Genomic DNA, 144,179 nt, shown 5'->3' on the forward strand with positions numbered 1-144,179 from the left:
TCGGTGTACATTGATCAGTTATTAAAAATGCATTTTTTGTGTTTTGAACATCCACAAGCATTTTAAAATTAAAAAAAATGTTCTTTTCTTTTAAAAATCCCAACTCAATGATTGCGGCAACATCAATTTTTAGAGACTACATTAATGAAAATGCTTTACTCAACCCCATCTTAACAAAATATGAAGAGGGGAGAGGAGAAGAGTGGAGATGAAGAGAGAGGGCACAGCTAGAGAGCACACCACAAATGAGTAACTGTACAATAGATTTAGTTGAAAATGTAGAATATATGCAAACCCATTTAGGGTTAGGGTTAGGGCATCCAACCCTTTCCTTTATAGCTCTCTATATGTGTTAGTGCTATGCACATATGATCACATGATGTTGAGTGTGATCTCTCAACACCTTCCCTCAAGATCAACATCATGAAGTAGCCCTTCCCTCAAGATGGTGATTCTGGGGAATCGAAGAAGGACTGAACATTACATTCCATCACACCCCCTTACTAGGAATGTCCTTACTCTGCATCAAACCAAGAGCTTGTCAGTTTTTCTCAAAAAGCTCTTTACCAAGTGGTTTAGTAAAGATGTCTGCAACATTCTCTTTGCTATCACAATGCTATAGTGTGATGTCACCAAGTAACACTCTTTCTCTGATGAAGTGCTCTCTAACATTAATGTGCTTTGTCTTGGAGTGATACTAGATTCTTGGCCAATGCTTGAGCCGATTGATTATCACAATATATTGTTGTTGGCTTTGATTCATCGAAGTAATCTATTTTTGACAATAGTATTATGAGCCATATAGCCTCACATGCACCTGTAGTGAGTGCCCTATATTCTGCTCAGTCGAAGACAAAGAAACAGTTGGTTGTTTGTTTGACAATCATTGTATAGCACCTTGACCAAGGAAAAATGCATATCCCTGTGTGGATCTCCTGGTCTCATGATCTCTAGCATAATCACTATCACAGTATCCATGCAACCTTGGATGACATTCTCTATATTCTATTCCAAACTGTCTTGTACCTTTGATGTATCTCAAGACTCTTTTGGTTGCATTCTAGTGAGACTATTCTGGATTTGCCATAAACTGTGCTAGTGAACTTACTACATAACAAATATCTCGCCATGTGATAGTCAACATATAAGAGATCCGATGAGCTACCTGTAGCACTTATCATTGAATATACACTTTTTTGAATCTTTAGTAAGTTTCAAACTCGGTTCCAAGGGATTATTGACTGCAATCTTGCAATCTGCCATATGAAACTTCTTCAGGAGACTATTAACATACTTGAGCTGACTCATAGAGTGCATCTGAATCTCTCCAAAACTCAATTCCAAGACAATAGTGCATAAATCCAAGATCTTTCATGTCAAACTCTGCAGATAAGTCTTGTTTTAGCTTTTTGATGAAGCTATCCTTGCTTCTGGTCACAATAAGATCATCTATGTACAAAAGTGCAATAGTAATGTCTTCCCCTTGAGCTTTGTAGTAGAGAGTATGATCTACATTAGACTTCATGTATCCCAAATCAGCAAAATACTTGTCCATTCTATTGTACCAACTTCTAGGTGCTTGCTTTAAGCCGTAGAGACTTTTCTTAATATGGCAAACCTTATTCTCCTTTCTTGGTTCAACATAACCTACTAGTTGTTGCATGTAGACTTCCTCGTCTAGATAACCATTGAGAAATGCATTCTTGACATCGAGTTGGTACACATTCCATCCGCTGAGTGTCGCTAGTGATATAAAGAACTGTATGGAATCCATCTTTGCTACTGGAGCATAAGTCTCATCATAATCTTGACCATATTGTTGTGCAAATCCTTTTGCAACTAGTCTGGCTTTGTATCTTTGAATACTTCCATCTGGATTGTACTTTACTTTGTATACCCATTTGTTTGCTAGGGCCTCCTTTCCTAGTGGAAGTTTGCATAATTCCCAAGTATTATTTTTATACAAAGCATCCATTTCTTCATTCATAGCAATTTTCCATTCTGGCTTGTCTATTGCATCCTCGAAGTACATTGGCTCTTTTGTAGCCATGATGGTAGTCATAAGAGCATAGTTGGTGGTTTCAACGTGGATTGCTTTGCCTTTCTAAGTATATGTCAATCTGATTGGAGGTATGCTTTCCCTAGTAGATCATGTGAGTTGCTGTGGCTCTACTTGGGGCATTTCTAGAAATTCTTGCTCTTCTTCAATCAATCTTTTCTATAGATGACTGTAAAATTGGTGTGTCTATCTCTTGTGTATTTGAGGTTTTCCATTATGATTCCTCATCGAAGATTACATCTCTAGAGATAATGACCTTTTGAATGATGGGATCATATAACTTGTATGCTTTGCTTTCTTCACTATAGCCAACCATGATGCATTTGTGTGACTTTGTATCCAATTTCCTACAATGATCATCATGTATGTGGGCATATGGTATACAACCAAATATGCGAAGATGCCCAATGCATGGCTTGTGTCCAGTAAATGCTTCATAAGGTGTCATACCTTGAATCGGTTTGGTTGAAAGTGGATTAAGCAAGTAGTTTGTAATGGCTATTGCTTCTTCCAATACTAATTCAGCAGATGCTTTTCACTAAGCATTGCTCTAGCACTGTCTGCTAAAGTACCATTCTTTCTTTCAGCTTCCTTGAAAAAGAAAAATCTCGTTGTGTTTTGAAATAATAAAAATCTTGCAGACATTTCTTGGACTTGTGGACTTTCTTATGGTACTCATAATACCTAATTTTGTATTGACCTGCTTCCATGTTAGCACTTAAATGTTTTAAGTAGCCCGGTGGTTGAAATCTAATGGTTAATGATGACCAACCTAAACGGCACTTACAATGTACTCCATTGAGCATGCAAGCCCGATGACTGGTAACTAGAAGCTGAGTAATTATGGGCCACTGCGGTGGCTGGTAATTAACTGCCAGCCCGGTGGGTCTTAGTTGCCACCACAAACATGGCTGGGAATCTTAGATGCAACCACCTCTAATCATTCATTACCATGCAAGTCAATACTACCACCTTGAATTAATCAAAATTCAAGCCAACCACCATGGTAGCTCTCACCTTGACAATAGTTGGGTTACAACCACCGTAGTGGCTCTCACCTTGACAGCGTAGTCGGGCTATAAACCACTATTCCATTCCCTTAACCATTTCCTCTTCTATCCCTCTCAACCGTTTTGTTCTCCCTTGCAATCTCAAGCCTCCACTATTCTGTTTCCTTCACTGCTTCATCTTCTATCCCTCTTGACCATTTCTTTCTCCCTTGCAATGGGACTACAAAACTCAAGCCTCCACTATTCGATTTCCTTGGATGTTTCATCTTCTGTCCCTCTCGACCATTTCTATCTCCCTTGCACTCTTTCTGCAACCAGGGATGATTTTTTTGCATTAGTTTCGTTAATAAGCGAAAGTTTTATATGGCTTGTGAAAGTTTATATGCTTTTATAAAAATAAAGGCTTAGTATATTCACCACAATTTGAAACTAAAATTAAAAAAAGAGCTAGGTTTAGCTTTAAGATTATAAAATTATAAATAAAATGAAAATTCACCAAAGTTTTATATAATAAATAAATATATTTGGAAACTTTCGCCAACATATTATATATACAATTTAAAATTTTGGCTAGATCTAAAGAATCAAGCACCAAAAGAAGACTTGTGCAATCAAGAAGACTTGTGCCCTTATATCTAGCGTACATTTGGCTAATTTAAGCCTATGGTAGGCCCATCATTAGCAATATGTCTACCCCTCATCAAGTCATATAGTAGGGATATATCTCTTCATGCTTCTATCTTCAACAATAACATGGAAGGATACTACATACATACGTAAACAAAAACAACAAGTAGATTCTTAGCAAGAATAATCAAATGATTAAAATGACACAAAATTAAAGAATGAAATTTTCTATAATGGCCTGGTAGAAGGTGTCTTGTTAGATATTTTAAGTATTTCTTTAGCCGTAGTTTATGATCACAAAAAGTAGGTAAAAATTCAACTAAATTAATGAATAGAGCTAGAGTAGTGAATATGCAGTAAGTCACATATTTAGTTGTGTGTGTGTGTGTGTGTGAAAATCTAACTTTAATTTCATCATGTACTTCTATGCATTTATATTTAGTTGTGTGTATGTGTGTGTGTGTGTGAAAATCTAATTTTAATTTCATCATGTACTTCTATGCATTTATATGTTTAGAAATTTATCACAATACAAAGAACTTGCCAGTCAATAGAGGCTTTAAATATAAATCTACCCCTCAAGCATTCTCATACATTTAGTACACTTAAGCCATCTATCCAGTCTCACAATCTTGTATAGTGGAAGATTCTATAGATTTATGACAACAAATAAGAAGAAATGAACTAAACTAAAATGCCACATGCCAATACTTAAATGTATGTATCAATGTATAGGGGGACATACTCTCTTTCTATTTTTACACACACACACACACACACACACACACACACACACACACACATGTTGTTGGTCTTGGCATTGAAGTCCCATATGAGCAAGACCTCTCCTAGCTACTTGCACCTCTAGATGTCCTCGGAGTGCTAAGGAAGGTAAGATATGTCCCTAGAGATTGTCCAAATATAATCCAATGTCTATGGGGATACATAACATGTTGTAATCCCCTCTCTCCCAGCTCGCTTTAGGGATGCACATTGATGAATGAGCAAAGGGTGATAGTGGAAGAAAGGAAGAATCAAGAAACCCCCTCTTGTACCATGTCTATATTTGCCCACCCACGTTCCCAACCCAATCCCATACCCACATTAGCCATCTAGCCCCGCGTGGCCATCATTTTGTCCTATCAAGATATGTGCTCTAGCTTTTTATTAGCCTTTCTCTCTTGATCTCTATATCTGCAATCTTCATGGAAATGCCACCCTTTTGAACCCTTTGGATCATCAGTCATCGCTAATGCACCAATGCACATCGTTTTTGCTGATGAGCGAGGAAGCCTTTGCTAATGAACCAATGCACATCGTTTTTGTTCAATAGCTTGTGTAGTAGGTTACATTGACAACATTGATGCACAATGGGCAAAGGATATTAAGTAATCTTCTACAATACTAGCCAACAATGCACGTCATTTTTGTTCCTAGGTTTGTAGTAGGTTTGAGTCACAATATTGATGTACAATGCGCAAAGGGTATTGAAACATGCCTCTATTTAATGTATGCCAAATGGCCATGTGCAAGCACTTGAGTTTAGGGGCCAACCAACTCCACATGTCTCTTATGTGCATGGCAACCTCATCCCTTATAATACTTGATTCCATTTGATTGGTCCCACTAGATGAGACCCCATTCCACAATTATCATGCAGCTAGTTAACTTTTAGGTCCTTTGAACTACATTTTAAGTTGGCTTCCATTCTATACCCACCAACTTTGTGGGTCTTCAAAACAAGGACAAATGCCCTCCATACTCTTGCAAGGCCTGGCCCCTCCAGCCTTCCCTGATCCTAGCTTGGTAGGTTGGCTCTAATGTTGCTGCTCTCTAGTTGCCTCTTGCTAGGCTAGATATAGGGCTTGATGCCCTCACCATCTTACACCCACAAAGTTGCCTTTAGATCTAGCATATAAAGGAGCATCTAAGTGGGTTTATGGTATGAGTTAGTAGTTAATTGGATTGATTTCCTATCATGTCTATCACCAATTTTACATTTAAGGTTATCTTGTCATAAAAACTCTCATGTATCACATTTGTCATAAAAGTTTGGTCCATGTGCTTTTACTCAAGTATCTAGAAATCCCATATTCATATCCCATGCCTCTAGAACTAACTATCTCACCCACCAACTTAACCCATGACCACTCCTCAAACTAACCCTAACCCTTACATGTACTCACTAAATTGATGTACTTATATTGCATGCCGACATCACCTCCTCCTTACGAGGGGCCCCATAGGTTGGTTGAGTTTTGTGTAGATGTGTCAGTGTTTAAGTTAGTGTTAGTTGTTAATGAGGGACCTTAGTTAATCTTATCTTCTTCTCTTGCATTCTTCTCTACGCTTCCTGACAAGCTTTATGCCACCCCTCTCTCCTCTCAGCTCTCCCTCACTTTGAGTCCTCATCTATGAGGTCAGCATCCTTCTTGCCTGCCCAGGTCATCATGGCCACCATCCAAGTCTTCAAGCACTCCTTCAAAGACTCATAATCTCGAGAGCAGGAAGATATTCAGTAAGCTTCATTGCAAATAATCTTTGATGAGCTTTGTTGCAGCAATCTTCTAAAATGGCGACTCTTAAGTGTCACATTATGATTGGATTATTTTGGCAGGATGAAGGCCTGCATACAATATCTCTAGGAGCAGTAGCAACAGCAAGAGTACGTGACAGGGGAGCTAGTCATAATCAGCTGAGCTGAGGCAAGGTTTGCAAGAGTCGTGGGTTCGACTTGATGGCAGTTATTGGAGCCAATGGATACATGCTGCAGAGCCTTGTCACTCCTACATCAGCATTCCGTGTGCTCCCTTCAGTTCTCCACCACTTCCCGAGGGAACATCCATCTTTCATCTAAGCTGCATGTCCTGCGTAGGAAGTGGGATTGTGCATTGTGAAGCCTCGCAATTATCTTCACAGGAAGTGGAAAAATAAATCCTTCGATCTGGACAACAGTATTTGCTAGATGCGACCTGCGCCTCTTTTGTGAGTGAGACAGACATCAACCCTCAAGCTTTGCGAGCCTTACCCTCACACAATTCTGCGTGGTATGTGGTGCATCTCCCCTTACTTTTTCTTTTCAAGCCTACGATAAACCAGTATTGCGAAGCCAAATGCACCCCATGATTTCGTATTGGTCCATTCTGGAATCTGTGGGCACTTTCATCTCTTTAATCGTAATGCATTCTCAAATTTTCAGTCACCACTGGGAATGGAATAATCGGCCAATTGTGTGAGCTTGACTGGTTCTTGAGCGCAACTTTCCCATCATCCTCTCTATCCGAATGCCCTCATATTTATTTATTCCTTGCCTAATTCAAAATTTGCACACTCGCAATTCTAGATTTTCCCACTGTCACTATTGAATCTAGTGGGGTTGCATTTTTAGTGGGAATGCTGCCTGTAATCGAGCCTGCTTGAACCATCCCAACTGCCTGATATCCTCGACAATTGGAACTCATAACTATGTTCCATGGCACTACAAGCATACTGGCTGTTTCCACTTCTTTTCATGCATTTGCTACAGAGGTCACAATAATAAATCTTAGAAGGGGTGAGTTGTACTCTACTCGATCGGTTCAGATCCTATTATGCAGTAGTTAAAGTGATAGTTGTGTTGCTGCTGTGCTATAAAGTCAAAAAATGATGTGCTGATCCAAGAAACAAAAGTGTGCAAATTTTCCAACAGCATCGAACAGGCCTTTGAGGAGTGATTGTCGGGAGCTTGATCACTAAGTCGGCAAACTCATGTATGGAGTTGGGAAAAAGAGCACTTCTTTTTCATTTGCATCCCTCCCTTGAGCACAGTGGTCGACCATTAGACTTGCATCTTCCATGTTGGTAGGGATCGACGATCTGAAGAAGCTCTTATTGTAGGATACTCTATGGGCTATCCATAGGTACCACTCATTCCTTGGTATGTGCATTGTAGGTCTAGTTATTAGACTTTAGGTTACATGGTACAGTTAACTAGTACATGTACCTTTTATGACACCTAGTTATGTTGGGACACCTATCTTAGGGTTTCATCATATTGGGTGTAGTCTTTTGTACTTTTCAACACTTTTAGTTATTCTACTATAGCCACACATTTTGCTTCTTGCCTTCATCTCCTTTGCTTCTGTTGTTCACTCCACCCAACAGTGGTATCAGAGCAGGCTTTGCCTTGGTTCTTGGTCTTCCCCCGCTTGCAAGCTTCCCGTGGATCTATCATTTGCTAGTTGTCTACTTTTGGAGCTGTTTTTTAGCAGGTCACCTACCTTTTTGGCCATTTGGAGCACTCTCGTGGATTTCTGTCGTGAAAGATTGCATCTACCTATTGCATTGAGCTAGGTGACTGCACTTTAGGGTAGATTTAAGCTGGGTGACACTTCTCCTGGCTGTTATTTCCCTAGGTGACCTGTTTTGTGGCTTCTCCAGGCCAGGGCGACCTCTTTTCAGGCAACCATTTGCTATTTTTCACATTGGACAGCAACTTTCTCTCTTCCTGAGTGATTGGTTTGCTTCCTGGAGCTAGAATACACATTCAAATCTGAGATTTATTGCTGCAGCAACTGTATTTTGCTGAATTTAGTTCATTTCCACTTGGATTTGTGCCCGAGACACTCAGATCTTGCACCAAAATCCTCCCTTTTGGACAAATTGATTTTGGTGGCATCTGGAGTTATATTCAGTCACCATTTGGTGATTTTCAGTCACTATTGATTGCAACATACAGGCTGCGTGCTTGTCATTAACTTTTCTCAGCTTCTGGGCTGATATTTGGTCACCCTATTTGGTCACCCTTTAGTGGACATTTGCTATCTTTCTTCCATAAGCTCACCTGGTAAGCTTCTATTCTTTCTATTGCACACTTGGCAAGGCCCTTGTGCCTCTGGACTTGGCTTTTGATGTACCATTTGATAGTGGACAGTAGCACACTCAGGCACATTGGATGGGTTGCCTGACTCTTACCAAGGTTTTGCCACTACCTTGAGGTTGGTTGCCATGGGCAAAGCCAACTACTATTCCTTTGCTCAGTTGGTTGCACTTCTATTGTAGGAGGAGCAGAGCCGTGTGAATCAGAATGCGAGTATGCACTCAGATCATGCATTTTCAGCCAATGACAGGAATAAGGGGAAATTTCAGAAAGGTACCCCTAAAAATACAGCAAATAATAAGCCTTTTTCTTCATCCTCTCAGGGTGATCAAAAGAAGAAAAAGAGGTGCAATTATTGCAGGAACTCGGGCCATGAAATTGCTGAATGTAGGAAGAGGATACATTGTCCAATGTCATTATAATCCTTCAGTGCATGATACATGTTTAAATGCTTGTATGGCAGCTTTAGCTTCTACACGGTTCTTTGATAGTGGTGCTTCTAAGCACATTACCTCCTGTAAAACTTTGTTTACTTCTGTGACATGTGCCAACAATGCATCATATGTGGTTAAGGGCATTGGGCAGGTGGCTGTTACATCAGTTTTGAGTGGGTGACACTTCTCCTAGCTGTTCTTTCCCTGGGTGACCTGTTTTGTGGCTTCTCCTAGCTAGGGCGACGCCTTTTCAGGAGTAGGAATTTTTAAGAAGATTGGGTAGCCAAATATCCTTGGTTAGACGTAGAATAAGTGGACACTGGGGATGCACCAACGTGGGCCATTTGTAAAATATGCACATGGGCAAGGAAAAAGGAGGCATGGTTACAATTGAAGATTGATACGATTGAGAAGCATTGTGGGAAGGTTTACAAGACTGTAGAAGGTACAAGTAATGAAAAGAAAGTGATCAAAGAATGAGACAAGGAAAATAACCGCCACTTAAAAAATGAGATTGAGTACAATAAGTTCTTGCTTGCACAAGAGCCTAGCAAAAATAAAAGTGAAGGATCATTGAAAAAGCATTGGGAATTATTGATGATCAGGTTGATAGAGAAAAGATAGTGCAATTCTCAACTATCATGCAAATATTAAAGCAAGGCCACTCACTAATAGACTTCTCGGGTTACCAATCATATCTTCAATTTTTGGATCTTCCTAATTTGGCAAGCATGCATTGGTCAAGGAGTAGTTCAATAGATACGGCTAAACACATGAACCAAGTCATAATTGATGATTTAAAGGAGACTTTAAAACTTGCAGACTTTTTTTTTGTGTCATTAGATGAGTACACAGCTGTGGCTACTACATCATGGTTGGGAATGCATTTGTACGTGGTAGAAAACAATAAGAGAAAACCATATTTTTTACATGTACACAAACTTGATTCAGAATCCAATGCTAATAACTTAGTGCAAGTTTTGATCTAAGCTTTAAAAGAGTATGGAGGCATGACAGAGTCTGAGATGGTCAAGAAACTTGTTTGTTTTGCATGTGATGTTGCTTCAGTCTTGCAAGGTTGTCAGAATGGTGTCTCTGTACAAATAGAAACAAAATATGCTCCTTACTGTGTTGGGATACATTGTATTCAGATGAAGTTGTATAGAGTGAGCAAAAAGTGGAGGAGATAAAGGAAAACATATGTAGCCTTAGGATGAGGGAGGAAGGAATCAAGAAGCAACTTCATCATGTACAGAGCAAGACTATGGTATTGACGGCCACAATATAAATCGGGAGAGCTAATAAGAAAAGAATTCAAGATAATAAGAGGCTTGAGAGGTTAACAATGTGTATGGTAAAAGGATGCCTATCCTATTATGCAGTAGGGTCCGAAATGCATGGTCTGCCATACCCCCATCATAGATGACTGTTGTATCTGATGGCCTACGTGCTAGCACCCTGTGCATGTTTTTGCTTTAGAGTGTTTGTGCATACAAAATCTAGCTATAGAGAATGCCATTTGCCATTGCCCAAGTCATGGACAAATCAAATGTGCCTGCCTACTACAGCTATCTACAATGAGAAATTAGATGCTATAGCTCAATTTTCCATTTGGGCAAAAGATTTTAAAGACAAGGAGCTCAAATTGAATAAGGCCAAGAGATTATGAGAAAAAGGAGCCTGAAGGGAGGAGCTAGGCCCTTTCAGGAAATAAGCAAGAAGGGCCAAGCCTGCAACCAAGAAGCTCAAATCAAGGAAAGAGGAAACGGCAGGAAGGGAGGGGTTGGGCCCCTGCAGGAAGGAACCAGCCCCATTCTAGAAAGGAACCAGCCCCATTCTAGAAAGGAACAAGGAGGGCTGAGATTGCAATTAGGGATCTCAACAAGGAGTCCTTGAGATTTACTTTAGAGTAAAGGAGTCTTTGAGATTGTAATGTATATAATCCGTGTGTAATCTATTGAATTGTTAATCTTCTCCAGAGTTTACCTGGGCAATGTTTTCTCAGGTATGTGACTAGATAGTGTCCTTTGATCCACACCAGTGCGATGATAATAATGAGACGAAAGATTATGATTTGACAAGTAATGTGAGACGAAAGATTTGGATTAGATCACTAATGTGAGATTGAAATATTTCAATTAGTGAACTAATGTGAGACAAAAGATTTTGATTAGAAAACTAATGTGAGACAAAAGATTTCGATTAGACAACTAACATGAGACTGAAGAATGAGAAAGTTGAGCTCAATGAACTCAAAGATTTCGATTACCAAACTAACATGAGACTGAAGATTGAGAAGGTCGGCTCAATAAACTCTCTTCCTATTTAAGTGCAGTGTAGACACAACTAAGAGCCAATTACAAAATCTAGCCCCAAAATTTTGTACATTGATCCACCTACAACAAATATATGGCGTACACAAATAACTTTGGAATGCTTTTGTTCTTTCTTAAAATGATGTTGGATGGCATCCTCACAGAAACAGACCCGAAAAGGAGGAGGAAAATAGCTGCAAGGAGGACATGCTTCGGTGGTAGATGTATTACTTGGAGTCGGCAAAGATGGTGAATATTAATTTCTTTGGCTATTGTTTTTCTTGCTCCTTTAAGGTACTTCAAGCTCATGATGTAGGTTTCTATTGGAAGGACATGGCACAAAGATGTATAGAGTGGAAAGACTAGGATGAAGAGGACCCCCAGTGAAAGGAGTTACTATGGGCATATAAGTCGACAGAGTCAAGCAAGCAGTGTGTAATCTAAGTGTGTGAAGAGGTCTGCCATTGTGCATCAGACTGGCCTAAAGAGTTGGAAGATGTTTGCTATAGAGAGGCTGATAAGATAGTTGGTAGTATGGAATTTCCTTGAGCCACAAAATGTCAATGTATTTTGAAAAAATAAAAATCTTACATACATTTCTTGGACTTGTGGACTTTCTCATGGTGCTTGTAATACCTGATTTTGTATTGACTTGCTTCCATGTTAGTACTTAAATGTTTTAAGCAACCCGGTGGTTGAAATTTGATGGGCAATAAATTTTAAGATAGCACAGCAGTAGTGTAGGGATAGCATAGTAGTAATGTAGGAGGAGAAGTTATCGCTAGCGTAGTGGTTGGTTGTACTAGGATATTAACCGTCACTAATGTAGTGGTTTGCTGCTATTATTACAAGATGAATGGATGTGTAGGATGTGTGGACTTGTTATGGGAAACCAGCACAGTGGTTGTTGGGATATACTGAAAGCAAGCATGGGATGAAATCTGGCGCGGTTATTTTAGTATAGCACTATGCAACAAATTTTAGGATGGCATGGCAGTAGTGTAGGGATAGCACGGTAGTAATGCAGGATAAGTTATCGCCAATGACACTTGGCAGTGATCTTCCTCTCGGATTCAGGATTGTTGCACATTTGCATGCACATATGCCACCCATGTACAGTCACATTTGTGAGCATTGGTTCCGCACATACACATTAGCCTTGAACAACCTCTTGGCTACTCCTGATGACACTCCATCATGGAGTTATCCACATCAGACAATTGATGATACACCAGTCATGACTTCGGATGAGATCCGTGAGTGGAAAGAGAACCTTCTTTGACCATTTATTGCCACAGGGTATGTACCACTGTATGATGCCAACTCGTGCCTCATTGGCATTGACAGATCAGATACAAATGCTTTGGATGTTAGCATCGATTAGCCCGTAGTTTTTGATCATGCACATTCCTCATGAAGCCCTCAAAATGAGGCATTATTGACGGTAAGCCCTCAGCATGAGGCAGTCTCATCTATATCAGCACATACTGATTCTTATGATGCACAACCATCATCTTTATGCATGGATCTGACTACATCTTTTTCCATAGATGTAGACACACAGCAGGAGCTCAGCCACCATCAAATTATGTAGAAAGCCCGTGGTTTATCCCAAACCCTAACATCCCTTCCACAAGAGAGGCAATGGCCATGATCGACAATCTAGGTACCAATTAATAAACATCCATGGCCCAAGCCATCTTAGCATGGATGATTTTTTTATGTTAGTTTCATTGAGAAGCAAAACCTTTAGATTGGTGTCGAAAGTTTGTATGCCCTAATTAAAATAAATGTTTGAAATATTCACCATGATTTGAAACTTTTATGTGAAAAGTTTTAAAGTTTCACTAGGATTTACATCTTTTACTTCAAAATGCAAAACAAAATATACAAAATTGTACTACATTCTATCAATATTGTGAAACTTAAAAAACTAGCTTGATAAACCTTCGTCGGTATTTTATATTAATATATAAGTATACCTTCGATAAAAACACCCATGTCTCCTAGCAATATACAACCTTAGGCCATAGCAAAATATATCATGAATACTTTCTCTCCTAACTTATGGGCTAGCTACTAGTTTTGGAATAGATAAGTTCAAGAATTTCAATTTGAGTTTTCTATCAAAGTTGGCAATTAGATTGCTCAACATCAATGCTAGGAACACAACTAAAGTTGGTGGTGCCATCTAATTTTACCAAGGATGAAACTATGTGTTAGGAAGATTTGCTTACACAGGACCAAACATGGAGTAGTAGGAGCCACTATTAATCGAACATAAAATGACCCCACATAATATACAAATGAATATGGCTAAGGTAAACATCAATTTGAAATGTGAACACTTATCAAACAATAGAACATCGTACCTTTTATGATCCATCTTTTAGTTGGTATTTGCAATTCTTATGTGATAAGTTATACCTAGGGAAAGGGATTAAATGTCAATTGTGGTTGTAGAATTAGACCGTGAATATATTTATAGTACTAATGAGCTAGCTCCTCCAAAAAGAAGCAAAAAAGTCCATAGCTCCAGCCCTTTCCTAGAGTGCTTCTAGAACGAGATCAAGTGCCTCCCCAAAATGGACAGTGTGCACACATTTGATCAGTGCACTCATCCCTTTCCTTCCTACTAAGTCAATCCCACTGCCAATCGCCAATAACACTATGCCCCCACTACCAATTATGGCCCTACCGGGTCCAACCCCATCCAAACTTGAAAACTCAATTATTGCCCATTTTAGGAGCAAGTTCATCATCATCGATCCAACATGATCCGCCACCTCCAAGCTACACAAATCTAAGATGGAGGTGTAGTCGATCTTGGTCCTCTCATGGTTCACCAAGAGTGACCACTAGACCCTCAGTTGCTCGGAGCCCTGTGGTCTGCGTCCCTAAGGCCCCAAGCATCCAAGTTTCCTAGCAACGTGCCTTGTACCTATTGGGAGTAGACACAAACAACATGGAATAGCTTTGGCAGGATGTAGAGCGGTTGTGCACCACTCTAGCCAATAACACCGGACAGGCAGCGGTCCAAAGGGAACCAATCAAACACAAGGTCATGCAAATCTCATAGGAAGTGCCCTTGCTCCATCAAGCATAGCTTGATGTAGGATCCAAGCATGTCTAAATGCTCGCAAGCCTCCGCCAACAACATGCTCTGCTCTTAAACAGGCAGATCCAATCCCTCCAAAACCCAATGATAGAAATAGTCCCAATTGACCTGTTGGGTTTATTAGAGTTTTTCGACCTGATGATGCAAGAGCTTTCCAAGAAATGGCAACAACACATTGATCAGCTAGAAAATGTCCTTGTGCTCAGCTACAACAAGTGAATGGTCATCCTTTTTTGAGATGAGCTAGAGCCAAATACCGACGACGGAAGTGTGCCTATGGTGCCACCACAATAAACCTTAGCCATCAATAGTATGAGTGCAATGATAGCACCCTGGTGGGCAATACAAAAACAATTGATAACTAGAGTATGGTGCAAACTCTCTAGAAGGCCAAGGTGGCCATGAAGGTTGACTCACTCTGCCCAGACTCCCTCACATTCCTTGTTGGCCTAGCCCAAGGCATGTTAGCAGAGTCCCCATGGATAGTGCTCCTAAAGTGGCAAATATCGGTGCTCCAACATACTTAGGATATGTCCAAGTTGAGCTACCTACATTTTGATCTAGAGAGTAAAGCCAAGAGAGCAAGCAAGAAAAAGAGTACAAAAGGGAGATCTTGTGACTCCAACAATAGTTCCAAGTGCTGGAATGGTGGGTACAGTCCCACAGGGTCATTGCCTGGGTCAAACCAAACACCTCCAAACACCCCACCTCCAAACTACCACCTCCATCCCTGCCCACACCTTAAGAGTCACAACCAAAAGAAGACCTCATTGTAACCTCAACCTGACCTACAAGGAGAAAAAGCTAAACATGGAGGTTTTTGAATCTAAGAAGGTGTGCCCAGGAATTCTATTGTGAATGACAAAACTGACACCACAGTCTGGACGATCGCCCAGCAAGGCCTCATATTCCAAAATTAGGTCATCGAGCATGCCTTGACATTCAACACCTTGCACAATTGGTCACACGAGCACAAATACCATAACCTGCATTGTATCTAGCCCTGATGTAGCTTACATAATTCCATGAATGTAACTAACTGGCCTCGCTTACAACCCCACCTCTACCTCCACCCACTCTACCCATTGTGCCTCCAACTACTGCAATAGCACAAGATGATTCCAAGTGTGAAGAAGAGGTGTTTGACGCATGACCCTCTATCTATTGGAGGGTATTATAGAAGATCCAACACCTGATATTTTTCAAGGAACTTTCCAAGAATGACTTTTGCCCTTGCCAGCTACTACAAGTGGCAATATAGCACAATTTACAGGAGGAGACACGAATCTCGTGGCACAATTAGTGCTTAGTAGGAGCTCGAATACTACTTGTAGATCCCATCGGCTAGGATTTCCAACTGGCTACTACCATTCATGATCCCCAAATGGGATGATAGCATTGTTCGAGTCATTTCTAACTCTAGGTATACATTGTTTGAGTCATTTGGGTTCTCAGCCTTGACATGTTTCCATAAATGATGTATATAAATCTTTAGGTCCCGGCATAGGCAGCTAACTTCCTCCTTAGGCCTTCTAACAACTTAGTGGATTTTTTATCCGTCTCTCGGTGTGCCAAAGTGTTATTGATCCAAGCAACCCAACTTCAGTAGATCCGTCCTCCAATAACAATGCGGTCTCTAACCCTTAGCCAAAGTTGTCTAACTCCTTGTTGAAACCGTACTTGCCAAGTCCTTTATGGTCATGTAGCATTTGTTAGGCCTCTATGGCCATGCTGGGTGTTTTAGCAGCCAATATTAAGTCTCTTAGTTTAAATGCTCGACACCATCACAAGTTGTGGATGACCATTGGTGGTGGGAAGTAGGATTTAAAGGGCATCTTGTCCCACTATGTAGAGGGGTCATTGACACTAGTTGCCTTTTGAATTCAAAGTATTTAGCTGCTTCGTGATCCCCACGTTGAGCAGTTGCACTCTACATTGATACAAGCATCATATTCTTCAAGCAAATGCTCTGGCATTCCTTTCGGCTTTCTTTCTATCATTTGTTTACCTTCCAACATCATGTGTTAAGTTATGACGTGACCCAACCGCTTTCGTTTCGACCCCCACTCATTTGCTACATTTTTGACTCATGGTGTTGTGTTTTGCAAATCTTGTATTGATACATTGGTTAGCAAGGTAACCCCTGTTAACACTCCCACTATTGCTTTTACTTGATATTGACACTAGAGGAAGTATGGAGAAAAGATATACCAAATGTCCATCATCTTAGGATCTTTGGATCAATTGCATATGCCCATGTGTCGAAGGACATGAGAGGTCAATTTAATTCTACAAGTGAGAAGTACATGGTTGAGTATGAAGAAGAATACAAAGTCTAATAGTTTTATAGTCCCTGGCAACCCATAGTAGGAACCATGGTTTCATATATATTAGTAACAGCAAGTGCGCCTAGTGTCTCTTCCCTTGTCACAATGTGTGTAGAATGCATGTGGGCTATGTGTGGAGAATGTATGTGAGCTTTGGTCCATTTTGTGAACTCGTAAAATGTTTACTTCTCGTGATGTGGTTGTTTAATGAGAAAGTAAAGCAAGTGGCATGCCATCAGAGTTATGAGAATTGAGGACAATGTTAGGGATGCAAAATTATAGACATCCACAAAGTTTAGGGCCATTCCTTACATGTAGATGGTTGGTATAGAATTTTAACTGTGAATCCCTTGAGCCAGTAGCTCCTTTCCCCTAGGGTGCTCCAAAACTTAGCCTTCAAAATAAAGACATTCCCAAAGCATTTATGGAGGTAGTGAGTGGCAGTGTAAAATTGTACTAAATGGGTGATAGAAAACTTTGAGATTCCATTGCATGTCATCAAACACTAAGTTTATATATACTTTTGACATTGTGACATAGGCTTCTAGACTCTCTACAAAAAACTAGCTATCCATATATACAACCATGCATATCATACATTCCACCATATGTACACTTATGTGAGGCCTCTAATGACACATAGTTTAAGGGTCCTATGTATTCATATCATACAAAGATGAATAATTTTTTAATTTCTCAAAATCCTCTTGAGGTAAGTCTTCATGAATATATTTAATGCATGATCCTTTGAGACAAAATTGCATAGACAAAATTCTTCTTTAACCTATAGTTAAATAAAATGGTATAGCAGATATCAATGTGCTTCAGCTGTTCATGGTCTTTTGGATCCTTTGCCAATGTAATAGCATTCTTCTTATTACAAAATCTCAACTAGCACCATCCTGGCCTACACCAATATCATTGAAGACACTACAACGCCATATTTCATGACACAAAGTAAGTGAAATGTATTCAGACTCTATTGGAAACAATGTTAGGATTTACTCTTCTTGGTAGACACATACTGAGAATTGGGCATGAATGTGTATCCTAAAGTAGACTTACACTTGGGGCTACCTCCCCAATTTGCATCACAGAATCCTACAAGATACAGTTTTGCATATTGACTTTCTTTAGATATGCTAACCTATGATTAATTGTTCATAACTAGCTCATAAATTGTACTACATATGAAATGTCTAGCCATGGCAATGTCATCAAGTAGGTGAGCTAACCAACTATTTGTCAGTTCAATGTTGGATTTGAAAATTAAGCACTTCTAACTTTTGTATATTGAAGGTATGACATTCAATATTCGAAACTACTCCACATAGTCTCTGGATCTATTTTAACTATACCTTTCTCTATCTACGCTATCTCAATATTTATAATATAATGCAAGAACCCTAAATCATGCATTTCGATCTATTTTCAAAGATTGATATTAACCACTTGATATAAGGCCATGAGGTTTGCTACGCAATAACATCTAGCATAAATCTTTATACCATCATTATCTAAAGGCCCACCAATTGTGTCTTCTTTTAACCATCAATGCCCAATGAACATATTTGGTATAGTGCTTGGGCCCATACTGACGATGTGGCATTAAAAAATGTGCATCAAGGTGATTCTATCATATGTGTGTATCTTTGATGGGTATGAAAATTTTCACAAGAATTAATCCTACCCATTTTGAGACATGTGCAAAGTATGATACCCATTGGATATCATTTGCATGGTTGTGCATATAATTTTTCTTATTTCTCACCATACGTCATGCATGAGTTTAGAAAATACGCATTTAGGCACTTCAATCGTACTTATCTTTTTTGGGTATGACACTTCACTTTAAGGCCCATATAAAGTATCATATCCATCCAATATGATTTTCAAGGTTGGTAATGCTTATTTCCTTGTTTCTTACAATGCATCATGCATGAGTGTGAAAAAAGATGCATGATGACATTTTTAACCCATTGCTTATCTCTGATGGGTACTATACTTTGTACAGACCTTAATCTTACCCTATTCAAGGCTCGTGCAAAGTAGGATGCCTATATCATAAACCCTAAACCCCATACCTATATCCTATATCCTACTTCCTAAATCTTGAAATAGCACTCTGGCTAAGGGCCTTGAAATTAAGAGTGAACCTAAATTAAGAGTGAACCTTGCTGGTCTCAAAAATGCCTACCAAATATAGAGCAAGAAGATCCGTGATGCACACTGAGATAAACCTTGTGCCCATGCCCTATTATCTTAGCTACCTTTGACTGTGATGAGGGAAGCGAAAGATGATATTGATTATATGATGGTCTATTCAGTGTGTATCTGGTGATGTCGGGATTTGTGAGAGGGCACTCGTGTATGAAGGGACCTTTGTCAGGCTGGGATGTGTTCAAAATACTCTTAAGGAATAGGGCATCAAATGCTTAAACATATTCTCAGAGGAGTGCATGAGAGTAAAGCTTGGATTCTTTAGATGGAAACCAATCACCCGCAGCTGTTCTTATGATTGAGGATGGACTGTTGGTTCGATGTTAAAACAATACATACTCTGTTGTATAACTAAAAATACTTCATGCATGTTTTCTAGGCGTGCCCTAGGCTGTTCAACCAATGGAGAGGTGGATCTGCATTGCAGTACACTGATTCACATTGAATGGAATAATGCTTTATATAGAGCTCACCTAGCCATGTATGTGAGGGATTACTCCTTCTAGAACATTGAGGTAAAAAATGCTTAGAGCTTGAGAATTCCCTTCTGACCAAGTTAATTGGTGCCATGGCTGGGAAAACCTTGCTGAAAGATCTGGCATTCAAAATGCTTTGGAAGCTATTTGGGAGGTCTTAATGACAAATTGTCATGGGTTCTCATAGTCTTTCAAGGAGAGATTTTGTTTCAAGTGCCCTGGGGCATTTTATCCTCTTGTGCAATGGAACAAAAAGTTCTACACCTCTTTAGATGAAGAAGCTTGGCTTACAGATGCACATACCGTGCTAAAAGCGTGAGAGGTCTACACTTCTGAGTGAATGCCATTCGTACTGTTGCCGTTCACCTTCATTCTTACCACCTGCAGAAGCTTTGATGGGTAATGAATAACACAGTTCACTTGCTCAGTATCAACGTCCACTTGCTGTATTTAAATTGTGTGGTCTCTGACACGATGCTCACTCTGTTCAGACCTTCATCCTCTTATGGATTACATCCTGTTTTGCTTGCAGCAGAGCAAGTTTCTAAACAATGTTCGACTACTTATCAGGAGGCTTTCTAAAGACAACAATGAAATAAGAGTCTAAGGGTTTTACCTGTTCTAGCACCAAAGAATGACTAAACATCATAATTCACAATACGGTACGCAAATCCTAGTTCATGTGCATCTAAATTTATCTTCAACTGCTTAGGAAATGAAAAATAATATAATAGAACGTGTTTATGTTAAATCCATCAGAGATATGATGAAAAGGTAGACACTTTTTGAGTAGGCTGTTACAAGGAAGTAATTGCCTTATCAACAACTCAACATGAATTATATCGCATAACTGTTAGAAAAGTGTTTGGCCAAAACTATGCAATTTAATTTCTCTGTTATTCTACGATTACTCCATCCACTGCGGCTTCTGGTTAAGGTCTTGATGTATGAACAATCTCTTTGGCATAGAGTTATGATTGCTTTGGTCAGAAGAGTTGACCCTGTCCAGTTAGTCAAAATAAATCTCAAAAACAATCTAGCATGGCTTTGTAATCATTGCATTTGAATCTGAGCATGGAACTTCTCATTATGCCTACATACCAGAGCTGTAGAGATGCATCATTATCTTGATGCTGCATTTCTGGATCTGGAGATGTAAATTGTGTGCCCCAAAGACAGGAATGACCAGAAACTATTGCATGTGGCGGGTCAGTTATCAATACACTGGACAGAAGTCTCAAATTCGCATTTGCCATTTTGCTGGCATCTGTGACCTATAATGTTACCAGCTTTCATGTAATTAAAACAAAAAGACCATACACTCGATCAACGAATTACAGAATAAGAAACGTGACTGCAGGGAAGCTGATTATAAAACTATATCATTCAACATAAACTTATGGATTTATTTCCTAACTCCACTTGAGCAGTATAACAAGCTACACATTCTAAAGCACCAAGAGGCAGTTTGAGACACAATCTTCAATAATGACTACCCAATCTCCCTTCTCCTGCACAACCACTTCCTAAGCTTATTTTCTGAGAGGTTCATCTTAAATGTAGCATGATGAACACAGACTATTATTCAACATATATTTATGGATATTTTTACTTCCCTCTCTATGACTGCATAGTTCTTTTCATGCTTTGTTAAGATTCTACTGGCATAGTAAACTTGTCTGAACAACTTACGTGTTTTTTGCTGCATAAGCACTACACCTACTGCTACATCAGAAGCATCAACAAAAACCTCAAATGGAAGAGTCCAGTCAGGGGCTGTAGTACAGGTGCTATCATCAATATCTTCTTCAGGATATTAAGAGCATATTGTTGTGGATCACCCCAGATGTATGGCTCAGTTTCCCTTGTGAGTTTTGTGATTGGATAGCATATATCAGCAAGGTATCTGAGAAATGTGCAGTGCCATTTAATCTGGCCTATAAATCTCTGAAGTTGCTTTATGTTTTTGGGTGGTTTGGCATGTTGTATGGCTGACACTTTGTTGGGATCTATCTCCATTCCACTTGAGAAGTATTCTAGACATTAAGTCCTAAAGTTCTTTTGTGAGTGGTTGACCTTAAGTGTAGCACGGTGTACACTAAATCTTGGAGGGTATAAAACGGTGGTATTGACATGTGGTATGCTGGTGTGGCAGCAATGACAAGTGGCATTGGACACATGGCAGCCTATAAGATGGCATAGAACATGTGGCATATAGCCACCACTTCTTTCCAAATGGGTAGAATACTTACATGCTATTTGGGAACTTTCCAGTCCCTCCAGAGCCCACCAAAATTCAAGGGAAGCCACAACCACTTTCTAAATGGCAAGGTGGGCTACATTCTATCTTGAGACTTTTTATGCCAATCCATGCCAAATTTGGGCCCAAATTCCCACGCTTGAAGCAGCCCCTCCTCCTGCATCTATAAAACAAGCCCCACCCCCTTCCTCATTGTGCAAACTCTCCTCCTCCTGCAGCAGCTCCTCCATAGCAGCAGCAGCAGCAACAGCCTCCTGCAGCAGCCTCTTCCACAGTGGCATCCTCCTGCAGCAGCCTCTGTTTCTGCAGCAGCTTCTCTTGCAGCAGTACCCCGTCTTGTAGCAGCCCTCCTACTGAAACAGCTCCTCCTACATCCTCCTCCACACAGTCCTACAGCAGCACTTCTCTCCATGCAATTCTGCTCCCTCTTTGCTACTCCCTCCCACCCAATTTTCGAGGCAAATCTATAGCAGATTTACATTGTTTTCTGTATATCTTTTGAAGTTTGCATTAGGGAACTAGAAGCACACCGTTACGCTAATCAGGATCCCTTTTTGCCAAGCATTGGCTCAGTGTTGATGGCATGTGGAAGAAATGGTAATCGTGCAGGCATCTCCCTCATAATTGGAGTGACCTTGGAGCCTTGAGCACCCTAGCTAGCTATCTTTTGAGACACTGTTTATGTATATAGACTTACCGCTCAGTCTTAAGCTTAATTTTCAAGTCTTTCACATTTTTTATGCTATCTGAGCCTGTCAAACAGTTTCTCTTCTAGCTCTCTACTTTGATCACGGGAGTAGCACCATAAATCACCTCCCAGCCATATCTTGCTAAGGCTCAACAAGCAGACAGAGATCTCCTCTATCCAAATCATACGTGAATCATTACCTTCTCTTCTCTCACTAGCCTCAGCAAGCCCCAATTCCCTAGATAGATCTAGATGCCACATGTCATCCATATAGGGCCTTCCTAATGCCATATTTCACCCCTCTCTTGGGATGCATTAATTTCTTTGCCCCTAGGCACAATCATTGCACTAGGCCCTTGGCCTTAGATCTACCTAGTCCGGTGCTATCAGCCCTCACCTAGGACCTTGACATTAAATCCCTCTCGATCATTTACATGAAGCGCAAACACATATATTACAAAGATAGATCCTTTAAGGGAAATGTCGACTGATTCTTCCGAGGTCATGCTACCTCGGCTAGAGCGTAACAATCCTTCCCTCTTCAGACATCAGCGTCCTCGATGATAAAATCTGGGAACACTCTTCGCAACTAATATACGGATTCCCAGGTAGCTTCGGATAGAGGCTGACCATGCCATGCAACCAACACCATGGGTATCTTCCGATTTCGTATTTGCATTGTTCCTCGGTCCAGGATTCTTGTTGGTTTGCGCCTTGCAATATCCTCTATCTCCTGAAACAAAACCACACCTTCGATTAGTGAGTCACCTGTATGTAAAAACTTCTTTAAACGCGAAACATGAAAAACCGGGTGCACCTTACACCCCTGTGGCAATTCTAATTTATAGGCTACACTGCCTATTTTCTTCAGAATTAACCATGGCCCACAGTATCGAGGTGATAACTTAGCACACTCTCCTGAAGTCAACGACTTCGAGTGCGAAGGAACTCTGATAAAAACTTTTTCTCCTTCCTTAAATACCCTTATAGACCGGTTTTCATCCGCATACACCTTGGCTCTATCCATAGCCTGGCGGATATTAGCTCTCGCAAGTGCTAGCATCTCCCGCATCTGAACTACAAAGTTCGCGGCACTAGGCACTTTCTGAGGTATTCTAACTATAGTTGGATTTGCTGGTCTATAACCATAGTTTAGTTCAAACGGACTGAACCCTGTAGAGGAATGTTTTCTATCATTGTAGGCAAACTCCAACAATGGCAACCACTTGTCCCACGTATGTTGCCTCAATGACACATATGCTCTCAGCATATCCTCTAAAGTTTGGTTGACTCTCTCCGTCTGACCATCCGTCTCAAGATGATCCCCACTACTCATTCCCAACTCAGTCCTTAGTGTCTCAAATACCGCTGTCCAAAAATGACCGGTAAATCTGACATCTCGGTCTGACACTATGGATCTAGGCAATCCATGCAGACGAAATATATGTTTGATAAACAAACCCGCCACTTGCGGGGTACTAACAGACTCTCTAGTCGGAATGAAGTGAGCCATCTTGGTTAGACGATCAACCACCACAAGGATAGAATCATAACCTCCTTGCGTCGTAGGCAGCCCTACTATAAAGTCCATGGAAATACTCTCCCACTTACTTAGTGGTATTTCTAAGGGTTGTAAAAGTCCGGGTGGCTTCACCCGCTCGGCCTTGCTTACCTGACACGAGAAACACCGTGTCACATATTCATGAATATGCTTTTTCATCTTTGGCCAAAAGAAATCTCGTTTCACGAGATCATATGCCTTCTCGACTCCTGGATGTCCCGCACACGGGCTATCATGGCACTGTCGAATGACTCTCTGCCTGAGATCATTCTGACCAGGTACTACAACCTTGCCATTTCTAACTAGCATACCATCCCTTATGGTATATCTTGCATAAGTTTGGCCTTTCCTAGATGCCAGGTCATCCTTTTCACTTTCCCTGGGTTTTAACACATGAGCCTTAGGCCACAAGCTCTGGACAAACTCGTCCACTTTTTGAGTTTCTCTTATCTCGGTCATTAGAGCACTCTCTAATACCGTGAAACTCAGGTTGTGTGCATAATGCGAGACAACGCATCAGCAACCTTATTGTCTTTTCCTCTTCGGTACCGAATCGTTAGATTAAACTCCTGCATGAGCTCTGCCCACCTAGCTTGGCGGCCCCTCAAGTCAGGCTGTTTACAAAAATGTTTCAGAGTATCATGATCCACATCCACATAAAACTCTGAACCATACAAATAATGCCTCCATGTTTTCAAAGCATGGATAACAGCATACAACTCCAATTCATGAGTTGGCCAATTCCTTTGAGAGGGAGAAAGCTTCTTGCTTTCAAAGGCTACTGGCCTTCCCTCTTAAAGGAGGATTGCTCCTACCGCAATGCCACTTGCATCGATTTCTAGGAACAACGGTTTCTGGGGATCAACTATTTTTAACACCGGTCCTGAGACCACAGCTTGTTTTATGGTGTTAAAACTTTCTTGTTGATTCTGTCCCCAAATAAAAGGTACTTTATCTGAGGTCAGATTAGTCAATGGCGATACTATTCCAGAATATCCTTTGATATGCCTTCTATAAGACTGGACAAATCCCAAGAATGATCGCAACGCGGTCAAACTCTGAGGGATTGGCCAAGTTAGTATCGCAGCCACTTTCTTCGGATCCATTTCTATCCCCTGTGGAGTAATTATGAATCCTAAATATTCAAGCCTAACCATACACAGTATAGTTCTCTTTTTATTTACATAAAGACTGGCTTTCCTCAAAGTACTGAACACTACTCTTAAGTGTTCACGATGTTCAGTAATACTTTTACTGAATATCAGGATATCGTCAATAAAATGTACTACGAACTTTCCGATATACGGACGTAGTAAATCGTTCATAAGCATGACGAAGGTCGCTGGAGCATTGGTAAGTCCGAAGGGCATTATCAAAAACTCAGAATGACCAAACCTGCTTCTGAAAGCGGTTTTATGCACATCCTCGGCTCTAATCCGGATTTGATGGTAGCCACATTTAAGATCAATCTTACTGAAAATCACGGCTCCATGTAATGCATCTAGCAAATCATCAATCCGAGCCATCGGATACCTGTGCTTAACAGTGATATTATTCAATGCTCTATAGTCTATACAGAGGCGAAACGTATCATCCTTTTTCTTCTTTAATATCACTGGCGAAGCAAAAGGTGAGAAACTTGGTTGAATCTGTCCCAACTTGAGGTATTCTTCCAGTTGTCTACGCACCTCCGCCTCTTCAGTAAAACTCATTCTATAGGGAGGTCTATTTACAGGTTCTGCCCCCGGGATCAGTTCAATCTTATGTTGAACTTTCCGCTCTGGAGGTAACCCATAAGGTAGTTCATCCCTAAAGCATTCAGAGAACTCCTCTGTTATAAGATTAGCCAGCCTGGCCATCTCACCACTTTGCGTAACATCAGTGCTAGCCGAAGAATCATCAACCGGCTCTACCGATGCTGTGCAAAGGAATAAAAACTCTACTTGAGCTTTTCTGATTTCCATCACGGAAACCAACGGTCCCTGAGGTATATCTTTCTCACCTCGCAAGACATAAAGCACATCATTCATCTTGAATTGATATACGTGCTTTTTCCAATTAATGGCTGGATTCTTCTTAGAATGCCACGCCATACCCAGGGCTATATCTGCATGAGCAAGCTTGGTCATTTCAAAATCAAGCTTCTCAGCATAGTCATGAATCCGAAGTTCCAACTGGGTAACCCTTTGGTCCCATACTTCAGTTGAACTTCCATCTGCCATCCTGACTGTATACGCATAGTCAGATGGACTTGTCTTTAATTTCAGCCTCTTCACGAGCTTGGAGTTAATCACATTGTGAGTTGACGCCGAGTCAAACAACACAATGACATCATGATTGGCCACTTGCCCTTTCATTTTAATTAACTCCGTATCATTAAAGGCTGTATACCCCGTTGCTGCGGGCTTAGATAGGATGTTATCAGGTGCACTCGTCACTAACTTAGCAACAGACACACATAACAAACAAGGTACTAACCTCTGAGAAGATCCCGCTAGCTGAATCTACATCTCTTCCGCTCTGGGACTTCCCTGCATCTCCACGTCGCACTCTGAGATCACCATCTCAACCATCCGACGATCTTTGTTACGTGGACAATCCTTCCACTGGTGAGGTTGAAGGCAGCCAAAGCATAAGCCTTCTCTCCTCGCTTTTTCCCTTTGTTCTGGGTTCAAGGGAGACTTAGACCAAGCCCGGGCTGCCATTGGGGTTACTTTCCTCTTCACTCCAATGGTGGTACTTGGTTTAGGAGTTTCAGCCGGTCTCGCCTGCTTGGTTTGACCACTCGGCTGCGAACCACTCCCTCTACTAGCCCACTTCTTCTTAAACCCAGATTTCTTCGACCTGTGCAAACCCACTTGGCTTGCTGCCCTTGGCATCCTCGTAGTTCAGGGCTATAGCTATTGCATCATCTAACGTGTTCGCGTACTTAGCCCGAACTTCCATTTTTATTCGATCATTCAATCCAAATATAAAATCTTTCACTTGGATTGATTGAGGCAGGGGTTCGTCAACCTTCATTACACTCTCTCGAAACTTATCAGTATATTCTGCAACTGATAAATTTCTCTGACGAAGGTTCCTTTATTGATCCCAAGCTCGGGATGCTTCGTCAGGAGGTAAGAAGTGTTTCCTGAACTCTCTTTTAAACCCCTCCCAGGTAGTGGATGCTATACCATCTTTTTGTTGTTTAATCCACCACCGATCCGCTGCTTCAATAAACATGTGGGTGGCCTCGCGGATCTTCTTGATGTCATTTTTGATTTCACAAATGGCGAACGCCTCGTCCCATTTGTGTAACCAGGTCTCAATGACATCGGAGCTATGGTCGTTCATCCGACCAGAATACTTTTCCGGTCTATAATTGGCCATATTTGGCACTTTAGCCTTCCTAGGCTCGACCGTATGGACACTAGACTCCAGTTCCATTGGAGCCTTTCCCCTCTCTTCTCGAGAAGGTCTGGCAGACATACTCTGTATCGCTCTCCTAAGTTCGGACTGCCCTGCATTGGCCTGTAATTGCTGCGCTAACAACTGTTGCAAGGCATCCTCTAGCAATGCAATCCTGCTAACTAAAGTACGAGCTACTGGGCGCGATCCCTGTTGGGTCGGCCGGACCCCTGATTCACCAGGGTCCCTCCTAGAAGCTCCTTCCTCTGCTTCCATTCTATCAAATGGGTCTTTTGTTTTGTGGGGTGTTTTTTTTTTTTTTTTAACACCACTTGCAAACTGTATTTACAAGCTGATCCAATTCAGTGTACTAACAGTCTGACACAATTCCCTATACTAGGGAATTCCTGCAATCCCACATTCACCCTGATCAAGCATTTAATACAGGCATATATCACAGATGGCGCTTTTCCCTATACTAGGGAAATTCCTGCAATCTGACTCCGACTGAAGCACACAGGCATATGCACAGGCATAATCTGTCCCTGCTACAACATTAAAGCCTCATGCAGGCTGATTACCCTCAAGATCCGTCTATGAAAGCAAAGCATCGCCCGACTAATCGAAGAGAAAAAAAAACAAAACGAAAGTATTGGAGTTCGAAGAGAGCTCCCTGGACGTTAACGAACAGCCACGCTCCCTTTTTGTTCCATGCAATTCCGGCCAACAATTCCTCGCTCTTTTGCGACCAGTCTGGAATCACAGCTGAGGTACAAGCTTTTGTCGTTCGACTAGCGTTCTACGTTGATCAGGCGCCTTCATGAACTAACCAATGTTAGGCCCTCTGCTCTCGGTCTGTCGGGCTATTCGGGCCACCTGGTTTCCCTACTCATGGACTCCTGACGTCAACGAAAGAGAGGGCCAGATCCCGTGACCGTAACAAAAAATGCACCTGCCTCTCACGCCCACGTCGATCCTTGTCCACCTGTGCTCCAGCTTAAACGCCTACGTGTTCCGCTCCATGCACGTCACATTTCTCTCTGATTTTGTTGTCGCTGCGGGAGCGCCACCAGTCCTTCATTTCCTAGTTCGTGGGCGTCGCCGATTACCAGCCGTTCCACCCAGGTTCCAAACCCGCTGTCCGCCACTAACTTACGGGACCCCCAGGCTCAAGCCACAATTCAGAAGCCTCCGTTCGTCACGTCGCAGCATCACCCGGTCAGTTCGTCGATTGGCGCTCAGATCGTTCGACGATCCAGCTCTTTATCGTTCACGTGAAGGTCTTCTTATCCCCTATCTAGCTTGCGTAGGTCATCGTTGGATGACTAGCCACCAAGCCCATGAACACGACCTTTCCTCGTCACGTATCCCTTGATCTCTCCACAGGCTCTGATACCAATTGTCAAACGGTTTCTCTACTAGCTCTCTACTTTGATCACGGGAGTAGCACCATAAATCACCTCCCAGCCATATCTTGCTAAGGCTCAGCAAGCAGACAGAGATCTCCTCTATCCAAATCATACGTGAATCATTACCTTCTCTTCTCTCACTAGCCTCAGCAAGCCCCAATTCCCTAGATAGATCTAGATGCCACATGTCATCCATATAGGGCCTTCCTCTAATGACATATTTCACCCCTCTCTTGGGATGCATTAATTTCTTTGCCCCTAGGCACAATCATTGCACTAGGCCCTTGGCCTTGGATCTACCTAGTCCGGTGCTATCAGCCCTCACCTAGGACCTTGACATTAAATCCCTCTCGATCATTTACATGAAGCGCAAACACATATATTACAAAGATAGATCCTTTAAGAAAAATGTCGACTGATTCTTCCGAGGTCATGCTACCTCGGCTAGAGCGTAATAGAGCCCCCAGTTTGATCTCATGTGTGGAACTAGTTGATAAGATTTACTTCAACACCTTGATCTTGTATCTGATTGTAATAAGAGCTTTGATAAGGGGCGGGGCCCGGTCTTGGCCCGTAATCGCATGTTCATCTTTTCTCACAATGTTAAGCTATGCAATCATTCTCCTTCCCCTTTAAAAAGCACCAAGAGGTTTCAATCTGTAACAAAGGGGCTAGTTAGAAGGATATCTAGTTAGCAAGTTAGTAGTCTTTTTAGTAGGTAAGGGAGAGTAAATAGGGTAAAGGGGCTAGCAAAGAGGCGGGTGCCTTAAAATGTCACCATCCTCCCCTATCTCCCTATTTACCTTAGTTGATGCTAGGTTGTTGCCATGTGGCAGTTTGGGATCTATCCAATAAGCAATCTTGTAAATCGCAGCCAGTCCTAGAACTATAAATAGGCTGCTGTACTACATTTATACATACCATTGATCATTCATCCCTTATGAATGTGACTCTCACAGTTGAGTACTTGCTCAACCTGAACTCTAAGAAGGAGAAATGCTCTTCCCGTCCTTGTGCAGTCCATCACAAGCCCTACAGTCAGGTCCAGCCCCTGATCTCCTTTCCTTTCCAACTAATGAAGGTACTGTTTACTTCTGTTACATTGCAATGCTTTCGTAGCCTAGCTTTCACTACTAGATGCACATTTCTCCAATTCAGTTCCATTTCCTGTTTACTAGTTAGGAATGGTCAAGGCTTGGTTCAGTTGTAGGTCAAACTAGATACAAATAACCTGAAACAGGGCCAGTCCTGTTGCATTGCCATCAAAGCAATAAATCGTGGGAAATCGTGGGAATATTTTCTCCTTTTCACCTGAAATTTGGAGCAAGTGTATCTGATCCTATGGCACGCCGCACACCTCAATACCAATTTTTGTTGTGGGAAGATGTTTTAATTTATGTCTGCCACGTTGCAGCCTGCTAGGGGTTTGAAAATCCAAAGCTGTTAGAATTTAAAATTTTTACATCATTTTGGTCGCCTCAGTATCCTATATCAAAGCCCTATGATATTGTTGTGAAATTCCTGCTTTAGATCTGCATTTGGGTGATGATAGCTGGTGCAGATAGAACTTAGAACCCTTGATCTGTTGCGATTTCCTAGAGCAATGCTCCAAATCTCAATCTGATTGAATCAATTGAATTGCAATCCCATCTACAAGGACAGCACCCAGTATTTTGGCAATTGGATCTGGTTTGTGCTGTAAGGCGGCCCTGGAAGCTGATGCAGGCAGTATTTTGAAATTGCTGCAATCTAATGGAGTAATGCTCCAAATTTTATTTTGACGGAGTAATCTGAATCGCAATCTCATCTACCACAGCTATACCAAATATCTTTGCCAAGCTGGTTTGGCCTGATCTCAAGGCTTCCAGCCAGGCACCATATGCTATTTTCTCTGAATCCCAGCTGAATTACAGCAATTGTGGGGTTATTCTACTTTTTCTCTCATTATGATCAATTGAATAATGTATACGTATTAGGATTGGATATAAAATTGAATTCTTGATCAGATCAGAGGATTCTCTGCTTCTGAAATGCCTACAAGGAAGTCTCCAAACCAGTCTAGAAGGCGGTACTAAATGATTCAGACCCTGGGGATGAAATTGAAAATTCAATAAGGGCTGCTCAATCCAAGGATCAGGACCAATAATTGGGGATCAGGCTAAAGCTTCACTTCGTAGGGAGGAGCATAAAGGCAATGATTCAGTGCAGAGACTAATAATCAAGATCAGATTCAAGTTTGTCCAGAGCTTGCATGGGATTAGTGCTCTAAGTATTCAAGGACTCATGAGTGGGTGGTGTATTATCGTGGTATGGGACACCATAATCCATCTCATCTACAGAGTTATGCCAGAGTATCCAGATTTAATTCAGGACTTTGCGCCTACGAACACATGACTATCTTTCCCTTTTTTGGAAGATAGGTTCCTTACACAGACAATTATGAGATGCTAGCTTAAATCATAAAAATGTCTGCTGAAATATGCCTTTTTGATAATCAAAGCTTGTCCGATAAGATTTGCTTTCAGTTAGGACCCTCGACTACGCTTTTGGAGCTGGAAAAGCAGAGATTTTGACTTTCAATGTTTGGGAAGTAAGATTTGATTTCACTTCCGGTATTCGAAGTGTAGATTGGATTTCACTTCCGAGTTTTGGAAGTAGATTCTGGGTTTTTCCGAGTCTGTCTTTCCTAGTGTAAAGGCCATCAAGATTTAAGGAAGCAAGTCAAATAATAGATATTTTTGGCCGAACTTTGATAGTTGTTGCTTACCTTGGGTACTTCTAGCATGTGCCTACTGGTAGCATTGTCAAAGTAGAGCTGTCAGTCGGTTCATTTGACAGGGATGTTGCTTTTTGACCAGGATGTACTGCTTATTGGATGTTTCTGAGCAGCTTGATTTCTTGGTAGGATGTCTTTGAATCTATTGGTTTCGACCAATAGTGAATCGTTCTAGCAACTTGACGACTTCTCCTGAGTTGTTATGAGCTCAGGAGCGAGCTCTTTGAGGAAGGGAAGTATGTCATGTGGCGCTAGGGACAAGCAGGAAGATACAGGCTAGAGCGCTATCCGTGAAAACAAGGGTCAACAGCATTGTTTTTTGCTTTCTTGCTTTCCGCTTTTCTTGGTGTGTGTGCGCTTTTCTTGGTTTTGCTTGGTGGACACTCTTCCCTGAGGCTGTATAGGGAGGGCCAGGGCCATAGTTGCACACACCCACCCAGCCAGGGAGGAGCAGAGCATGGATCTACTAGTGCAAGCGTTCACTAGGCAGTATGGGGAGCCAAGGGTGACGTATGGCTTGCAGGGCTGGCAGTTCCCATGAGGCCTGACTGGCTGCCTTTGAATCTCTTCACGAGAAGTGGGTGGAACTCTGCGAAGTGTGTTTCTGAAGCAGCCCCAAGCTTTCAGAATAGCAGCCATGAGAGGGGAAGGTGGGGATTTAAGATGGGCTGAAGTAAAGATCCATCTGCTACTGTCCAACCAATCTCCCCCATGAGAAGGGGTGCAAGATTGAATGCTGCGTGAGAAAAAATCCTTCCAGGGCTCCTGTCCAGGCATCAATCCACGTACTACAAACTTGCAGAGCAAGGCCATACTCTACAAACTTGGGTCAATAATATTGAGACCCCCTTCTCCTGTGGGGAGAATGAGGGTCTCCCAAGCCACCCTAGATACAACATCTGAGGTGCCATCTAAACCGCTCCATAGGAAGTTCATGATAGGTCTCATGAGCTGAGCGATACAATCTCTAGATCTGCACCAACATGAGCAAACAAACCAAGCAGTGGCCAACAATACTTGGTTCACAACCACAACTCTGGATGCAAGGTCAAGTTTGGCTGAACTCCAAAAGATGAGTTTCCTCCTGATACTCTCCAACACGGGAGCAAATTGCTGTGCCGGAGAGATGCCCAACCCAACCTGGCATCCCAGATATCTGACGGGGACTCCCCTCTGAATCCAAGTGAACCCTATGTCACTGGAGTGTCCTCATCACTAATCCAAAAGCCATTGGATTTGTTCCAATTAATGTGTGCACCTACCGCAATGCAAAACAAATCCAATTCTACCTTGAATGAATTCAGTGTCTGTGGAGTGGCTTCCAAAAAAACAACCATGTCATCTGCCAACTCACTATCTAAGAGCTCATCCTCCTGCCTCAGAGAAAGCTTGAGCCCTACGATTCTAGCTTGAGCTCTAATGTAATAGCTCATAGCCTTAGCCACAAAAAGGAATAAAAAGAGGGCTAGGGGGCAACTGACGGACTGATCTGGTAATCTCAAACCTGTCTCCTTTGACTCCACCAATAAGAACCTGGATGTGGGCTGATTTGTAGAGGGCTAACATCCTTCTGATCCATGCATCTGAGAAGCCAAAGCAAGTAAGTGTGCCCTCCAGAAAGCCCCAGTCTACCCTGTCATAAGCTTTCTCAAAATCCAAAAGGAGAATGGCTAGCCTGTGGCCATTATGCATGGCCCACTCCGAAGCCTCCCAAAATGAGAAGATGTTATCAAAGATGCTCCTGCCATGCATAAAGCCCGTTTGCGTATCATGGATAAGATGTGGTAGAAAGGGTTGTAGACGAAGGCTGATAGCTTTAGCTAGGATTTTGTACAAGGTACCCACCAAGGTAATCGGTCTCCACTGAGACACTTAATTCCTGCAACCCCCTTTCGGAATGAAATGAATGAGGCCCTCTGAAGTGAGTCTAGCATCTCACTCGAGTCCCATACACCCTGCAGGGCTGAGGTAATCTGATCCCCAATCTGATCCCAAAAAGTAATAAAAAATAAGGGGATAAGTCCATTTGAACCAGGACACTTGTCCTTGTGAAGGGCAGAGAGAGCAGTCCTGAACTCTACATTGGTGAAGGGTGTATCAAGTGAAACAGTCATATCCCCTATTACCAATCCAGGTAAGTGTTGCCAAATAACCACTCTAGCATCATCTGTGGCCTAAGTGTCTGGATCTATTGTAAGAAGGGAGGCATAGAAATCGGTGGCAACCTGCAAGACGGCCTCTGGATGTGTCTGAAGAACTCCGCCTGAGTCAACAAGTTGTGAGATGCTCTCCCTACTATGTCTGGGGCTAAGAGTAGAGAAGAACTGCTTGTTGACCCTATCTCCCTTCTGTGTCCAAAATGACTCTCTAGCATGAAAGGCATACTTTGCTCTCTGATCTAAAAGTGACTGCTGTTGAGCCCTTGCTACAACAAGGCGCTCTTGAATCCAAGCATCTGTAGGCCTCTTCTGCTCCTCCCTTTGGAGGGCAGCCAATTGCTGGCGGATACCTATTTCACGCCTGAGGATCTCACCCCTTCTGATACGAGCCGCTGAAAGATAAAAGTGACTGATATCAGAGAGGGCTACGGCTAAATCTGAAGGAGAAAGCTGTCCATTCTGCAAATGAGATACCCAAGTCCTCAACACTGTCTCTGTAAGGCCCTCCTCTGCATAGAAAGAATCTAGAATCTTGATACTGGCAGAGCGGTGCCTCACATGGGGATTTGAGACCATCAAAACCACTAGAAAATGATCCAAAGTGGACACCCCAGCTGCAATGTAAACAGTACCACCTCTGTCAAGAGCCCAATCACCCACATAAAATCTATCAATCTGTGCATGTATAGGCATCTTCAATCTCTTGTTCGACCAAGAAAACAGGAGAGAATGTTGCTGAGTGTGAAAAGCATCATCATGCCAAGCATCCCTACCATTGTACTGAAAAAGGAAGGCATCCCATTTCTCTCTCTAGGGAGTAAAGGCCACCTTTCCTACCAACCCTTTTGTCTGAGTGCATTTCAACCATGTTGAAATCTCCCCCTATAATCCAAGCATCTGCAATATGTGACCAAGAAAGCAGTTCCTTTCAAAAAAGAGCACGGTCACCTCTAGAATTGGGTGCATAAAGGTTTGAGAGACCAACCTTATGCCCACCAATCAAAAGTATAATCCACTGAACTCTGGAAGGGAGTATGATTCCGTGGCCAATCACCAAGGGGAGTATAGAAGAAGAAACAGAAATGCAAGTATCTCCCCTAGTGCCCAAGGCGGGTGACTAAAAAGTGTGGCCTAAAAGAAGCTTACCCGACTTGGAACAATCCCTAGCATCCAATTTGTGTTCCTGAATCTTCAGAATGTCCATGGACTCCCAGTAACACCTAGATGAAGTTGGTTACAAATCAGCTGCCTGCGGCAGCGGTGAGGTACACCCCCCAAGACCTGACATTCCAACTGGCAATCCTCATCTACAAGAGGAGGAGGCCGGATGGAAGATCATACCTGACCTGGTAGCAGAGAAAGCCCTCTCCTGCGAAAAAATCCTCTTATCAAGAGGAGGGAAGTCAACTGGGGAAAGCACACACCTTCCTGCTGAGGGAGAAACTCTGTCCTGGAAGATATTGTCCCCAAGCGTGGAGGGTACAAACTGCTCCTCCAGAACTATAAATGAATTCCTGTGAAGTACCTCTGGCGTTGGAGTGCGAAGGAGCCCTGTGGAAGGAGTGGAAAAAATAACCCCTCTGCCTCTGTGAGGTGTAGGCAGACAACATCTGCCTGATCTCAGCCACAACTCTGTCACTACCCTCAAGTAAAGCACGGGCCTCTGTAGGAAGGTTCTTCCTAGATGAGCGCTCCTGCATCTGAGCAGGGTTAGGAGCAGCCTCATCTGCATATGGAACCAGGACAAGGATGTCTCCTGCCTAAAGAGACGTGTCTGCGGTCCCGTCAGTGGTAGCCTGAGGTACTGGCTCACCAACTTTGATAGGCACCCAACGGGCGATGACCGGAGCAAGACGTGTTGACTGTCCTGTATGCGCTGTAGAAGTACCAAAACGAGAGGCTGAAGGTCTTGGCTGTGAAGTCGAAGGTCTAGCAGCGCGTGAGGTGGTAGGAACTGATCGTGACGAAGGTCCAGGTCGGATAAAGCTATGAGGCGCACCCGCAAATCTTTTTGATCTTTTCTTTTCCCTTGGGCAATCTCTGGCAAAGTGCTCAAGGGTCCTGCAAATCCTACACTGATCCTATCTCCCTGCAATCTCGACTCTCAGTCTGAAGGAGGAGCCATCTGGACGCTAAAGCATAATGTGGTCATCCGAGATGTTAGGGTCAAAAACAATGACCCTAACACGGGGTACCCCATCAAACCTGACTGCCTTTACTGCTGAAGTAGGCATCTCAAGGAGAGGGGGGATCTCAGTAACCACTCCAAAGGCGGCTCCAATGGAATGTAGCAATCGATGGTACACCTAAGGAAGGCTTGGAAATCCGATGAAAAGTGGTGTTGTCCGGCTATCTTCCTCAATACGATCAAACCTCAAAGAAAAAAATCCTCTTGGAGCTCAGTGCTAACGGGCTAGCTTGTAGCACTGTACGAGCTACCTCTGAGGAGTCGAAAACAATCTGGAAGAAACCTTGCCTAAGTAGACGAACATCTGTAAGGTGCCCTGCGAGGTCTCCAAGTAGAGTGGCGAGCATCTAGTCCCTGGCCTCTAACCTGGAAGGGTGGGACCCATGGATGCGAGCAAAGAGCGATGTGGAGCTCTCCTGCTCAGTATCTTTTTTGAGCTTCTGCAACTCATCTTTTGAGAAAACAGAGCCATCACCAATTGAGGTGGGTGAGGCCGACTTGAACACGAACAAGGTTCCTTCCGCACTAAGCTGCCCAGGAGAGGAGGAGGAGGAAGGTGAGCTAAGGAGGAGGAGGAGGAGGGGCTGAGGAGGAAAGGGAGGAAGGGGAGGATGAGGAGAAAGGAGGAGGAGGAGGAGGAGAAGAGGGGGAGGGAGGAGGGATAGGGAGCGGGAAGAAGGGGTAGAGGAGGGGGGTAGAGGAGAGGGCTGAGACGGGGGGTAGGGAGCGGGGGACAGGAGAGGGGGGTAGGGGAGAGGACTGAGGCAGGGGGTAGGGAGCGGGGGAGAGGAGAGGGCTGAGGCGGGGGGTAGGGAGCGGGGGAGAAGAGAGGGGGGTAGAGGAGAGGGCTGAGGCAGGGTAGGGAGCGGGGGAGAGGAGAGGGCTGAGGTGGGGGGTAGGGAGCAGGGGAGAGGAGGGGGAGCGGGCTGAGAGGGCGGGGAAGGGGGGCAGGCTGAGAGGGGAGGGGGCGGGCTGAGAGGGGAGGGGGCGAGGGAGGGGGAGGGAGGGAGGGGCTGAGGGAGGGGGAGGGGGAGGGGGAGGGAGGGAGGGGCTGAGGGAGAGGGGGCAGCAAGGGTCGGGGAGGAGCAGCAGCTCTGAAGTGCAGCTTCACAAAAAAAATGAAAGAAAACTTTGAACTGGGCCGGAGGAAGATCTCCTTGGGCAAGCGCATCTTGAAAGGACTAATGCAGGGAGGATCGGAAAAAATGATAAATATCCAGAGAGGAATGCCCATACATTTTCTCTTAATGACATACTGCCTTTTATAACAGAAAGAGAGAGAGAGAGAGAGAGAGAGAGAGAGAGAGAGAGTGTGTGTGTGTGTGTGTGTACACACACACAGACACAAAATCCTAGACTTCGTCCCCAATCTCAGGCTGCTCCACCTTTAGTATTGCTGTTAAAGCTGGTGTCATCTATGGCTTGAGCCATGTCTTGATGGACACGTTCTTGATAACCTAAATGATGGGAAACTGACCAAAACTCTGATGCAAGAGCTTTGGATAATTCCTCCCTAACGGCTTGAGTCTAAACCCATCGACCTTCCTTGTGCTCTACATCTTTGCAGCACTCGTACATAACATAAAAATATCTCCTAAATTGATTGAGCCTAGACATAAGCATGAATACATCAGTCTTTCCGCATATCTTTCAAAGTAGAGCTTCCCTAGGAGTGAAGACTTGACTAACAATTGATTTGGCCTTACTGCCTCTACTGTTCTAGTTTTGATTAGAAGCTAGAGCAAACCTTACTGCCTCTAGTTTTGATTAGAAGCTAGAGCAAATCTTGATCCCGCTCGTTCCTACTCGGGCCCATTCTTCTCAGCCGGTTAAGATAAATTAGTAATCTTAACTCACTAGGATGAACGATTTGGTTTAAATTTATAGTATGCAGGAATACTAACATATTCAAATACTATAACTCAGCTTTTACCTTGGTGACTATTGACTTACATGTGTTTGAGAATAGATATAAAAAATGAGGATGTTTATTGAAGCATAAGTCTTATTTTGATTCATGGACAACTATGAGACTAACCATTTGATTACTGGTGAGACAATTTGACTGTTGTCTTGTATCAATCTTTGATTGAGAGCACCTGTATTTATACCCTTGTCCTTGTCACGAGTAGCAAATGCTTGATTAGTGCTGCACATTTATTTATCTTTGTTTGTTCATCCTACACGACAACAACAAGCTCGCTCACTCCTCAAACTGTAAGGGTTGTACATTAGCCCTTAAAGACAAAGTAGGAGAAGTGTGAAAATTCAAGTAGGAATCTAGCAATGACAACAACGCCCTAGAAATGAATTCCTTTTGAGGAATGGTTTCATCAATATCTAGGCGCTGCTCTCAAAGATATGGGATCTCTATAAAATGATCATCCATGCTGACCTTCATGCAACTTCAAATTCTTAAACTTGTTTTTTTAAAGATTATGTTTCTTGACTTGCTTGTTTATTTTTGCTTAGTCAACTTCTTTCTTTCTTCTTTATTTCTTGTTTTCTTTCTCTTTTGTTTATTTGATGTATTTTAGTAAGCACCGGGTTTGCCCAAGAGACTCCGCGAGCCTTTAAAAACCCAGTATAGCTGCTTATGCTTGGGCACTGATGATGACATAAGTGTTGCTTTGCCTGCCAAGTATGTCTTCCTTTTGTTTTGTTTACCTCTTTTTTCTTCTCTTTTATTTTCTCTTTTATTTTCTATGTAGATTTTTTTGTCTTTACAACAACAAAAAATCTAAATTTGTATGATTGGACTTATTCTAGTATTACAAAGGTATATCTTAAACTCATTGAGAAAAGTGAATGTTGCCTTATTCTTGGCCTAATACACGGTCTCTAGATCTCCCGTGCAATTCGAAACGAAAGAGACGAAATGAAACAAAACGAAACGTGCCAAAACGATGAAACAAGTTTCTTGTGACTAAATCTGCAGATCTAACTGGAATGTGTAAAAGTTTTAAAAAGTTGAAGTGCCAAGGAGGCAAGAGCATACCACTACTTCAAATGGGCTATGGTTTGGAGTGTACAGCTGCAAACAGTAGTCGTATGGAAGATTTCACATGGAGGAAGATCCTTACAACAACTCTATGGACAGCGGTGGCTGTACGGCCTTTTGGACTAGACCTGTATGAAACATACCTTCTTGCACTTACTGATGTAGCACTCAGATCTGAGATTGCATGCGACTACAATGGCAACATGCAAGGACAAACGACTTCGTTTAAAGTGGTTGAATGTTGAACTGAGGCTTGAACAATGAGTGGAGCGAAAATAGCTGTCTAAGCGACAAACTGAGTGACTGCTCACAGTGGAAGCGGCGACGATTTTGGCGACGATGCAGGGCTTGACAGTGGCGAGCTGAATGAGGTGCACACGGTTGAGGTGGCAGCAATTCTCGCCTATGTATTCTAGTTGAGGTGGCAACGACGAGAACAGAGCGACAATGCACCGGTTGGTAGCGACGGCTCTTCATCCCCTATGTATTATATCCTAAGCCAATGAATGGTTGCATCAACAATCAAAAGCCACCCGCACCCTTACTCCAACTCCTCCCATCTAGATTTCTTGGGGTGCCAACTCAATATGTATTATGTTACTACCCTCGTTCAAAATCAAGGATATGGGGGGACAAGGCCCATATATAATATGCATGGATTTCTATTACTACCCTCATCCAAAATCTAGGATATGGGGTGACAAGGCCCATATATACTATGCATGAATTTTCCACAAAATATGTAAGGGAAAAATATGACAATCTCCAGTCCTCCCTACCACAAAGCATAAGGTTTATAGTTCAAAAAATATGAAAGATTTTAAGGTTTGTACATTATTTTCATAACATGTAAGACCGAAGGGGAGAGGCTCTTTTGGATGAGGGGGGTTAAACAAAAAATATACTAAAATATAAAAACCCAACTCCTCTAAAAATCATCTAAGTTTTTCATGTGTTACCCAAATTTTAAGATGTAAAGACATATTTAAAGCTCTTTCAATGTAGAAAAAAATCATGCTAATTTGACTAACGTTTACTCATGGCATATTGTTGAATTCATCTCATACTAAAAAATTTTATAGTTATTCTTACTAAAGGGAGTTAGCACCCTAGGCTAGATTTATACCAAAAGCAGGATTATATCCTCTACATTAGAGACTAATCCTAATGCTTACCCTAGCGAAAAAAACCTCCTAAATGGAGGAGAAAATTATCGAGTGTGTTCACCACACTACTATAATCTAATACTTTATAGGCAGAGAGGGCTAATGTCAACTCGACATGGATTGTAATAAATTGGCTGAGTTTGTGACAACTAAGTGTCATGGATTGATCGACCTACTATTGGATACCCATGCTTTAGGATGCCGATCTATTAGGGATGATGTGGCTATTGTTGTAAGCTCCTGCGTCTTTGCTCTTGACTGCACCTATTTGCAGGTGATCTCCACCTACCTTTACTGCTGTTGTATTGACTATTGTGCTGCTGCTCTGCTGATTGCACAACAATTCTACTAAAGCCCTGTTGTTGTTATTGGATGGCCGTGGGTTGCAGAGTTGCTAGGCAGGCAACGAAGCCATGGGCTTAAGATGCCCATGATGTGGACACATCCCCTCATCCTAATTCGAGTTCTTTTGGTGTTTTGGTGCCCATGGTGGACTGGCCAGAGCACCATACACTAGCTCTTAATCCTGTTGGATCTTGTGGATCTCCCTTTGGGGCTAGAGGAAGAAGGTGAGTCAATTTAAGGTACAAGACACCTGGTGTATCTTGTTGCAAATCCATTACTACTTATTTACACCAAGTCTTTGCAATATGTGACCAAGAGAGCAGTTCCTTCCAAAGGACACGATCCCCTCTAGAATTGGGTGCATAAAGGTTTAAAAGACCAACCTTATGTCCACCAATCAAAAGTATAATCCACTGAGCTCTAGAACAGACTATGATCCTGTGTACAATTACCAAGGGGAGTATAGAAGAAGAAACAGAGATGCAAGTACCTCCCCTGGTGCCCAAGGCGGGCAACCAAAAAGTATGGCCTGAGAGAAGCTTACCCGACTTGGAACAATCCTTGGCATCCAATTTGTGTTCCTGAATCATCAAAATGTCCATGGGACCCCCAGTAACACCTAGATGAAGTTGGTTACAAATCAGCTACCTGCGGTGGTGGTGAGGTACACCCCCGAGGCCCTGAACGTTCCAACTGGCAATCCTCATCTATGAGAGAAGGAGGCCGGATGGAAGATCCTACCTGACCTGGTAGCGGAGAAAGCCTTTTCTTGCGAAAAGTTTCTCCTATCAAGAGGAGGGAAGTCAACTAGGGATAGCACACCAACACCTGCTGAGGGGGAAACTTTGTCCACGAATGTTTGAAAGATGTGCTCCTCGAGTGTAGATGGTATAATCTCCTCCTCTGCCTCAAACTCAGCCAAGTCTGCCAAAGCTGAAAATGAATTCCTGCGAAGTACCTTTGGCGCAGGAGTGCAAAGGAGCCCTGCGGCGGAAGGAGGAGTGGAACCAATAATCCCCTTACCTCTATTAGGTGTAGACATAAGTGCAAAAGAAGGAGGGGGGTGCTGCAAGACCTCGGCAACATGCTGCATGACTTGGCCACAGCTTTGGTGTTGCTCTTAAGTAAGGCACGGATCTCTTCCGTAAGGATCTTTCTAGGTGAGCGCTCCTGCACATGAACACCTGAAGGGGCAGGAGTAGTCTCATCTGCACAAGGAACCAGGATAGGAATGTCTCCTGCCTGAAGCGATGGGTCCGCGGCGCCATCAGTGGTAGCCTGAGGTGGAACTGGCTCCCCAACTCTGACAAACAACCAATGGGAGACGATAGAAACAAGACGTGCTGACTGTCCTGTCCGCGCTGAAGAAGTACCAGAACAAGAGACAGATGGTCCTAGCTGCGCTGAAGAAGTACTGGGACGAGAGGCTGACAATCCGGCTATGAAGTCGAAGTTCTATCAGCACGTGAAGAGGTAGGAGCTGGTCGTGAGGAAGGTCCAGGTCGTGTGGAGCTATGAGGCGCACCTGTGGATCTTTAAGGTCTTTTCTTCTTTCTTTCCTTAGGCAATCTCTGGCAAAGTGCCCAAGGGTCCTGCAAATCCTACATTGATCCTGTCTCCCTGCAATCTCGACTCTTTGTCTGAAGAAGGAGCCATATGGACGTTAAAGCATAATGTGGTCATCCGAGATGTTAGGGTCAGAGACAATGACCCTAACACGTGGTACACCATCCGACCTGACTGCCTCTACTGTTGAGGAAGGCATCCCAGGGAGAGAAGGGATCTCAAAGGCAGCTCCAATGGAATGCAAAGGTCGATGGTACATCTGAGGAAGGCCAAGAAATCTGATGAAGATGACGTCGTCCGGCTATCCTCCTTGATAGGATCAAACCCCAAGGAGAAAGGGGTCAAAAAAATCCTCCTGGAGCTCGGTGCTAACGGGCTAGCCTGAAGCACTGTACTTGCTACCTCTGAGGAGTCAAAAACAACCCAGAAGAATCCTCACCCAAGCAGACGAACATCTATGAGGTGCCCTGAGAGGTCTCCAGATAGAGCGGAGAGCAGTCCTTGGCCTGTAATCTAGAAGGGTGGGATCCATGGATGCGAGCAAAGAGTGAGGTCAATCTCTCTTGCTCTGCGTCTTTTTTAAGCTGCTGCAACTCATCTTTTGAAAAAACTCCCATTTTCGCAGCCGATGGGAGTGGACGGAGATTGGTTTAAGGCAGAGCCATCGTCAATCGAGGTGGGTAAGGCTGACTCGAACACTTGAAAAAGATCCTTCCGCACTAAGCTGCTCGGGAAGGAAGGAGGATGAGAGGGAGGGCTGCCGGGAAGGAGGAGGCAGCCAGGAGGAGGAGAAGGAGAGGAGGGAGGGAGAAGGTGGCTGAGGGGCTGCCGGGGAGGAGAAGGCAGCCGGGAGGAGGAGACAGAGAGGAGGGACGTGAAAGGGGAGAGGAGGCGGGGAGGGAGGAGGCGGAGAGGAGAGAGGTAGGGGGGTAGGGGGAGAGGAGGTGAGAAGAGGGAGACGGGAGGTGGGGAGGGGAGAGGCGGGGAGGGAGAGGCAGGGAAGGGTGAGGCGGGGTGGGGGGAGGGATGAAGGCGGGTAGAGGAGGCGAGGAGGGAGAGGGGGAGGCGGCGAGGGAGAGGCGGGGAAGGGGGAGGCGGGGAGGGAGAGGCCGGTAGGGGGAGGTGGGGAAGGGAGGAAGGGGGAGGTGGAGAAGGGGCTGAGGGGAGGGCTGAGAGAAGGAGGGGCTGCAGCGGGGGGGCTGACAGAGCGAGGGGAGGGCTGAGGGGAAGGGGCTGAAGGGAGAGGGAAGCTAGAGCGGGAGGAGCAGCAGCTCGTCCGGATCACGAGGAGATGGTTGGAAAATGGGGAGCAAGGAAAAGGGGATTCCACCAGAGGGGAGTACGCACAGGCTGGAGCAATACATTGCAGAAGGAGAGCACGCTGAGATGTTATATAAGCACAGGGAAAACAGTCAAAGTTGGGCGAAGCAGGCTGGAATTGGGCGCTCACTTTAAACTCGGCTGAGTCTCGAAAAGCACACAAAAAAGCTTCCTTTTGTTTGAAAATTTTCAGATAAGCTCCTGCTGCTCGTGTTGTTTTAATTCAGCCACCAATATAGCAAAAAAAAACAATCTTGCTGTTCCAGCCACACACCCAAAATAAACCCGAAAAACAAACAAACTTGTCGCCCACTACTGACCACGCCAACAGGCTGCTCAGCCCGAAATCACATCTGGCCCAAAACAGGCCACTCTTTCTCACGCGCGATCGCTTCTCTAGCTTTTCTCTTTCTCATGTGCGATCTCTTCTCCCTCTCCTGGCTTCCCCCAAACTTAGTGACATCCTCAAACGATTGCTCTAGATTTCATACAGCCAAAGCGGAAAACATTACTCCCTCATCTCAATCCTCATATCTTGGTCCTAAGACAAGCAACGGACCGAGCCCACAATCCAATTCTCCACAGCGCAATCTATCATACCCACATTGAACTCCCATATATCAGGGTGCACCAATCCAGAAAGACAACACATCATAGCTTGAAGGCAATTCACAACCACACGCGTACCAACCCATGGAAGCGCTAGCAGCATAGCTGGGATACTTGCATTCATGATAGAGTGTCTCCATACCTGGAATTCACCACTCGTACTTACCTTGCATCCCTTCAACCGCAATTAAGATCATCCACGATAGGGCAGCTCTGATACCAAATGACACAACCACGCATGATCTAACCCTATCAAAACCCAGGTCTACAACATCAAAGTCCTATGCAGGGAACTCGCCACCCAACCATGATGCTCAAGACCCTGAAGAGACTGAGCCACAACCTACCGAAGAGGTTCCAGAACTTCTAGCGTTACCCCCACCCAAAGTCACCATCCGCGAGGTGGAGCCGACTGAAGACCCCGACGAGGAGGAGGAGGAGCATGCCATTCCAGAGCCAACTCCCAAGTCTAACTCAATCCAAAGCACCTCCATCTGAGAAGAAGCTACCTCAATGGTATTTGAAGATGTTAGCAGACTCATGGGTCACGGACATTCCCGAGAGCAGTTCTGAAGCGCGGCGGTCTCAAAGAGACATGAAGACTCCCTTCGTAAACTTGGCTTTGGTAGCTCAACTTGCGGAGCCCCGTTCCTTCTAGGAAGCGAAGGATATACTAAAATGGCAGGAAGCCATGAAGGCAGAGATGGATGCCATTTTGAAAAATGACACTTGGGATTTAGTGCCCAAACCAACCAGGCGGAAGGTCATTAGGACTAAATGGGTGTACAAGCTTAAGTTCAAGTCCAATGGGAGCTTGGAAAAGTACAAAGCAAGATTGGTGGTGAAAGGCTATGCACAGTTAGAAGGACTTGACTTCGATGAGACCTTTGCCCCCACAGCTAGGATGGCGGCTATTCGAACAGTCATTGCCTTGGCTGCTCATGACAGTTGGCCTATTTTTCAGATGGACGTCAAGTCTGCATTTTTGAATGGTAACCTGGAGGAGGAGGCATATGATGTGGCACAGACACTAGGATTTCAGATTCCAGGATCCTCATCAAAAAGTTTGCAAACTGAAGAAGGCCTTATACGGGCTGAAACAGGCCCCCAGAGCTTGGTACCAACGAATAGATGTTTTCTTTCAGAAGATTGGGCTTCAACGGAGTCCATCAGAGGCAAATCTCTATCTCGACACAGAGGGGGATTTGTGGATGGTATTGACTCTATATGTGGATGACCTCATCATTATTACTGGGGATCATACGAAGAAGATTGCTCAGGTCAAGAGACTTCTTATGGAGTAGTTCGAGATGACTGACTTAGGCATACTTCACTACTTTCTTGGGATTGGGAAAGGGTTGGCAGGTTGGTGCATTCAGCAGGGAGCTAACTCCCTGGTCGGCCAGATTGAGGGGGCCTAGCCCCTCCTATAAAAAGCCCTCATTCCCTCCTCATTCCTCATCACCTGCATAGACTGCCTTGCACATAGGCAAGCGCACAGGGAGAGGAATAGGCTCAGCATCATCGACAGCATCTTGGGCTGTTTGTACACGCTCATCCTTGAGCTTTTGTTTGCCCACGATTGCGGAGGAATATATATGAGTTCTGTCCTCTCTCTCTTTCAGTTTTTTCTGAGTGTTGTATGAGCTAGATAGGAAGTGAGGTGTGAGTGATTCTATCCTCTATTTTCCAACACAGGTGCCACATGGTGGCCTGCCATGTGGCCTTCACAGCCATTCGGCTGATGATAGCAGTCAAACATGCTAGGGGTCTGGTCAGTTCATTCCAGCCCCTAGTTGGTGAGTTTTAGGGCGCAAGCGGATCCATAAAAGGAAGCCCCCTTGGCCATTCAATCCATCCACTTCCAGGGCCATTCCTAGGGCAGCAATCTGACAGTTTTTGCCATAGTTGCCATGATGCAGATGCAGCAATAGCAATCAAAGAGCCTTTTTCAATGCATGATTCAGCTCCAAGAGTAGCGGGATGATTGTGAGCAAGCTGCTAGAGAGCGGGAGAGAGCAGCTCGAGAGGCAAAAGAAGAGAGCGATCACGAGGCTCAAGAAGCTTGGGAGCTCTGAGAGTGCACAGCTCGAGAGGCGAAGGAAGAACCGGACCGACATTTCCTCATTTATCTACTCCGCAAACAAGGAGAGGAGGGAAGGGAGAGAGTTCCGCAGCCCGTCAAAGCTTCATTTCCCTAGAAGCTCAATTTTATTGGGTATGATGGTAGGACCAAACCTTTAGTGTTGATTTCTTGGCTCAACCAATTCAAGATCTATTTTTCAGTTGTGCCTACAGAAGACAATGAGGTGTATTCTTGCATTAATGCACCTCTCAGGCGAGGTAGTCACCTAGTGGCACAAGGGGCAGAAGGACCATTACGATGCCGATCTAGGGACACCTCATTATGTGTGGACGGAGTTCGTGAAATATATCAGGACACAGTTCGTGCCACCTCAGTACCTGGATAGATTGCACAGTCAGTTCTTCAAGATGCACTAGAGGGACACCGAGACAGTAAACCATTACACCAACAGTTTTACACGTGTTGAACAGTTGCAAGAGGAGGAACACCGGGTAAGTTTCTCCATGGGTTGTATATAGATAACCAATGGTATGTCCGAAGTTTCAGGCCACAGGATTATGAGAGTGCATACGAGCTTGCCCATAATTTTGAACTCATGCACAAGGGTCAAGGATCCAAAAGCAAGAAGTCCCAAGACTCCACCACTCCAGAAGATGATCAAAATGGGCAACAGCTGCATCAGAGCAGCCCTCAAATCATACATTTGCAGTGAGGGATCTTCCCCTCCATACAGTATTTTCCTATCCTTTTGTAGTAAGGGGCATGTGGCCAGCCAATTGCTTCACATCATCATGGACAGTCTACAAACAGCAAAAGCAATTGCCTCCATCAGACATGTCAGCAGTAGCCACCTTTATTCTAATCAATTGATTCCAAACTAATCAGTTGAATTTTGGGGAGAAGGCTGTATATAGCCCCCATTCCCTTATTCTATCTGCATAGCCAGCAGCTTGAGCACCCTTCCAACAGCCCACATAACCTTAGTAGAAAGTAGGAGAAGAGAAGCAATCAACACCTCTCCATTCACCCTCAACAGAAAGAGCTTTGTCCTCACCTACATTTGCGATCAATTTTGCCTATTGCCATAGATATAGAAATATATTGTCGCGGGGCGCAGTTCTTGCATCCTTGCACCCTCATACACATGAAACATGCAATTGTGTGTATATCTCTATTTCCATCTATTCACACTTCTACATTCCATTAGTTAGCCTTGCAAACTTGGGAGAAGAAGATGGCTTACTTATTTGTTGCAGAGGGTCGATCTCCTTGATTGGGGCCATAAGCAGTGCCCCATGAGAAATAAGAGTACCCACTTAGGGAAATTGAGCCCCCATGGAAAAACACTCCGCCCCAAATACACAGATTGCACATTGCCTCAGTAGAGCTGAATATGACCGTGTCTATGCCTTGGGTGTGGGCTCATGATGTGACATGATTCACTAGTAGAGTGGTCCCAAAAGTATTTATTACTACGAGGACACGTATACTATCGATAAAATGAATTTGTTGATGGTAATTCTGATTGTAATTCGGAGAAGATTGGAAAGAGCAACAACAAAAAAGTTTCCGTTAGATATCAAACATCAGGTACTAATCAAAAGGCTTTTGAAAAGTATTGTTGCACACTGATACTTTGGTACTTGTAGAATAGTATACTTCTATGGTTTGAAATCACATGTGACTAGCATACCTTCTATTGCTTGAATGATATGGCATTTTATATTTCAAAATGACTTTGAATCATGCTTCACACAATGAAAATAATGTGGAAGTAGTGCACGTGCGGAAGCATGAGAGAGAGAGAGAGAAAGAGAGAGAGAGAGAGAGAGAGAGAGAGAGAGAGAGAAGTAGAAGTAGAATTTATTAGCGTCCTTGGGGGGCCAAAAATGACCCATGGGACCCGTCTCAATACAATGTAGAGAGAGAGAGAGAGAGAGAGAGAGAGAGAGAGAGAGAGGATGAGATTAGGCAATTACAATTGCATATAATCTAGAATACAACCTTAGGCATAAGGATACAAGTGCAGAGTGCAGTTCCAAGTGGCAACTGTCAAGTATGAGAGGGGGATTGTCACATGCATGGACCGTATCTAACATGCACTTTAGGAACAGCTCAGGAAGCCTGAGGAGGCTTGGGGCTAGGCAAGAAATTCTCAGGTTGTCTTGCAAGGGCACGAATGGATTAGGGCTTTGAATTAGTGTTTTTGCTATTTTTGGTGTGGTGGGTTCGATCCTATATAAGGAGCACAAGGGCTCGGTTTTCAGGGTGCTAGTTAGAGCGAGTCTAGTACTTCCTTGCTGGCATCGATCCTGGATCGTGTCGAGGCTAGCATAGCTGAAGGCCCAATGGTAGTTCCAAGGCTCTCGGGTGCCGCTTGATGGCAAGGGACACCAGGATGGTTGAAAATTCATTGGGAGATGTGCCAGTGGCTCAGCTTGTGGCTCGAAGGGGACATTCTAGTTTCTTGAGACCTTTTCTCATACACATAATGGTTGGGTGGTGAGCTAGCGTGCACCCTTCTATGTTGTCTCTATGGTTGTTTCTCAGGAGCCCTGTGTCAATTGAGTATCAGAGCCAACTCCTGAAAGGCAATTTTCTGCAAGAGGAATCGATGGCCAAGGTCTTCTCTAGGTATGCAAAAGAATTTGCAATTTACAAATTTCCTACGACCGCAATTAAAATCGTCTGTCAGGGTCAGGGGGGATTTTGTTTTGGACAAAGGATGGTAGACTTAGTGCAAGATTACTCTAACTCTTAGGGAGGATGAACCAGAGAGTGAAATCAGCCAAGAAGCGTGGAAATGAGTGCATCAGCTTGGAAATCATTAGAAACTTGATCTAAGACTGCGAGGAAGAAGGTAATTTGTCGTAGACACCTGAATTCCAAGTCTCTCGAATGCGACTTGTGGTTGGACTGCTGTGCATAGTCTGGTAAAGCTCTAGTTCCAGCTGGAAGAGAGATCACAGTCAAAGAGAGGTGTGCGAAATGGGAGGCATGCTGAATTGCAACTATTCCCTGCTGTTTTGGCCATATCTGGCTGAGAGTCCCTAAGAAAAAAGGAAAAGATTTTGACAGCTTTTAGGGAAAAGCATCCTAAAAGATAAAGCTTTCCAAAAGCAGTTAGCTTTAGCAGAAAAAGCAATGTTTTTTTGGTAAAGAAGCCCTGTACTTACAAAACCCACACCCCTCCCTTATCCCTCACTTTTGTATCAGTATATGCTCTCTGCACAGCACCTCCATCCACAAGAGACTCTCCTAAAAGAAGGTGCCTCCTAAGTGGATTGCAACTGATTTCCAGCCCTTTTCCTTCATCATTTCACATCTAGACTAGCTAGATTTACTGTTCAAGACATTCTTCTCTTGCTATACACTTGTGATTTACAGTTTTCCCTCTTCTGGCAGCCTGAAGGTCCACCAATTTCAGATTTCTCTTGTCAGTTCCAAGCTTGTGACCTGCACCAGAACAGCTCGCCTTGCATTCCGGATAGACTTCTAGCCTTGAAATTAGATTTCACTGCTCCAAAACAGCTGAACTCAGTTTTCTTTCTAACTAAACTCTTCAGGGTTAGATAATTTGCAGGAATTTCCTATGGCTGATTAGAATCACTCCTCCCAAGATGAAATTCAGCATACGGATACTGGTGTGGACTTATTTGGAGGTGATGATCAAGGTGGTTTATACGATTACCTAATCACAAAGGACGCTTTCAAGGGCTTCTTGACCACTTTGGACGCGAGATTTGATGTGGTTAGTAAGTCACTCTTGTCATCCTCAACAACATCCGAAACACCTTCGCACATAAGAAGCAGCTGCATCTTGGTTTGACATATGGGAAAACCGTCCCCTTTGAATTTATCCACGAGCAAAGAGCTGGAGGACAATGAAGTCATGATGGCAAGGAGCTTGATGAAAGCGGACAGCAAGCCCGAGATGCAAGAAGGAGGCTAAAGAGAGCCAAAGGAGTGCTCCAAAATGCAAAGCAGTAACCTAGGGAAGCCCAGGGATGAATGAAAGGCAAAGAGCAACCCCGAAAATGAGTGTGAAGGAGGCGGCTCTGCAACTGCAACCTTGAAACAGCTCGCAAATGCAAGCAGCTGCTCCAAGATAGATCAAGGAGGCCTCTAAATCACTTGAGAATCTGGAACCGACGTACGTGGATGAACAACTCTATTGCACTCATTTCCACGCTTCTTGGCTGATTTCACTCTCCTACGAGCGCAATTAAAATCCTCTGTTAGAGTCGGGGGGGATTTTGTTTTGGACAAAGGATGGTAGACTTAGTGCAAGATTACTCTAATTGTTAGGGAGGATGAACCAGAGAGTGAAATCAGCCAAGAAGCGTGGAAATGAGTGCATCAGCTTGGAAGTCGTTAGAAACTTGATCTAAGACTGTGAGGAAGAAGGTAATTTGTTGTAGACACCTCAATTCCAAGTCTCTCGAATGGGACTTATGGTTGGACTACTGTGCATAGTCTGGTAAAGCTCCAGTTCCAGCTGGAAGAGAGATCACAGTCTAAGAGAGGGGTGTGAAATGGGAGGCATGCTGAATTGCAAATATTCCCTGCTGTTTTGGCCATATCTGGCTGAGAGTCCCTGAGAAAAAAGGAAAAGATTTTGATAGCTTTTAGGGAAAGCATCCTAGAAGTTAAAGCTTTCCAAAAGCAGTTAGCTTTTGCAGAGAAAGCAATGTTTTTTTGGTAAAGAAGTAGTAGGTTTTTTAGGTAAGCTTTCGGAAAAGGTAGTGGCTTTTGAAGAAAGCCACGCTTTCTAAAACCAGCTAGCTTTGGGAGGAAAGCACAACCTTCCAAAAGCACAGCTTTAGGGCCAGCCATGTACTTACAAAACCCACACCCCTCCCTTATCCCTCACTTTTGTATCAAAATATGCTCTTTGCACAGCACCTCCATCCACAAGAGACTCTCCTAAAAGAAGGTGCCTCCTAAGTGGATTGCAACTGATTTCCAGCCCTTTTCCTTCATCATTTCACATCTAGACTAGCTAGATTTACTATTCAAGACATTCTTCTCTTGCTATACACTTGTGATTTGCAGTTTTCCCTCTTCTGGGAGCCTAAAGGTCCACCAATTTCAGATTTCTCTTGTCATGTCCAACCTTGTGACCTGCACCAGAACAGCTCGCCTTGCATTCCGGATAGATTTCTAGCCTCAAAATTAGATTTCACTGCTCCAAAACAGCTGAACTCAGTTTTCTTTCTAACTAAACTCTTCAGGGTTAGACAATTTACAGGAATTTCCTATGGCTGATTAGAATCGCTCCTCCCAAGATGAAATTCAGCGTACGGATACTGATGATCAAGGTGGTTTATACAATTACCTAATCACAAAGGACGCTTTCAAGGGCTTCTTGACCACTTTGGACACGAGATTTGATGTGGTCAGTAAGTCACTCTTGTCATCCTCAACAACATCCGAAACACCTTCACACATAAGAAGTAGCTGCATCTTGGTTTGCCATGTGGGAAAACCGTCCCCTTTGAATTTGTCCACGAGCAAAGAGCTAGAGGACAATGAAGTCATGATGGCAAGGAGCTTGATGAAAGCGGACAGCAAGCCCGAGATGCAAGAAGGAGGCTAAAGAGAGACAAAGGAGTTCTCCAAAATACAAAGAAGTGACCTAGAGCAGCCCAGGATGAATTAAAGGCAAAGAGCAGCCCCCAAAATGAGTGTGAAGGAGGTGGCTTTGCAACTGCAACCCTTAAAAAACTCGCAAATGCAAGCAGCTGCTCCAAGAGAGATCAGGGAGGCCTCTAAATCACCCGAGAATCTGGAACCGATGTACGTGGATGAACAACTCTATTGCACTCATTTCCACGCTTCTTGGCTGATTTCACTCTCCCACGAGCGCAATTAAAATTGTCTGTTAGGGTCAAGGGGGATTTTGTTTTGGACAAAGGATGGTAGACTTAGTGCAAGATTACTCTAATTGTTAGGGAGGATGAACCAGAGAGTGAAATCAGCCAAGAAGCGTGGAAATGAGTGCATCAGCTTGGAAATCGTTAGAAACTTGATCTAGAACTGCGAGGAAGATGGTAATTTGTTGTAGACACCTGAATTCCAAGTCTCTCGAATGCGACTTGTGGTTGGACTGCTGTGTATAGTCTGGTAAAGCTCCAGTTCCAGCTGGAAGAGAGATTACAGTCAAAGAGAGGTGTGCGAAATGGGAGGCATGCTGAATTGCAACTATTCCCTGCTGTTTTGGCCATATCTGGCTGAGAGTCCCTGAGAAAAAAGGAAAAGATTTTGACAGCTTTTAGGGGAAAGCATCCTAAAAGATAAAGCTTTCCACGCTTTCTGAAACCAGCTAGCTTTGGGAGGAAAGCAAAACCTTCCAAAAGCACAGCTTTAGGGCCAGCCCTGTACTTACAAAACCACCTCTATCCACAAGAGACTCTCCTAAAAGAAGGTGCCTACTAAGTGGATTTCAACTGATTTCCAGCCCTTTTCCTTCATCATTTCACATCTAGACTAGCTAGATTTACTGTTGAAGACATTCTTCTCTTGCTATACACTTGTGATTTACAGTTTTCCCTCTTCTGGCAGCCTGAAGGTCCACCAATTTCAGATTTCTCTTGTCAGTTCCAAGCTTGTGACCTGCACCAGAACAGCTCGCCTTGCATTCCGGATAGACTTCTAGCCTTGAAATTAGATTTCACTGCTCCAAAACAGCTGAACTCAGTTTTCTTTCTAACTAAACTCTTCAGGGTTAGACAATTTGCAGGAATTTCCTATGGCTGATTAGAATCACTCCTCCCAAGATGAAATTCAGCGTACGGATACTGGTGTGGACCAATTTGGAGGTGATGATCAAGGTGATTTATACGATTACCTGATCACAAAGGACGCTTTCAAGGGCTTCTTGACCACTTTGGACGCGAGATTTGATGTGGTTAGTAAGTCACTCTTGTCATCCTCAACAACATCCGAAACACCTTCGCACATAAGAAGCAGCTGCATCTTGGTTTGCCATATGGGAAAACCATCCCCTTTGAATTTATCCACGAGCAAAGAGCTGGAGGACAATTAAGTCATGATGGCAAGGAGCTTGATGAAAGTGGACAGCAAGCCCGAGATGCAAGAAGGAGGCTAAAGAAAGCCAAAGGAGTGCTCCAAAATACAAAGCAGTGACCTAGGGCAGCCCGGGGATGAATGAAAGGCAAAGAGCAACCCCGAAAATGAGTGTGAAGGAGACGGCTCTGCAACTGCAACCCTGAAACAGCTCGCAAATGTAAGCAGCTGCTGCAAGATAGATCAAGGAGGCCTCTAAATCACTCGAGAATCTGGAACCAACGTACGTGGATGAACAACTCTATTGCACTCATTTCCACGCTTCTTGGCTGATTTCACTCTCCTACGAGCGCAATTAAAATCCTCTGTTAGGGTCGGGGGGGATTTTGTTTTGGACAAAGGATGGTAGACTTAGTGCAAGATTACTCTAATTGTTAGGGAGGATGAACCAGAGAGTGAAATCAGCCAAGAAGCGTGGAAATGAGTGCATTAGCTTGGAAGTCGTTAGAAACTTGATCTAAGACTGTGAGGAAGAAGGTAATTTGTTGTAGACACCTGAATTCCAAGTCTCTCGAATGCGACTTATGGTTGGACTACTGTGCATAGTCTGGTAAAGCTCCAGTTCCAGCTGGAAGAGAGATCACAGTCTAAGAGAGGGGTGCGAAATGGGAGGCATGCTGAATTGCAACTATTCCCTACTGTTTTGGCCATATCTGGCTGAGAGCCCCTGAGAAAAAAGGAAAAGATTTTGACAGCTTTTAGGGAAAGCATCCTAGAAGCTAAAGCTTTGCAAAAGCAGTTAGCTTTTGCAGAGAAAGCAATGTTTTTTTGGTAAAGAAGTAGTAGGTTTTTTAGGTAAGCTTTCAGTGGCTTTTGAAGAAAGCCACGCTTTCTAAAACCAGCTAGCTTTGGGAGGAAAGCACAACCTTCCAAAAGCACAGCTTTAGGGCCAGCCCTGTACTTACAAAACCCACACCCCTCCCTTATCCCTCACTTTTGTATCCGTATATGCTCTCTACACAGCACCTCCATCCACAAGAGACTCTCCTAAAAGAAGGTGCCTCCTAAGTGGATTGCAACTGATTTCCAGCCCTTTTCCTTCATCATTTCACATCTGGACTAGCTAGATTTACTGTTCAAGACATTCTTCTCTTGCTATACACTTGTGATTTGCAGTTTTCCCTCTTCTGGGAGCCTAAAGGTCCACCAATTTCAGATTTCTCTTGTCAGGTCCAACCTTGTGACCTGCACCAGAACAGCTCGCCTTGCATTCCGGATAGACTTCTAGCCTCAAAATTAGATTTCACTGCTCCAAAACAGCTGAACTCAGTTTTCTTTCTAACTAAACTCTTCAGGGTTAGACAATTTACAGGAATTTCCTATGGCTGATTAGAATCGCTCCTCCCAAGATGAAATTCAGCGTACGGATACTGGTGTGGACCTATTTGGAGGTGATGATCAAGGTGGTTTATACAATTACCTAATCACAAAGGACGCTTTCAAGGGCTTCTTGACCACTTTGGACACGAGATTTGATGTGGTCAGTAAGTCACTCTTGTCATCCTCAACAACATCCGAAACACCTTCGCACATAAGAAGTAGCTGCATCTTGGTTTGCCATGTGGGAAAACCGTCCCCTTTGAATTTGTCCACGAGCAAAGAGCTAGAGGACAATGAAGTCATGATGGCAAGGAGCTTGATGAAAGCGGACAGCAAGCCCGAGATGCAAGAAGGAGGCTAAAGAGAGCCAAAGGAGTTCTCCAAAATACAAAGCAGTGACCTAGAGCAGCCCGGGATGAATTAAAGGCAAAGAGCAGCCCCCAAAATGAGTGTGAAGGAGGCGGCTTTGCAACTGCAACCCTAAAACAGCTCGCAAATGCAAGCAGCTGCTCCAAGATAGATCAGGGAGACCTCTAAATCACCCGAGAATCTGGAACCGACGTACGTGGATGAACAACTCTATTGCACTCATTTCCACGCTTCTTGGCTGATTTCACTCTCCTACGAGCGCAATTAAAATTGTCTGTTAGGGTCAGGGTGGATTTTGTTTTGGACAAAGGATGGTAGACTTAGTGCAAGATTACTCTAATTGTTAGGGACGATGAACCAGAGAGTGAAATCAGCCAAGAAGCGTGGAAATGAGTGCATCAGCTTGGAAATCGTTAGAAACTTGATCTAAGACTGCGAGGAAGATGGTAATTTGTTGTAGACACCTGAATTCCAAGTCTCTCGAATGCGACTTGTGGTTGGACTGCTGTGTATAGTCTGGTAAAGCTCCAGTTCCAGCTGGAAGAGAGATTACAGTCAAAGAGAGGTGTGCGAAATGGGAGGCATGCTGAATTGCAACTATTCCCTGCTGTTTTGGCCATATCTGGCTGAGAGTCCCTGAGAAAAAAGGAAAAGATTTTGACAGCTTTTAGGGGAAAGCATCCTAGAAGATAAAGCTTTCCACGCTTTCTAAAACCAGCTAGCTTTGGGAGGAAAGCACAACCTTCCAAAAGCACAGCTTTAGGGCCAGCCCTGTACTTACAAAACCACCTCCATCCACAAGAGACTCTCCTAAAAGAAGGTGCCTATTAAGTGGATTTCAACTGATTTCCAGCCCTTTTCCTTCATCATTTCACATCTAGACTAGCTAGATTTACTGTTCAAGACATTCTTCTCTTGCTATACACTTGTGATTTGCAGTTTTCCCTCTTCTGGCAGCCTAAAGGTCCACCAATTTCAGATTTCTCTTGTCAGTTCAGAGCTTGTGACCTGCACCAGAACAGCTCGCCTTGCATTCCGGATAGACTTCTAGCCTCAAAATTAGATTTCACTGCTCCAAAACAGCTGAACTCAGTTTTCTTTCTAACTAAACTCTTCAGGGTTAGACAATTTGCAGGAATTTCCTATGGCTGATTAGAATCACTCCTCCCAAGATGAAATTCAGCGTACGGATACTGGTGTGGACCAATTTGGAGGTGATGATCAAGGTGGTTTATACGATTACCTAATCACAAAGGACGCTTTCAAGGGCTTCTTGACCACTTTGGACGCGAGATTTGATGTGGTTAGTAAGTCACTCTTGTCATCCTCAACAACATCTGAAACACCTTCGCACATAAGAAGCAACTGCATCTTGGTTTGCCATGTGGGAAAACCGTCCCCTTTGAATTTATCCACGGGCAAAGAGGTGGAGGACAATGAAGTCATGATGGCAAGGAGCTTGATGAAAGCAGACAGCAAGCCCAACATGAAAAGGAGGCTAAAGAGAGCCAAAGAACTGCTCCAAAATACAAAGCAGTGACCTAGAGCAGCCCGAGGATGAATGAAAGGCAAAGAGCAGCCCCGAAAATGAGTGTGAAGGAGGCGGCTCTGCAACTGCAACCCTAAAACAGCTCGCAAATGCAAGCAGCTGCTCCAAGATAGATCAGGGAGGCCTCTAAATCACCCGAGAATCTGGAACCGACGTACGTGGATGAACAACTCTATTGCAGCGGCCTGGAAACCCTAACAACAGGACTAAAGATGCTCTGAAATAGCTCGAAATTTCACACGTTCAAGCTTGGTATGCTCCGAAATGCACACAGCCCTTGAAAAATGTTTCGAAATGCAGAGGATGGCCTCCATGCAGCACTGGCAGGGCTGGAACTGCTCGGAAACACCTCGAAAAGTTGGAAAAGGTGGCCAGAAGTGTGCTGCCACAGGGCGGCTATATAGCAGCAACAAGGTGGCAAGAGGAGGTGCTCAAAACGGGTGCAGACAGTGAGGGAAAGGAGGCGAAATGAACACAAAAGGAGACAGCTATGGAGAGGCAAGCTATGGTGGAGCTAAATGGGCACAAAGGAGGGCAGATGGCTGCAGGATAGAGACGAAAATGAGCAGGGCTGAGGCGGCTGCAGAAATAAAAGCTAGAACAAAATCAGGGTTTTGGATTAGGGTTAGTTTAAGGTTGTCGTGGCAGCTATGGCCGGGTAAACTTGCTCTGATACCATGTTAGAAACATGGTGGAGAGAGGGAGAGAGAAGGTTAGGGTGTAAGGAAATGAAACATAAATGAAGACATGATGAAAGGCTATCTTATTCATAATCATGAGTAGTACAAGCCTATAATTATAGGCTACACACTCACACACTTGCACCAAGTGCATATGGGATAGGTCCCATTGTGACACGTGGCACTCACACATGACTCACACACATGAACTAGTACTAGAACTCCTAGTACTACACACCAACACATCACATCATCACACTTTTTGGCTATGATATCTCCAACAGGTTTTTGTATTTTTGGTATATTTATATAAGTAGCCCAAGGGTTCAATTTTCAAGAGGCAAGTTAGAGCGAGTCTAGTTCTTTCTTGTTGGTCTAGATCGTGGATCGTGTCGCAGATGTGCGGCTACTTTCTAGCATAGCCCAAGGCCAACAGCAGTTCCAAGGCTCTCAGATGCCACCTCGTGTATGGGACGCTAGAGTCATTGGGAACTCATTGGGAGATTTGCCAGTAGCTCAGCTCATGGCTCCGAGGGCACGTCCTAGTTTCTCGAGACCTTTTCTTGTAGACGTCATGCTTGGGTGGTGACCTAGCCTACACCCTTCCATGTTGTTGCTATAGTTGTTTCTTTGCACTTGTTTTGTAGGTACGGGATTTCAAGAGCTGGGATTGTGTCAGGGACCTATATATAGGTCCCATTCCAGCCCGGTCGGCCTGCTACTGCTGACTGACTTGCCGACCAATTGGTTGACTTGGCCCGACTAACAAGTGGGGTTGACCTGACCCAAGTGGGGTTAGGTTAGCTCAAGTTGTCCCAACTAGGTAAGCCCGAGATGAAAAGGAGGCTAAAGAGAGCCAAAGGACTGCTCCAAAATAGAAAGCAGTGACCTAGAGCAGCCCGAGGATGAATGAAAGGCAAAGAGCAGCCCCGAAAATGAGTGTGAAGGAGGCGGCTCTGCAACTGTAACCCTAAAACAGCTCGCAAATGCAAGCAGCTGCTCCAAGATAGATCAGGGAGGCCTCTAAATCACCCGAGAATCTGGAACCGACGTACGTGGATGAACAACTCTATTGCAGCGGCCTGGAAACCCTAACAACAGGACTAAAGATGCTCTGAAATAGCTCGAAATTTCACACGTTCAAGCTTGGTATGCTCCGAAATGCACACAGCCCTTGAAAAATGTTTCGAAATGCAGGGGATGGCCTCCATGCAGCACTGGCAGGGCTGGAGCTGCTCGGAAACACCTCGAAAAGTTGGAAAAGGTGGCCAGAAGTGTGCTGCCACAGGGCGGCTATGTAGCAGCAACAAGGTGGCAGGAGGAGGTGCTCAAAACGGGTGCAGACAGTGAGGGAAAGGAGGCGAAATGAACACAAAAGGAGACAGCTATGGAGAGGCAAGCTATGGTGGAGCTAAATGGGCACAAAGGAGGGCAGATGGCTGCAGGATAGAGACGAAAATGAGCAGGGCTGAGGCGGCTGCAGAAATAAAAGCTAGAACAAAATTAGGGTTTTGGATTAGGGTTAGTTTTAGGATGACGTGGCAGCTATGGCCGGGTAAACTTGCTCTGATACCATGTTAGAAACATGGTGGAGAGAGGGAGAGAGAAGGTTAGGGTGTAAGGAAATGAAACATAAATGAAGACATGATGAAAGGCTATCTTATTCATAATCATGAGTAGTACAAGCCTACTCACACACTTGCACCAAGTGCATATGGGATAGGTCCCATTGTGACACGTGGCACTCACACATGACTCACACACATGAACTAGTACTAGAACTCCTAGTACTACACACCAACACATCACATCATCACACTTTTTGGCTATGATATCTCCAACAGGTTTTTGTATTTTTGGCATATTTATATAAGTAGCCCAAGGGTTCAATTTTCAAGAGGCAAGTTAGAGCGAGTCTAGTTCTTTCTTGTTGGTCTAGATCGTGGATCGTGTCGCGGATGTGCGTCTACTTTCTAGCATAGCCCAAGGCCAACAGCAGTTCCAAGGCTCTCAGATGCCACCTCGTGTATGGGACGCTAGAGTCGTTGGGAACTCATTGGGAGATTTGCCAGTAGCTCAGCTCATGGCTCCGAGGGCACGTCCTAGTTTCTCGAGACCTTTTCTTGTAGACGTCATGCTTGGGTGGTGACCTAGCCTACACCCTTCCATGTTGTTGCTATAGTTGTTTCTTTGCACTTGTTTTGTAGGTACGGGATTTCAAGAGCTGGGATTGTGTCAGGGACCTATATATAGGTCCCATTCCAGCCCGGTCGGCCTGCTACTGCTGACTGACTTGCCGACCAATTGGTTGACTTGGCCCGACTAACAAGTGGGGTTGACCTGACCCAAGTGGGGTTAGGTTAGCTCAGGTTGTCCCAACTAGGTAAGCCGAGGGTGATTGGACCTAGTTGGGTGCCCAAACTGGGCCCCAACCTTGCCTTAACTATGGGCCTAACTAGCCTTTACCAGCTAGCCTCAAACAGGTCACTAACCAGCTTGCGATCTGCCCTAACCACGGCAAATATGCCCTGGTATCTTGCCGTCCAAGCTCACTGGAGGAAGAATGTGTATGTACTCCTCTGTTTGGGTGACACGCACAAAGAAGCCCTCTCTCACTACACGAGGTCCCATAAATTCTAACACTCTCTTTACGATCGGCAGCCTACAGAGAAGTTTTCCTTCTTTGAGCTCTCATGAAACCACATGTCACAATTGTAGCTCCTAGAGTAAATAATATTATAAAAATCTTTTTCTGTTAAAAAAATAATATTTTCTTTTGAAAAAGCTATTTGCGTTAAGGCATCACCAGCCTTGCTTGCAGCTTATGGTGTATAAATGATCTAAAGAAGCAAGCAACCATGGACCCTCCAACACCGCAAATACTGGATTCACCTTGGTGATAGCACCTGATAGCCTGATACTTGAACCAAATGCCACCTCGAACAACAAATGAGATTTCCTCGGCTGTGATTACCCATGCTAGTTTGCACTGAGTCACAAATGGATAATGAGGATCTGTGGAACAAACTAGGCCCAATATCCTCCAGTGAACACATCATGTCCAAGAACCTCGAACAATGAACACCGGAACCCTACTGTGTCCATAGTCTCTGCAACATCAAGCAATGAACTCTGGTCCATAGTTTTACCTTGCTTGCTAGACTTTCAAATGATAGGAGCTGCAATTAGCTCACTGTCCCAACCACATGACGTCTTTGGCTGTGATAGGTGGGGAAAGTCGTTCCTTACTGTTAGAAATCTAGTGCAATTCGGAGGTCCTGGCAGTAGCTGCCTTGGGAGCACCAGACTGGTCTAAAGGTGGGCCTGAATTTGTGTCCTCGGCCTAAGACTTGCTTTTGTTCTTGGACCAACAATGCTTGGCCGTATGCCCTCTCTTCCCACACGCATAGCACCTCTGCCTTCCCTTCTTCTATACTGTCGAGTATGCCTCACCACCATCTCTTCAGCTTACCCTAAGGTAGGAGAACTGATTCCTCTTTTAAGAGAAGGGAGCCCTCATCGATGAATCCTTGGCAAAGTGACAACCTCGCAGATGAATTATTGGCATAGAGATTCTCAAGTTTGCACCACACCTCCAAAGCATTGGTCAAGGTCTGCACTGCTGAGAGGCCTCTGTGGAAATGGTCCGCACCATCGCAAAATGGCGCCTTGGAATCATGCTCCTCCCATTCCTATAACTCTTCTAGAAAGGCATTGTCACGGTCTGCATCCCCATGGATTGAGCTCAGGCTTTCTCTTAAATCCCTGAACAATGTCTCAAACACCCTTGTGAACGAACAAGAGCTTCATGTGCAGCTTCCACTGCACAGAATTAGTTCCGTTGAGTTTGTCCTCCTTACTCATATAGAGGGGTCCTATGGGAACTACTCCAAGCTCACACAGCTGTGCTGATCCTTGAGAAAAATAGACCTTTGGGCAGAAAGGAGAGGGAGGGCTGGATTGGGGTGTGGGAGAGTGGAAGAGGCAGCCTTGCTGCCGTCTCCAACAAGCTGCCGAACCCGATGCTGTCCACGCCTTGGCCAGGCTGCTCCAAACAGCCACAAGTGCCTCCTGCCACAAATCGCCTTGTACTAGGCCCTGCGATCATTGATCAGCCCTTTGATGTGCCTTCAGATCTATGTCACAATCCCGAACTGCGTGAGCCCCACGCTCTGCCGGTCCCTAACATGTGATACTCTGAAAGTAGTGCGAGTGCGGGAGCATGGGGGGGGGGAGAGAGCGAGAGAGAGAGAGAGAGAGAGAGAATTGACATGAGATTTAGGCAATAGCAACTGTATAAATCTGGAATAGAGAGAGAGAGAGAGAGAACTGACATGAGATTAGCCAGCAACTGTATAAATCTGGAATACAACCTCAGCCAAAGGGATACAAGTAAGGAGTGAAGCTCCATGTGACAACTGACAAGTGTGAGAGGGGAACCACATGATGGGTCAGTGCAACACACCTCATGGGTCTGGAATATATGCTGGGGAGGAGAACCTTCAGATTTTTGCTGACTTGCAGATAATTTTTTGGCAGAGGCTCTGGAAATCCCACCGGAATAGAAAAATTGACCTGTGCTTCTAGTGACATCCCTCAGTATGTGTACTTTGTAAAAGTTATAATAAAGTCTAGAGTGTCATCCCTCTTTGCCCGCAGTCTTTCACAAGGGGTGTGGATTTCTCTAAAAGTAATTTTAGGCAGGAAGGATTACGTTTTATAGATAGTGGTCCAGTATATTAGAGAGTTCAGAGTTATCAAGGGAAGATGGTAAACTTTTGAAAGGGTTTACAGTTACCAAGGGTCTTGTGGAATGATCGCTGGTTGCAAGGGGTAATCCCAAGACTAGGAGACACCTTAAAGCCACTAATTTTCCAGATTTTCATTCTCTCTCACAACATGTATTCATTCTTTAAGCATCTTCATCATGCATTTAAACTTGCAAATAGCATAGATTTGAACAAGACCATAGGGAAACATGCAAGAATTTTACAGCTCCATCAACCGTACTCCATCCTGTACCCTGATTTGTCACTCTTTTGTGTACATGCAATGCAGCCCATTAAAAGGCCGTTTGCTTCCCACTTCAGATTACCAGATCACAAAAAATAGAGCATTTCAAGGTTTGCAAAATTTTGTTTCAAATTTTACAACTGTCAATCGAAGAGAACTTCCAAAAGGCAAGTTCAAAGTAGCACCCCACCATCCGTGCGATCTCGATCACAATCTCGTTCCAATCTCCATCACAATTGCAATCAGAACCCAATCTCCGTCAAAAGTCGATGGAAATCACCAAAAAGCAATCTCTGCTCTTGCAAAACTGTCTCACAATTAGCTTCTGATTGTCTACGGTTCCTTGGTCTCAATCTCAATCCGTCTGAAAATTGACCTCATCGGCTTCAAGTAAGAGAGGCATAGGATAGGAAGGAGGTATTTCCAGGCAAGAGACGTGTAGGGGAACTTTAACAGTGCAAAAAGTCCAGCTAAGGTGTAAGAGGATTGTTCTAGATCCGTCCATGTAAATCAGGAATGATACTCTTGAGGCCAAGGAGAAGACTGTTGCTTTAGGTGGGCGTTTGTTGCATTCATCTATTCTATCTTTTTTTTGAAGGCAATTGCAGTAGGGAAATCATCGTGCACGGCGATGACTTTTGGGTCGTTCTATGCATAGCAGAACGCTTGTGCGATGTAGTTTTTGGCCGGCCCCTTAACGGGAGGACTTAAAGCTAAAATTAATTTTGGGTATTTACTTGTAGAGTCTGTTTCTTTGAAAATTAATTCTAGGCGAGTTCGTTTATGATTATGACTACATCTCGTCTGACAGTACCTGCTTCTCTGCGCTTTACTTTTTGGGCTGCCCTCTGGGTAGCCTTAGCATCGATTCGTTTTTTGCAAAGCAGAAATTCCCATTTTTTTATAAACTTTTTTTTGCCTCGTTTACTCGGAAATGCATGATTGGTGCACGTGTTGCAGCCAATGAATGTCAGCCGCCCAAGGCAATCGAAAGCCACGTTCTTTTCTCTATGTTTAGAGCTTGAATTAATGTGCATGGCAGGAGAGGTGATGATTTCGTCTGACTTATGCTTCTGCTTTATATTTGTGCTTGTCTCTATTTCGCAGAGCTTGAGAAGGCATTTTGACCTGCCGGCAGACGACGCTATGGAGAAGAAGCCAAGACTGAGAACCTTCAGAAGGGTGCTGTGGGTGTAGGCAGAGGTGAAGCTCCAACTGCATGCAAGCGTGCATGGTCAGCACCTAGTTTTCGTTCGCCTGTTCAGTTTTCGCTTGGGAGCCATTACGTTTGAAAATTCGTTCACGTTCCGCAGACTGTGGCTATTGGCGATGGCGATTCGGGTTTATGTTCTTGGGCCGATCTGTGGGATCGTGTGAGGAGAAGGTGGTTTGATTTACCTGTTCTACAGTAGCTCTTTCGGGAGTTTGCTATTCTTGTTTCTACTTTTGCTCATATGCGAGAGGATTGGCCACTAGCACTCTTTTCTCATGGGCTCTTGATTTACGAGGCTGTGTTGCTGTTACTCAAAAGGAACGATGCAAGCTCCAGTCCTATGATCTTCCTGTTTCCAATGATTGTTCTGCAGGCCATCTTCGAATTTTGCCAAAATTAGGCTCTGTTGCAGGTAGTCCAAGCTTCTGGCTCGCTCTGTTCAAGGTTTGGTGAGCGAATCTGATTGACGAGACGGGACCCAAGAAAGGAGAGGGCAAAGACCTCTCACAAAACATACAGTGCACCAATGATGAGAAGGAAGTTGCATCACGATACGAGAGCCAGCAAAATGCATTCGGACAGCAAGGACTTAGCTACCTTGTCCTTTCAGTTTCTTCAATGTCTAGCCAATTCTCCATCATTCGTCTTATTTTTATCAGTGTGTTTCGTATGTCGCGACTGCCATTAGCATCCCAGTGTGGAAGGTTTAGTGTAGGTTGGCTAGATGTTCTGACTTTTCTGGTTTTGTGAGTCAGTTTGTCTAAGTTTGCAGAACCAAGGTGCCCAAGCCGGTGGCCATGGTTGATACATGTACAGAGATAGAAACAATATCAAGTCTTCGAGAGTTGACACTGCTGGCTCATACCTGACGGACCTGGCTCATACCTGATCGCACCCACGGATCCCCCCTATTGGGAATCTGGGCATGGAGATGCTCTGTCTTAACACATCAAGGTGAGATCCCAGCACAGCAGCAGCAGGCAATTTCCTTCTTGCAACTAGTGTGACGTCGATTCGTCAAGCGAAAGGTTCATTCGAGCGCATTGAAAATCCTTGCATGTTGGAGGAATTTACAATTCCCAAAGTTTCTCAAAAGTCCGCTTTGATACAGGCAGATTTAACGGAAGCAAATTCAGAAGGAAGGTTTTGGAACTGCCGCGCTTGGAACTAGATATGGGTATGCAGAACGAGATCCAGCATGCGAGAAGGATCATTTTAGCTTGAAAAATGGCTGGAACAATGCCTGGTGGAAGGAGGTAGTTGCCCTTATGAAGGAATATAGGGCATCAGCAACTTCCCTCTTCCTGGATGGAGGCTTCGTTAATGGCTCCTATATTTTCTAGGGTTGGTAATACGGGCTGTTTCATATCTTCTTGAGACAGTAAAACAGCATGTCATTGCCTGGGGGCGGAGTAGAGTAAAAGATCTACTGGTTATTTGTTTGGATGTTACTTTTCTTAGGTTTTCAGGGCATTCACCTTGTTGTGATTTTACATGTTGGGCAGGCCTTATGAATGACAATAGTTTGTGATAGTTGGCTAATATGTGCCCCTAATCGCCTCTAATGAATTTTTAATGAAAAACCCTAATTAGTCTCTGCCCGTAAAAATCTAATCCATTAAGCTAAGTTATAAGGGTGCCCAAATCTTTGAGTTACAATATGTGTTTCTAATGAACTTTTAATGAAAAACAGGGCTCTTCCCCTAAAAATCTAATCCATTAAGCCAAGTTATAAGGGTGCCCAAATCTTTGAGTTACAATTAACTTAAGTTAATCCACTCCTCAAAAAATTAATGCAGTCGCCTCCATTAAAAAAAAAGCAGCTTCGTCTCGATCTTTCTTCATGGCGCTTGAGATCACGATGCTTGATCTTTCTTCACTCCTCTTCTTTGCTCTTGATCTTTCTTCACTCATCTCAAGCTCTCCTCCTCTCTTGATTCCACCTCTTGCTCTTTCTTTCTTCTTGCAAAAATATATTCTTGCTCTTGCTCCTTCATGCGACCATTGTTTTGCAGGTCGATGAAAAGTTGTCGCAAAAATTGCATCGTATATCTATGCGTAGAGACATTGGCAGTGACTCATTCTTATTACTGGTTGATGCAAAATCATAACTAGGAAGTGACTGTGTGGTCAAATATCACTTTCGTCAGTTTTGCAGATTTGCCTTTGCAGATTTGCCTTGTGAACCAAACAATAAGAACTCTGGTAGCAAAAAGGAAGAAACAAAGCATAAAATAAGAACAAGAGATGCGGAGAAAGAGAGAGAGAGAGAGAGAGATTAACGTCCTCGACATACTTCACGAGCCTATGGGACAAAACACACACAAAACCAAAGATCAGTTATAGACTGAGAGTCTCTTGGGAGTGTGTATAGCTCTCACAAAGTTATTATAGGTTAGCTATGGTCTACTACACAAGATAAATGGCTTGCTTTACATCAGTTTAAGACTGAGAGTCTTTAGGTTTGGATTTGAAATCTTTGATTAGTGCTTTTCCATCTCTGTAAACCACCTATTTTCTTTCCTTTCGAGCATTCTTCACTTTAGTCAATTGAATGACCTTCAGTTTGAGCTGAGTTGGGGTGAGCTCCTCTGCTATCCATATTTTAGTACCTTTCAACTTATTGGTTTGCTTGAGAATCTTGCTTCTTTTCATCTTGTTCTAAAGACATACTTCCTAAAGGTTCTTCTCTAATATTGAATTCATATTCAAGGATTCCTTCTTCTTCAAGTCTAACTCAATTTCAATCTTGAAAGAGTCAAAAAACTAAAAATAAGCCTCTTTCTTTTTGCTCATCTGTGGACTCTTATCCATGATTACTTTTGAGCAATTCATCCTCCTCTATATGCAAATCAACTAGACTCATCTTGACCATAAACTAAGCATGTTCTTCTTGGGGGCAAGAGATGGGTTCCTTGAACTCTTGACATCATGGATCTAGGTGTTCTATGGCTTCAAAAAAGGACTCGCAATTTCTTTCCACATGATCACAAACACAAGCAATCGCTGGCTGATCTAAGGCATTAACTCCAACTTCAATCAAATAATCAATGGAAAGAATAGTGTAATACTTGTCAAAGTCATGCTTTAATGAAAGTGTGTTTCTAAGGCTTTATTTAATTGAGAATTAAGATTATTATGGCCATATAGTGAACATAATGAGCAACAATAATCACCATTAATCATGGATGGTTTGAAATCATAAATAAAGAGAAATACCAACCCTAGAGTGGCCATGTTGTAAAAGTAATGTGTTCTAGCAAGAATGTATTTAAAATACTCCTATATTTAAAATTTTACATTTGTTTGTATAATTGTTACCCCCTTGTATATCTATATTTTGTTCAAATTTGAATTCAAAAGTCCCATTTGTACCATAACTTTATCAGGTAATTATTTTTAAAGCCCCTTGCTATCTATAAATGGCTTTTAGGTCTCCAAATTAAAACCGGCCCTTCCATAAAGGAACCTACTATGTCACATGTTTAATAAAGTTCTTGCCTTTCTGCGATAGCACCTATGAATCGGGATCATCCTTTGGCATATTTTTGTATTCCAATCGTGGTAGGCTTTTTAATATGATAATATTCTAGAAATTTAGATGGATCATGGAACCAAAGCAAACCTTAGTAGAGTCTCATGAGCCTCTTATTTTGACAGGTAAGAGGCATACAATGGAAATATGACAAATAAAAGTACGTCAAAATATCCTAGGGAAGCTAAGGAATCAGGATCATATGAGGCCATGGGTAGCCATAGAAGGATGCCAAAACTCAACCAAAGACTAGGATGAAAATATAGAACTTGGGGTTCTATGGCCATCTCCTATAAAGAAACTATCATAATCACCATCCACATTAATCCAATAAGTACCCGAATATCAAAATCAAGAACTAGTTGCAAAACAAGAACAACACTTTAACACATGATCACATATCCAATCATCATAAGAGATATGCCAAAATAAGTGAAAGATTGCCAAAATATGCTTCTAGCTCACATCATAATTACAAGAAGACACATTTTTTCTTAGTAATTTGCTTAGGAGTAGCACAATGTAGTTGCCAAACCTTGAAAGGTGTGAGATGCCATAAATTGTGTAAAATTCTCTCCTCCTCAATCAAAGTAGTAGGATTTGAGCATGGAGCTAGCAGGAATTACCAATCCCAAGTGTTGATGAGAATATATTCCAAATGGCCTAGAATCTACAAATATATGAGAACCTAAGGCAAGAAGACACCAAAAATAAATTGCAATTCGCTCTAATTGTGTGGGCTACAAGCACCATTCACTTAGAGCAAGGTTTTGAAGTATGGATAAAGATCTAGTGTCACGAGTGTAATAGGATGCTACAAATCAAATTGTAAGTTAGGTAGAGGCAACATGAGACACTAGGGGAGTATAAACTATTGATTCAAGAGCAAGGTGGTTGGTCATTTTGGAAGAACCAAGATTGAACATACCCTCTCCATCTCAACAATAAATTTCAAGAAAAAACTATGATATAGGAGTAAGGTGGATGCTTGGTGGATGGGTAATTATGCAAAAGCAAGCTCTAATGTCACGAAGCCTTTCATGCAAGAGTTGACAAGGAACATGCATACAACCTCCATCTCAACAATTTAAAAATGGAAAAAGAAAAAAACCTATAACAATAAACCAAAATCAACAAACAACTTTTAAGATTAATTTAACTAAATATGTGTTAATTCACAAATATTATCACCTAATAAATTGGCAATAAAATCAAATAGTTAATTTATTTTTAGGTAGAAAATTATTTAAAACAAATTTTCCATGACCTCTCTGATTATGCATATTGCTAATTATGCATTTGAACCTAGAACACTTCATCTATCCTAGGCCTTGTTGGGCTATTATTAAAGATAAAATCCTCAAGATTATCTTAAACTAAAATTTGTGTGCTAATTGATGTGCATGTGAGTGGATGGCTTAAAGAGATGATATTTCATTCAAAGATTACTGGTTTGAGATGTTACATCCCTGTCTACATGACTTCTTTTTGTCCTCACAAACCAAATGTTATTTCCTAATAGATTAGATGATTACCAAGGACCTATAGTAGCACTAGGGACTTAGGTGTATAAACCACATGGATGGGGGCTTGGAAACCTTGTGTATGTGTGGAGAATCCTAGTCTCATGAAGCATGTTGATAGGTAGAGATTGATCTCGTTAATTAAGATACCAAGACAAACGATTCTAGACGTCGAGACGAACATTTGGGTTGCACAAAATCTCCTTCATATATGATGTGGAATCCTGCTAACTCCTTCTTGTCACTTCGTTGTGACTATTTGTACATTATATAAAGTGTTAGATATGGTTTCCCTCACAAAAGATTCACCATAGTAAGATGCTGTAATCTCATGTGTATGAAGCACGGAAAGAGATACCGAGGAGATATCTCTAAACTTAAGCTAAAATGATGAACAAGCTGATTGATAAACATAATTAGTTAGGGTGTGAAGCCTTAATATATAGAGAACTCACACAAAGCACTCATACATGCCGTTAGTAAAAATATGTACACATGTATAGAAGATAGGCCAAATAAAAATTAAATAAATAGAATATATGTACATGCATAATGTGTGAGCCCCTTACATTATTAACATCACAATGTATGATACTATCTTATAAGTCCTTAATCATGCTTTCCCAAGTGGTAGAAGGGATTTTTGGAGAAATTCTTTTTTTTGTTGGGGGCAAAAAAAAGGGAATTTATATTAAAATTTAGGAACCTTTGTACATCAATAGAGTTTATCCATGATAGATTAGCTAGCCGTAGAAAGGCCTAACACCTTACAAAAGACTAAAAGTAGCAGACAAATAAGATAAATATCATCCTCAGTTCTTCCTGTGTAAACAAGAGGGAACATGAAAAGAAAAATTGCTAGCCTCTTCATTGAATCGTACACTCTAAGCAAGAGTAGGGACACCATGTACAGGATCAATAGACATCTCCTCAGAAATATAAAACCAAGGCTGAGATGAGGGGGTAGTAGCTCCTTGACTTTGGGTAGATGGGTGTTGTGTAGAAGGGCCTACTAGTAGCCACAAAGCTGGGGTCAGTTGAGGGAGGCATCCTATGGAGAAAATGGGGCAGCTTGTCATGTTCTTTAGAGATAAACACTTGCTCTTTTGCTTTGATATATAGCAACATTCAACCTTGTTGTTCTAGATTGTAAGCCTCTATCTGAAATTCAAGTCTTCTTTTTTTCAATGCCACCATGCAGCAATTAAGGCATCAGTACATAATTCTTTATTATTAAACTGAAAGTTATTTCTAGAGATCCAGATAAACCATAGAGCATGTGCCCTTATTTGGAACCAAGGCTCATGCTTGGTTTTGCATGCATCCCCTAGCAGTATAGCTTTCCAATTAATTAGCTCTCCACACTCAATCTGGATGAACTTCCAAACTATTTTGGTTTGAGGACAAGCTACAAACAAGTGAAAAATATCCTCCAAAGGACCAAGACATATTTTACACTTCCCATCTCCCTTCCCTATTCTGAGTCCTTTGACATTTGTCCAAACTGCATTGTGAAGAATGAGCTGGGAAATGCCGAACATCTTCTCAGGAACCTATTTTTGTCAAATCTTTCATACCATTTATCTCTACTATCGTATAGATTCCATCTAGCATTAAGAATTCTAAATAAATTGTCCATATCAGCCAGTTGGGGTAGGAATAGGAAGGATTGAAGAGCTTCCTACCCAACTGAACTCTTTATGAAAGATTAAAATAAAACCCCCCTTCCATCTGACATCTCCCTGCCATAGTTCCAACCTGCTTAAGATAAGGCCCTGGCTTTAATTAGATCAAGCAAATTCCCTTCTAATCTCATGCCGTGTCTTCCATCTAAACTGTTCTCTGTGCCATAGCTGATTCCAGGTTTGCAATCCTTTCTTAAAAAGGATGTTTGCCAAAGTAAATTGTTCATCAATTAGTTGAGAGTTCTTAAAAATTGCTGAGATCCAAATGGAGTCATTAGCCATGAAATCTCCTTTGCTAGAGAATTGTAAAAATGCTTTTAAATCCTCAAAAGCTCTCCAAATGGATTGCCAACAGTGAGCTCCCTTTGGCATTGCAAGGTTCAGGATTACAAACACTAGATACTAGGGGATAATTCTTTTAATTGGCAGTCCTAAATGGTCTAATGTGTTCATATTTCTCAACAAAAGCTGAGCCCATTCACACTCTGGGTTTAAATTAGATTTAATTACCCATGTAGCAGATATCTTTCTGGTTGCATTTGAGATATCTGTCACTCCAAGCCCTGATCAGTCTGAAGGTCCTTTGGTAGGTCTGTCTATTTTTCATGCCCACCAATCTCTGAAGTAAATATTGGAGTCATTTAACCTGATCTGCTCTTGTTTCCTAAGCTCCCTTTTAGTAGTAAGTAGCTCCCCTTGTGCACTGGTCTCCCCAACTTTGGCTTGCTATTCTAATTTTTTAATATTGCTCTAAATTAGATCCATTCTCTGAGCTCTTTCCTTGTATCTTATTTTTCTAGCTGTCCTAAGAATTTTGGAGTATCCTCAATAGTTAAAGCCTAAGCATCTGAAATAGAAATGCCTTTACCAAAAGAATTTTCCCAGGCTTTCTTTATAAAGATTGGACACTCTTCAATGCAAAAAGTTTTGTACCTACTTTGAACCATGAAGTACCCCTATGACCAGCCCCAAAATCATAGCATAGCAAGATAGGTTTGTGGTCTGAAAGAGTTAGGGAGGAGAAAGTTTTAGTATTTGAAGTGAGAAGGTTATTCAAAACACACTGTGATACATAAATCCTATCCAATCTGGCTTCTCTCTTGTTCTCTCCCAATTGACTATTACACCAAGTAAACTCCCCATCTATACAAGCATCTATGATCTTCTAGTGCTCTTTGAATTCCTCCCAAGAAACTAACTTAGAACCTCTGATGACACTGCCTTTTTCCAACCATTTGTCCCTCTTCATCTCTGCCATATTGAAGTCCCCCATAGCAAAGCAGTTGCCATCTGCATGCAATAAAGAATCCCATAGAAGCTTGCTATCTATTGCTGAATTAGGAGCATAAGAGAGAAATTACTTCAAAGCTCATCCCTTGATAAGGCATTTAAGCAGCACCCATTTGTTTTGATCATTTGTGATAACTTGAGTGACTCCTCCATTATAATGAGATAGGACTGCATTGGTAGTCCCACTCTTACCCTCCACATGGGAGGTGATATACCTAACTCTTCTTTTGTCAATAGTTTTTAATGTAGCCTCTAACATGTCTCCACAAGCCTTGACCTCTTGTAATGCTAGGAAAAGAGGGGAAAGAGAATTAGCTCTCAACCAATGAGCTACTTCTTCACCTCTACTAGGGTCCATCAACAACCCTCTAACATTAAGAGTCAAGAAAGAGACTGATTTATTTGACATTCTTTTTTTGCCCCTTCTTAGCCCTGGGGTTGGGGTTGTTTACCTACACAGTAGCAACTTTAGATTGTCTTCTTTTATGTTGTACCATAATGAAGGCTTTTCCCTTACTAGAGTCCCCTTGGTTACCTGGGGTACCATTGGATTCTTCTTCTTCTTATTCTTCTTCACTTACCTCCTCCCCATCCATGGCATCCTCTCTGTTAATGTCTTCCTCAAACTCTTTTGACCATCCAGCTTCAATGATCACATGATCATCCTGACTCACCCTGTTGTTACCTTCAGTGACCTCCTCCTTGTCTTTGAGAGGTTCAAAGGAAATCTTGTTTATTGTAGGTGTCACTAGAGTTTCCTTACCTTTTTTAAGTGTTTCTATTGAAAGTTTGGCCTTCATGCTGAGTACTCAGAGGTACTGAAAGAGGCTTGGGAATCCATTTCACTGTAGGAGCAGAAGGCTCAGCCTCCTTGGGCTTGCCCCTCTTTAGAGGAAAATTTTTAACCACGTGTGGAGAGACCACACAAAAAGCAAGAGTATGGAAGATTCTTATGGATCAAGGGTTGCTCCCTAAATGTGCTACCATTTTTGTTAAGAATTATGAGGGTCTTAGGCATCTCCTCTGCAATACCCATCTTAATACAAATTTGGGGATTACCTTTGGGATTGATGAAGTTTTCCTGGTCAACACCAAGGTCCTCACCCAACCCACAACATAGGAAGGGTAATTGATTACACAAATAGAGAGGTAGGTCAGGTAGCTCTACCCATACAGGAATTATAGTAGATCTAGGGGTATCTGGAGAAAAGTGAGAGAAAAGTCCTTGGACCGCGCCATTCTAAGTATAGTGGATGGTAGTCATGCTGCAGGGCCCTTGCAACCATCTCAAGCTTCTCAAATAAGAAGACAAAAAAGCCTATTTTCAAGAATATCACATTAAGAACATTCATACCCTTCCTTATCCAGTTGGTCCTAATCTAGGTCTCTATGAAAGCCATTGGAGGTTTGACACCAAGGAGGAAGCCTACCAAAGCATGAGTGCACAGCCATAGGACTGAGTCATGAAGCAGAGTCATGAAGCAAGCTAGGAAGGCAACAATTGACTTACCTAGGCTAGCAAATTCATTCTCTCCCTTAGAGTGTTGTATTCCTCTAGCATTTTGTTGTGTAGGAGCTCTTGACTCTTGATTTCCTTGAGGTGCCGGGTCTTTTGTTTTTGCCTGCTGGATGCAGGAAGCCTCTTCTCATTTGAAGTCATCCTAGTAATTTTGAAATTTTATCTTCTTCCTCTTGAGCGTTCATCTCTTAGTAAAGCTTTGCTTGTTGCGATAGGTCTGATTCTGTCTTGATCGGAGGCACCTCTTTCAGTTCCATCTTTAAGGTTGGAAAGCAAATTGATGGCTTCTATGTGGCGTTTATTGCTATCGTCTCCTCCTCCACTTCAAACATGCATGGAATCTATGTTGCTAATAGTAGAGCTGTAAGACCTCCATTTTCACTGATGTTTCAAAATTCATTTCTAAGCTGGGGTGCAGTATGTGGGGGTTAAAGGCCACTGTACTTAACCCCGGCTATGTACAATACTCAAACACACATATATATGTACGGATGAAATAGAAGATTAGGGTGTTCTACACCCACAAAAACTTGTGTCTCTCAAGCTTCCTCTCACCCTCTTAGCTTCCGTTGTGTCCTCACAACTGGTATCAGAGCTTCGCAGTAGAGCCTGGCAGTAGCATGAGTAGCCCGGTGTAGCCTCTAGCCTGGAGAGAAATGGTGCATCCCAAAGATCCTTGTTCAATGGGAGGAGCTACAGATTTTGGAGCTGCTATAGCAGTTGGAGAGAAAGGGGCAAAATCCTCTTGGGCATTTGTTTTACTAGGTTGCAAAGTTGAAGGTGCAAGATATAAGCAAATCTTCTCAGACACATGTATGTAGTGCCGCAAATATTCGGAGTTAGAGATAGAATTTTAACTTGAACTCTTCAAGGAAGTTGTAGATCAGATTGAGAGCTACATTTTCACTCTCAACATATCTATCATTTGAGTTTTCAATGAAAAGTTACAGCTCCTACAAAAAGTGACGAAATTCATTTCCTGCAAGGATTTCGTGTGTTGGATCTCCATATCCAAGCCACCATTTGCAGTTCTGACACTCCCAGTGGATCCAAAGTGGTCCAAAACTTCTACTTGAGAAACTGCTTCTAGTTCCGTGAACTTTTGAAGTTGTGGTAAATCTCTGTCTGACGCCTTCATTTTGCCATTTCTTGTGTGAGTGGGATCTCAACATCGGGCCTCCATTTGCAGAGCTGTCTATCCCGTTGGATCCGAGATTGATTTGCCATTTCGTGAAGAACCGATGGAGTTGTGATTCTCTGTGTTTTTCCATCATCTCTTTGAAGGAAATTTCTCAAAATTTCCAAGACCTTCTCGTTGATTGCCATGTGGCATTTTGGCTAAGGTTAAGTTTCCTAAGGTTCATTTTTGCAAGTAAATGCAAGGGTTGACTGGCTCTTACTCCATCCTTGGATGAGATTTTGGAGTTGTGGTAGAAGAGAGATATTTGCAGATTGTCTTGCTAAGTTTGATTATGCAATGACACCCATGTTTTGAGACATCCCAGGTTCTATTTTCACTAGCGATCATTGCCATAAGGCCGTGATTTCTTGGATATACCTTATGCAAATCACTTTGGTTGCAGTCTAAGCCATGTGCACTTATTTGTGGTTTGCATTGGGTTGCCGTGGATGCTTTACAGGCCGTTTGGATGCATTGCAATCCATGTTGGATGTGCTGATAGGCCCAGATTGCCTTGTGGGATGCTTTATTGATGGACGTTTAGCACACATATGCTATTTTATGCTAAGGGACAACTTTGACATATTGCAGTGGATGCACAGGTTGTGCTATGATCTTTTGGATGAGACATTATTGATGCTTATGCCCATGGATAGTGTTTATGCTTGAGGCATTTGGCTCTTATTGACATTATATTTGCCATTGTTTGTCATTGTGGGTTGACATTTTCTTTTGGGCTAGATTTGCTCATATGGATGCATAGTATATGCACATGAGTCAAATGCATTTTGATGCTTTGAGCCTTGAGTTTTGGTGAGACTATTCTTCATTGAAGAAGACATACTGGGTGCACCTGGTATTTGGTGTGATTTCTCTTTTGTAGGTACTAGCATTTGGGATTTTGTTCATTTGCATCCCTTGGCAGGGATTGAAGCTAAGCCTGCAGATATGTCTGAGAATGATCGGAATGAATTAGATGCGTTAGCAAAATCTACTTATAGACTTCATCTTGCAGAGTCAGTTTATTTCATAGTAGTAAATGAGTAGATTACAGAAGATTTGTGGAAGAAATTGTGTGCCACTTATGAGAAGAAAACTGCCTCTAATAAAGTTTAACTCATGAAGAGTTTGTTTGAGCTGCAGATGAAGGAAGGGGTCTCCATTGCTTCTCACTTGAATGAATTCAATATTATTTTCAACCAGCTTCAAGCTCAGAAGATGAATTTTGATGCAGAGACTAAGGCAATATTTCTCTTATGTTCATTGCCATCCTCATGGGATACCTTTCGTACAGCTGTCATCAGTAACTCTGCACTTGGTGGAGTACTGAAGTTTGATGATGTTGTGGGTAGCTTGTTGGCCGAGGAGATTAGATGGAAGCAGGGATGATCTTTTCACGTTAGTTTCATTAATACGCAAAAGTTTTATATGGCTTGTGAAAGTTTATATGCTTTTATGAAAATAAAGGCTTAGTATATTCGCCACCATTTGAAACTAAAATTAAAAAAAAGCTAGGTTTAGCCTTTAAGATTATAAAATTATAAATAAAGTCCATGAAAATTCGCCAAAGTTTTATATAATAAATAAATATATTTGGAAACTTTTGCCAACATATTATATATACAATTTAAAATTTTGGCTAGATCTATAGAATTAAGCACCAAAAGAAGACTTGTGCAATCAAGAAGGCTTGTGCCCTTATATCCAGCGTACATTTGGCTAACTTAAGCCTATGGTAGGCCCATCATTAGCAATATGTCTACCCCTCATCAAGTCATATAGTAGGGATATATCTCTTCATGCTTCTATCTTCAACAAGAACATGGAAGGAACTAGCCCCGTGTGGGCATCATTTTGTCCTATCAAGATGTGTGCTCTAGCTTTTTATTAGCCTTTCTCTCTTGATCTCTATATCTGCAATCTTCATGCAAATGCCACCCTTTTGAACCCTTTGGATCATCAGTCATTGCTAATGCACCAATGCACATCGTTTCTGCTGATGGGCAAGGAAGCCTTTGCTAATGCACTAATGCACATTGTTTTTGTTCAATAGCTTTTGTAGTAGGTTACATTGACAACATTGATGCACAATGGGCAAAGGATATTAAGTAATCTCCTACAATACTGGCCAACAATGCATGTCATTTTTGTTCCTAGGTTTGTAGTAGGTTTGAGTCACAATATTGATGTACAATGCGTAAAGGGTATTTACTTTGTCTTGAAACATGCCTCTATTTAATGTATGCCAAATGGCCATGTGCAGGCACTTGAATTTAGGGGCCAACCAACTCCACATGTCTTTTATGTACATGGCAACCTGATTCCATTTGATTGGTCCCACTAGATGAGACCCCATTCCACAATTATCATGCAGCTAGTTAACTTTTACGTCCTCTGAACTACATTTTAGATTGGCTTCCATCCTATACCCACCAACTTTGTGGGTCTTCAAAATAAGGGCAAATGCCCTCCATATTCTTGCAAGGCCTGACCCCTCCAGCCTTCCCTGATCCTAGCTTGGTAGGTTGGCTCTGATGTTGCTTTTCTCTAGTTGCCTCTTGCTAGGCTAGATATAGGGCTTGATGCCCTCACCATCTTACACCCACAAAGTTGCCTTTAGATCCTAGCATATAAAGGAGCATCTAAGTGGGTTTATGGTATGAGTTAGCAGTTAGTTGGATTGATTTCCTGTCATGTCTATCAGCAATTTTACATTTAAGGTTATCTTGTCGTAAAAACTCTCATGTATCACATTTGTCATAAAATCTTGGTCCATGTGCTTTTACTCAAGTATCTAGAAATCCCATATTCATATCCCATGCCTCTGAAACTAACTATCTCACCCCCCAACTTAACCGATCACCACTCCTCAAACTAACCCTAACCCTTACATGTACTCACTAAATTGATGTACTTATATTGCATGTCGACATCACCTCCTACTTATGAGGGGCCCCATAGGTTGGTCGAGTTTCGTGTAAATGTGTTAGTGTTAGTTGTTAATGAGGGACTTAGTTAACCTTATCTTCTTCTCTTGCATTCTACTCTATGCTTCGCGACAAGCTTCATGCCACCCCTCTCTCCTTTTAGCTCTCCCTCACTTTGAGACCTCATCTACGAGGTTAGCAAGAAGCTCCTCTCAGCTCTCCCTCACTTTGAGACCTCATCTATGAGGTCAACATCCTTCTTGCTTGCCCAGGTCGTCATGGCCACCACCCAAGTCTTCAAGCACTCCTTCAAAGACTTAGAATCTCGAGAGCAAGAAGATATTCAATAAGCTTTGTTGCAAACAATCTTTAATGAGCTTCATTGCAGCAATCTTCTAAAATGGCGACCCTTAAGCGTCACATTATGATTGGATTATTTTGGCAAGATGAAGGCCTGCATACAATATCTCTAGGAGCAGTAGCAACAGCAAGAGTACATGACAGGGGAGCTAGTCATAATCAGCTGAGCTGAGGCAAGGCTTGCAGGAGCTGCGGGTTTGACTTGCTGGTAGTTATTGGAGCCAATGGATACATGCTGTAGAGCCTTTTCACTCCTACATCAGCATTCCGTGTGCTCCCTTCAGTTCTCCACCACTTCCCGAGGGAACATCCATCTTTCGTCTGAGCTGCATGTCCTACGCAGGAAGTGGGATTGTGCACCGTGAAGCCTCACAATTATCCTCGCAAGAAGTGGAAAAATAAATCCTTCGATCTAGCACAACAGTATTTGTTGGATGCGACTTGTGCCTCTTCTGTGAGTGAGACAGACATCAACCCTCAAGCTTTGCGAGCCTTACCCTCACACAATTCTGGGTGGTATGTGGTGCATCTCCCCTTACTTTTTCTTTTCAAGCTTGTGATAAACCAGTATTGCGAAGCCAAATGCGCCCCATGATTTTGTATTGGTCCGTTCTGGAATCTGTGGGCACTTTCATCTCTTTAATCGTAATCCATTCTCAAAATTTCAGTCACCACCGGGAATGGAATAATCGGCCAATTGTGTGAGCTTGACTGGTTCTTGAGCGCAACTTTCCCATCATCTTCTTTATCTGAATGCCCTCATATTTATTTATTACTTGCCTAATTCAAAATTTGCACACTCACAATTCTAGATTTTCCCACTGTAATTATTGAATCCAGTGGGGTCGCATTTTTAGTGGGAATGCTGCCTATAATCAAGCCTACTTTAACCATCCCAACTGCCTGATAATCTCGATAATTGGAACTCATAACTGCATTCCATAACACTACAAGCATACTGGTTGTTTGCACTTCTTTTCATGCATTTGCCACAGAGGTCACAATAATAAATCTCAAAAGCGGTGAGTTGTACTCCACTCGGTCGGTTCAAATCTTGTTATGCAGTAGTTAAAGTGATAGTTGTGTTGCTGTTGTGCCTATAAAGTCAAAAAATGATGCACTAATCCAAGAAGCAAAAGATGCAAATTTTCCAACAGCATCGAACAGGCCTTTGAGGAGTGATTGTCGGGAGCTTGATCACTAAGTCGGTAGACTCGGCATACTCATGTATGGAGTTGGGAAAAAGAGCACTTCTTTTTCATTTGCATCCCTCCCTTGAGCACAGTGGTCAACCATTAGACTTGCATCTTCCATGTTGGTAGGGAAAGATGATTTGAAGAAGCTCTTATTGTAGGATACTCTATGGGCTATCCATAGGTAACATTCATTCCTTGGTATGTGCATTGTAGGTCTAGTTATTAGACTTTCGGTTACATGGTACAGTTAACTAGTACATGTACATTTTATGACACCTAGTTGTGTTGGGACACCTATCTTAGGGTTTCATCATATTGGGTGTAGTCTTTTGTACTTTCCAACACTTTTAGTTATTCTACTACAGCCACACGTTTTGCTTCTTACCTTTGTCTCCGTTGCTTCCGTTGTCCACTCCACCCAATAGTGGTATCAGAGCAGGCTTTGCCTTGGTTCTTGGTCTTCCCCTGCTTGCAAGCTTCCCGTGGATCTATCATTTGCTAGTTGTCTACTTCTGGAGCTGTTTTTCAGTAGGTCGCCTACCTTTCAGGCCATCTGGAGCACTCTCGTGGATTTCTGTCACGAAAGATTGCATCTACCTATTGCATTGAGCTGGGCGACTGGACTTCAGGCCAGATTTGAGCTGGGGACACTTCTCCTGGCTGTTCTTTCCTTGGGCGACCAGTTTTGTGGCTTCTCCTGGCCAAGGCGACCTCTTTTCAGGCAACCATTTGCTGTTTTTCACATTGGACAGCAACTTTCTCTCTTCCTGAGTGATTGGTTTGCTTCTTGGAGCTGGAATACACATTCAAATCTGAGATTTATTGCTGCAGCAACTGTATTTTGCTGAATTTAGTTCATTTCCACTTGGATTTGTGCCCGAGACACTCAGATCTTGCACTAGAATCCTACCTTTTGCTAGACAAATTGATTTTGGTGGCATCTGGAGTGATATTCAGTCACCATTTGCTGATTTTCAGTCACTATTGACTGCTACATACAGGCTGCATGCTTGTCATTAACTTTTCTCAGCTTCTGGGCTGATATTTGGTCATTCTTTGGTGGACATTTGCTGTCTTTCTTCCATAGGCTCACCTGGTAAGCTTCTGTTCTTTCTGTTGCACAGTTGGCAAGGCCCTTGTGCCTCTGGACTTGGCTTTTGATGTACCATTTGACAGTGGACAGCAGCACATTCAGGCACATTGGATGGGTTGCCTGACTCTTACCAAGGTTTTGCCACTACCTTGAGGTTGGTTGCCATGGGCAAAGCCAACTACTATTCCATTGCTCAGTTGGTTGCACTTCTATTGTAGGAGGAGTAGAGCCGTGTGAATCGGAATGCGACTATGCACTCAAATCACACATTTGCAGCCAATGACAGGAATAAGGGGAAATTTTAGAAAGCTGCCCCTAAAATGGCAGCTTCAGCTTCTACATGGTTCTTTGATAGTGGTGCTTCTAAGCACATTACCTCCTGTAAAACTTTGTTTACTTCTCTTGCTGATGCCCCACAGGGGGGTTCCGTGACATGTGCCAACAATGTATCATATGTGGTTAAGGGCATTGGGCAGGTGGCTGTTACATCAGTTTTGAGCTAGGGGACACTTCTCCTGGCTGTTCTTTCCCTGGGTGACCTATTTTGTGGCTTCTCCTAGCTAGGGCGACATCTTTTCAGGCGTAAGAATTTTCAAGAAGATTGGGTAGCCAAATATTCTTGGTTAGACGTAGAACAAGTGGACACTGGGGATGCACCAAAGTGGGCCATTTGTAAAATATGCACATGGGCAAGGAAAAAGGAGGCACGGTTACAATTAAAGATTGATACGATTGAGAAGCATTGTGGGAAGGTTTACAAGACTGTAGAAGGTACAAGTAATGAAAAGAAAGTGATCAAAGAATGGGACAAGGAAAATAACCGCCACTTAAAAAATGACATTGAGTAAATAAGTTCTTGCTTGTACAAGAGTCTAGGTGAAATAAAAGTGAAGGATCACTGAAAAAGCATTGATGATCAGGTTGATAGAGAAAAGATAGTGCAATTCTCAACTATCATGCAAATATTGAAGCAAGGCCACTCACTAATAGACTTCTCGAGTTACCAATCATATCTTCAATTTTTGGATGTTCCTAATTTGGCAAGCATGCATTGGTCAAGGAGTAGTGCAATAGATATGGCTAACCACATGAACCAAGTCATACTTGATGATTTAAAGAAGACTTTAAAACTTGCCGACTTTTTTTCTGTCATTGGAAGAGTACACAACTTTGGATACTACATTGTGGTTGGGAATGCATTTGTACATGGTAGAAAACAATAAGAGAAAACCATATTTTTTATATGTACACAAACTTCATTCAGAATCCAATGCTAATAACTTAGTGCAAGTTTTGATCCAAGCTATAAAAGAGTATGGAGGCATGACAGAGTTTGAGATAGTCAAGAAACTTGTTTGTTTTGCATGTGATGGTGCTTCAGTCTTGCAAGGTTGTCGGAATGGTGTCTCTGTACAAATATGCTCCTTACTATGTTGGGATACATTGTATGGCTCATCGCACAAATCTAGCTTACAAAGTTGTGTCCACATTTCCATCAGTACAACGAATCGAGACTTTGGTTAAAAAAAGCTACTCTTACTTTTGCAAGAGTCCAAAAAGATACAATTAATTAAGAGTTATTGCAAAAGCAGTGGGTAGAAAAGGGAGGAAGATTTTGAAGAATGTGGATACTAGATGGATATCTTTGGTTCAGCCAGTGAAAAGATTATGGGATGAATACAAGACTTTGGTCTATTTAATGCATATGGAGGTAGAAGAAGAGGTCAAAAAGGTAGATTTATTGTATCATAAACTGACCAACATAGATTCGATATTGGGATTGTGTGGAATTATTCCACTTTTAGACAAAATGAATATGTTGAGTAAAATCTCTCAATTGAAGGATATTTATATCAATGAATATGTCAAGGCAATAAAACTCACTAATTTAAGTATAACAATAGCATACGATAAGAAGTCAAGCTCCAGTTTTCAAGACGAGAAATTATTTAAAGATTGGAAAAGTTTAATAGACCTAGATGGGGATTCCTCTCTTTTAACATGTGACCAGGAAGGATATGTTTGCCTTTATGCAAACAATTAGGTTTTCAGGATGACGAGAAAAAACAAACGACACAAAAGACTACAATACATTAAAAAAGAGGCTTTTTTAAAGAAAGTACAAACAGTGAAAAATGCCCTTAGTGAAGTTGCAAGTGCAGTGGTAGATGAGATCAAAAGTAGGTTTTCATGAAATGACCTAATGGAAGAATTTACCATCATATTTCCACATTTTTGGGTCAATGGATCTTATGAAAGTATCAAAGCAGGTCTAAAGAATCATTTGGATGCTCTCAAAAAACACTTTGGATGCGGGACATTGACATGGACAATATAAAGTACAATGGTTTGTTGGATTTCGGAAAGCTTTATTCACAGTCTTCCCTTTTTGGAGAAGTCATGCACCAGCAAAGTAATTTAATGGAAAATGTTCAAATGCATGGTTCGATGGTTCGGTTTTGGAACGAGCTCTCTTGCAGTACAATCCTACAAGATAACATTCTTGAGTACTTCAAACTTGCAAATTTATATCAAACCTTTATTCTTGGCTCAATTGAGGATGAAAGGTGTTTTAGTACTCTCGGTTACTTGAAGAACAAGCTTCATAATAAACTAGATGATAACTTAGATCTTAGCTTGAGATTATACTCTTGTTCTTATGATGTTAGTAGCTATCTGTATGATAGAGCATTAGCACTCTAGAAGTCAAGTTGTAAAAGAAAAGGCTATAATTAGCTTTTTTGGACTATTTAAACTAGACTTTGAGAATTTTCTTCCCCCATTGGATTTGAAGGATATTCATTATCCTTAAATAATTTTATGTTTTACATACTCTACAGCATCCTAAATGCTGGCTATTTCATGTATTTTGAAATTATGTAAAACAAAAAAGATAGAGTTTTCAATATAACTAGTTTTTAGTATATTTGTGAAAATTGAAAGTTTTTTAAATACTCTAGAATATCTAGCCAAGTTTTGAAACAAAAATTATAATAAAAGATATAATTCGCCAATTCTTTGAAACTTTTAAAATAATTTATGAAAAATTTCACCAGTATATTATAATACTATATTTTTATACCTTCGATAAAAACATCCATGGACGGAAGTCTATGGATGGCAACAAATAGGATGTAGCCTTAAATGTGCAAAGGGGCAGATCACAGTTCAAGGGGAAGTCCCAAGAAAGAGGAAAGTCTCATAGCAAATCTAGGGCACGGAACATTGAGTCTTACCACTGTGGCAAGAACGGCCATATAAAAAAGGATTGCTACAAGCTGAAAAGAGAGCAAAAGGATGAGAAAAAGAATGCAAATTGGGGTACAAATAAGAAGGAAGAGAGTCCAAGGGAGACAAAGGAAAAATGAACATTGAGGAGATTAATGCAATCACTAATGATAGTGACAATGACATTCTCTTCATGTCTAGTCTACTTGGAGACTTGCTCACCACTTTAGATGCATATTCCCAGGATTGGATTTTGGATTCTGCTGCTTCATTCCATGTTACTCCCCATAGGGAATGTTCACTTACGACAATGGAAAGATAGATTGTGTGCATCTTGGAAATAACTATGCATGTGACATAGTGGGAGCAGGTGACATAAAGTTTTCTTTTGCAAATGGGTCTGTATTCATTTTGAAAAATGTGACACACGTGTCTAAGTTGACCAAGAGTCTTATCTCAGCAAGTCAGCTAGATGATGCTAGTTTTCAGACCACTTTTGGCTTTTAGAGTTTGAAAATTCAGAAGGGCTCTATGGTTTTGGCTACGGGTGCCAAGTGTGGAACTTTGTATCCCTTACATGTATCAAGGGTGTCTGATCATGTTGTTGCAATAACTGAGTAGCCAAGTACTTCTTTGTGGCATTACAAGTTAGGGCACATGAGCCAGAAGAGAATGAAACTCTTATGCCATTTAGGTTATGTATCGCATTTGCATTAGGAAAAAAGGGATCTCATTTGGGGGCCCTGTAAGAAATTCACTATTTTCTCTTTTCTCTCTCTACAAAAGCAAGAAAATATGGATACTTGTGTGAGAAATATCAGTGTGAAAAGGAATAAATATATTCTTTCACATGCTTTACATTCAATGTTCATATAAGAGCAATACTTTTATGTGCAGAATTTGGTGATTCTGACACCGCGGACGCATCTGGAATGGCTCAAAACCCCAAGAACGGCACTGGAAACACTGGAATCGGACATCCGGAGGCCCAGAAACGGCCAAAAAAGGCCAAAAAGTGAGATTTGTAGAAAAACGCGATTTGGTACTTTCGTGATTTTGATACTTTTCTGTGCAGAATTTGGTGATTCTGACATAGCAGACGCGTCTGGAACGGCCCAAAACCCTAAGAACGGCATTGGGAATGCTGGAATCGGACATCTGGAGGCCCGAAATCTTGAAGTACCAAATCACATGGAAATAAATTTTTTAAAGATTCAAATTAGATCACCCCATTAATGTGACATGCTTCTATGAACATATAGTACTATTTCTTTTTCTTATTTTCATCTTCTTTTGTTGAATTTTCAACATTACGTTGGGCCACTCCTGATTGGTTGAGAGCCTTTTTCTCTCTCTTCTAAAAGGTCCCAAAATGAGCTCCCTTTTTTTCTAATGAGTTTTTCCGATTTTGAATTTTGTAAACATTGTCTCTATGGGAAGCAAACTAAATCAGCCCATAAAAGAAGGGGAAAGAAAGAGCTTGAAATGCTTGATTTGGTATATTCAGACGTATGTGGTCCCATGCCTACATTTGGCGGGGCTGAATACTATGTGACATTCATTGATGATGCAACTAGGAAAGTGTGGGCTTATGCTATAGCTCGGAAGAGCGATGTGTTCCAGGTATTTCAAAAATGATTGGCTTTGGCTGAAATTTAGTAAGGTAGAACGCTTAAATGCCTACGGACTGATAATGGTGGAGAGTATATCTCTCATGACTTTCAACATTTCTATGATACACATGGGATTAAGAGGGAGCTCACGTCCCCTCATACTACAGAGTAGAATCCAATTTCAGAATAGATAAACCGCACCATTCAGGAAAGGTTGCAATGTGTGCTTTCTAATGTAAGTCTTTTTGGTGGTTTTTAGGCTGAGGCAATGAAGACTGCAGTGCATGTGATCAATAGATCACCTAGTAGGAGTTTGGATGGTGGTATTCTTGAAGAGACATGGAGTGGCAAGAAGCCCTCTTACTCTCATTTGCATATATTTGGGTGTGAGGCATATGCATATGTGCCAAAAGAGCTTCAGAGCAAGCTAGATCCTAAGTCTAGGAAATGCATCTTTCTGGGTCATGGTGAAAGTGGAGAGATGTACTATCATCTCTGGGAACCAGAAGCAAAGAAAATCATATGAACCCATGATGTGGTCTTCAATGAGAAGAAGATGCATAAAACACCATGAGGGATGTGGAAATGAGGAGAATCACTTTCAAGGATGTAAATCCACCCGCATATGTTGATAGACAGCAAGTTGTCCATGTACCAAATGTGCAGGAAATGGTGCCACCAAGTACTCCACCAGGTACACAATGAAGGGCAAATGATGGATCATCTATTGGTGGCAGTGATGAGCCAAATGTGGCTGATATGTAGGCAGGACAGCAAGCTAAAATGCCCTTGAGAAGAACATCTAGAGTGTCTAGACTACCTAAGAGATTTGTTCCAAGGGTAGACTATGTGATGCTTATTGATTGTGGGGAGCCTTCTTGCTACAGAGAGGCTATGATGCATGAGGATCAGTGCAAGTGGGAGTATGCTATGCAATCAGAGATGATTTCACTCATAAAGAATAAGACTTGGGACTTTGTTTCTTTGCCACATGGAAAGAAAGCATTGCAATGTACCTAAGTACAAGGCCCGTTTGTTGGTAAAGGGTTCAAGCAAGCGAAGGGTGTGGACTTTGATTAGATATTCTGTCTGGTTGTGAAGATGACCCACACTTAGATGTGTACTTGGACTTGTGGCAATAGAGGATATGGAGCTTATGCAGATGGATGTCAAGACAGATTTCTTGCATGGGGATTTGGATGAGGAAATTTATATGGTATAGCCGGAAGGCTTTGAAGAAAAGGGCAAAGAGCATTTGGTTTGTAAGCTGAAAAAGAGTCTCTATAGCCTTAAGCAAGTGCCTAGAAAATGGTATCACAAGTTTGATGCTTTCATTCAGTCCTAGGGTTTTAGAAGAAGTGAGATTGATCCCATCCTCTATACTAAAAGGGATAAGGATAATAGCCTGATACTACTGGCACTTTATGTAGATGATATGCTATTGGCCACCAATAAGAACACTTATGAGCTTGATGCATTGAAGGCCAAGTTGCATAGGCCTTTGACATGAAGGATTTGGGACCCGTAGGTCATATTCTTGGTATGCGCATCACGTGTGATCAGAGTAGGAAACTCCTTTGGCTTTCACAGAAGGAGTAAGTTACAAAAGTGTTACAGCATTCTAATATGGAGGGGGGGAAGACAGTAAGTACTCCATTGCTTCCATATGTGAAACTGAGTCTGGAAGATAGTCCCAAATTAAATGAGGAGAAGGCCATGATGGCCAAGGTTCCTTATGCATTGGCAGTTGGGGGAGTCTTATGTATGCTATGATAGCTACTATATTGGACATTGCATTTGCAGTGGGAGTTGTTAGTCGGTATATGGCTAATCCAGGAAAGAGGCATCGGGAGGCAGTTAAGTGCATCATGAGGTACGTGAAGCGTACCAAGGAGGTGTGTATCTGCTTTGGAAGAGGAGAGATGCATAGTGCATAGATTCTGACTATGCAGGGCATGTGGATAGCAGGAGATCCACTTCTGGTTATGTATTCACCTTTGTAGGTGGTGTAGTGTCATGGATGTCTCATGCACAAAAGTGCATTGCTTTGTCTACCATAGAGGCTGAGTATATTGCAACCACAAAGGGTTGCAAGGAGACTATATGGCTTGATTGGCTAGTGAGAGATTTGGGGATTCATACAGATGTACCGACATTGCATAGTGATTCCATGAGTGCTATTAAGCTACTAGCACAAAATCCAGTCTTTCATGCAAAGGCCAAACACATTGAGGTCATGTACCATTTTATCAGGAAGGTACTTAAGGACAAGTGCATAGAGCTTGTCAAGGTTCATACAGATGATAACCCTGCAGATATGCTGACAAAGAGTCTACCTAGTCAGCGGTTTAAGTATTGTTGTGTATTGATGGGCATTGGATAGTATGCTCATTGGTTGTTCTCCTTAAAGGCACATTGGCCTTTAAGTGGGAGATTGTGGGGGTTAAATGCCACTGTACCTTAACCCCGGTTATGTACAATACTCAAACACATATATATATGGATGAAATAGAAGATTAGGGTGTTCTACACCCACAAAAACTTGTCTCTCAAGCTTCCTTTCATCGTCTCAACTTCCATTACATCCTCACACAGTAGTGGGTGAGGCTTGGTATAATCTCCTTGGAGCCAAGGTCCCATTTGCACTGGCAAGGCCAAGAACAGAATGCATTCCTCGGGGGAGGCTAAAGAAGCCCCCCCGTGGCTTCTAAGCTGCTGAGCATAGGAGAGTCAAACCACTCCTCCTCTGCCTCCTCAGGTGCTAGAAAAGGCTCCATTGCATAGTGGGGTGGGATATTGGTTATCCGAAGGAATTCCGAGAAGAGATGGGAAAAGGTGCTCATCAGAAGCTTCAAAATCATTCAAAGAAAGATAGGGTGATCTAGTCTATATTAGCTCGTGCGGTGAAAAGACTACCAGTCTATTGTGGATGACTCCTCCACCCATGTGGACCTCAAGTAGACCTCTAGTAAGGGGGGCTTACAATAGCAAGTAGTGGATACTTTTGTAACTATAGGGACAGTTATAACTATCCCTAACAGCATGTAGTAGTGGCCTTATCCACCACTACATCATTTTTGGGACTATGTTTGTTTTCTGAGTGTTATCCGGAATACCATCGAATGTTGTTATAAGTTGGTCATCACCTCTTGCATGGAGGGGAGTTGTTGCTATTTGCTGCAATACAAACTATATGCAATATTTCCACTCTACAAATGATTCTCTCGGCTATTTATATGCTTTGTATTGTCTCTTTCTTTTACAACATTAATTAGATTGACGTTCGACCCTAGCATTCCAAAACACAAATCGACCAGTAGAGGCAACAACTCCCAACAAAATCAAGACAACAACAACACATTGTTGCAAAGATGACTTCTAGAAAAGCACGAGATGACATACAAGCTGATTCAATGAATGACATCATTCGGAGATCTCTCCTCATGACAAGAACTAGCTGGATAGTTGCCACAACCTTCTGGACAAGTGAACACACTGTGACGAGTGAGGTGTCTATGAAGCTATGTCTCAGATTCACCATTCAATAGGAAGTAGATTGTAATCCGACTCCATTCCGATCATACAAGCTTGCAACAACTTGATAACGTACCTCATCGATAAACACCACCAACAAACAACTATTTGGCAAGCAAAGTACAATACATGATTTGACAAGTGCCATTGCTATCAAAGCCTTTAGTCACTACATCAACTAGATGAGCTAGCAAGCAGTCATCAGATTACTAGTGGATGGTCATTCAACTGCACAATAGCACCAAATGCTCTTCTGAGGTTCATCAACAACAGTATTCCAACAACCAATATATCGACAACAATATCATTATCAAATATTCAAGGCGACAAGCCCAGCAATTGCAAGCATATTACTCATCGAATTGCACTACAAGCAACTCAACAGTGACCGTAGTTCTCTGTTCCTTTCTTACATGGCAAATATCTTGGTCCATGTCGAATAACTTTAAGGAGAAAACATCACCTCATTGAATTGGCTACACCTATTTTACAAGAAACTATGCTAGATTAGAAGTGTGCACATAAATAGAAGATCAAGATTGCATTTTCAACAACCCCGACTATACACCCAGTGAAGCAAGCTCTTTTGATAATTATGTTCATAGCACAGAAGTAAGCGAGGTTCAAATTGAACTTAGCAAATTGATGGTGCAATCACCTATTGAAGAATTGCCCAAAAGGAGTACTGCAAAAAAATTTGCAGCACGCCTATTTGTTCAGGCTCAAAGAAAACTTGACTTCAATCCATTGCCTCCACCTCTAAAAAAGAAATTACAAGCTCAATCTCAAGACAATGACAAGGCCAGCCAAGAATACAAGATCTAGACAGTCATGCTGAACAATTTGAAATAAGGTGGGCTGCAAGCAGATTTAGACAACTTTTGGACATCACCAAGAAAGAGCGGTTTACAGTGACTTTAATGGTAAGGCAATGATTTGGCTTATGCAATATGGTGTATAGCTCATTTTGCAACTTATTATGAATTGAAAACTGCATTTTTAATCCATTTTCGTAAAGAAAAGACTCCAAAAGACATATTAAGAAGCTTTGAAACATTGCCTCCACCTCCAAAAAAGAAATTACAAGCTCAATCTCAAAGACAATGACAAGGCCAGCCAAGAATGCAAGATCTAGACAGTCATGCCGAACAATTTGAAACAAGGTGGGCTGCAAGCAGATTTGGACAACTTTTGGACATCAGCAAGAAAGAGCAGTTTACAGTGACTTTAATGGTAAGGCAATGATTTGGCTTATGCAATATGGTGTAGCTCATTTTGCAACTTATTATGAAATTAAAAACTGCATTTTTAAACCGTTTTCATAAAGAAAAAACTCCAGAAGACATACTTAAGAAGCTTTGAAATATGAAGCAAAAACATCTCTTAGTTGAAGACTATGCTCAAATGTTCAGAAATTTGAATAGAAGGCTGACAAACAATCAACAACCCACTAATGAGTAGTTGGGAGATTATTTATGTAAAGTACTAAACAAGGAGTTGAGGACAGTAGTAGCTAGTAGAGACTAGCTTGGAGGAGTAAATGACTTCAACAACATGGTTGATGCAGCACAAAGAGTAGAAAGAAGACTAGGCACAAAGTCAAGGTCTAAAAAACAAAAGAAGAAAAGGCATTCCGACTCTGACACAGACTCTGAAATAGAGATAGACACTAATGCAAAAGACGAGGGTAGTGATGATATATTAGATGAAGAGAATGAAGAAGAAGAGCACTCAAAAAAAAGGAAAAATAGACCAAGAACAGAGAGAAATCAAAAGCCAAAAAGAAGATAGACAAGCTCCGCCTCCGCCTAAAGTTGGAAACTTTAGCCAAAAAGAGCAATTGGAAACTTTAAAAACATCCCCACCTCCGCCTAAAGTTGCTTGTGCATTTTATGGGAAGGACAATCATGAGAAAGAGAGATGCTAGTATAATCCAAGTTGTAGGAGGAGAGTTCCTCCTCATGTTCAAAATTCAAATAATCAAGCCCCGCCCGTGGCAGCTAATCAGGTTGCAGTAGGTAGGCAAGGACAACAAAGATTCCACAATGTAGCACCAAGAAGACCCAATTAGCAAAATTGGGGAATAAACAAGGACAAAACCAAGATTAAGCATGCCCATACTGTGGCATGGAAGGCCACAGACAAGGACCTCAATGTGAGCTTTGGTGCAAACACAGAGGAGAAAGAGGAATACCTATAATCAATTATAATGCAAGAGGTAACCAAAATTAGCAGCAACAGCCACCAGGTGTTCATATGGTGTACTTGGCTCCTATCAATAAGGATTACAAATCAACAAAATCAAAGAAATCAGAGGAACATACAGGCACTAGCACTCACAAGATCCAGAGGTACAAAGCCAATGCCCAACCTTGGAGATGCACTAAGAGTGATGGCAAAGCTAATGAACTAGCCCAATCAAGCACAAAGTCTAAAATAAATCTCTACAGCAAGTACTTGATAGTAATGCAATAACAGATGCAAGAACATCACAGCTCCAAAACAAGGGTAAGATCGACCTTAGACAACTCAGGACACTATCCGATAGCCTTTCGAATAAAACCATCTGACATTGAAATACAGATCATACACTGCAGTGAAGCAGCATTCAACAACCTAATAGGGTTTCATATACACACATAGCAGGATGAGCTTCTTCCAGCACGAAATATATTCCCAAAGAAAAAACTAATTTCCTGGTCGGAACAAGCTAGGACTCAGCAAAGCAAAAAAATAGAGGTGCCTCGGTCAAGCTGATGGAAATCAAAGAGGAGCAAGCCATTCCAATTGTAGACAACACATTGAAGAACAGAAGTCAGATGCAACAAAAGGAAAAATATGAACATGAAGACCCTACAGTCTTCTTTAAAGAGCTTTTGGACTCCAAAGTTCAGATCACATTGGATCGACTTTGGAATCTTGTTCCAGCATTCAAGAACCAATTATGTCAGAGTTTGCATTCTAAGGATATTTCTCAAATGAAAGATCATCCATAGAGTGAAGATGAAGATGAAACATCAGACATTTACACATCCACCATTGAAGATGTGGATTACCAAGTCCCACTCATAGATGTGGATTATAAAAGGCAAAGGATACCATAAGTATTGGTAGATGGAGGATCAGGGGTCAACATCCTCTCTGAGGATCTATTTAAGAAATTTTGTTGCAATGAACTTGCACTAGCCCCATTTCAAGTCAGAATGGCTTATCAAAGAAGAAACAACCTCTTGGCATACTAATAGGATAGGAAATTAGCATAATGGGACTATCCTTTATAGTCACATTTGTGGTACTCAGAATGGAGGAAAGAGATTTTATATTCCATGTTATTGTTTTACCCATATTTGAAATTGATGTAATCAAAATCATTGATTAGTATACATGCTCAAATCAACAAATACAATAGCCCGACCTATAGCCGACCACTGCAGAACATAACACTGTCGAAAAGTAGTAGGAGGCAGATTCTACCAACCACAAAATGACAAATGACAATCATGTAGACATAGATGATGCCCTACAAGAGTTTAGTCAGAAATCAGCTACACAGGCCATCCTAGAAATTGAAACTCAATATGAGGAGCATATGCAAAAGAGTGCCAAAGTCCGACAGGATGACTTGGAAGAGATGAACCTTGGAGACCCTACCAACCCCAAGATAGTTTTGGTAAGTACAGGTCTTTTTCCACCTTTCAAAATGGCACAAAAGGACTTTTGACAAAGTATAAAGACATATTTTCTTGGCATTATACTGATATGAAGGGAGTAGACCCTAAGTTATGTTAACACAAGATCAATTTAAAGCAAGATTGTGTCCTAGTGGTGCAAGGAAGATAAAGAATGAATCCCAACTATGTAAAGCAAGTCAAAGAAGAGATTGATAAGTTGTTGAGAGTTGGTTTTATATATCCTCTCACCCATGCTACATGGCTTTCACCTATTGTCATTGTGCCCAAAAAGAATGGAAAGCTCATAATATGTATGGACTAGAGAAAGCTGAACGCTGCCACCATTATTGACCCTTTTCCTCTACCATTTTGTGACTCTTTGCTAGATGCTGTAGCAAGTCATGAAATCTATATTTTTCTTGATGGTTTCAGTGGCTACAACCAAATAAGAATGGCACTTGAAGATAAGGACAAAACAACATTTGTCATTGAGTGGGGAGTATTTGCTTCTAATGTCATGACCTTTGGTCTTAACAATGCTTTGCCAACCTTTCAAAAGTACATCTAAGAGGTATTTGCTAAGTATCTTACATCTTTTATGAAAGTCTTTCTTGATGATTTTTTAGTATTTGGGAAAATAATGGAACATTTGCAACACTTGGGTTTATGTTTTGCAAAGTGTAGAGTGGCTGGTTAAACCTAGCCAAATGTGCATTTGCTATGAGTAGAGGAATTCTCCTAGGGCATATTATCTCACAGGAGGGGATGGAGATAGATCCCAACAAAGTGTCAGCCATACAACATGCCAAACCACCCAAAAACATAAAGCAACTTCAGAGATTTATAGGCCAGATTAAATGGCACTATAGATTTCTCAAATACCTTGCTGATATATGCTATCCAATCACAAAACTCACAAGGGAAACTGAGCCATACATCTGGGGTGATCCACAACAATATGCTCTTAATATCTTGAAGAAGATATTGATGGTAGCACCTGTACTACAGCCCCTGACTAGACTCTTCCATTTGAGGTTTTTGTTGATGCTTCTGATGTAGTAGTAGGTGTAGTTCTTATGCAACAAAAAACACCTAAGTTGTTCAGATAAGTTTACTATGCCAGTAGAATCTTCATAAAGCATGAAAAGAACTATGCAGTCATAGAGAGGGAAGCACTTGGAATGATCTATGCATTGCACAAATTTAGGCATTATTTATTAGGCAACAAAGTGAATTTTCATGTAGACCATCAAGCTCTCATTTACTTGGTGAATAAACAGCAATTAAGAGGAAGATTGGCCAGATGGATGCTCTTGTTGTAGGAGTTTGACTATAGCATTGTGCATATGCCCGAAAGACAACATGCCATTGCTGATTAATTGAGCAAGCTACAATCTGAGGAAGCTCCAATAGGTATATCGGATGAACTTCCTGATGCAGGCATTTTTATGGTAAGAATTGAAGAACCACCAAATTGGTATAATAAAATGCTATTCTTTCTTACTAATGATTTGATCCTTGAAACATTAACTAGGGATCCGAGAAAGAAACTTGTTTTACAAAGCAGAACTTTCCTAGTAATTGCTCGTATTTGGTATAAAAGAGGAATTGATAAGGTGATCAGAAGATGTGTGCAAGATCATGAACAGAAGGCTGTCCTAGCTGAAGCCCATAGAGGACCAGCAAGAGGGCACTTCTTCAGAGACATTGGTAAAAAGATTTTGCAAGCTAGATTGTGGTGGCCTGCAATTTTAAAAGATGCTCATAATTGGGCCAAAGCATGTTTGCCATGTCAATGATAGGATGCCCCATCAACCAACTCTCCCATTGGGACCTTTTCAGAAATGGGGACTAGATTTTATTGGACCCATCAAACCTCCAGCAAAGTTTTCAGGTAATCAATATATTTTGGGTGCCACTAACTATTGTACAAAATGGGTTGAAGCTATAGCACTCAAAACATGCAAGGCTAGGACTGTGGCACATTTCCTTTATCAAACATTGTCACTAGATTTGGAATTTCTATTGAAATAGTGTCTGACAAAGGGACCCATTTCATCAACAAAACAATTAGGAAGATGACTAAAATGCACATGATGTTGCATAAAAAGTCTATAGCTTATTACCCACAAGCCATTGTGTAGGCTAAGAGCTCCAACAAACTGATTAAAAAAGTGTATAGAAGAACAATAGTTGATCACCCAGAGGATTGGGATCAACACTTGGATTCAGTGCTATGGGCACTTAGAACAACACACAAGGTTGCAATTAGATTAACACATTTCACATTGGTTTATGGCCGTGAAGCAATAGCGCCTATGGAATTTCTTACAGGTAGCTTGAGAGTGGCAATAGATAGTAGACTATCCCCAAAAGATTCCAGCAATGGCATATTAGAACAACTTCTACAATTGGATGAGGATAGGATCACAAGCTCACATACTGTTGATATTATTCAAAAAAGGAGGGCAGCATGGATTAATAGAAACATAAAGTTCAAGTTGTTCAGAAGGGTGATTTAGTGTTGATGTTCAACACAAAGTTCGAAAAAATGCCAAGGAAGTTTAAGCTGGGATATGATGGAGGCTTTTGATCAAGGTACCTTTCAATTGGCTGACCTTCATGGCAATGCATTTGACAGACCACTGAATGGTTTCAGGCTAAAACCTTATATTGGGCCTGAACCCACTCAAGCAAAGATAAATACAATCTCTCTCTAGCTATCTACTGACATCAATCACGATGATGTTTGTGTTTTAGCTATTCAAGTTGAAGAATTTATGTACAACAGATTCCGACAGAAGTCCAATGCTAGTCCGACAAACACAAAAGAAAGGAGTTGTCTCATCTCCAACAAAACTCAATTATGCTCTAAACCATACAGGTCCAATCACATAAGTGGTGAAGGTATACAGGAGTTAGCAGATGTGGCCACAGTGGAAAGCCTAGACCCAACAATGCTTTGATGCTAGCCCAAGGGGTCGACTCCAATCTAGCTTCTACGACACCCACGACTCAGAATTTCGAATACGGATCTGAGTCTCACAAGTGTGTCTGAGTATAATCCGAGCATGTCGACAAGTGTGTTTGACTCTGACTCCAATCCAACAGGTATGCACGAGTGGATAGATGACTCTCACTCCATCCACTCGACATGTGCGACATGAATCCTACTGAACAAGTCTTCTCGAGTTTGCTCTGACAACAGAGTCTGATTCTGATCTGACTGAGACATCCTATTCTGATCTACTTTAGGCAAAAGAAAAGACTGTGCCTTCGATCCAACCACTGATTTGGCATCTGACCCAGCTTTGACATTCAAACGAGACTTTGACAATGCCCCGACTCTCCACCAAAACCAATGCAATCTATGCCACATGTATTGGATTCTCCATATTGATTGCACCGCCCAAGGAGGTACAAGGTATTCTCTCGAGTCTTGTCGACAAGTCTCTTCCCTCAGATAAGGCTCTCACTCCCACAATTGCCATCCTCGTCGACCCTTGCTTGACGAACTCCATCATGGAGTATAACACCCGCAATGCCAAATGCAAGATCAACACTAGTCCCTCCCAATCGCCAAAATGTACTACTAGCTCCCTACATGTCGAACTGACTATCAATCGTCACGGTACATCGACGCAAGCTTCTCCCACACGATTGATCTACAAATGGCACCCAAGAGAATCCATCGGCTCATAATTCCCAACACCTTAGAACAACCAGAGCCAACCCTTGAGTTCTTAAGCAATACAACACTCCTTGACACAAACTTGGGTGGTCCAAAGAAGTTTCTCACCCCTGCTCACAAAAGCCCACACTAGAGCTCGACTACGAAAAAGGCTATACTCATAGCGGACTTGGAGGAGACTAAATCAGAAGAAGAACCACCCCTTCATCTACTAAAGAAGCAGATGCTCATAGCCGACTTTGCGAACTTCAAGGTGTTGCTGGATCTCTCCAAACATTAGAAATGGCTAAAGGAAATCGGTTTATTGCAATATGCAAGCTTACTTTAGACATCATGGAAGGCACCCCACGATGCATTGGCACAATATGAGAGCTTCCAAAGAAGCGGATGTATGTTTGCAAAGAATGTAATGGTTTCCCTTGAAATTATAGCGCAGTTCTTTCAGCTACCCATTATCAACAAGAAAGTTGTGTATAAGAAGGATGTTGATTCCAACATGCCGAAAGAATTTGGGTCACCAGAGATACATAATAATTATTTTTAAATCAATAATGTTCAGGATGTGAGAAGGCACCAACAACTTGTTTGGTATCAATGCAGTTGCTAGTAAAAATAAATATTATGGGTAGGGATTCTTATGCTATGCTGAGTGCTGCCCCGAGAAGGGGACAAAGATACCGTGGGTGCATCTACTCTACTCACGGCTTATGAGCGAGATAGCCAGAAAGGATTTGAGCACTTCAAATGCTCATTCCAAGATAGCACCATTTATTGCTGCCTTATTTGAATTTGCCGGCCAACTCAGTACGAGGAACTCAGAGGTAATCATTCAATACCGAGAGGAGCGCACCAAAGCAATGCAAGACAGCCAGCATGAGGAAGAAAAGACAAAACAAGCCATGCTTCAAACTTTGGAAGATGCTCAATACTCCAAAGATGAAGCTACTATGGCTGTGTATGGCCAATCTTTGGTAGAACGATACGAAGAATCAATTAGTAAAAACGTCTCAAGACCTATGGTCAAATATCAAAAAATGCTTGTTGGTAATTGCTCAAAGACCTTATGATGTCTTTACGTCTACTGCATATGCATACGATATCATGGCAGGAATTAGAGACACTCCGATCTAAAGCACAGTATGCAAAACACAGGCAGATGCCCATGCATGATGACACAGATTTGTTTGATTTGAAAGCACAGTTGGAGAAGCTAGCTGTAACACACTAGAAGAAGCTGTCAACAGATTTGGATGTAGAGCACACCACATTCATGGATGCCACATATAAGGACACAAAATACACATCAACCCCAAGCCATGCCTTAGCCCCCGATGCAGATATTGCAAAAGAATAGACAACATTTGAGGAGGAATCAGAACTGAATAAGAACTGCAAAGAGGAGGCAGACCCAATTGTTGCTAAGGGTGTAGCGATAGACTTGAACTCCACCCACACCATCAAAGTTTAACTAATGTAATACTTCCAGTGAAGGGTTCGAGTCCTCCACTTTTTTTGCAAAAAAGTTTTACCATCAAGTGTGCCAGGTGTTGAGGATGACTTCACCCACATGGATCTCAACTAAGGAGGGTTAGTAGACCTCTAGTAAGGGGGGGTTACAATAGCAAGTAGTGGACACTTTTGTAACTATAGGGACAGTTATGACTATCCCTAACAACATGTAGTAGTGGCCTTATCCACCACATCATTTCTGGGACTATGTCTATTTTTTGACTGTTATCTGTGAATAAGGTTGGAATACCATCGGATGTCATTATAAGCTGGTCATCGCCTCCTGCATGGAGGGGAGTTGTTTTTATCTATTGTAATACAAACTATACGCAATATTTCCACTCTACAAATGATTGTCTCGGCTATTTGTATGCTTTGTAATGTCTCTTTCTTTTCTGACATTAGTCAGATTTAAGTCTGACCATGGCATTCCCATTTCCAGGAGTGGATATGTGTAGGTGTTTTTCAGTCTTTTAGAGACACCACTAACACTCGCTATCTGGGGATCATGTGAACCATGCATCATATCTTAAGTACTAGCTTCAAGATGGGAATATCAAGGGGAGTGAAGGTGACTTGTGTGTCTGTCACCCTAATAGCCTCTACCCTTTCCATCCCCATCTCTATCCTTAGTCTCCATCCTACTTGGCTCTCAAAGAGCCTTATTAGTATTAATACATTCATATTCTAAGAATAAAACTTGATGATATCTATTTATCACATGTTTTATCCCCTTGATTATGATAGGCCATATTCTTTGTCTCTGCCACATTCTTCGTCTCTTCTTTGTTGCATTCACGGGGGATTCACTAGTAGTAATAAGGAGACGCCACCTGTGTGCAATAAATATATGAAAATTCCCCTTATCTACCCTCTATTTATGGGAACTTACCTTATAAAATGTACCTTCCTTTCCTTATATAACCCCCTCCCTTACACTCATGTGGTACCATACGATAAACACTAGTGGACCCCCTGGGGTTGCATTATTTTCTCTTAGTCTTTCATCCTTCCATGAAGTGCTTTAGTAATATCTTTCTTCATGCAAATGTTTGTCCTTTTAGGTTGAGTATCTTTATTCATTTTTTGAGGAATATTTCATTTTACTATGAGAGAGAGAGAAAGAGAGAGACAGATAGAGAGACTTTGCAACACCAAGTATGGATATTATAAATGCTTAATATTTCTACTAGTAAAAGATTATTTACTAGTAGTAATATATGCGCTATTGGTGGAAAATTTCTTATGACCATTGATTAAACTGTCAACTCTATGCATCGATAAATTAGGCAATAATTCTCACCATTATATTATCCAAATTACCATCAGTAAATGGCATCCTAATAGCAATAATGTTATTATTACAGTAACAGGCCTTATACAAATGGTACTAGTACTACTATCGATGGTAGTATCACTGGTGTAATAAGCCTTATATTGATGGTATTTTAATATTATCAATGATAGTATCACTAGTGTAACAAAATGGACCTTGCCACATCTTTTCCACAACTTTGGATTACATATATGACGTTCTTGTTTGGCCTAGGGAGTGTTTCCTAGTCTTTACACATAAGGCAAGGGCTAGTGGGATTACTTCTTAGGTGTATGTGCCAAGGTAATTTTTTCCTTTTTTATTCGATTATGTAGTTGGAGTTTTTTTCAAATTTGTTCCATGTGTCATGCATGTATAAAATGATTGTGTGTATCATGTTGCATGCATGGACTTCTACACTTGTAACTTAAATTGTTTCATAAATTCATGCATGTTTTATTATCCAAGCATGCATAAAAGCATGTGTATGTGTCATCACACATTAGAAATTCCTTGCCTAATGAATGCATATCCATATAGGTATAGTGGTGAACATGATGGAGGATGTCAATTCAATGGAAATCTGTATGTCACAAGTTTCACATCAGGTAAAATTTTGGTTGACTTGGATGTAATTTCAAGGCTAGTGTGGTGGGGATAAAGGACCAACATGTTGCTTCAAGAACAACCATGGGAGCATATAAGCAACAGTGCTTCAAGCTAGTCAACATGGTGCTTCAAGAGAAACTTTTGGAGTAATATATAAACAATATGTCTAAGAGATAAATAGTGGGAACAATATTGAGCACTAGTAGGTTGCAAAACTTGAGGACCAAGGTCATAGACAAAACAATTTGGTGGCTAGACATAGATGGCCAAAATAGTGAGCTAATATAATGAAATGGGAATTCGATGCATAGATTTGGGTTGAATCTACATTAGTAATGTCACGACGTAGCATGGAAAAGCATGGGCAATGTCAAGTCATCATAATTAGAGCTATGGGATTCAATATGGTCTTCACCTAAGGCTAGTTCTTGCACATTGGCAAATGCAAATAACTACTGCTTCCACATTGGCAAATGCAAATAACCTATGCTTCCAAATAATCTCTTCTTGTATTGGTACTTAGCTAGAACACTGATCCATCATAAATAATTTTGCATCTTTTATTATGAAAGAGCTAAAGAAATAATATAATTGTGATCATGTTATGTATCTATAGTTGTCCATAAAGTAGGAGGTTTGAAACCTACTCCCTATTGGTGATGCAATTCCATGTTTTATGCATGTGCACATTGTCCACCATACTCAATGGATAACTAAAACAAAAAATCATACCACCAACAAAGAATATCACTAGTCCTTGATCCAAACACCACCTTTTATTGATGGTTGCCTCATGCTCTAACTTCCAATCCTGATAGTCACTCGAGTTCCACAAAATATAGATATAAATTGTTCTTGATTTCTCAATCCAGGATGCTTGCACCAACATTTTTGAGCTGGGCTTGGCTAGCTTCACTACATGTGCAAGGTTGTATTCTCTTAGAAGATGGAATGTGGTACATTGGAGCTATCACTCAACTCATTTCATTCATTGTGTTGTACTTCTTCTACTTACAGATTTTAAAACAAAATGCATTGAAGAACAAGCACGTATCAATCCAATCTCACTAATACTAGTACCACCTTATGCATATATATCTATTATGACAGTGTACAAATTGCATCACACTAGAAAAAATGGGAAATTTTAATTTTATGGAAATCTTATGACCCCGCCTTGGTCCATAATCTTAATTGTATTCATTTGCTTGTATATGGTAAACCCATATCCCAATATGCTAAATAGTGGAATAGTCAACCACTTTTGCAACCCTATAATGAACACTCCCTCTTTCACCTTGGACTCTCTTGACACTTAATTCATGTCTCAATTGTTTTCCACTTTATCATAGCATGCTAGGTATAAGGGCTATGGACTACAATCCTGCCAACGTGCCCTCTCTCATCTACTTCTTGAGACTCTTCTGAGTCATGAGTCTAATAGGATAGGAAAAAAATAGAAAATAATACCATTGGTTGTAATCTTCATTGATATTTGCTCTGTTGTTCCCTTTGTTATTAATACCATTGGTTATAATCCTACTACCATGAGTATGTGCTATTTCATGTCTTGCAATGTGTTGCAGTGCTACATTGTGGATAAGGTTTGCAACGGTAGCTTTGAAGCATTAGCCTTGAGTAGGACTAGCCTCTTAGACTTCTTCCTCATGTCTACTAATGGTGCTTTTCTAGCATCACTAAGGACATTGGATTGAACTAACTAAGGATGCATTGTTTTTCATATAGAAGCCACATGAGATTTTTTATGAAAAAAAATGCTCAACTAATCCCATAAAAAAATTTATTTGCTCCTCTCTCTCTCTCTCTCTCTCTCTCTCTCTCTCTATTGACATGAGAAGAGTGCAAGTTTTCTATTGATTAACTTTCTACCTATGTTGATCAATTGGTACATTTTAGTAATACTTGCTTGGTATTTCATTAGTTTTGGGTCACTTGCAGTCCCTCTGACTATAAGAACCTTTAGTAGCTCTAAGCTTTCAGCTTATTTATTTTGTTGTTCTCTTTGATGAGACAACACTAGCAGATATATCAACTGTTTTAGTCTCATAGGACGTTTGGTCTTTTAGAGACGTTAATATATCTATTTATCTGTGTGTGTGTGTGTGTGTGTCTCCCTTCCTCTCTCTTTCCCCCTCCCTCCCTCCCTCCCTCCCTCGCTCCCTCTCTCTCTCTCTCTCTCTCTCTCTCTCTCTCTCACCCTCCCTCCCTCCCCTCCTACCCTCTCTCTCTCTCTCTCTTTCTCTCTCTCTCTCTCTCTCTCTCTCTCTCTCTCTCTCTCATCACTACTATACAAAGGTATGTTCCTACTATTGGGCATGTGAGGATAGTCGTACCTTTTTCTCAAGTCCATCCATTCGCTCTAAAAGTAGTTCCATCTGAAATAGTAGCCAAACAAGTAAAAATTTTCAGAAAGGATTTAGGAGATGGTTGCTGTATAAGGGTCTCAAAACCATGGAGAATAGAATATTGAAATCGGTGATAGAATAGTAAAATAGAAGAGATGTAAGGATTCACATGCCTTCTTTGCACGAATATGTTCCAAGCCCTGGAGGATTTGCATTTCTATGTGAATCAATTGCTTCAATGACAGTTTCTCTAAATCATTACCCATTAAATTCCTGCAATAATTAAAAATAGATTAACATTTAGTAAGCCACCTAACTAGTACATCCCCTAGTTAGAATTACTCTCAGCATGACTTTTTCATGATTATGTAGAAGATTATCAATCAAGATTATGGTTTACAATGCACATGCTATGACATTCCTAAGTTTCGGCACTTATCATTACCTTTGAAATAGCTTCAAATTCTCTGTATCTTTGACTGGCATATCAACCTTGTCACCCTGTCATGAGTATCATTAAAAAATATTCATGAGTATGTTGCCCCAAAAGGTAGAATTCTACATGTTTAGAGCTTTTTGACAAAGCTCTTTCTAACTAAGTGCTTTCTACATCATCTGAGCTTCAAGCATTTGGTAGAGTCTAGGTGCTTTGTGTAGTAGAGACGATTCTATTAAATGCTATCTAAATAACCACTAGAAACAATAATCATCTCATCCATACAATACTCTTAGGGAGAATAGATATGATTCCAATTAAGAACTCACATCTAGGTAGGTAAGCGACACGTTTGGATTCCCCAAGTCATCATGACACTTCATATACTTCTCTAATGTGCGCTGCATACTATATAAAAACATGACATAGAAGTTTAGTATCACCCACATTCAAAATGCAAAGTATGTGCTTTGCAAATGTATAGAGAATTCCAATTTGTGCTAAAATGAAAAAATATACATAAATTGATTACAAAAAATAGACTCTAGTCTATATGATGAAAGTCCTTGTACACGAAATATTTTATCTAGTCCAAGGAAGAAAGCAACTACTTCAAAGTATCACATATTTGATTTAGCTAGGAAGATGGAAGCGTCCTTAAGCCTAGGCCATATTTGAAATTGGAAAATAGTTGAGGCTTATTTAGATATTGGTGGGAGGGGAAAACATTTTCTTAGAGTAATTAATCCATTGACACCTCCTTGGGTCCATCATTTTACTCATCCCATTACATTATGTACATCTATGGCATGATATTGTGTACATTTTGTGCTTTTTTTGTGATAGATATCAAGGGAGAGCCACTTTCTTCCTTTTTTGTGATAGATATCCTGGGAGAATCACTTTTTCCTTGTGAAGAGAGTGCGAGAGAAGTAAGGAGCCTCACTTGTAGCTTTCTTGCATACACAATGGGGGAATACACACAAAGGTGGAGGCTGAAAATAGTTTTCCTCTTCTTAGTTGTGAAAGCAAAAAGAACTCTCTCTAAGTACAAAAGGAATAGATGAACCCTATATGTGGATCTCAAACCAAACTCAGCTAACCTAGGTGGCATACTAACTGAGCCACTAACTAGAGTACATAAAGATAGTTGTCATCTAGCTATTATTCATGGGCAGTGTACCAACCGCATCTGCAGCTAACAAGTCGGTGACATAAATGCACAACGATCACCCTGGAATATCACGAGTAGAGCTCGATATCTCAACACTCCCCCTCGAGCTCAATCCCAATTCTTGCACACCAAGCATGTCTCTGAACTTGCACAGCTTCTCTGTGGCCAATGCCTTCGTGAATATGTCAGCTACCTGATCCTCTGTGTTGACATAAACTAGATCAATAAAACCTACTAGAACCTTCTCCTACACATAGTGATAATGTACCCCAATGTGCTTTGTTCTAGCATGATAGACTAGGTTATTTGTCAAGTGTATACTGCTCATGTTGTCACAATAAATGACAACTGACCCATCTATAGACTGATGCATATCATAAAGTAGCTTATGCAACCAAGTTGCCTCACATGTAGCCATTGCTGTACCCCTGTACTTAGCCTCTGTGCTCAACAACGCAGCTGTACACTGTTTCTTGCTACTCCAAGTGAGTGTAGCACTCCTAAAAGAGAACACATATCCACTTGTAGATCGTCTATCAGAAATGAGTCAGAAATACTACCAGCCCAATCAGCATCAGTGTATCCATGCAACTGTATCTGAATCCCAGTCTCATAAAATAGTCCATACTACAATGTGGACTTCACATACCTCAGTATGAGTCTAGTCGCATCCAAATGCAGTTTCCTTGGAGCCTGCATAGACTGACTTACCAACACAACAGCATAGCACAAATCTGGCTTGGTAATAGTCATATAAATCAAACTTCCTACTATGTGTCTGTACATAGTAGGGTCTTCCAAAAGCTCACTTGCATCTGTGCTCAACTTCACATTCTGCTCTAAAGGAACTGAAATAGACTTACAGCCTGTCATCCCATATTTGGACAGCATGTCCAATCCATACTACCTCTGCAAGAGCCATATCCCACTTGTGGATCTAATCACCTCAATGCCCAAGAAATAATGCAGCTCTCCCTAATCCTTCATCTTAAACTTTTGCTTCGATAGCATTTTCATATGAAGAATATCTTCATCACTATCACCTGTGATGATCAAATCATCAACATAAATGACAAGCAGCATAATACCTTTCTCTGTTTTTCTCACATAAAGTGAAAAATCTGCCTTGAAAATCTGAAAGCCAATATGACAAGATATTGTCCTATCTTGTCAGACCATGCTCTGGGTGCTTGCTTCAAGCCATACAAGGCTTTCTTCAACCTGCAAACAAACTCAAGATGAACAGCATGCACATAACCTGGTGGTTGCTCCATACAGACCTCTTCTTGCAAATCACCATGCAAGAAGGCATTCTTTACATCCATCTAAGGTAAAGGCCATCCCTTTGATGCAGCCATAGCAATGACTGCTCTTACAGTTGTCATCCTTGCAACCGGACTGAATGTTTCTTCATAATCAATGCCATATGTCTGTGCATACCCCTTAACAACTAATCTTACCTTGTATTTGCTTACAGAACCATCTGCATTGTGCTTCATCTTATAGACCCACTTGTAGCTAATTGTATTCTTGTCTTTAGGCAGAGGCACCACTTCCCACGTAGCATTTACTTCCAGGGCATCCATTTCTTCATCCATGGCTTTCTCCCATTTTTCTTTTCCCATGGCTTGCTCAAAAGAAGTGGGTTCTGGTTCATGTATCACTTTGACCGTATAGGCATAGTAAATGGCTGTAAATCCATCATATTTCAGCCTATCCATATGATACTTAACTCAGGTAGACCTGCACAAAATAGGCTCACTGTCAAGTGCTCTCAAAACATCCCTTGTCTTCCTTACTTCAGATGTAACAATGGAAGGAATACCCAACTCATCATCAAGGCTCTATTCTAAGCCACTGGATTCACCATCCACATAAGAGTGACCTGCATTCACATCAACCATGGATTGATCTACTTTCTCTTTTTCCTTTTGTGATACTTGCATACCAATATTTGCATTGCTTTGAGGAGATTCTCCTAATCTCAATCTGCTTGTCCATGGCGAAGTATGTGAACCACTGCTAGTGCTTGTCCATGGCGAAGTATGTGAATCACTGTTAGAGGACACTACAGGTCTACTAATATTTTATGATTACTGCTGTGAATTCTATGTAACATTACCATTTTTTGCATCTACATCATCAATCACATTTACTGGTTTATAGTAGCTGCTCATCTGATAAAAAATAACATCCATTAATCTCAACTTATAAATGAAAGCATCAATTCACATACTTCATAGCACTCCTACAACCTACTTATGAATAGAAAAAAAGATACTAAAGCCACCATGTTTTTATAAAGAAATTGCCAAGGTAAATTGAGAGCCCTTTCATAATATTGATATTCCTCACATGCCAAGACACTTGTAAGTGGCATTTACACACCATATCCTAATAAAATAGGAGTATCCACACAAATGGAGGCATAGCTTGTTGGAAGGATTAAGTGGCGACTTGCCATGTGATCTTTGAGCTTCAATAGTATATGAGTGAAAGTTGAGTATGTTCCACCCACAAAATGGCGGCATCATTAGAACTAAGCAATCAAACTCAACCTTACACACTTACTAAAGATGCTAACATCACTGTTTTATGCTAAATTTGGATAAGTAAAACGAATTATCATATGCATAGTTCAAATATTGACCTACACATAAAAGGTAAATGTCTTTATGCAAGATCTAGTAATAATAACCATGTCTACAACACACACACACATTCATACAAACATACATATATACATGTGTGTGTACATGTATGTATGTATGTATGTGTGTGTGTGTGTGTGTGTATGTATGTGTATGTGTACACATACACACATGCCTACATCTCTCTCTCTCTCTCTCTCTCTCTCTATATATATATATATATATATATAAAACCATGGGCATGCATGCACATGCACGCAGACACACACACACATATGAGTGCAGACATGTGTGTGTGTGTGTGTGTGTGTGTGCATGTGCACATGTGTGTCCAAATGAACGTTTATGTATGTATGTATGTACATATGTATAGATAGATAGATAGATAGATAGAGAGAGAGAGAGAGAGAGAGAGAGAGAGAGAGAGAGAGAGGCACATCCACATGCACTCATGTGCAGCTAGAAATATATGCAGACACATGCATGCTCACACATGTGTGCTCTTACACACACACATATACATGTCTTGCATATGCACATACATGAACACTTACATAACAGGTATGTCACATGTGTGTGTGTGTGTGCCAAGGTTTTCAATATGTGAATACCTCCTATATCACATGCATTAAAAGAAAAGGGCTTTTAAGTACCCCTTTGTATGTGTGTTTTCTATAACTCAACAAGAAAATAAGACCCCTTAGGTTGAACCCACGTGCTATCTTAAAATATTATGTGTGTGTAATTGTTATATACTAAAAGGAAGCACAATGAGTGTGCTAATGGCATTTGACCATCATATTGAATGCCATGACAATGTTTGAGTATGTATGAGTGACCATGAGGTGAAGGTACTGGAGAAAAATATGTATATGTAAGTGCATGTGTATAGAGCTCTCTCCTCGCTCTCTCTCTTTCTCTCTCTCTCTCTCTCTCAATCTTTTGCGTGTGTGTGTCAACATGCATATGTACATGTGTATGCATGCGTGCGCGTGCACGTGCATGTGTGTGTGCATGTGTGTGTGCATGCACACGCACACATACACATGTACATGTATGCAGTGCGTGGTATGTGGCCATAATATTCAATGCCATAATGACACATGGCAAGAAATACATAGGATTCATCTCATGAAATACTAGGAGTATTTTTGAAAGTGTGGCTTATAGTAGGGGATTTACTTGTTGGAAAATCTAGTCATATAGTGACAACCATAGTCAAGTTATTACAATGTGAGAAAATCCATGTAGAAATGTATATCTTCCTAAATGCTTGTACCAATTGTGGGCCATGAGAAGAACTTCATTCATGAATATATTGACAATATATGGAAATGAAAGAAAAGCTATGTCAAATATGATCTGTGTGTGTGTGTGTGTTTGCACACACGTGCATGCATGGCAGTGTAATCATAAAGCACGATCACACAATTATGTGTGTGTGCACGTACGCGCGCATGCATGGCAGTGCACTCATAAAGCACGATCTCACTCATATGTGTGTGTGTGTGTGTGTGTGTAAAGCATGATTGCACTCATAAAGCAATTGTATGTGTATGTGTGCACGTACGTGTGCGTGTATGTGTGCGATCATGCGCGTGCATGGCAGTGCACTCATAAAGCACATCCATATGGATGATCTCATACATGTGAGTGCATGTATGCATGTGTGTGAATGTGCATACGCACATACATACACATGGACATAGACACAAAGCCATATATAAAAATAAATAAATAAATTTGTACATGTGCATGCACACGTGTGTATAGAGAGCGAGAGAGAGCGAGTACATGTGTCCTGTACATTGCAATCCGTTAAGAATGCTGCCTATCGGATGCTACAGGAATTAGGCTGCAATCTGTTAAGAATGCTGCCTATCGGATGCTACAAGAATTAGGCTATAGGAAGTTGGCTAGATCTTATTGGAGTTATGGCCACATGAAGCGATGGAGCACAAGCTCAAGTACCTCTAATAATGAAGAGATGGAGGGGCTCATCGTGGCAACTTTTTACTTGTGGGATCATTGCCTACCCTTGCCTGCATGTGCAATCCGGTTGGCCTTCCGCTTGCCATTCAGTTGCCACATCAAGGTGAGAGAGAGACATAAGCAAGCATAAGCGTGTGTGTAGATGTTTATGTGTGGGGATACAGCTGACTTTCCCCCTCTCTCTCTCTCTCCCTCTTCCATGGGATGTGCTTTCTTGTTTATGACTACTTTGTGGCCTATTCTCTTATCTTATGCTGTCCAGGTAGTGTCTTGGCACTACTCGCTTGCAATGAAAAGACACGTCTGAACAAGTCACACGCGGCATGTATCGATTCATGGTCTCAGGGAAGGAGTTGGGTTTCGGGGGATAAGTCTGTAAGATGCGCTGCTGTAGCTTGACAATGTGATTAGAAGTTATTAGACGTTTAGAAGCAACGGTACCCATAGCTTTATCCTTCACACCCTTTTTTGCAGTGCTCAGACGAAATGATCAGACTTTAAGCATTGGCAGCTCTCATCCAGTCACGAAGGGATCTAGATGCTTTTTTTTTAAAATGGCGAAGAAGTGGGACATTGTTACTATACCTTGAACTTGCGTACTTAAACAGCTTTCCGCTATCTGAGAAAATGATAACCGCAATCTCCGCATCGCACAGAACAGACAGATCGTGGGCCTTCTTGAGCAAGCCACGGCTACGTTTGAAGAAGGTCACTTGCCTGCTTGTGGAGTTCTCAATCCTCTTTATATTTATCTTGCGGCGTACCATTTTGTGTGACGGCAAACGAGCGCCGCTCCCTTGGCTGCGTACAACCGAGACCTCTATGAATACTAACCTCAAAATTTGAGTTCTCGCGAATGGATGAAACATTAACGTTCTTGAGAGTGTAAGAAGCATGGATTGACGAAACTTTAGGTGGTAATGCTGTGCACCAGATGTGCAGTAAATCTCTGACCTGGCACGTACCTGATGAGAAGCAGTGTGCGCGAGTGCACTTCACACTAATACAATGAGTCTACACAGTCCAAAATGGAAACTCAAGCACAAAATGCAAGAGGCGGAAGAAGCTAGGTCGGCAAAAGTCAGGGCGACCATGTGGAAACGGAAACGAAACCTCCAGAGCCTGTTGAGAAGAAGATTGAGTTTTCATAATGACTGTTATGGGCGGGGTCCGGGGTGTTTTCATATTTCCCTCGTGAGTGGTGACAGGGATAGATTTGAAAGGTTAGAACTTCGAAATTATAATACTCCTAAAACGTTGCACAAATGGGGGATGAGTGACGAATCACTACGACTCACAAGTCATGTCGACGGATTTGAGAATTTGCGGACATCTGAACCAAAATCTCTAATGGTACAATATCGTATCTCGGTGGTAGCGACCTGTTCAAAGTGGAGTTACGGATCCCCATTTCCGGAACAGCAATTGTGTCGATATTCGATTCGACTAGAACTGTTCTCCACCCGACCTTCGTCCAAAGGTGACGGCGTTCAGCACCGCTGGCCCTCGAATTTGTGCCGCAGCCCTCAAATTTGAAGGCTGCAACACCCTTCAAAGGGGTTTTTACTCGTTGTGGCGCTGGGGATTGGTCTACCAGCACGGCGACCCAACTTATTACCAAGCTCCAACTACCACGAAACCCTTTGCAAAATCCTGAGGGTCCGCGGATACATTACTGCAGAGCTTCAGATACTACGATCAAATAAGCGGATAAAGATCTCCGACACTAGGCCGGAGCCCCGATTGAACCCAGTTCAGTTGCAATGTCAAGAAGCAAGACGATATGCATGGGCTCATTTCAAGTACAGGAAGCAGAACATGGCGTGCTCCCTGCAAAGGCTAATTCAGGACGGTACGCAATGGGAAGGTACATCACACGTTGCTGCTCGAGTCTCGAGTTTCAACCGTGCCGTCTCACCCGACTTGACAGGCACTCACTTTAAAGACGAGTTTCCTAGTTCGCACATAGCAAAGGTTCCCCCATTTGATTTTAAAAAAATTTGCATCTTAATTTTTGGCAGGCTAAGGCTTAGTGCACACGCTCCTTGAGTTTTGAAGGCTGCCTCAAATTTCGAGGCACAGCTGGAGTGCCATCGGTGCTCCTTTGTGCAACTCATTTTTTGAAGGTGCCATTTTGGGCACGAGTGCTTTATTTCACCTTCAGCCAATAGCATTTCAAAGTGAGAGTGGGTTAAAGTGCCTTTAATGCTCCCAGAAAGGTACAAATTTGGATGGATAGGCCAATGAGAACTTTCCACCTCTCAAGTGTGGAGCTCCTTGCAAGTACTCACCTCTATTAAATGCTCCACCAACCTCTATTAAATGCCAAAGCCTCCTTGAGCAATTTAGGGCCATTGCACGCGAGGACCTAAGAGGGCATACAAATGCATCCTCAGGTGCTGAAATTCAGCACTCACATTTCTGGCTTGCCAGTTTAGGCACTTGTGCGCAACCTCACTTTGACTGGCAATAGCGGGTCTTCCTTCATGAATTACTGTTGCAGAACGGGACAGAGGACAACAAACAACTGATAAATTTGAGCAACTGGTAATAAGTTTTGAAGGGTGCGAAGGACTGCGTGAACAGAAAACTACCATTTGGTCCATTTCTGCAGGCTTCCAATGCACAGACTAACTGTGCATTTAGTCATTCGTGTGCACTAAGCCTTATGTGTGAACAAAATCTTGTTGTGCCACCAGCTGCGCATTTGTGTCTCGTGTGCATAGACCCTAACACAGCGTATGGCAAACCCTCACGACAATATTCATCTCTAACTTACCAACCTAATTCATTTCGTAGAATCTCAATGGTAAATGTACAGGTTGGGCACATACCTTTGAGAGGATTTTTTCTTGTGAAACATGCAACCTATGCTCAGAAGCTGCTTTCATAGAAAGATGATGTGTGCTTGCAGATCATGAAGGGCCTGGGAAGTCTGTAAGGGCCAGAGCACAAGGGCGACGCTTGCTACACCTTGCTCTTGTCCACACACTTTAATCTTAAGGCTACATAGATGCACCCATAAGTGGTCTAACTTGCACCTTTAATTTCGAAGGTGCCCATTTAGCCTCCATTTAGCACAAGTGCTACACTAGAAGTTCCCCGGGACCAAACTCAGTAGCCTTTCAAGACAACTTGTGCAGAAGGGTGGCAGAGGGGAGCAGATGGGTATAGCCTAGTATTAGTTAGTCATCTCTAAACAAGAGAGCATCAACAGTAAATACAAGTGTGAATAGAACACTAACATTTTCAGCAGCCTGCAATGCGCACCTAAGGTCAAGCTAGTGTGTAGCTGGGCTGTGTAGCTGGGCAACGCATTTCCAAGCTCATGTACATTGAGCCTAGGTAAATTATCTTTTGCAAGTTGAGCAAGGCATCTTTAACTAGAGTACAAGGCTATGGGCAACCCAATGCCCTTCATGTATGGAGGTAGAGGACTAAACCCTTATACCAAGAAAAGGGCCAAGCCTTAGTTGGATGCTCTTTCGTTTAAAGAGAGATGGAGTCTTTTGGTCTGGCAACCAAAGGGAAGCTAACAATAAAATTAAGCATGAGGGTCTTAGAAAGGAAGAAGACCATAGTTTTATAGGAAAAAGAGTAGAAGAAAAGGACTTTGTTTCGTATGCTTTTGAACATAGGCATAGGGGATTTGAATAGTTGATCATTGGAAAATGAAGAAAGAAGTAATAAGGAGGTCCAAGGGACCACAAAAGGAGTTTATCTGTGGAGAGACATGCAAAATTTATGCAATAGTTGAACATAATTCAATTCATTAATAGGCTTCAATGATAAAGTTTCAAGTACAATTAAAGAAATTCTTATTATTATTTATTGATACAAGAGATGCTCATTCATTTATTGCTCCTAACAGTACAAGGTATTGGCTGCTTTTCGTCGCAATTTCAAACAGAAAATACAATAGGGAAAAAAATTCCTATGGGCAAAAGCGTCAGTATTTTCGTTGGACTACATATATACCAGCGTCGGGATTTCCATCAATGCCAGACATAAATGCCCATTAGAAAAAATCAAAGCTCATTGTGGGGCCTTTTAGCTGAGAAGGAAAATAGCCCTCCACCAATCAAAGGAGGCCCAACATAAAGTTGGAAAAAATCACAAAAAGAAAAGACAAAGAAATATCATCGAGTTTGCATTCAATGAGGATAGTTTAGGTACTTTATTATACCTAACATAAGGTGTAGAATTGTTAATCCATATGGAAGCAATGAGGCACACAAAGTAAATCTTTATTCTAAGAGTGGTTACATATATACGCAACTGCCTCCATGTAGGTAGATCCCAGATCCACAATCATCTCCCTGATTATCTTAATCAATCACCTCCTATGATTACTCACTCAACACACCATCCTGACATGCCTAACTAAAACCTTCTAGCATATCTATACTCACACACTTCTTGCATAGGACTCCAAGCCCATAGGCACACACACACACACACATCAATTTGCCCCTTCATTCCCCCCCACAAATTAATGACCTCATCCCTCAACAGTAGTACATGGGATGCTCCATGGCTTGCCCACCATCATGTGGCAACACTCATGGGCCCAACCTGTGACTCACTCTTCAGGATTCTTGGTTTACAATTGGGAGATGGACATTGAATATGTATGTAAAGCCCAATGAGTCCAACAAGGAAAAATCTCAAAAGACTAACAATCTTTTAAAGATGGACTATCCATGGTAGAGAACCATTATTGACCTCACACACACATAACTTAGAAAACATATGGATCCTTACCCTTGTCAAATTTGACTTGGGTGTTATAAGCAATGAGAGCCTTGACATTCTCTGGTTCTTCTTCTTCTTCAGTTTCTGCTTCCTCAACAAGATTGGGTAAACATCTCTTCTTGGCATAACATTCCTTTTCAAAGTGTCCAGGTTTGCCACAAAAGTTACATTTCATTTTGCTCTTTCCCTTGGAGTTGCTTAAGTTGCTTCTGGCCAAATATGCCCCTCTTTTGTAATCACTTCTTTGTTTGATCTTTCTCTCCTCTTCCAAGAGTGATGCTTCAATTTCTACTAGACTTATCTCTGGAATATTGGTGAGTGTGGTTACAATAGTGCCATATTCTTTAGTGAGGCTTCTAAGTAACATGGCAATTAAAATATCTTCATCAAGATTAAACTTGATGCTAGATAACTGTGTCAAAATGCTCTTCATTGAATTTAGATGTGAAGAGATGGACTCCCCTCTATCCAATTTTAAGTCAAAGAACTTGATAAGCAAGCTAAACTCAAAGCATCTTCCCTGTGCTCCAAACACATGCTCAAGATGAGTCCATGCAGCATGAGCAGTCTCACATCCATCAATGTGATGAATAAAGGAATCACTCAAACCAAGAGCAATTATAGCAAGTGCTTTTTCATCTTTTGAAAGCCATGAAGCTTCTCCTTCTCTAGTTGTAGGTTTAGCTTCATTTCCATTTACTACCTTCCATATTTCCTTTTTCATGAGAATAAACTTTAGTTTTGTTTACCAAGTGTGGAACCCTTCTCCTTCAAACTTATCTATTTTCAGTTTGGAAGCCATTTGGGAAGGTCATACCAAATTAATGACAGTGTCTAATCCCTTTACAAAGGTCAATCTTTCTGAACAAAAAATCACCTTGACCATATAGATGCAAATTGCAAGATAAGAATTCTAAAAAGCCTAATTGTTTGGCATAATCATAACTAGTTGGCTTCTCCCACAACCTCTTAACTGGAGTCTTCTTCACCTTGTACTTTGTCTTTGTAGTCTTCTTGACATTTGAAGAGCTTTGAGAACTTGAGGTTGGCATGTTGTCAAGAGATTAGCACCAACTGAACTAACATTCTCTGAACTGAACTAACACACTTTGAGCTAAATTTTGGAAGAATAATCTCTGAACTGAATGTTTACTCCTCAAGCATTTAGTGTAGCATAAAAAACTCCAAAAAATACACTAGAAATGCTTGCAGAGTACATGTAAACTTTGGAGGCTTGATACCTCACTCCAAGCATCACCAAGATAGGGGATTTTGCTATGCAATCATAGATCCATATGCAAGAAAGGCTCAAAACAAACCATATCCAAAATGGTGCATTGTAACTCCCGAGGTAGCAGCAACTCCTTTGCTTGAGGAAACTGTCTTCTCACAAAAAGTCGACTAGTTTTTTTGCCTAGTTTTCCTTCATTTCTAGACCAAGTTGCCCCAAAATTCTTCAGAGGGTAGCTCTAGGTGTAGAGTAAGCTTGGCTCAGAGGTATTGCAAAGTAGTTGACTGAGGTGAGCAGCATTGTAGAAATGGCGCGGAAGTCACAGAGAGACATTGTGCAGACATGGCGATGTATTTCATCAATCCCACTGGTCAAGAAGGTCACCCTGAAGTAAGGAAGGTCCAACTGAAAGGACTCCTCAAAGCATTGTGTGGATGGAGAGAATAGAGCTTCCCAAGCTCAAGGTAGAAGAAGGAGAGATAAGAGATATTTAGGAGGAAGATAGAATCTAGTTGGAATCTTCTAGGAATCTCATTCTAGGCACTCAGATTCTAACCAAGCTTTGATACCACATGTTAATCCATATGGAAGCAATGAGGCACACAAAGTAAATCTTTATTCCAAGAGTGGTTACATATATAGGCAACTACCTCCATGTAGGTAGATCCTAGATCCATAATCATCTCCCTGATTATCTCAATCAATCACCTCCTATGATCACTCACTCAACACACCATCCTGACACACCTAACTAGAACCTTCTAGCACACCTACACTCACACACTTCTTACATTGGACTCCAAGTGCATAGGCACACACACACACATTAATTTTCCCCTTCAAGAATTTGGTATTTCTAACACATCGGCATGTCCGGAGGCCCGGGAAAGCTAAAAAAGGTTTGGAAAGCCAGCTGTACAAATGAAAGCATTTGACAAGGCCCAACCGATCAAATCGCATTCATTTGTATAGCTAGCTTTCAGACCCTTTTTGGCCTTTTTCAAGCCTCCAAGTGTTCGTTTTTAGTCCGAGGGCTTTGGCCCGCTCGAGACATGCTCAATTATACTACACTATATATTAGTAGGGTTATGTCATATTTTATTGTTTTAGAGGAACGAAATCATGAATTTCTCTTACGGCCCCAAAATGAGCTCACCCTTTTTCAAATGGATGCAATGGATTTAAAAAAAAAACATTTGTGGGGAAAATGGGGCCTGTCATAGCCCCATTCTGTCCCACTATATATAATTAATTATAAGGTAGTACAAAAATTAACACATGCCATCCAAGCTACTATATTGCCCAAAACTCTCATCATGTATTATTACATATACAAGAGGATAGGACAAAAATTGAATGGGAGATACAAAATGGCAAAATGCCCTAACTATGGCTAAATTGAAGTAAACTACTCCTACTCGTCATCATCATCTGCTCTTTTGCTTCCTCACTCACCTCATTCACCTCCCTTTTCATCATCTCCTCCCTTGACTCCTTCAGTGCCCCCACCTCTCGTCTCATTTCCTCCCTTGCCTATGGTCTCATCTCCTTCCTCGCCCTGGGGCGCCAACCCAATATGAAATATATTACTACCCTTGTCCAAAATCCAGGGTATGGGGGGACAACATTATATGCATGGATTTCCTTTAAAATTTTCAAGTATGCAAGGGAAAAATATAAAAGTTTCATGTCCCCCCTCCCACAAAATATAAGGTACATATTTTGAAAAACTTGCAAGATTTTAAGATTTGTACATATTTTTCATAATATGTGAGGCAAGGGGGGCGTCTTTTGGATGAGGGGGGATAAAACAAAAAATATACTAAAATATGAAAACCTATCTCTTTTCAAACTGATGTAACTTTTTCATGTATTATACAAATTTCAAGGTGTAAAGACATATCTGAAGCTCTTTTAGTGTAGAACACAACCATGTTAATTTGAATAATTTCTACTCATGGCATATTGTTAAATTCATCTCATACTCAAGATTTTGATAGGTTTTCTTACTAAAGGGAGTTGGTGCCCCAGTTCCTTGCTTGCGTCAAGCATGTCATCCTAATATTGTGTGAAACAATTTAGAAAAAATAACTAAAGCTATTTTGTAAGAATGGAAACTTCAAACATGAATAAGAACAAGGAGGATCAGAGACTTACATGGTGACCTACGACTGCACTCTAATTGACTGATACTTCTCTTGGCCCAACCTCTCAAAGAGGGCTTTCGGTCCTTACGCATATGCATAACTATATTCATCATCCAACCAACCCAAATACTTGAGAGACCAAAAAAAAGCTTTAGATAAAGTACTATGAGCAAAATAATCTATTCAAACCAAACTAAAAATTATAAAAGAAGAATGCTACAGCACACATATACTTACCAACCATGCCCCAGTGCCTTCCTTACCACACCACTCCCGAGGTGTGAAGTACCTTGGGTATGGACACGTGCTCTTGCTTCCTTATGCTAGTTGTCCCACTTTCCTATTCATCTTGAAGCTCTTTCTTGGACGTCTTCCAATCCACCCTATTTACATGCGATGACGGCCTCGATTTAGCCAGCTTCACCTTAGTGCAAATGTCTCCTCTTGCATGTTTGAGTACCTTGCCCATCTGTTAAAGTATGTATGCATCATCAAACGTGTACTTAGGTTTGTTTCGGTACTCTTGCTTTAATGGTCTAAGATATATTTTTTCTTTCTTTTTCTTGGTTGCGCTAATCACCAAAAGCTTCCCCTCAAACCTAATATACAAAAGCTGCTTCATTCGATGCCTCATGATAATTCTGGTATCATCTTTGATGACTTTCGTTAGATGGATGCAATAATAATGAAGGGGTGGCTATAATGGTGGGAGCGGTGGAGATGATGCGTGGGGTGGCGATGGCAGTGGGAGCCATGGAAGTGACCATCGAGGGCTGGACTAACGCGTGGAGTGCATGGTGGGGATAGTAATGGGAACAGTGGTAGGCTATGTCTCAAGAGCCCCGCAACATCCCCAACTCTACCTCGTCTCATCTACATCTCTCTGGAAGCCCCCATAACATCCCCGACTCTTCCTAAGACGTTGAGTCCCTGTGCTGCCCGATGATGCTTGACTAGGGAGTGGAGACCTCTCTTTATTAGGCCAAGAAGGCGTGCCATATGGAGAGACTGGAGGGGCACAAGATGAGGTCATGCGAGACTAAAAAACCCAATTTAATGCCTTTAGTCGGGTAGGACTCATACTATCCACAATCTCATTTGGGGATCATCTGGGGGATGCGTGTCGAACGGCTCAACTCTGATGCCGAAGACCTACATGAAGACATAGCTATTATAATGGAAAGACAAATAAACAAAAAAATAAAACTAAATTAACAAAATATCCTAAAAGAGGAAAGGGGAATACATAATACATGTATGGAGGGGAAAAGAGAGAGGGGAAAGAGGAGAAAGAGAGGGGGGAAAGAGAGGAGAGAGTAGAAAAGAGAGAAAAGAGAGAGGGGAAAAGAGAGAAAAAAGAGAGGCATAATAGAGGAGAAAGAGAGGGGAAAAGAGAGGGGGAAAGAGAGGAAAAAACAGGAGAAAAGAGAGGCAAAAAAGAGAGGAAAAAGGGGGAAAAGAGAGAAGAGAGAGGAGAAAAGAGAGAGGGGAAAAGAGAGTGAAAAGAGAGGGGAAAAGAGAGGGGAAAGGAGGAGAAAAGGAATAGAGAGGGGGGAAAGAGAGGGGAAAAGAGAGGAGAAAATAGACAAACGAGGGAGGGGAAAAGAGAGCATTAAAAAAAGGGAAAAAGAGGAGAAGAGAGAGAGAAAGAGAGGGGGAAAAGAGGCAAAAAAGAGGAGATAGAGAGGGTAAAATAGAGGGGATATGTGCTAAAAGATAGGCAAAAAAGAGCAAGAGAGGGAAAAAGAGAGGGGAAAAGAGCATAAAGATGAGGAAACAGAGAGAGAAAAAGAGCAGAAAGATGAGGAAAGAGAGAGGAAAAGAGAGGGGAAAAGAGCAAAAAGATCAGGAAAGAGAGAGGAAAAGAGAGGGGGAAAGAGCAAAAAGATGAGGAAAGAGAGAGAGGAAAAGAGAGGGGAAAAGAGGAGGACAAGAGGTGGGAAAGAGGAGAAAGAGAGGGGGGAAAGAGGAGGGAAAGAGGAGAAAGATAGGGGAAAAGAGAGAGGAAAAAAGAGAGCTGTAAAAGAGAGGAGAAAAGAGGAGAAAAGAGAGGGTAAAAGAGAGGAGAGGGAAAACCTACACCCATCTCATTTGCTAATGCTTAAGGTGTTGCAAACGGTCAATACAAAACACAACATGAATAAAAGAGAGGGAGAGAAGAGGCCATTCTTACCTAGAGCTTGAATTGCTACTATAAAAAAGGAGAAATCAGGTTTTCGATGGGTGCCTACTCAAGAAGAGAGAAACACACCACTTTTCTTAAGAAGCAAACTACTGGGAAGCAAAGGAGAAATCAAAGAACTATTGGGAAACAAAGGAGAAAGCAAAGAACCATTGGGAAGCAAAGGAGAAAGCAAAGAAATTCACAAAGCAAAGCAAAGACATGTGTTTCTAAGAAATCATTCATGAATGCCAAAAACAATAGTATAGCATGTTTGAGGCTTAGCAAAGAGACAAAAAATGAAATGTAATACTTAGAATACGATGAAAGAAGTACTTACCTTGAAGGAACTTGGAGAAGAAGTTTGGTAGACAGTAAACAAGATGGACAAGGAGCTTGATGGAAGGTAGAGAGGGAGCTTGGGGTAAAGAGAGCAAGCAAGGAGGAAGGAGGTGCACAGGGAAGGTGATGCAAGGATGGAGAGGAAATAAAAAATGAGGCATTTTTTTCAAAATGAGGCGGCAAAATGCGGTTTGAGTTTTTCTTGGGTTCTCATCCGCCGTGGGTATTTTCGTCGGTATTTTTGTGGAAAACTAGAGGTAACAGTGTCGGTATTTCCGTCCATATTTTTTGACGATAAATGTGATGGGAAATATCGATACATATCTCGGTATTAAAAAAATCTTAACATTTGGCCTATGCCTTGCCCTAGGGTGCCAACTCCCTTTAGTAAGAAAAGGTCCTATCAAAATCTTGAGTATGAGATGACTTTCACAATATGACATGAGTAGAAATTATTCAAATTAACATGGTTGTGTTGTATACTAAAGAGCTTCAAATATGTTGTTACACCTTGAAATTTGTGTAACACATGAAAAAGTTACATTAATTTAAAAGGAGATGGGTCTTCATATTTTAGTGTATTTTTTGTTTTACCCCCCCTCATCCAAAAGACCCCCCCCCTTGGGCCTCACATATTATGAAAAATATGTACAAATCTTAAAGTCTTGCAGATTTTTCAAGGTATATCCCTTATATTTTGTGGGAGGGATGTGAAATTTTCATATTTTTCCCTTGCATATTTGAATTTTCAAAGGAAATCCATGCATATTATATATGGACCTTGTCCCCCCATACCTTGGATTTCGAATGAGGGTAGTAACATATTACATATTGAGATGGCACCCTAGGTTTCTTGCTCTTTCTAGGTTTTGACTTGCATGTGACTTGCAAACTTATACATGCATAAATTTTCTCCAAGATACAGTCAAGTCAAGGTTATGCTAGCTCTAAGAACCAACGTGTTGTGTAACTAAATGTGCAATTCAAGCTATACTCTTGTTAACTAGTTTATTTTTTATAGTATTTGCTAGAGTAGATAAATATCATATCTAAGAGAGATATAGGCCACAATAGAGAGCATAGATAGAAATAGAGGACATGAGGGGTTTGGTAGAAATAGATGCCCAAACCCATGAGCTTATCAATAGCATGAAATGGGAGTTTGATAAACTGCCTTGGATTGAATACCTCATTGGCAATGTGTAAACACTATTCAAATAATCATGTGTTGCAAGAAGTAATTTACTAATGATGTCAGTGCATTAGAGATGAAATATGAGATTTACATAAAAGTGCAGCTCTATGACGTAATGAGAAGGTCCCCTCGTGATTGATAGTTTGGAGAAGGAATTAACATTAATGTTTGGGATGGAAGAGAAGTGAGCTAAACAAGTTGAGAAAGGTAGCATTATTGTCTTAAAAGGGAAGTGCAAGAGGGAAGTGATGTACAAAAGCTACAATTGTGAGCTAGTCACATAAGAAATGCTACTTTTGTGGCATTCATCACAAACCAAGAGATATGAGGTATCCAAGTGATTGTTGTGACCCAAGAGGAGCCCATCTTGACTATCACACCATATTTTAATGCTGGTAGACTTTCTTAGTTTTCCATTAAGTTCCTTCATAAACCTCTGCAACCAAATCATCTCTTTACTAGCCTTTGTAAGTGCAACATATTATGCTTCCCTTGTAGAAAATGCAACAAGATTGAAATCCAGCTTAGTGTTGTTCCATCTTTATCATCTACCTTATCTAAATCAACATATCCTTGTAGAGACATGTTTGAACCTTTAAAACATAATGCATGAGCAATCGTAACTCTCAAATACCTGAGAATCCACTTTACAACCATCCAATGTTCTTTACCTTAATTGTTCATAAATATGCTCACAACCCCCATTTCATGTGCAATATTTTTCCTTGTGCATACCATTGCATACATCAAGCTACCAACTGTGGATGCATATGGAACCCTTGACATATAGTCAATCTCCTGTGTTTGGGACACATATCCTTGCCTATTTTGAAATGAGTAGCCAAAGGTATAGAAACATGTTTTACATTCTACATTTCAAACTTTCCAATACCTTTTCAATGTACTCACTCTAAGACAATGTCAATTTGCAATTTTTCTTCTCTTGTTATTCTCATGCCAAGGATTTTCTTTGCAGCACCCAAATCTAGGGATTGGATGGGGAATTAAATCAATGGTAATTAATTCAAGAATTAAAAACTAGTTAAACAAAAAAAAATTTAAAAATTATCTATAAAATTTGGGAATTTAGTTCGAATGACCATCAAAGGCTTGCATGTTCGAATAAGGCCCTAAAGCATGTTTTTTGACCCTTGTGCATGATGGGGGGGTGAAAACATGGTATACTACATACTCGACCATGTAAAACATATCCATTAGGGATAATACTCCGACTTGTTAGCTGCAGATGCTGTTGGTACACCGCCCATGAATAATAGCTGGATGACAGCTATCCTTATGTACTCTAGTTCGTGGCTCAGTTAGTATGCCACCTTAGTTAGCTGAGTTTGGTTTGAGACCCACATATAGGGTTCTCCTATTTTCTTTGTACTAGAGTTCTTTTGGCTTTCACAACTAAGAAGAGAAAAACTATTTTCAGCCTCCACCTTTGTGTGTATTCCCCCATTGTGTATGTGAGAAAGCCGCAAGTGAGACTCCTTCCTTCTCTCCCACTATCTTCACATGGTATTAGAGCCTGGTTCATGGTAAGGAGCTCAAGAAAGCAAACCAAGTTCACAGTCTCCTGGTAAGAGGACCAGTGTTGCTTTCCTATTTCGAGTTTGGGAGCAAATCTCTATAGGTACCACAGCCAGAAAGTGCAAGAGTGCATTGTCTCAGATTGAGACGCCCTTTGTGGTGTGGTGAGAGGACTTTATTTTTCTGATTTGAGGCCATTTCGGGGCCTGTTTTTGAGGCAGAAGTTCTCCACAAGCACTGCAAAAAAGGCCCTATTTTTGCTGTGTGACCATCGCTCTGCAAGTCGATGAAAAGTTGCCGCAGAAATTGCATCGTATGCCTGTGCACAGAGATACTGGGAGTTACAGAATCATCCTTATTGCCTGTTGATGCAAAATTGTCACTAGGAAGTGACTATGTGGTCAAATACCACTTTTCATCAGTTTTGCAGATTTGCCCGTGTGAGGCAGAAGCTGTGTTTTTTGCAGTGACAGAATATTTTACAGTGTTCTGTAATGGTGTCTGATTCTCTTTCACAGATTGTCACTAAAAAGCTTGAGAAGAACAACTTCCAAGCATGGAAGTTTAGAATGATGAATTTCCTTATGGGAAAAGGCTATTGGGAGTCCATTACAGGAAATGAAGAAGAACCAGTTCTTCCTAATGTTCCCAATCAACACAAAATGCAAGCATTTAAAGGATGGCATGAGAGAGCTAGAAAAGTTATGTACTGGCTATCTATCAGTATTTCAGATTCTATGATTGTGCATCTTCAGGATGCAAGTACGCCAAAGGAGGCATGGGATACTTTGGCAAAAATGTACAACACAAATACACAAGCCAAGACAATGCAGCTCAAGTAGGAGTTACACAATGTGCAGAGAGAAAATATGAGCATCAATGACTACCACATGAAGGTGAAGAAAATTGCAGATGCACTTGCTTCCATTGGATCACTAGTGAAAGATGATCATCTAGTTTCTGTGACCTTGAAATGGTCTAGAAAAGGATTATGCACAGTTTCGGACATCCATTGCCATCCGTGAAAATTTTCCTAATTTTAAGGAGTTGTTTGCTCTTCTAATTTCTGAAGAGCAGAGAAATGGTGGTGCATCTTCTTCAGGAGGAACTTCAAAAGAAACTGTCTTCTACTCAAATGCTAGAAGAGGGAGAGGCAGAGGTAGAGGAGGCCGATCTGGAGGCCGTGGTAGACATCAGAATATGTAGCAAACTCAAGAGGACCAGTCCTTTGGAGGAGGACGTGGTAACTCTAGATGCAGGGGGAGCCAAAGAGGTCGTGGTGGATGGCAGAGAGGCCAAAATGCAAACATCAATGTCGAATGCTACTATTGTGGTAAAATGGGTCATATGGCTAAAGAATGCTATAAAAAGCAGAATGACATCATGAATGGAAAATTGTAGCAAGGGAATTATGCATCTTCTAGTCGACAAGGTGATGACAGAAATGAGCATCTGTTTATGGTGCAGCACATGACCAATTCTGTGACAAGTGCAGAAGAAAGCAATGATGTGTGGTATGTTGACTCAGGTGCATCAAACCACATGACAGGTCATGCAGAATGGATGCAGGATGCAAGGAAAATGGAAAAACCAGGATTTGTGAAGGCTGGTGATGATACTGCACATCCTATTGTGCAGATTGGTAAAATTCCTTTGTCTATGTAGGATGGGAAAAAGAAATACCTGTTTGATGTATTTCATGTCCCTAATATCACCAAGAACCTGGTTTCTGTTGGTCAAATGGTTGAGCAGGGCTTGCAGGTCAGGTTTAATCCTCATGGATGCTTTGTTGAGGATATGAAAAATAATGGTCGCTTGATAGCAAAAGGAAAGAAGAAGGGCATGATGTTTACATTGGATGCGGACATGCCTGAATTGAGTGCAGCAATGTTTGCATATGGGACCGGTGTAGTTGTAGATATTGATATCTGGCATAAACGCATTGGTCATGTTAATGTACAGTGACTAAAATCAAAGCAGGCCCAAAACATTGTTGTAGGATTGCCTAAATTCAAGGTTGCAGAAATGCATAAGGTATGTGAAGCGTGTCAATTTGGAAAACAGGCAAGGAATCCATTTCCTAGACATGTTCAAGAGAGTAAGGAGCCATTGGAATTAATCCACTCTGATGTGTGGACTACTTAAGCTGCATCTATTGGAGGCTGTCATTATTTTGTCACTTTTATTGATGACTACAGCAAAAAAGTTTGGGTGCATTTTATGAAAAAGAAAAGTGAAGTGTTTGGGCATTTCAAAGCTTTTAAAGCTATGGTTGAAAAAGAAACAGGTCTACAATAAAATGCCTAAGGTCAGATGGAGGGGGAGAGTACCTCTCAAATGAGTTTGCAAGGTTCGTGCAGGAGTATGGCATAAAGCAGCAATATTCATGCAGTCATACCCCACAGCAAAATGGACTTGTAGAAAGGAAAAACAAGCATATTGGAGAGGTATCTCAGGCCATGCTAAATGAAAAAGGCCTACCAGATTATTATTGGGCTGAAGTAGTTGCTACAGCAGTTTATATAATGAACAGGACTCCCACTGCAGCAATACATGGCATGACACCAGAGGAGATGTATACTCGTAGGAAACCAAATATTTCTCATTTGAAAAATTTTGGTTGCATTGCCTATGTTCATGTGCGAGATGAGTTGAGGTCCAAGTTGGATCCAAAAGCTGAGAAGTGCATCTTTATTGGTTATTCTTTGTAGCAGAAACAGTATAGATGCTATAACCCTTCTACTCGTGAGTTTACAGTGAGCAGAGATGTTGTTTTTGATAAGATGAGCAGCTGGTATAAACTAGTAAATGTGATTGATGATATAGATGCACAAAATGGTAATGCTACACATGATTCATAGCAGCAATCACAAAATATTAGTGGACTTGCAGTGTCCTCTAGCAGTGGTTCACATACTTTACCATGGACAGGCAGATTGAGATCAGGAGAATCTCCTCAAAGCAATGCAGATAGTGGTATGCAGGTATCATGAAAAGGAGAAGAGAAGGTAGATCAGCCCATGTTTGATGTGAATGCAGGTCACCCTTATGTTGATGGTCAATCCAATGGCTCAAAATAGAGCATTGATGATGAGTTGGGTATTCCTTCTATTGTTACACCTGGAGTAAGAAAGTTTTGAGAGCACCTGGTAGTGAGCCTATTTTGCACAGGTCTACCAGAGTTAAGTATCCTGTGGATAGGCTGAAATATGATGGATTTATAGCCATTCACTATGCCTATATGGTCAAAGTGATACAAGAACCAGAACCCACTTTTTTGGAGCAAGCCATGGGAAAAGAAAAATGGGAGAAAGCCATGGATGAAGAAATGGATGTCTTGGAAGCAAATGCTACATGGGAATTGGTTCCTTTGCCTAAAGACAAGAATGCAATTGGTTGTAAGTGGGTTTATAAGGTGAAGCACAATGTAGATGGTTCTGTGAACAGATACAAGGCAAGATTAGTTGTCAAGGGGTATGCACAGACATATGGCATTGATTATGAAGAAGCATTCAGTTCGGTTACAAGGATGGCAACCGTAAGAGCAGTCATTGCTATGGCTGCATCAAAGGGATGGTCTTTACATCCGATGGATGTAAAGAATGCCTTCTTGCATGGTGATTTGCAAGAAGAGGTCTTTATGGAGTAGCCACTAGGTTATGTTCATGCTGTTCATTCTGAGTTTGTTTGCAGGTTGAAGAAAGCCTTGTATGGCTTGAAGCAAGCACCTAGAGCATGGTTTGACAAGATAGGATAGTATATTGTCACTATTGGCTTTCAGATTTCCAAGGCAGATTTCTCACTTTATGTGAGAAAAACAGAGAAAGGTATTATGCTGCTTGTCATTTATGTTGATGATTTGATCATCACAGGTGATAGTGATGAAGATATCATCAACAAGTGGGATATGGCTCTTAGAGAGGCAGTATGGATTGGACATGCTATCCAAATATGGGATGACAGGTTGTAAGCCTATTTCAGTTCCTTTAGCAGAATGTAAAGCTGCGCGCAGATGCAGGTGAGCTTCTAGAAGACCCTACTATGTACAGATGCACAGTAGGAAGTTTGATTTATATGACTATTACCAGGCCAGATTTGAGCTATGCTGTTGGATTGGTAAGTCAGTTTATGTAGGCTCCAAGGAAACTGCATTTGGATGCGGCTAGATGCATACTCAGGTATGTGAAGTCCACATTGAGTATGGACTATTTTATGAGGTTGGGGTTCAGATACAGTTGCATGGATACACTGATGCTATTGGGCTAGTGGTATTTTAGATAGAGGATCTTCCAGTGGATATGTGTTCTCTTTTGGGAGTGCTGTAGTCACTTGGAGCGGTAAGAAACAGCCTACAGTTGCCTTGTCGAGCATAGAGGCTGAGTACAGGGGTGCAGCAATGGCTGCATGTGAGGTAGCTTGGTTGCATAAGCTACTTTATGATATGCATCAGTCTACAGATGGGCCAGTTGTCATTTATTGTGACATGAGCAGTATACACTTGGCAAATAACCCAGTCTATCATGCTAGAACAAAGCACATTGAGGTACATTATCACTATGTGCGAGAGAATATTTTACTAGGTCTTATCAATCTAGTTTATGTCAGCACAGAGGATCAGGTAGCTGACATATTCACGAAGGCATTGGGCGCAGAGAAGCTATGCAAGTTCAGAGACCTGCTTGGTGTGCATGAATTGGGATTGAGCTCAAGGGGGAGTGCTGAGATATCGAGCTCCACTTGTGATATGCCAGGGTGACCATTGTGCATTTATGTCACCGACTTGTTAGCTGCAGATGCGGTTGGTACACCACCCATGAATAATAGCTGGATGACAGCTATCCTTATGTACTCTAGTTTGTGGCTCAGTTAGTATGCCACCTTAGTTAGCTAGTTTGGTTTGAGACCCACATATAGGATTCTCCTATTTTCTTTGTACTAGAGTTCTTTTGGCTTTCACAACTAAGAAGAGGAAAACTATTTTCAGACTCTACCTTTGTGTGTATTCCCCCATTGTGTATGTGAGAAAGCCGCAAGTGAGAATCCTTCCTTCTCTCCCACTATCTTCACATAGGATGGTCTTCATCTTGAACTTCCAGAGTGGATAGTTAGTGCTGTCCAACTTTTCGCTTTCGCCGAATGGTGGGATTCATATTCTTGCCGACTGGGCCATCTCTCATAATCTGCTCGCAAACAGAAACACACTACCAAATCTTCTTGCTAGAGCGCAAGCTCTAAGACCATATAAGAAAACAATACAATGTTTGTGCTTAACAGATAACAAGATCTCGTATGCAAGAGAGTATGGAGAATAAAAAATTTGATTACTGTAAAACTCATACAATAGATGGCACTGCCTCCCAGCCGTGTGCTACAGTAGAGGACAGAGGCTGGATGCTAAGGAATCAGGGTTGCTATAGCTAGTGATGATGATGGGCTTCACGAGCTTGCTCTTATATAGCCACCAGTCGTAGTCGGTTAGACCCAATTGGGAGACCGACCCAGTCGGCCCAAAACGGCTGACTAGAGGTCGGTCCCCACCGACCACACGTTAGAACCGTGGCACAGAATAGAGCAACAAACCTATGGTTACCGTTCATCCCAGAGCCATCCGGGATCATCTGGGGCTCCAAACGAGCCTCGCAACCCGAGAGTGGGCTGCCCTAGGAAATGCTCCATCTATCCTCAGTGCGGTCAGTCATGGGATGCCTTCTCGCACTTGCATGTAGCCTAGTTGGTAGTGTGTCAACTCTATCTAAAGCTGTCCAGCCATTAGGCCACACATGGCCCCCATTAGGTGTCCAAACTAAGACCTATTGGATAACCGAGCTACTCAAATGCCTTCTCCTCATATGGGGAGCTTACAAGTAGAGTTAGCTGGTTCCCACGTAGATACACGAGAGTGGAGCATTGATATCTAAGAAAGGAGAGGGCTTTCACACTTGGCAAACAAAACTAAAGTTTATTCTCATGAAAAAGGGAATATCGAAGGTGGCTAATGGAAAAGAAACTAAACCTACAACTAGGGAAGGAGAAGCTTCATGTCTTCCTAAAGATGAAAAAGAACTAGCTATAATTGCACTTGGTTTGAGTGATTCTTTTATCCACCACATTGATAGATTTGAGACTGCTCATGCTACATGGACTCATCTTGAGCATGTTTTTGGAGCACAAGAGAGATGCTCTAAGTTTATCTTGCTTATCAAGTTCTTTGACTTAAAATTGGATAGAGGAGAATCCATCTCTTCAAATCTAAATTCAATGAAGAGCATTTTGACACAGTTATTTGGCATCAAGTTTAATATTGATGAAGATATTGTAATTGCCATCTTACTTAGAAGTCAACTGATGAATATGGCACTATTGTAACCACACTCACCAATATACCAGAGATAAGTTTGGTGGAAATTAAATCATCCTATAAGCAACTAATCAACCACCTCCTCACGGGTTTAGTTCATACTACCTACTAGCATTTCACGTAGTGCATCGAAGGACATGAAAGATTGTATTTACAAGATGGGCGAGCTTGTGAGGTATGTGAGCTCAAAGAAAATAGATCCCACCATGCTTGAGAATGCTCGAGTTATGTCAGTGGAGGCGGTTTGTTTAGTGGAGGAGACATTTCCACATTCTATTCTCACAAGCCAACTACATCTCATAGTGCATTTGGTGGATGAGATTGCTATATGTGGTACTATACATGCACGATGGTTGTTCTTCTTGGAGCACTTCATGAAGACCTTGAAGGGCTTCGTGAGACAAAATGCAAGACCCGAAGGTAGCATGGCTGAGGGTTGGTTGGTACAAGAGTCACTTGTATATATTTTTGAGTTTCTTGTTGATGTGGATAGCTCTCTCCCACGACTATGGAGAGATGATGAAGACCTAAGGATGACCTCTATTGTTCCTCAAGGGAAAGGACACAACAAAGTAATAGACATGGAGTTGCATAATAGTATTAACCTCTTTTGCGTGCTTAATAGTGATGTGATGAAAAGATGGGTGACAAGATATGAGGATGCAAAGGCAAGAAGACAAGAAGAAAGGGCCCTCTTTCGTACACACCACGGATCTCGTGTGCCATACCCTCAGTATCTAAGAGCACTTCCAAAGGATATTCATGTGGATTGGCTACTTGATGAAATGGAGAAAGCAGAGAAAGACGAGGGGATGCATATCACAATGGAAGAATGAGAGTATGCTAGGGGATGCATGAGCAAGGTTGGTATATAGAATGTTATGCATAAGTTAGGAGCTTTCAATAATTTAGATTGCTTATTTAATTGATTTTTTCTTGGTGTAGTGCACTATGTTCAATGCTATATGGTGTGAGGGCAAGCATTTTCAAACACAATGGATTGATGATAAGAGAAACACACAAGATTGCGGCGTCATTGCTAGCTTTGAGGGAGCCAATGGAGCCATGGATGATTATTGTGGCATAATCCAAGATATTATTATGCTTGACTTTCGACGCTTCTTTGTGTATGTTTTGGATGTAAAGTGGTTTAAGGACGTGGTGGAAAGAGGCCCTAATGCAACAATAAAACGCCATGCAAGTGGCTTTGTAACTATTGACTCCACAAAGTTTTGGCAAAGTAGGAAGGACACACTAGTACTACCGCACCAATGTGAACAGGTACTGTGCACACATATAAAAATACTCGCTTTTAAATATTTGATGCAAGAGAAGTAACATGATTGTATTTGTGTTTGAATTAGGTTGTCTATCAACCAATGGTGGATAATAATAGATGGTGGCATGTCATACCTATTATGCCACGTTCCAAAGTGATGTATAGTACATTTACTAATATGGAGCGTATGGAGGATGATCATGGCCATGGACGTGATGATGACTGTGATACGAGAGAGGAGGATGATCATGAGATAGGAGATACAAATATTGAGGCCATTACCGGTGAGGACGAGCCTACCATTTGAGATGCTGATTTCGATGAGCACATGAGTGGCACAAGTAGTAGTGGGTTGAATGTATTTGTAGATCTAAACACTTGTTTGGATTTTGAAGTAGATAGTTTGGCAAGGGTTGATCTCATTGAGGATGAGATTGAACCGTAGCCCCATAATTGATATTGGCAAAACTATTTTACATATTGTCTCATTCTCCTCATCTCACTTAATTCTTGTATATGTGGGCTTGCAAAAAATTATGTGCTTTGCTAATCATGGGCAATGTTTGGAAAGCAATGATGTACACCAAAATCTCACTTTTTGTATTCTCTGGTTTGCGTCTATCTATGTGTCTAAATGCGCGTTTGATTCTCAATGTAAACACGTAAATAAACGCGCTAATACACGCACAAATAGATGCGCTAATAAACGCGATGTTAGACAAGCCTGTATGTTCTCAGGTTAGACGTGCAATTTACGCACAAATAGACGAGCTTTTAGACGTGCATTTAGACGCACCTGTAATTCCTCTACTAAAGCAACGCCTATAGATGCGCCCACTATTTTGCGCGTCTACCAAGCGCATCTATAGTTGCTTTGTGTTGTTGTGCCTCCCCTCAAATGTATTAGTGCAGGGTGAGCTATTGAGCTCTGTTGCATGAGCTTAGGTGGAGGGAGGAGGAGGCAACGAAGAAGTTGGAGGCGAAGGAGGCAAAAGACACAAGGAAATGAAAGAGGGAAGAGGGGCTGTGCGGTGCAAGCGGGGGGTTTTCTTGAGCGATGCAAAGGGGGGTGGGGATGAGCAATGTGAGGCAGAGGAGAGGGAGCATGGTGGGAGGCGAGGGGGAGGGGGAGGGCCAGGATGAGTTGCAGTGAGAAGGAGAGTTAGATTAACAAAGGGTGAGGGAAAGTTAGATTAGGGGGGGTTGGTTCGATTAGATTAAGGGGTTTAAGGAGATTAGAATAGGGATCGCCAAATAATTTTTTCAATGAATCTTTCAAATCTTTAAAGTTTTGTTATTCTAATGCAGTTTTTGAATGCATACACTAGGGTCAACATTTGCTTAAGTGTACCAATAACAGAACTATTTTTGGGGCCATTTTGGGGCCGTGATGCGATGCGCTTTTGGGTGAATATTTGAATTTTGCATGGACCCATGCTCTCGCCGAAAATTTTCCCAATGTCATGAAGGCACATTAGCGTAATAATGAGACATAGTCTTATCATGTCAATAGCACAGAGCTCGACACATGGCACTATATGCATTTACTCATGAGCACAAAGACTGTTGCTCTGCCTCTAGCCTAACTACATCACATATCCTTTGCCTTGCCATGTTTGTTTGCACAGCTTCGCCATCTGTCACTGTGCAACACAATCTTTTATTGCACTTCCACCATGTTGGTTCGAGCACAACCATGTTGGCTTGACTACTACACAAAATGTTTGCCTTGCCACTTGTCATTGTGCAGCTTCACCATCTATCGCTATGCAACATAATCTTTTGCTACGTTCACCACCGTGCTGGTTCAAGCAATGATGTTGGCATGGAGAGACCACCATGTTGGCATGAAGACCACCGTGGCATGTTAATCTCTGAAGGGGACCCCTCAAGGTCCATATCCGCAACCACCGTGCTGGATGTTGGAGCTATTTTAGTTCTAAACCAAGAAAAATAGTGTTATTTTGGAGATATTTTAGTTGTACTACTCCTTGTGCAATAATTTCTCAACCACCACACATGTTCTTGGAGCTATTTTAGTTCCAAGCTAAGGAAAATGTAGACATTTCCAATTTAGTATAGTTTCTTTGCAATCACTGTGCTGCTTATTGGAGTTATTGTAGTTCTAAACCACCGCGCTGGTTATTGGAACCACTTTTAGTACAGTAACAATAGGTTTTTCAACTTTATTTCTTGTGCAATGATCCCTATGGTTGTAGTAAAATGTAAACGAGGGCAAAAATATGCCATTTATCCTTCTTTAGAGTCACTTTCACTACTGAAGTAATAGCAACAATAGTTTTGGCGATAATGGTACTACATTGAAATTGAAACAAAAGAATTGCATCTGATAGTTTTGGGATAATAGTATTACATAGAAATTGAAACAAAACAAAATACATCCGAAGCAAACATTTAACAAAACAAATTACATACAAAGATTCTAGCACTTTGTCTTTGTGACAGCTCTTTAAACACTTTTAGCACTTGTCAACACCACCACTGTGGCAGGACTGGGTGTCACTTTTTGCCCTTATTAGCACTTTCTTACACTTTTGACCTGGTGCCCTTTATATGCAGGGGACAATGTGAGCACCTCATAGTGCTATCGTAGGTAGGACTTTCTTACAATTTTGACTCGAAACTCCTCATATGCAGGGGACAATATGAGCCCCACAATTGAAATAACATTTTCCATAGAAACTTCTTTTGAGGCACTAGAAAAGGGAACTCAACATGGAGGTGAGCTCAATCGAGCACAACATTTGGCAGCAGCGGACAAGGAACTTAATATGGGGGTGAGCTGTAGCACACTGATGCATGCTCTGAGTGTGTTAGAGCTGATCACCAAGTTGAGTTCCTTCCCCATTGCCAAAGGTTGTGTGCAATTACGAGAGGCTGAACACCAAGTTGAGTGCTCTCCTAGAGTCTCATAACGGCAACCTGTTTCCCTTGGCTTCCCATGCTACAACATGGTTGGTCATAAGGTTTTTCTTTCAAGTCTTTCAAGGAATTGCCTTCGTCATAGCAACTTCTTTCAAGGCACTGGAAGAGGAACCTCAACTTGGAGGTGAGCTCAATCGAGCACAACATTCAACAGTAGACAGGGAACTCAATCTAGTGGTGAGCTCCAGCACAATGATGCATGCTCTCGGTGTGTTACAGCTTATCACCAAGTTGATTTCTCCTTCCCCAACATTTGAATGGGACACGAGATTCCGTAGGCATAAGGGAGGATCTACGTACCACAGGGAGGATGTGTGAAGCTTGGCCACAAGAGAGACCAAATGGGCGTTAAAATGAATGAATGGAAAGAAAAGTATATATAAGAAAAACTAGCCCACTCCTCCTACGCATAAATTTGAATTTTCAAAAAAGAGAGGAAATTTTGAATTCATTATAAATTTGAATTCAAATTTGTGTTCAACATTCTTCTCATACTTTCTTCTCATACGTTCCTTTTGAATTCAAATTTGTGTTCAACATTCTTCTTGATACTTTCTTCAACATTCTTCTCGATACTTTCTTCTCGTAAGTCCTTTTCATTCTTCTCGTAAGTCCTTTTCATTCTTCTTGTAAGTCAAATCTTATTTGTCGCTCTTGCTCGTGATAGTAAGTCAAATCCTCCTCTCCCCTCTCTCTCCTTCTGCTCCCTCCTCTCCTCTCCCTCTCTCTCTCCTCTCTCTCCTTCCTCTCCCCTCCCTCCCTCCCTCCATCCCTCGACCCCCGCCCTCCCCCCTTTCCCTCCCCTCCCTTGCGTCTTTGCTTCATCTCTTGATGTGGGCATGGTATTTGGTGCAGGCAACATCTTCTAGAGGAACTTATCACAATTCAAATATACATAGACTTCGAATAATGATGATTCGGTACCCTAATCTTATAGCTTGGAATCCTTGAAAGATATTGAGCAAGCTTAGAATCTTACAACTTGACATTGAGCAAACATACATGATGATTCTCAAAACAAACAATATCCGAATAATGAGTCAGATATTTCTCATTTGAAAATTTTTGGTTGCATTGCCTATGTTCATGTTCCAGATGAGTTGAGGTCCAAGTTGGATCCAAAAGCTGAGAAGTGTCTTTATTGGTTATTCTCTATAGCAGAAAGGGTATAGATGCTATAACCCTTCTACTCGTAAGTTTACACTGAGCAGAGATGTTATTTTTTATGAGATGAGTAGCTGGTATAAACCAGTAAATGTGATGATTGATGTAGATGCACAAAATGGTAATGCCACCATAATTCACAGCAACAATCACAAAATATCAGTGGACCTACAGTGTCTAGCAGTGGTTCTCATGCTGCACCATGGACAGGCAGATTGAGATCATGAGAATCTCCTCAAAGCAATGCAAATAGTGGTACGTAGATATCACGAAAAGAAAAAGAGAAGGTAGATCAGCCCATGTTTGATGTGAATGCAGGTCACTCTTACGTGGATGGTGAATCTAGTGGCTCAGAACAGAGCATTGATGATGAGTTACGTATTCCTTCTATTGTTACACCCAGAGTAAGGAAGACCAGGGATGTTTTGAGAGCACCTGGAAGTGAGCCTATTTTGTGCAAGTCTATCAGAGCTAGGTATCATGTGGATAGGCTAAAATATGATGGATTTATAGCCATTCACTATGCCTATATGGTCAAAGTGATACAGGAACCAGAGTCCACTTCTTTTGAGCAAGCCATGGGAAATGAAAAATGGGAGAAAGCCATGGATGAAGAAATGGATTCCTTGAAAGCAAATGCTACATGGGAATTGGTGCCTTTGCCTAAAGACAAGAATGCAATTGACTGTAAGTGGGTTTATAAGATCAAGCACAATGCAGATGGTTTTGTGAACAGATACAAGGCAAGATTAGTTGTCAAGGGGTATGCACAGACATATGGCATTGATTATGAAGAAACATTCAGTCCAGTTGCAAGGATGACAACTGTAAGAGCAGTCATTGCTATGGCTACATCAAAGGGATGCTCTTTACATCAGATGGATGTAAAGAATGCCTTCTTGCATGGTGATTTGTAAGAAGAGGTCTTTATGGAGCAACCACTAGGTTATGTTCATGCTATTCATCTTGAGTTTATTTGTAGGTTGAAGAAAGCCTTGTATGGCTTGAAGTAGCAAGCACCTAGAGCATGGTCTAACAAGATAGAACAGTATCTTGTCACTATTGGCTTTCAGATTTCCAAGGCAGATTTCTCACTCTATGTGAGAAAAACAGAGAAAGGTATTATGCTGCTTGTCATTTATGTTGATGATTTGATCATCACAGGTGATAGTGATGAAGATATCCTTCATGTGAAAATGCTATTAAAGCAGAAGTTTGAGATGAAGGATTTGGGAGAGCTACATTATTTCTTGGGCATGAGGTGATTAGATCACCAAGTGGGATACAGCTCTTGCAGAGGCAGTATGGATTGGACATGTTGTCCAAATATGGGATGACAGGCTATAAGCCTATTTCAATTTCTTTGGAGCAGAATGTGAAGCTACTAGGATATTAATAGCAACTAGCATGGTGGTTTGCTTCTATTATTACAGATGAATGGATTTGTAGGATGTGGATTTATAGGATAGCAGTGCAGTAGTGTAGGGATAACATGGTAGTAGTGTAGGATAAGCTATTGCCAACACGATGGTTGGTTGCACTAGGATATTAACAGCCCACCAACGTGGTGGTTTGCTTCTATTATTATTAGATGAATGGATTTTTAGGATGTGTGGATTCGTTATGGGAAACCAGCGCAGTGGTTGATGGGATATACTAAAAACAAGCATGGGATGAAATCTCACGGTTAACGAAATGATAAACAATCTAAAGGGGACTGTTTTAGTATTAGCACTATGCAAAGCTATGCAATAAATTTTAGAATGGCATGGTTGTAGTGTATGGAGAGCATGGTAGTCATGTAGGATAAGTTATTACCAGCATGGTGGTTGGTTACACTAGGATATTAACAGCCACCACTGCAGTGGTTTGCTTCAATTATTACAAGATGAATGGATTTGTAGGATGTGTGGATTTTTTTAGGAAACCAGCATGGTGGTTGTTGGGATATACTAAAAACAAGCATGGGGTTTACCATTTGGTATTTACAAAAAAAAATTAATAAAATCAGCGTGGTGGTTTTTTGGGATATACTAAAAAGAAGCATAGTCTCAAATACAAATTTCATTTTTTAGGACAAGTGGACATATTGTTTCCTTGCAATGAGACTCCATAGATTTTCTTAGTACTATCTCAGTCATCCTCGTCCACTGCTCCAAAATACCCCAAGATGTGCTAATGTGTGTCTAAATTCAATTTGAAGACACTCTTGCCTTTCTTTTGTTGTGGCACAGGTTGCATCTGGACGTAATAACTCTTACTAGATGAGAGTACACATATGTTTGTGGACCCTTATGTAGCAGTTCATTATTATGGCCTCTCTTGCATGTTTCTTTGTACCAAAAATCTCTAACTACTACATCCCACTTCTCATAGGTTGTTCCCCAATTATCCTTAAATGTTTCCTCAACCTTGTGCTTAGGTTTTGTGCCCTACAATAGAAAGTATGGGTCATCTTCCTCATTCTTCCCAGATGTTGCAACAACTAGAAAGTTATCCCCCTCTTCCAGACAGTCAGTGAGGTCCTCGAAACTCTCCCCAAATTATGGTGAGTCGTTTGTCTCTCCATTGTTTTTCACTCCATCTGAACATAGAGGGAAAACTTGAACTCACGCCCATGTCTTCACAGTTGCAATGTTCTAACAATGTTGAGATATCGAGCTCCACTCGCAATATGCTAGGGTGACCGTTGTGCATTTATGTCACCGACTTGTTAGTTGCAGATGCGGTTGGTACACCACCCACGAATAATAGCTGGATGATAGCTATCCTTATCTACTCTAGTTCGTGGCTCAATTAGTATGCCACCTTAGTTAGTTGAGTTTGGTTTGAGACCCACATATAGGGTTCTTCTATTTCTTTGTACAAGTGTTCTTTTGGCTTTCACAACTAAGAAGAGGAAAACTGTTTTCAGCCTCCACCTGTGTGTGTATTCCCCCATTGTGTATGTGAGAAAGCCGCAAGTGAGACTCCTTCCCTCTCTCCCACTATCTTCACATGGTATTAGAGCCTTGTTCGTGGTAAGGAGCTCAAGAAAGCAAACCAATTCGCGGTGTCCTGGTAAGAGGACTAGTGTTGCTTTCCTATTTCGAGTTTGGGAGCAAATCTCTGCAAGTAGCATAGCAATATATGCTGCAGGTAAGGGCTAAGCCCTTGGTGATTCTATTTTTCTAATTTGAGGCCATTTCGGGGCCAGTTTTGAAGGCGGAAGTTCTTCGCAGGCACTTTGAAAAAGACCCTGTTTTTCCTGTGCGACCACTGGTCGGTGAAAAGTTGCCACAGAAATTGCATCGTATGCCTGTGCGTAGAGATATTGGGAGTTGCAGAATCATGCTTGTTGCCTGTTGATGCAAAATCGTCACTAGGAAGTGACTGTGTGGTCAAATACCACTTTCGTCAGTTTTGCAGATCTGCCCGTGTGAGGCAAAAGCTGTGTTTTTTGCAGTGACAGAATATTTTGCAGTGTTTTGTAATGGCATCTGATTCTCTTTCACAGATTGTCACAGAAAAGCTTGACAAGAACAACTTCCAGGCATGGAAGTTTAGAATGACGAATTTCCTTATGGGAAAAGGCTATTGGGAGTTCATTACAGGAAATGAAGAAGAACCTGTTCTTCCTAATGTTCCCAATCAATAGGAAATGCAGGCATTTAAAGGATGGCATGAGAGAGTTAGAAAAGTTATGTACTGGCTGTCTATTAGTATTTCGGATTCTATGATTGTGCATATTCAACATGCAAGTACGCCAAAGGAGGCATGGGATACTTTGGCAAAAATGTACAGCACAAATACGCAAGCCAGGAAAATGCAGCTCAAACAGGAGTTGCACAATGTGCAGAGATAAAATTTGAGCATCAATGACTACCACATGAAGGTGAAGAAAATTGCAGATGCACTTGCTTCCATTGGGTCTCCAGTGGAAGATGATGATCTAGTTTCTGTGACCTTGAATGGTCTAGGAAAGGATTATGCATAGTTCTGGACATCCATCGCCGTCCGTGAAAAATTTCCTGATTTTGAAGAGTTGTTTGCTCTTCTAATTTTTGAAGAGCAGAGAAATGGGGGTGCATCTTCTTTAAGAGGAACTTCAAAAGAAACTGTCTTCTACTCAAATGCTGGAAGAGGTAGAGGCAAAGGTAGAGGAGGCCGATCTGCAGGGCATGATAGAAATCAGAATATGCAGCAAACTCAAGAAAACCAGTCCCATGCAGGAGGACGTGGCAACTCTAGAGGCAGGGGGAGCCAAAGAGGCCATGGTGGATGGCAAAGAGGCCAAAATGCAAGCAACAATGTTGAATGCTACTACTGTGGTAAAATGGGTCATATGGCTGAGGACTGCTACAAAAAGCAGAATGACATTATGAATGGAAAATTGCAGCAAGGCAATTATGCATCTTCTAGTAGACAGGGTCATGACAGAAATGAGCATCTATTTACGGTGCAACATATGACCAATTCTGTGACAAGTGCAGAAGAACGAAATGATGTGTGGTATGTTGACTCAGGTGCATCAAACCACATGATAGGTCATGCAGAATGGATGTAGGATGCAAGGAAAATGGAAAAACCAGGATTTGTGGAGACTGGTGATGATACTGCACATCCTATTGTGCAGATTGTTAAAATTCCTTTGTCTATGTAGGATGGGAAAAAGAAATAACTGTCTGATGTATTTCATGTCCCGAACATCACCAAGAACCTAGTTTCTGTTGGTCAAATGGTTGAGCAGGGCTTGCAGGTCAGATTTAATCCTCATGGATGCTTTGTTGAGGATATGAAAAATAACAGGCACTTGATAGTAAAAGGAAAGAAGAAGGGCAGGATGTTTACGTTGGATGTGGACATGCCTGAATTGAGTGCAGCAATGTTTGCACATGGGACCGGTGTAGTTGTAGATATTGATATCTGGCATAAACGCATTGGTCATGTTAATATATAGTGACTTAAATCAATGAAAACCCAAAATATTGTTGCAGGATTGCCTAAATTCAAGGTTGCAAAAATGCATAAGGTTTGTGAAGCTTGTCAATTTGGAAAACAGGCAAGGAAACCATTTCCGAGGCATGTTCAAGAGAGTAAAAAGCCATTGGAATTAATCCACTCTGATGTGTGGACTACTAAAGCTGCATCTATTGGAGGCTGTCACTATTTTGTCACTTTTATTGATGACTTCAGCAAAAAAGTTTGGGTGTATTTTATGAAAAAGAAAAGTGAAGTGTTTGGGCACTTCAAAGCTTTTAAAACTATGGGTGAAAAAGAAACAGGCCTGCAAATAAAATGCCTAAGGTCAGATGGAGGGGGAGAGTACCTCTCAAATGGACCATGGCATAAAGTAGCAATATTCATGCAGTCATACCCCATAGCAAAATGGACTTGCAGAAAGGAAAAACACGCATATTGGAGAGGTATCTCAAGCCATGCTAAACGAGAAAGATCTACCAGGTTATTATTGGGTTGAAGCAGTTGCTACAGCAGTTTACATAATGAACAGGACTCCCACTGCAGCAATACATGGCATGATGCCAGAGGAGATATATATTGGTAGGAAACCAGACATTTCTCATTTGAAAATTTTTGGTTGCATTGCCTATGTTCATGTGCCAGATGAGTTGAGATCCAAGTTGGATGCAAAAGCTGAGAAGTGCATCTTTATTGGTTATTCTCTGCAACAGAAAGGGCATAGATGCTATAACCCTTCTACTCGTAAGTTTACAGTGAGCAGAGATGTTGTTTCTTATGAGATGAGAAATTGGTATAAACCAGTAAATGTGATGATTGATGTAGATGCACAAAATGGTAATGCTGCACAGAATTCAATGCAACAGTCACAAAATATCAGTGGACCTACAGTGTCCTCTAGCAATGGTTCACATACTTCGCCATGGACAGGCAAATTGAGATCAGGAGAATCTCCTCAAAGCAATGCAGATAGTGGTACGCATGTATCACGAAAAGGAAAAGAGAAGGTAGATCAGCCCATGCTTGATGTGAATGTAGCTCACTCTTATGTGGATGGTGAATCCAGTGGCTCAGAGCAGAACATTGATGATGAGTTGGGTATTCCTTCTATTGTTACACCTGGAGTAAGGAAGACCAGGGATGTTTTGAGAGCACCTGGAAGTGAGCCTATTTTGGTAGGTCTACTAGAGCTAGGTATCCTGTGGATAGGCTGAAATAAGATGGATTTACAACCATTCACTATGCCTATATGGTCAAAGTGATACAGGAACGAGAACCCACTTCTTTTGAGCAAGCCATGGGAAATGAAAAATGGGAGAAAGCCATGGATGAAGAAATGGATGCCTTGGAAGCAAATGCCACATGGGATTGGTGGCTTTGCCTAAAGACAAGAATGCAATTGGTTGTAAGTGGGTTTACGAGATCAAGCACAATGCAGATGGTTCTGTGAATAGAAACAAGGCAAGATTAGTTGTCAAGGGGTATGCACAGACATATGGCATTGATTATGAAGAAACATTCAGTCCGGTTGCAAGGATGGCAACTGTAAGAGCAATCATTGCTATGGCTGCATCAAAGGGATGGTATTTACATCAGATGGATGTAAAGAATGCCTTCTTGCATGGTGATTTGCAAGAAGAGGTCTTTATGGAGCAGCCACCAGGTTATGTTAATGCTATTCATCCTGAGTTTGTTTGTAGGTTGAAGAAAGCCTTGTATGGCTTGAAGCAAGCACCTAGAGCATGGTCTGACAAGATAGGACAGTATCTTGTCACTATTGGCTTTTAGATTTCCAAGGCAGATTTCTCACTCTATGTGAGAAAAACAGAGAAAGGTATTATGCTGCTTGTCATTTATGTTGATGATTTGATAATCACAGGTGATAGTGATGAAGATATCCTTCATGTCAAAATGCTATTGAAGCAGAAGTTTGAGATGAAGGATTTGGGAGAGCTGCGTTATTTCTTGGGCATTGAGGTGATTAGAGCACCAAGTGGGATACAGCTCTTGCACAGGCAGTATGGATTGGACATGCTGTCCAAATATGGGATGACAGGCTGTAAGCCTATTTCAGTTCCTTTGGAGCAGAATGTGAAGCTGAGCATAGATGCAGGTGAGCTTCTGGAAGACCCTACTATGTACAGATGCATAGTAGGAAGTCTGATTTATATGACTATTACCAAGCCAGATTTAAGCTATGCTGTTGGATTGGTAAGTTAGTTTATGCAGGCTCCAAGGAAATCGCATTTGGATGCGGCTAGATGCATACTTAGGTATGTGAAGTCCACATTGCAGTATGGACTATTTTATGAGGCTGGGGTTCAGATACAGTTGCATGGATACACTGATGCTGATTAGGCTGGTAGTATTTCTGATAGACGATCTACCAGTGGATATGTGTTCTCTTTTGGGAGTGCTGCAGTCACCTAGAGTAGCAAGAAATAGCCTACAGTTGCCTTGTCGAGCACAGAGGCTGAGTATAGGGGTGCAGCAATGGTTGCATGTGAGGTAGCTTGGTTGCATAAGCTACTTTATGATATGCATCAGTCTACAGATGGGCCAGTTGTCATTTATTGTGACAACATGAGCAGTATACACTTGGCAAATAACCTAGTCTATCATGCTAGAACAAAGCACATTGAGGTGCATTATCACTATGTGTAGGAGAAGGTTTTACTAGGTCTTATTGATCTAGTTTACGTCAGCACAGAGGATCAGGTAGCTGACATATTCACGAAGGCATTGGGCGCAGAGAAGCTGCACAAGTTCAGAGACCTGCTTGGTGTGCAAGGATTGGGATTGAGCTCAAGGGGGAGTGTTGAGATATCGAGCTCCACTCGCGATATGCCAGGGTGACCGTTGTGCATTTATGTCACCGACTTGTTAGCTGCAGATGCGGTTGGTACACCACCCACGAATAATAGCTGGATGATAGCTATCCTTATCTACTCTAGTTTGTGGCTCAGTTAGTATGCCACCTTAGTTAGTTGAGCTTGGTTTGAGACTCACATATAGGGTTCTTCTATTTCTTTGTACAAGTGTTCTTTTGGCTTTCACAACCAAGAAGAGGAAAACTGTTTTCAGCCTCCACCTATGTGTGTATTCCCCCATTGTGTATGTGAGAAAGCCGCAAGTGGGACTCCTTCCCTCTCTCCCACTATCTTCACACACAATCGTGATTATCCCCTATGATGCACACACTACAGAAACAAGAAAATTTTCTTGTTTTAATCAGTTGGTTGTTTGAAAATCCCCATATGTTGTGCAGACCATGAACTCTTTTAATTTTCTCGCAATCATTCCGGCATCTCCTTTGCACTTCATCCACTTTCACTTCATGGAACACTCTGCATACTACAATATTCTTAAGGTTTTTTTAATTGTATGTTGAATGCACACATGTGGAGAGGTTGGTTGTAAGCCGCCATGTTATAGCATCATGGGCATCAGTGAGTTTTTCTTGAGAGCATGCTAATTGGTGTGTAAAAAGAGCTTGCTTAATAAGAGCACCGCATCCATCATGTTCACCCTTGACATGGCTAGACCCATATAAATTCCACATCATGTCTAGACCGGTCAAGGATTTGAATCTTGAGACGAAGTAGAATCCATGGGCTGATTTAAATTGAAAGGCAGCACCATCTAACCACAATGAATGTTGTTTTTTATATTTTTTGCATGGGGATTTTTCTTTTTCAACCATTCCAAATGTAGTAGAAAAGCATGCTGTACAAATAAGGTGTCATGTTCCCTATCATCTCAAATGCAAAAATGGTACATGCATTGCACTGACCTGGACTCCTGTGAGTCAGTAACAAGTAGATTGGCATCAGGCATGGAAGAATCAAGTAAATGACTGTATGTGATATGCACAAGAATTGTTATCTGCTTGTTGTACCAGTGAGCACTTTGTATCTCATCTTGTTCTTAAAATGAATAATTTTCAGCAAAATCTATGATAGATACAATAGTGTCATGGGAAAAACTGGCAAGGCACGTCCTAAACTGCTTATCCTGCCAGCTAGCCATGAAATTATGAAGCACATATTTTGGAGGAATTGAACCACATGACCTACAAGCTCCCTTGACTGGGTGCTCTTATATGACTGTAGCCATCTCTTTTTATCGGATCCTTCAACATGGTCAGTTTCAAATCTCCTCCATTTTAGAGCAACATGGTTGTCTTGCCTCATTTCATTTGGACAGACATTGAATGTCTTCTTCTTCAAGTTCAAACTACAATCCTTGCATGTGCTACAAATGCATTCAATCCTATGCCACTCACGGTCTCCTTTTTGACAAACCACTGGCTCCCACAGAGTCCTTATTCTACAAAACCTGGCCTCCCTTGCAACACACAATGAGGATCCAAGTGGCCTACATACTACCTATTCATCAGGGAGGCATAGGCATTGATCCCCATGGAGCAATGCTCCAATACAACAAGATTTCAAGTCATTCATAGCTTGCCAGGCCAAGTCAAAGTCTATGTGTGTTTTGCAACAACAAACATCCCTGTCTTTGACTTTCCTGATGTACCAGGGCTTACAATGCTCAAAGCTCCTCTGCCCAATTGAAATGTCCAAATTCTAATCCCTAAACTAGAGATACAACTCTGTATGCTAACCCAACATGCGGGAATCATAGAATAATGAGTGCCCTTTTTGTTACCACTAAAAGAAGACAAAACATAGTCTAATTAAAGCATATAATGAAGCAAAATAATTTTCAACCACCGCTCTAGTTTAGGACAGCCACAATTTTAATCACCGGGCTAGTTTAGGACATGTTTAGGATAGTCGACCACACCACACTGGTTTATGACATGTTTAGGATAGTCAACCACTGGGTTGATTTAGAACACGTTTAGACCAGTCATAATTTCAACCACCGGGATGGTTTAGGACACTGTTACAATTTCAACCATCGGGATGATTTATCCTGACAGTCTCAACTTTACATATTAGACAATAACAAGTATGTTTCTTTTCATTTCTAAATTTCACCATTAGAAAATAGCAATATATTTCTTTTCATTTTTGAATTTCACAATTTAACAATGGTATATGACCCAAATAGCAGAAAATTAAATTTAACGAATTTAAGTACTAAGAAATACAATAATTTCAACCACTGGGCTGGTCAATAACTAATGTCTATTTGACCACATTGGTTCAAGACAATAATGTAACTGGTGATTGAGCTGAAGCGGCCACAATTGCATGATGTTCCAACCACCGAGGCATTGCACCTACTACTGCATCAGAAGCATCAACCAAAACCTCAAATGGTAGAGTCTAGCCATCAGGGGGTTGTAGTATAGGTGCCATCATCAACATTTTGTTTAGGATATTAAAAGCATATTATTGTGGATCACCCCAAATGTATGGCTCAGTTTCTCTTGTGAGCTTTGTAAGTGGATAGCATATATCAGCAAGGTTTCCAAGAAATCTGTAGTGCCATTTAATCTTGCCTATAAATCTCTGAAGTTGTTTTATGTTTTTGGGAGGTTTGGCATGTTGTATGGCTGACACTTTGTTGGGATCTATCTCCATTCCATCTTGTGAGATAATATGTCCTAGGAGAATTCTTCTACTCATAGCAAATGCACATTTGGCAGGGTTTAAGCTGAGAGTTTAAGCTGAGACTAGCCATTCCACACTTTTCAAAACATAAACTGAAGTGTTGCAGATGTTCCATTATTTTTCCAAATACTAAAAAATCATCAAGGAAGACTTGCATAAAAGATGTAAGATACTCAGCAAATACCTCTTGGATGTATGTTTGAAAGGTTGGCGAAGCATTATTAAGATCAAAGGTCATGACATTAGAAGCAAATACTCCCCACGACACAATGACAATAGGTGAAAGCCATGTAACATGGGTGAGAGGATATATAAAGACAACTCTTAGCAACTTATCAATGCATAGTTGGGATCCAATCTGTATCTTCCTTGCACCACTAGGATAGCATCTTGTTTTAAGTTGATCCTGTGTTGATAGAACTTAGGGTCTACTCCCTTCATATCAGTATAATGCCAAGCAAAGATGTCTTTATCTTGGGCCACCAACTCCCTTTAGTAAGAAAACCCATCAAAATCTTGAGTATGAGATGAATTTAACAATATGCTGTGAGTAGAAATTATTCAAATTAACATGGTTGTGTTCTACACTAAAAGAGCTTCAAATATGTCTTTACACATGAGTCCAACAAGGAAAAATCTCAAAAGACTAACAATCATTTAAGGATGGACTATCCATGGCAGAGAACCATTATCGACCTCACACATACATAACTTAGAAAACATATGGATCCTCACCCTTGTCAGAATTGACTTGGGTGTTGTAAGTAGTGAGAGATTTGACATTATCTGGTTCTTCTTCTTCTTCTGTCTTTGCTTCTTCAACAAGTTTTGCTAAACATCTCTTCTTTGCATAACATTATTTTTCCAAGTGTCCAGGTTTTCCACAGAATTGCACTTCATTTTGCTCTTTCCCTTGACCAAATATGCCCGTTCTTTGAAGTCACTTCTTTGTTTGATCTTCCTTTCCTCTTCCAGAGCTATTCACTCACAAATTTGAAAGGAATAAGATATTATGCACATAAAATACTTACTTGGAGCATCTTGTGCCAATCATGAGATTTCCAGCCATATAATTGCTCTACACCTCTTTTCTTGCTCTTTGTAAAGGCTCCCTTCAAACACCTCATGCATCCAGTGGGAGTACGAATTATAGTAACAGCGCGCTTCACCGTCGCCATCTCTAGCTTTGATAACATCCACGGTGCACGAGGTAAAAAGACACG

General features: G+C 41.7%; 1 protein-coding gene and 1 long non-coding RNA gene across 5 annotated transcripts; one reads left to right on the forward strand and one right to left on the reverse strand.

The window, feature by feature from the left end:
* Window positions 1-20,154: 20,154 nt before the first annotated feature.
* On the reverse strand, window positions 20,155-108,657 carry LOC147895728 (MADS-box protein AGL71-like). Of its 3 annotated transcripts, XM_087383008.1 has the most exons (9): window positions 108,597-108,657; window positions 108,264-108,420; window positions 107,884-108,099; window positions 101,811-101,889; window positions 101,491-101,546; window positions 101,219-101,318; window positions 101,034-101,075; window positions 20,546-20,718; window positions 20,155-20,445 (listed from the first exon to the last, which is right to left on the reverse strand). In XM_087383008.1, the coding sequence occupies exons 3-9, from the start codon at window positions 108,063-108,065 to the stop codon at window positions 20,352-20,354; spliced, it is 726 nt and encodes a 241-aa protein (XP_087239134.1). In that variant the 5' UTR covers window positions 108,066-108,099; window positions 108,264-108,420; window positions 108,597-108,657; the 3' UTR covers window positions 20,155-20,351. The 3 variants fall into 3 exon arrangements, with proteins under 3 accessions (XP_087239134.1, XP_087239133.1, XP_087239135.1); XM_087383007.1 differs by lacking the exon at window positions 108,597-108,657 and having other exon boundaries at window positions 108,253-108,434; XM_087383009.1 differs by lacking the exons at window positions 101,491-101,546; window positions 101,811-101,889; window positions 108,597-108,657 and having other exon boundaries at window positions 108,264-108,434.
* On the forward strand, window positions 62,590-64,554 carry LOC147895729 (uncharacterized). 2 transcript variants are annotated; one of them, XR_015541921.1, is made up of 4 exons: window positions 62,590-63,191; window positions 63,302-63,372; window positions 63,575-64,155; window positions 64,317-64,554. It is a non-coding gene; the product is annotated as an uncharacterized LOC147895729 (long non-coding RNA). The 2 variants fall into 2 exon arrangements; XR_015541920.1 differs by having other exon boundaries at window positions 62,590-63,372.
* Window positions 108,658-144,179: the final 35,522 nt, after the last annotated feature.

The sequence above is a fragment of the Dipteris shenzhenensis genome, chromosome 12, assembly GCF_047967505.1.
Source record: "Dipteris shenzhenensis isolate YYH24624 ecotype China chromosome 12, Dip_SZ_1.0, whole genome shotgun sequence".
NCBI classification, from domain to species: Eukaryota; Viridiplantae; Streptophyta; class Polypodiopsida; order Gleicheniales; family Dipteridaceae; genus Dipteris; species Dipteris shenzhenensis.

What these genes read in the sequence shown, in the direction of transcription:
- LOC147895728 (XM_087383008.1), bottom strand. Translation starts at nt 108,065, where the DNA reads ATGGTACGCCGCAAGATAAATATAAAGAGGATTGAGAACTCCACAAGC. An exon ending in TTTAAGTACGCAAGTTCAAG is followed by an intron (nt 101,890 to 107,883) that starts GTATAGTAACAA and finishes GTTTTTATATAG; the next exon opens with TATGCAGCGCACATTAGAGA. An exon ending in AACATATTCGTGCAAAGAAG is followed by an intron (nt 101,076 to 101,218) that starts GCATGTGAATCC and finishes CTACTATTTCAG; the next exon opens with ATGGAACTACTTTTAGAGCG.